Raw genomic sequence first — 125,192 nt, 5'->3', positions numbered from 1 at the left:
GGTTTTCCTAACCTGTCTGTTCCCTATGTGAGGCTCATCTGTAGCTGGCACAATCAGTCGGGCAGTTGCACACAGCCATGGAGAGCTGCTAGGTGTGCTCACCAAGCTGGACAATCATTCCAAATATATGTGGGCTTTTTAAAGGGGAGGAATTGGCTTCTGGTGTATGTGACCCCTGGGAATTGTATTTACAATTGCGACCAGACCGGTCAGTGTTGGGCATTGTGGGACAGCTGCTGGAGGACTGGTAGGCTTGACATAGGTCATACAATGTCTATACTCGCACTGCGTCAACCACAGTAGGGTCGACCATGACTCAACACCATCCAGGGGAGGTGGTGTCATAACCATACAGCTAAGGGTAGCCTAGAATTCCTCCTTACCTGTAAGGGGTTAAGAAGCTCAAATAACCTGGTTGGCACCTGACCAAAAGGATCAATGGGGAAAGAAGATACTTTTAAATCGGGGGTGGGGGTGGGGGTGGGGAGGAGGCTTTGTTTGTGCTTTTTGTTGGGTGTTCTCTCTCCCGGGATTGAAAGAGGCCAGGCCGAAATCTATCTCCTCCAACCAATCTTGAACCAGTCTCTAATATTACAAAAATAGTAAGTAAAGCCAGGCAAGGTGTCAAGGTTCCTTCCCCACTCTGAACTCTAGGGTACAGATGTGGGGACCTGCATGAAAACCCCCCTAAGCTTATACTTACCAGCTTAGGTTAAAACTTCCCTAAGGTACAAACTATTTTACCTTTTGTCCCTGGACTTTATTGCTGCCACCACCAAGCGTCTAACAAAATATAACTGGGAAAGAGCCCTCTTGGAAACGTCTTTCCCCCCAAAATCCCCCCAAGCCCTACACCCCCTTTCCTGGGGAAGGTGTGATAAAAATCCTCACCAATTTGCATAGGTGAACACAGACTCAAACCCTTGGATCTTAAGAACAATGAAAAAGCAATCAGGTTCTTAAAAGAAGAATTTTAACTGAAGTAAAAGAATCACCTCTGTGAAATCAGGATGGTAAATACCTTACAGGGTAATCAGATTCAAAACATAGAGAATCCCTCTAGGCAAAACCTTAAGTTACAAAAAGACACAAAACCAGGAATATACATTCCATTCAGCACAACTTATTTTATCAACCATTTAAACAAAAGAGAATCTAATGCATATCTAACTAGATTGCTTATTAGCCCTTTACAGGAGTTCTGACCTGCATTCCTGCTCTGGTCCCGGCAAAAAAAAAACAAAAACAAAAACAAAACACACAGCCAAAGAGAACCCTTTGTCCCCCCCCCCCCAACTTTGAAAGTATCTTGTCTCCTCATTGGTCATTTTGGTCAGGTGCCAGCGAGGTTATCTTTAGCTTCTTAATCCTTTACAGGTGAAAGGGTTTTTTCCTCTGGTCAGGAGGGATTTAAAGGTGGTTAGCCTTCCCTTTATATTTATGACACAAGGCATGTTAGATTATCTTTTGTTTTAGCCTGTGAATTTTCCCTTTGCTAGGGGGAGGTTTATTCCTGTTTTTTGTAACTTTGAACGAAGCCTAAAGGGAGTTCCTCTGTGTTTGTGAATCTTTTGTTACCCTGTAAAGTTATCTTCCATCCTGATTTTACAGAGGTGATTCTTTTAACTTTTCTTTAAAGAAAATTCTTCTTTTAAGAACCTGATTGATTTTCAGTGTCCTAAGACCCATGGGGGGTTGATCTGTGCTCACTTTGTAACCAATTGGTTAGGATATTATTCTCAAGCCTCCCCAGGAAAGGAGGTGTAAGGGCTTGGGAGGATATTCTGGGGAAGCTAGGGCTCCAAGTAGCCCTCCCTGAATGTTTGTTTAAATCACTTGGTGGTGGCAGCATACCATCCAAGGACAAAAGGGATTTGAGCCTTGGGGAATGTTTAAGCTAAGCTGGTAGAAATAAACTTAGGGGGTTGTTCATGCAGGTCCCCACATCTGTACCCCAGAGTTCAGAGTGGGGAGGGAACCCTGACAGGTGGCGTTACTTTGTCACTGTAACAGGGCACCTACATCAGCAGGAGACAAATCTGAGTGTAGACACATGCACAACTAGATTGATGCAAGGTGATTTACATTGACCTAACTTTGCAGGCCTTAATCTACACTACAAAGTTTGCCAGCATAGCTATGTCCTCTAGAAGCGTGAAAAAAAAATTCACACCCCCGGCTGACATAGCTATGTTAGCAAAAACCCTGCTGTAGACACAATTATGCTATGAGAAGAATGGTTCTGTGTCAGCTTAGCTAATGTTGTCTGGCAAGGTGATGTAGCTATGTCAACAGAACTTCTGTCAGCTTTCCCTGTGTCTCCATGAGGGGGCTCTGCCAGGATAGCTATGCTGGCATAGCTATACTAGCAAAGACGCTATAGTGTAAACAAGGCCTGCATTAACCACGTTTTTGGGAAGTTAATTTCCCTTGTTTCTGAAGGAAGAGGTATTAGTGAGGGGGCATGATTGGAGGGCACCTGTGGCAGGGGAATGATGATCTGTCACGTTAACTACCAGCTCTGCCCTCCTCCTGGCCCCCCCATGCCCGCGGTAGGGCTGGACAGGCCATGGGAAGAAAGGAGGATGGTAACTGACGGGCTTTTAGGAGCACATCTACCAGCTGGAGGCAGCAAGAGGAATAGCAGGGAGCTAGTGTAAAGGAAGGGGCTCTGCATAGCCCTCTGCAGTACAGGAGAACTGTTGATGTGTGCAATGGCCCATTCATCTCAGTGGTGTGTGCTCAGATGAATTAGGACATGCCAAAGAGACGAATAGTCTAACACAATAGCTGTGGGTGGTGTGAAATGACCCATTCCTCGCAATGGGAGTCCCCCTCTACCTCAGTTTCAGTTGTGGAATACCACTGTTCAAGGTAATCTCACTATGCATATCAGTTTTGGAATATTAAAATCTTTTTAGTGTGTGTGTGTGTGGGGGGGGCAGTATCTGAGGAATGCTTGAACCAAATTACTCCAAACTTGCATTGCCCCTGTTGTGGCATACAAATATCCTCGATAATCTCATTATGCATGTGGATTTTAGAGTATTTTGAAAATTAAAAGAAGGTCAAGTGCAGGGGGGAGGACATATATTTGCTTGATCAAATGACCTAAATTTGCACTATAAATTCTACCCAGCCCCAAAATAACGTTTTCATTATTGCTTTCCCAGAAGGGAAGTGGATGGTGGAAATTATCCACGATTGATCCCAAGAGAGTATTATCAGGATCAGACCCATAGTTTGGGCCCCAAGTATGTGTAAAAAAAAGTTATAAGTAGTGTAAAATTTGGATGTTACATAATTTTTTTAGTGGTACTGTGTCAGGATTCCCCCCGACTCTGAACTCTAGGGTACAGATGTGGGGACCCGCATGAAAGACCCCCTAAGCTTATATTCTACCACCTTAGGTTAAAACTTCCCCAAGGCACAAATTCCTTTCCTTGTCCTTGGATGGTATTGCTGCCACCACCAAGTGATTTACACAAAAATTCAGGGAAGGGTAACTTGGAATCCCTAACCCCCCAACATATCCCCGCAAGCCGCTTCATCCCCTTTTCTGGGGAGGCTTGAGACTAATATACCAATCGATTGCCTTAGCAATGTGAGCACAGACCAGACCCTTTGTCTTCAGGACACTAAAAATCAATCAAGTTCTTAAAAGAAAAACTTTATTTATAAAGAAAAAAGTAAAAGAATCACACCTGGAAAATCAGGAGGGAAGGTAACTTTAGAAGGTAATAAAAAGATTTAAAACACAGAGGATTCCCCTCTGGACTCAGCTTCACAGTTACAAAAACAGGAATAAAACTACCTCTGTAGCATAGAAAAATTCACAAGCCAAAACAAAAGGTAACCTAACGCATTTCCTTGCTCTACTTACAATTTCTGTGGTTTTAGATGGATTATTCCAGGCACTGTTCCCTCTAAGCTGTGTGCACGTGCACACAGATCCTAAACCCCATGCACACAACGAAACACCGCGTGCACAAAAATTTGCACAGAAGAAAGTTTTTGTGCAGACGGCATGTCAAAAATTTGCACAAAAGAAATTTTTTGTGTACATGGCTTGTCAAAAATTAGAGGGAACATTAATTCCGGGTATATTTTCAGGAGATATTGTGTCTACTTGGCTTCTCCCTCTGTCCAGAGAGGGAACAACAAAAGAGAACAACAACAAATCCTTCCCCCACCCTCCCCGAGATTTGAAAGTATCTTCTTTCATCATTGGTCCTTCTGGTCAGGTGCCAAGTAGGTTATTTGGACTGCTTAACCCCTTACAGGTAAAGCAATCCAGTATAGCTGCCAAGGAGGGATTTTATGCTACTAGATACATAAAGGTTGCTACCCTTCCCTCTATATTTATGACAGACTGTATCTCATTTAAACAACATAAAAAATCTTGACTACTAAACCAACCCTGTGGCTATTTTCAAGACAAGGGTTTTTTGAGGGCCCTTCCCCTGATCAACTTTCTCTTACTCATACCTATTCTGTTGTGCTCCCAGCACGCTATTCTATATGTACATGCAATTGTGGAAATCCAGCTCCAGTCTTTCAGCCCCACAAAGTCGGCAGTCACCCTGATTTTGAGGAATTAGGAATGTAAAGGATAATTTCATTTTTAAAGGTGATCTATAAAGGGACAATAACTAAGACTGTGCCATTGTTTGATTTTCTTTTGATGTGTAAAGAAGGCATGATGATTTGGGGGCCTAGGTGGGTTTTTGTTTGTTTGTATGTTTGTTTGGGTTTTTGGTGGGAGGAAAGATACATTTATGTTGCCTCCTTTTATATTAAAAATCCATGTCCCATCTAGCCTGGAGGACTCATGCTTTGGCTTTGTCTAGACTAGAATTGGTGGTCTTGTTATAATTTTAGCTAGTTGATTGTAAATGCTAATTATGTTGATAACTGAGGCTCTCCACAAATGTTGTTTCTGGACCACCAAGTTTTGTGGTTTGTCCGAGCTAAGCTCCCATGTCCTGATACTCTGCAAATGTTTGGATCTAGATTAGCATTTACAATCATTTAACAAGCAATTGGCAATCAATTACAACAGGAAAACAAACCCTAGTCCAGACAAAGCCTATGATAACATGAGAACTAGTGAAATGATAACATCACAAGAGTCAAGAGACAGAAAATTGAACAATGGAGAAGGTAAGGGATTTTAAATCACACTTTGAAAAAACTCTTTGTTTTGTCTGATTTTGTTAACACCTATTTAACTTCAGTGCCAAATGAGTATTTTGGATAAAGGATGCATGGGTGCAAGGAAGGAATGAGAGAGACAAATTTGCCCCCAAATTTTTACTATCCTGGGGGACCAGGACAGTCCTCCTTTCTCCCCCTAAGTGGCACCCCTGAGGACAGACACCTCCCCACTCAGGCAGAGCCGCTCAGCACTCACAGAAATGGAGAAAGGCAGTAACAGTGGCTCTGCATGTACCCCCCCCCACACCTTGCCTCTGTTTGGGAGCCCCCCAAACTGCACCCCTGGGTGAACTCTCCTGACACTGCAGTGGGTCCCAGCCAAGCTACCTCTGCCTGGAGGGAGATTCATCTAGTGCTGCCTGTAGTTGGAACAGGCTGGGAGCTGGAGACTGCCCAGGAGATTTGGGTAGGAGGTGGGGTGACCCAGGTCAGCAGCATTTCACTGCTGCTGATCAGGCCAGGCTTCTGCAGAGCAGAGGGAGTCCTGTGCTTGCTGCTTGCCTACCCCTACCGCTGGCTGGATCAGCTCCCTGAGGCTGCTGGAGGAGAGGCCCCACTCAGGGCTGAAGCAGGGCTGGGTCAACCCCTGCTGCAGCCAGCCCAGGGGCCACAAAACAGCTGATGGGGGGGCAGGGCTGCATTCAGGGGAGCCCGCCAAACAGCTGATAAGCACAGCCGCCTACCGGGCTGATCAGTGTGGGCAGGGCTGCCCGGGAACTGCCGATCCGTGGCTGGGGCCACAGCACCACTATTGCCGGTGGGTGCTGAGCACCCACTCATTTTCCCTAAACTGTTTCACTAAAAAAAGATTTTATTCAGTTATCAGTATACCCCTAAAACTCAGGACATCTCTCTAGGGCTGAGACCTGATCAACCCCCCACCACATATTAAACCAACCATGGGTGAAACTCAGGGAGTTCACCACTAAAACTGGGGGGGGGAGAAAAAAAAAGAATGTTTTGCTACTGATAAAGCACCCCAACCTCAAGAATGTCCCTAACAAGAGTTTTAACCACCCAGGTTGTAAAATAGAGACACCCAGATGCTGGGAAATTAGGGAGAATACAGAAAGACACTCAACAAATGGTAAAATAAGCTCTGACCAGTGAATTTATGCTAACCATTTGCATAAACAGAGAAGGTTATAACTAAGTTACAATTTGGGCATGGAAGATAAAATGTAAAAAAACCCAAAAAACAAACAAAAAAAAACTTGGGCAGGAAAGAGGGCACATAGGTTCCAGTGTGTAATTGGCTAAAATTTTTGTTATTTAGGAATGTGGGCTAATGTGATAGATTTAGTAAATTTGAAGGAGGGAGCTAGTTTTGCCTATATAATGTACATGAAAAACAATGCTCTTTGGGAACCATTTCCAGACTGCAGTTCAGCATCAAGGTGCTGGAACTCTGACCCCTGTGCATGACTGTGGTCATGCAGAGTCATCTTTGGGAATCCCCGGATGAGTGGATTCTGACTGGTCATCAGGTAAATTTGTCTGTACATTGGGAGTGCTGAGTAATAAGAGATTTGCTTGGTATATGTATTCTGTGTGTGTGTTGCTAATAAATAGATGTTTAGAGCACAGCTGTGTAAGGACCTTTCACTGGTAAAAATACTCTTGGGGGAATTCTGCACCACTCTATGTTCACATATTTCATGTGCTGTGCATATTTTTGTTGTCGTTGCAGAAAATAGCTTCTGCTGAAAAGTTGCTGCAGTTCTGCCTTTTTTCCACCAGAGGGTGCTGTGGCACTCGAACACAGCAGCCACTCCTGGCCCGCCCCAGCTATGATAAGGAAGAGACAGCCTGCCTTCTTCACAGCGCCTGTTGGGCCAGGTCAGGAGACAGGGGATATGGGGAGAAAGACAGTGTGGGGTTGCTGTGGGGTCAGGCAGGGTTTCATGAGGGCTAGTGGGGGAGGACAGACTGGAGAACAGGCTGAATGGGAGTGGATGTGCAGGGCCACATGGGCAGAGGGGGTGCAAAGCTACAGGGGAAAGGGGGATGGCTGAGTGAGGGCACAAAGACACTTGGGGACAGGGGGTGCAGGGACACATGGAGCTGAGGGAAGGGGTCTGGCTGAGAGGGTGCAGGGTCACTTGGGGACAGAGGGGAGGGGTGTGCGGCCACATGGGGGCAAGGGGTGGCTGAGTTGGGGCAGACACATGGGGATAGGAGGAGGGGGTGCAGGGCCACATGCAGATGGGAGGAGTGGGTGTCTGGGAGGAGGGACACATGTGGGCAGGGGGGTGTAAGGACACATGGGGGTGCAGGGACACATGGGGACAGGAGCCGATGTGTCTGACTGAATGGGACAGGCTAGGGATCAGCCAGGGTCTGCATGGGGGATGCTCCTAACAATCTCTCCCTGCCCCGCAAAAGAACCAGTTCCATACTTTTCCCACCCATACCCAACAACCCTTCAAGCTCATACCCAGGCTCCTTCCTAGCAATTATTTCCCTCTCCCTCAGCTCCTCTGTTACCACTGACTCCCCAAGCCTTTACACTACTTCTGAGGGGTGCAGGAAATATGAACTGTAGTTTAAATGAATTATTACTCATAGTTCTGTATTTAATAAGGAATCTATTTGTCAAAAAACATTTCCTGAATCTTTTTTGTTGTCCGTATTGTTACAAATGTACTTGCAGACAGGTATTTTGAAATAAAATTACCAAAATAATTGAAACTGGTGTGATTATATTATGTTATTTTGACAAATAAAATATGCAGAATTTTGCAGAATTTTAAAATATTGTATGCAGAATTTTTAATTTTTTGGTGCAGAATAGAGTAGAAAAGGTCACACAGACCCGTAGAGCACCAATCCCTGGGGGTAGGGGCGAGTAGTTAAATTGACCAGGTTTTTCCCTGAGCCCAGTGGCAAAGGGTAGGTGTCTTATATCCTGAGCCTTCAGTAAGAAAAGGATGGGGGTGCCTAAATTGACCTTGTCATGCCTTGTGCCCTTGGTAGGGTATAGACAAAGTGCCCTAAATGGATGGGGTAACATTGGTGGAGAATGCGGGCAACTTAGATCATTTGTACTGAACTGACTGAACCTTATACAGCAGTTGGACAAAATATTTGTGCCCTTCTGCCAACAAGAACTGCAGCCTACTTGACAGAATTAACACTCCAGGAAAGAGGAAAAGTGAAAAACTTAAGTTGAAAAAGAAACTAGTGCTATATTTTAAATATCCTCTCTAACTGTTTAGAAAGCTATAACATGTCTTTATGTTTTATTTTATTGTTATAAAACCCCTCTTTATGTGTGGGTTTTGTATAATATTGCTTTTCTCTAGGAACTTATTTCTTCACAATTTACATTCCTGTAAGCTATATTTACCTAATCTTGTTAGATAAGTCATTTAGCCTAAAATTGTTGTGTTGCCGAGATTATAATTATTCAGTTATGGAAATTAAGTAAAGGTAGCATCTTTTTCAAATGTAAAAACACATTTACATTATTTTAAAAATTTGTGATAGCATAGCTTTTAATCACTTTATTTAAATGTAAGCCTGTGCTATCCCTGCAAAAGTTAACACCTTTTAAAAATACTTGCTTCTTCAAATAGGCCTCACTACATACAAAATATTCTTAAAAGAGGACCTGTTATGATACATCTAATTCAAAAATGACCAATGCTCTTTTTTCATGTTAAACTGTTAAAAAAAACCCTTTATCTGATATGATTGAACACAGCATGTTTAGCAAAAGAACATGAAAGTGTTAAATTGTGGGGGAAAAAGTCGGGGGTGGTGTGTGTGTCTGTCTTCAGATAGTCAAAGGCTAGCTCTAACCTTCATACAGTCACAAAGCCATGGCTTTTGTCTTTTAAAAATTTTATAAAAGTATGCTAATATAGCTTTATTCCTAAATATATATAATATTTTGTTGCAATAGTTAAAAGCTTCAAATATTAAGGGAGGGGGGATATTTATCTTACTGCTTCATGCAGTTCCTCATTCCACAGGGCTTTTGTCTTTATATACTTTTATTGTAAATGATGGGGATATGACATTCACACTTTACAAAGCTGAAATTAAAAGGACTCCTTCCTGGTACAAAACTAAATCTTTTTTTAAAAAACTTTCCTTGGTTTAAATAAAAAAAAATAGCCTCTTTTACATAAGCTGTTTTTCATGTTTTGTATTAATTTCCTTTTAAACTAGCCTATGTGTGTTTAATATAATTTATTTACAGTTTTCCTTTAGGCAAAACCTTAAAAAGCAAGCTGGTGTATTTTTTCAGAGAGTTTTCCTAGTATACTCCGGCAATCTTTAATTCACTACAAAACTCATTTAAGTCATAGTGTTAATTTTTTTGCTAACATGAAAAAACAAGAAAAATTCCTGAGTGTAGGGGGGAAGACTTTCTCTTCATTTACAACATATATTTTATTGCTTGTGCTGCTATTCAGGGCTTGTGTTTTTAACCCTGGGGTGTCAGTTTTTATCTTTATCTTAGATGAGATGCCTTTGTTGTAAAACACAAGACTTTCCTTTTACATTTAATAAAAGTAGCCTCTTTTTTGTATAAGCTGCTTTCTTAGTGTCATCCAGTATAAAAGCATGCTAATATAGCTTTATTCCTCTCATGCAGTTATTCAGTCTTTTAAAAACTTTTATTGTAAATGATGGGGATATGACATTCACCCTTTACAAAGCTTAAATTAAAAGGACCCCTGGTACAAAATTAAATAAAGAAATTTACATGCTTGTTCCCTGTAATTAATGTTTTCAAAGTTTGTTTATCCTTGGTTTAGATTTAAAAAAAAATTAGGAAAGAAGAAGCTGTATATGGTGAGGGGGAAAACAAACTCCTTATTTCTGGTAAAGAGTGTTAACTCTTTTACATGATCTAGTTTGGGGGTGGGAGTTTGTGTGTGTTTTGAATATATCTAAAGCCTTCTTTCCTTTAGGCAAAACTTTAAAGACAGGTGCATTTGTTAAAACTTTAAAAGCATTTAAAAAATTAGAAAGTGAGGGAGAAACAGTCATAGCTCTTATCCACTCTTATCTGCTTTACATAAGCTCTTTTTGTTTTCTGTTAGCCTCTTTGTGTGTGTGTGTGTAATTTCTTTACAGAAGTTTTCCTTTAGGCAAAATGTTAAAAAGCAAGCCTTTGTTTGGGGGAAGTGTGGGTTGGCGGGCAGGGCTGAGAGAGAAAGTTTTAATATCATACTCTGGCAATCTTTATTTCACTACCAAACTCATCTTAGTCACAGTGTTGTTTTTCATGTTAGCAAAAGACTTTAAAAAAGGGTTTATCTTACATCTTCAAACAGTTGGATGTGGGGGGGTCTCTTGTTTTAAAATCTTGGTATGATATGATTGATTCAGGAAAATGCATTCTATGACATAGCTATAGAACAGCTTCTGATTGGTCAGACTGAAAGGCGTGGTTTGCACCCAAGGCTCGCTGCCCAGAATAGTTATCATTTCACTACAGGCAGCCGCTGGGGTAAGCTGCTTCGCTCCCTCACTCTCACTTTGACTGATCTCCAGCCACCACACATAAAGTCTCACTTAAAATCTTTGCACAAGTGAATGAAGTGAAAATATCATCCAGAACAACAAGCTGTGCACTTCCCCCTGCTCGCTGCGCCACTGTGACGGGTTGTCGCCCCCCATGGTGCAGTCTGGGAGATACTGGAACCATTGTGCTCTGTCACCATTCAGCTGGCCTCTCTCACACTGCTCTGCTGGTGACACAGCCAGCCTCTCCAGGCCCTGTTATCACCCAACATGACAGCAGGTGGCGCCACATACACAACTGAGCTACGTGAGTGCTTTACCTAAGCTACTCTAGAGTAAACAGGAGACAACAGCCAATTTCCCAGCTTCCCAGCCTTGCACCCCTACAGGAGCCTAAACCCAGAAATACATTGGCTTGCACTGCACAGGGATCTATACAGGGAAAGCTCATTAATATAGTTTGCTTCCCCCTTGATGTGGGAAAGATATGCAACAGCCTTTGTTTACTGAGCTGAGATTGTCCCAGACACTTCACTCAAAACATACTGGTTAAGATAAAACATAAATAAGTTTATGAACTACAGATAGATTTTAAGTGATTATAAGTGATGGTAAACAGACCAAAGCAGATTACCTTGAAAATAAACAAAAATGCAAGCTAATCTTAATATATTAGATAGCTAGGATTTGAATTAGCCATATCTCACCCTGATTGATGATACAAGCAGGCTTGCAGATTCGTAAGGCACAAACTGCAACTGCTATGCAGCCTGGGTTTCCCTCCCCCATTCCAAGTCCTTTGTCTTCCAAAGCTTCTTTCAGATGTTGAGTTGTGGGGGAGTGAAGACAGGTCATGATGTCACTCCCCACCTTATATAGTCTCTCCATATGGCGGGAGCCCTTTGTTCCAAGCTAAGTTCCCAGCCCAGTTTGTGGAAAAATACAGGTAACAAAATGGAGTTCAGTGTCATGTGGTTTGGTCACATGCCCTTACATGTCTTGCTGAATCATAGCAGCCATTATCCATAGGCTGCCAGAAGCGTTCCCCGGAAAGATATGTGTGAGGTTTTTTGCAGGGGTGGTGGGTGAAATTCTGTGGCCTGCGTTGTGCAGGTCAGACTAGATGATCATAATGGTCCCTTCTGACCTAAATATCTATGAATCTATGAAAGCTCACCAGGTGGGGGATAAGCTTCTTCTAAGGCCTATTGTTTCTCTTAATGGCCTATAACCTTGAATAGGCCCTTCACAACCAGCTGTCTAAACTGGAAGCATCTTGCCTAGTGGGTGTTACCCAGGTGTAACCACATTTGAAATACAAATGCATAGTCAGTCTTCATTACTTCAGATACAAAAATTATACACGTGCACGAATAGGATAATCATATTTAGCAAATCATAACTTTTCCATAGACACCTAACATGACACATTTTGTACAAGATGCATCATAACTATGGCACTGTTATATCATAATGATACCACTATGATGAATATGGCGTGCAGTGTCACAAGCGGTTTATGGTATATTGTCATTGTAAATTAATTCAGTTCAGACATATATCTGTAGAAATTCTCACATGCCCGTACACTTGCCAGGATCCCTGTTCAATCTGTCCATATCATTTTTCTGCTTCTGTGAGTGTGTGAGAGCAAAATGCAACTGGCTTTCACACTCAGAGCCATGTCATTGCAACAATACGTCACCTAGGCCAAAGCTGCTTAGATCTGCATGGACCAGTGTGGGTTTGGTCAGATTGGAGTACTTGAGAACTGGAGTTGTTAAGATAATTTCTTTTGCCTTTTGGAAGGCAATTTCTTGATTTGGCCCCCATAGCCAAGATGTATTGACCTTTAGCAGTTCATTCAGGGGTTTTATCACTGTAGAAACATCTTGTAGGTATCCACCAAGCTAATTTACACACCATTATACATCTCAGTTCTTTTACATTAGTACGTGCATTCAGTTCTCTAATTGCTTTTAGTTTGTTAGGGCTGTGACTGATTCCATCTTTGTTTTGTGTTGGTCCCAAAACCTCCATATGGGTAGGTATAAAACACATTTTTCCTTGTTTAGCTTCAGTCCAGACTGACTGATTAGGCTTTGGACTTCATTGAGGGTTTTGTTGTGTTCTTCCATTGAAGACCCACATATCACAATATCATCTATGAGAACAACAACTTCATTTGTGTTCGTTAACAATTCTGCCATCTTTCTTTGGAAAGCAAAAATCTCCCAAAAGGTGCGATAAATGTAGTCAGTTAGCACTTTGTCTAAAGGAATTTTCCGGAATCTGCTTGAGGCAGTATTGGTGAATACTGTAGTTCCTTTCACTTTGGGGATGAAGTCATTCAGTGTTGGGAGAATATATTTTTCTCTCACAACTGCTTCACTAAGTCTATTAAGATTCACACAGATTCATATTTTTCCATTTTTCTTTATAACTGATACAATTGGGGCACATCATGCTGTTATCTCAGAGATTTTCTCAATTATGCCAATCTGCTCCATTTTTTTTAACTTAATTTCCACTTTATGAAGTAATGGGATAGGAATCCTGTGAGACATATGTACTCTATATGGTTCAGCATTGTCTCCTAACATTATTTATACTGGATCTCCTTTCAGAGTCCAATATCAGCAAATATTCCATAGACTTCTTCCACCTTTCTCACTCGGCCCATCATGGCTGCCATGCTGTGGCTGAGAAGACTGTCCTTTGATTACATACACTCTGAATGCATAGCTTTTGTCTTTGTAAGTTGTTCCTGTGGCAAACTGCCCTATGCAGTTCAGAATACCTTCAGGGCTGTGTCAGGTGACTTCAGCTCTGGGAGAGGTTGAAGGTGAGTGTAAATCCCTTCTGAGATGACTCTGACATCAGCCACTGAGTCAATCTGAAAGTAAATAGTCTTGCCATGAATGTTCAGTTTCACTCTCCCAGCCAGCTCTGGATAGATCCCAGAAACAATGGCTATTCATTGTCTGCTTTGGTACAGTGAACAGCTACAAAATGTCCATATTTCATGCATTTATTACACCATGTACCTCTGACTGGACACGCATTTTGGATATGACTTTTTCCACAACTTGTGCATATATGCTGGAATTTGTCTCTGTTAGCCTGGGAGTTCTTTCTCCTTGCCTCAGGGATCTTATGATAATGACTTCTGACATTCAGGAGTCTGTTTACAGTTTGTAAGCTAGTTTCAGGTTTGTTGAGTTTTTCAAGTTTCTCTAGGTTTTGCTGTTTCACCAGTTAAGACTGTTTTGCTATTTGAATAGCTGTGGCTAGGGTTAAATCTCACTTCAATTGCAGATGCTCTGGAAGGTTTTTATCTGTTAACCCAATACCCAGCCTGGTATTTTCATGTTTTGCATTCCCCAAAATCACAGTTTTCAGCCAATGTATGTAGACTCTTATAAAACATTCAGCATTTCCCCCTGATTCTTGAATTCTCTGGAGCAAACATGATATGTCATAAACCAGATTTCTCTGAGGCATAAAGAGTGCATCAAAGATAGCCAGAACCCCTTTATAGTCATCTTTGTGACTGTCTTCAGTAAAATCAAAGGATTTAGAAATATGCTCTGCCTGCTTCCCCAAAGCACTAATTAAAAAAAGATACCTGTATTTTGCCAGTTTCTTTGTGGAGCTTGGTGGCAACATGAAATCTTGCATAATATTGTTTCCAGTCTGTCCATTTTAAAGGTTTGCCACAGCTGAATTTCTCTGGGGCATTGAAGAGTGGCATGTTGATGAGATTCTGCAGCTGCTGTTGATTTGTTCCTTCTGTTTGCACCCTTTGTTGCTGTTTTCCTTTTGTCTGTTAGTTTACTCCTGACACCATGTCATTTACTTCTGTATCAGATATGGACTGGCCTCAGAGCTCGCTTATACACACCAGATGTGTTCTTCATAAGCTCCTTTAAAGCTCTGCCAGGTATGGCTGAGGTTCGTTTAAATAAGGTATTTTACACATAGTGCCACTTAGTCCAGAACAGGACCTGGACCAATGATAGGCAGAAGAACTTGTGACCATCTTGCTTGGCAGGCTTTGCGCTCCTTATGTGTCCAACAGGGCAAATATTGATTTTGAAGACTTTAAGGAAAAGGTTGTGGCTGCAGTTGGGTCACAAACACCTGAGAACCAGGGCCAGACTCTCACCCACATGCTGAGCCTGGGTTACCCATACCTGGCCCTCAGGCCCATCCAAGGGTGGACTGAAGTTTTCCAGCCAGCATACAGAGAGACCCACAACATCATCACTCAAGACACAGAGGCAGGCTAGCAGCAAATGACCCATCTTTCCTGAGTGTGACCAAGCATCCTGGCCTCCACACACCTTTCTATTAAAATGGTGGGTTTAGTTGCCATCACCTTGGCTTGGAGGTTGCATGAAATTCAAACTCTATGGGTTGGAGCCTCTTATACAGTATTTCATAAAGATAGTCAGCCTCTGTGGCTTGTGTAAGAGAGGTCCCTACTTCCAAAATCTGGAGAGCAACTATCTGGGGTTAAGTTCACATTCACCAACTGTTACTCCATTGTCCCAGCTTCTGGCTCAGTTGCCCCATTTGGCAGTGCTGTACTTCAGTCATTATCTAGATAGTGACTCCAATCACCCACCTTCTTAGGGGGCAATGGCTAATTGCTCACCTGCAGGGGCTGTGTGTGGCCAAATGAAGAAGACAAGGCAGTTACTAACCTTTCTGTACTAACCTTTCTGTAACCTTTGAGATATGTTGCACATGTCCATTCCATGTTAGTTATGTGTGTGCCCCATGCACAGTGACTAGAAACTTTTCCCTCAGTGGTACCCATTGGGTAGGATCTAGTGCCCTCTGGTGAGATCTGCTCATGGTGGGTATAAGGGGACCAGCTGACCACTCACCCTCTAAGTTCCTTCTTGCTGGTTAATTCTGGCAGATGGGCAAGAAGGTGAATTATGGAATGGACATGTGCAACACATCTTGAAGAACAACACTTACAGAAAGGTTAATAATTGTTTTTTCTTCTTCAAGTGCTTGCACATGTCCATTCCATGTTAGGTGACTCCCAAGCAGTACCCTAGGAGGTGGTCTCAGAGTTCATGGACATGAGGATTCCAACACTGCTAGCTTGCTGGGTGATGGCATAGTGGGAAGAAAAAGTATGCACTGATGACCAGGTTGACGCTCTGCAAATGGCCTGGATTGGGACGTGGGTCAGGAACATTGCTGAGGAAGCTTGTGCTTTCATAGAATGGGCAGTCAGGATGGCAGGTGATGGGACGCCCTCCTGCTCATTGCATATGCCAATGCAGGAAGTGACCCAGGATGAAATTCTCTGAGCCGAAATGGGTAGGTCTTTCATCCTATCTACTAATGCCACAAAGAGCAGCATGGATTTACAGAATGGTTGGTCATTTCTATATAGAAAGCTAGCGCACGCCTAAAATCCAGCATATGGAGAAGCTGCTCTTCCCTATTCTTGTGTGGTTTCGGGAGGAAAGCTGGCAGGAAAAGAACCTGGTTACTATGAAACTGTGAAACCACCTTTGGAAGGAATGTGGGGTGGGGGCAAAGTTGTACCTTGTCCTTAAACAACATTGTATATGGTGGTTCTGAAGTAAGGGCCCTGATCTCTGAGACCCTCCTCGCCAAGGTAAATGCTACCAGAAAGATGACCTTCCAGGAAAGGCATGGCAGAAGGAATGATGCCAGTGGATCAAAAGGAGGGCCTGTAAGTCTTGTCAGGACCAGGTTTAAGTCCCATGTGGGAATGGGTTCCCGCATGTGTGGGTATAGCTTTTCTAAGCCCATGAGGAAGCAAATGGACATTTTGTGCGAAAAACCTGACTGACCATCCACCGGAGGGTGGAAAGTTGAGATGGCTGCCAGGTGTACTTTAGTAGATAAAATAGCTAGGCCTTGCTGTTTCAGATGAAGTAGATATGTCAGCACAGTCTGGAGAGGTGACCTAGTGGGTGACAGGCCTCGATGGGATGACCAAATGGAGAAACGCTTCCACTTGGTGAGGTAAGTAGCTCTAGTAGATGGTTTCCTGCTGCCTAGCAAAACCTGGCGGACTTGCTCTGAACAGGCCAGCTCCGCAGGATTTAACCATGGAGCTTCCACACAGTCAGGTAGAGGGTTTTGAGGTTTAGGTGGAGCATCCAACTGTGATCTTGTGAGATCAGCTCCAGGAGGAGGTGGGAAGAGGCATTAGGGTTTCTGCTGACAGGTCTAGTAATATGCCAAACCACTACTGGCATGGCCAGACAGGGGCTATAAGAATAACCCCTACTCTGTCCTGCTCGACCTTCAGTAAGATCTTGTGCATCAGAGGAACGGGGGGTGAAGGCATTGTCCGAGGGAGCAGGAAGACATCTGTGAGAGAGCCCTGGCTCTGGGTGTGCAGGGAGCAAAACTGATGACATTTCCTGTTCTGCCTGGTTGCGAACAGGTCTATGAGGGGAGTCCTCCACCACGGGAAAATGGTCCTTGCTATGTCGGAGCAAAGGAACCAGTCGTAGTGAGAGGAGAAAGACCTGCTGAGGTGATTTGCTTTCTGGGCTCCCTGAAGGTGAGAAGCTTTGAGGTGAATCCAGTGCTTCATATAGAAGCAAATAGCCTCTTGACACAGGGAGGAAGTGCCGCCCTCCCTGCCTGTTGAAAAGATTGTTATTTCTGAATCAACATTTTGGGGAACTTTTCATTCTGTGAAAAAACTTATTTCCAATTTTCATCCCCTTTGGCTCAGCTCTAATTTAAACATAGTTCAGTTTGTAACCAGGGTCAGTAGAGATGCATTAAGATTTACTGGGGCTCTGGACACAGAGAACATTACCCCCCTTCACACTCTCCCACAGTGAGTGCGGATTAATTATTCAGCTTTTATAAAGCAGCTTGAAGTTTAAAAACAAGAAATATAAGCTACATATTTATTGGAAAAACACTAGACTGTAAGCTGCTCAGAGTGTGAGCCTTGTTTCTTTAAACGTGAAAGAATAAAACACTACTATAAAATAGTCAGCACAGAAATAAATATGAATGAAAATAGGTGGTCAATGCACTAAACATGTGGCTATTTTAAAGTTGTTATATTGTATGGTTTTGAATTAATAACCCTGCTGATACTTGTGACGGTAGTTTTGGAGCATGTAGTTTCAGGTGAGTGTAGACAGCTGCAGGGGTCTGTACACATAAGACAGTATTATGCCAGAGAACTCTGCCTAAGTGCCAAATATTGTAATAGCTGAGACATGAGGTATTTTATTAAAACAATATCTATCGTAAGTGTTGGAGACTGGCAGTCAGGAATCTTGAGTTTTCTAACTAGCAGTGATACTTGATTCACTTTGTGCGTGACTGTAGGCAATTCACTTAACCTCTGGGTGTTTCACTGTACCCATGTGTAAAATGGGGGGAAGGAGAAGGGCTGGGGGGCAGCTCCGCACGGAAGTGGGGGAAGGAGAGTGTCTGGGGGGGGCAGCTCTGCATGGGAGGGAAGGGGAGGAGAGGGGCTGGGGGGCAGCTCTGCACAGTGCTAGCATGCTCAGTGCTCACCCTACCACAGCTCCTGCATCTGTCCAGCCTGGCCAGGGGGCAGGCCCCAGGGGTGGGAGAGGAGGAGCGGCGGGGGGGGGGGGGGGTTCCGGCCTGAGGTAGGGTTGCCAACTGTCTAATCACACAAACCCAAACACACTTGCCCCGCCCCTTCTCCACATCCCCACCCCCACTCACTCCATCTCCTCTCGCTCCATTGCTAGCTCCCCCCCCCACTCACTTTCACTGGGCTGGGGAAGGGAGTTAGGGTGTGAGAGGGGGTGCAGGCTCTGGGCTGCAGGGTGCAGTTTGGGAGGGGGCTCTGGGCTGAGCCTGGGGCACGGGGTTGGGTTGCAGGAGGGGACGGGGGATGCAGGCTCCAGGAAGGAGTTTGAGTGAAGGCGGGGGCTCAGGTCTGTGGCAGGGGATTGGGGTGCGGGAGCAGGTGACGGATGTGGGCGGGCGGCTCTTACCTTGAGTGCTCCCAGAAGCCACCTGCATGTCCAGCTTCTGGGTTCAGGGGCAGCCAGGCAGCTCTGCGTGCTGCCCCTGCCTGCAGGCACTGTCCCTGCAGCTCCCATTGGCCAATGGGAGCTTCGGAGTCAGTGCGCAGGGTAGGGGCAGCATGTGAAGCCCCTGTGTCTGCCCCGTGCCTAGGAGCCAGTGGGATGTGCCAGTCGCTTCTGGGAGACACGGTGAGCCAGGGCAGGTAGGGAGCCTGCCTTAGCCCCACAGTGCCACCAACTGGAGTTTTAGCAGCCTATTAAAATCTCCCAGATTGGTTTCAGTAGCCACCAGGAGATCGATTCTGATTCCAGGAGACTCCCGGCCAATTTGGGAGGGTTAGCAACCCTAGCCTGCGGGGAAACCTCACTATTGGTCAGAGCCCCTAGGCACAGGCCCCTTGGACCCATAGGTAATCCGCCACTGTAGTGCAGACAGGCCCGTTAGGGTGTGAATAATGGGCCCCCCACAGCAAGAAACAAAGACACATAAAATAAGGTGAAAAGCTGGAGAACTAGATGGAAGGATTTCTTTGTTCAGAGAGAAAACTTCTGGAACAGACATGCTGAGAAAGGGCTGAATAAAGTGACCTATGAAGGTATTTTGAAATAAGTGAATATGCATAGTATCAGAGGGGTAGCTGTGTTAGTCTGGATCTGTAAAAGTGGCAAAGAGTCCTGTGGCACCTTACAGACTAACAGATGTATTGGAGCATAAGTTTTCGTGGGTGAATACCCACTTTGTCAGATACATGTAGTGGAAATTTCCAGAGGCAGGTATAAATCTGCAAGCAAGAATCAGGCTAGGGATAACGAGGTTAGTTCAATCAATTTGCAAATGAACTGAAGCTCAGCAGTTGAAGTGTTCTCCTACAGGTTTTTGTATATTGCTATTCCTAATATCTGGTGAATGAACAATACAGACAACCCGCCAACGTGAAGCATATTCTCATCAGCAACTACACACCGCACCATAGTAACTCTAACTCAGGAACCAATCCATGCAACAATCGATGCCAACTCTGCCCACATATCTACACCAGATCACAGGACCTAACTAGATCAGCCACACCATCACTGGTTCATTCACCTGCACGTCCACCAATGTAATATACACCATCATGTGCCAGCAATGCCCCTCTGCCATGTACATTGGCCAAACCGGACAGTCTCTACGTAAAAGGATAAATGGACACAAATCAGATATTAGGAATGGCAATATACAAAAACCTGTAGGAGAACACTTCAAGTTCCCTGGACACACAATAGCAGATTTAAAGGTAGCCATCGTGCAGCGAAATACTTCAGGCCCAGACTTCAAAGAGAAACTGCTGAGCTTCAGTTCATTTGCAAATTTGATACTCTCAGCTCAGGATTAAACAAAGACTGCGAATGGCTAGACAAGGACAAAAGCAGTTTCTCCTCCCTTGGTGTTCACGCCTCAACTGCTAGAAGAGGGCCTCATCCTCCCTGATGGAACTAACCTCGTTATCCCTAGCCTGATTCTTGCTTGCATATTTATACCTGCCTCTGGAAATTTCCACTACATGCATCTGATGAAGTGGGTATTCACCCATGAGACCTTATGCTCCAATACGTCTGTTAGTCTATAAGGTGCCACAGGACTCTTTGCCGCTTTTAAATATGCACAGTTTGGCTAAATAATGAATAACTAGAAGGCACAATTCACTACATGCATTTAAAGGGAAATTCTTTAGGGGACTTGAACAGGTAACATTAGGAGTAAATGTGCTGAAACCAAGAAAAGGGGAGCATTTCAGGAAACATTTTCTAATTGTGAAGGGGCTCCCAGACTGTGGAGTAGTTTCCCAAAGGGAAGGGGGTCGGAAGTCCCATTAGCTGAGGCACTTACAACTAGTATTACATAAATCCCTGGAACATGCCCTTCAATTCTAGGACAAACCACTTGTCACAATGCTACATGCTGTGGCCGGCTGCACTTCATGGAGGCAGCAGGGATGGAACTTACAGGCTGGTGTTCCAAACCCCCAGGCCTCGACCACTTCATCCAAAGGAGACCCCGTTACATGTCAGCCGTATCAGACCCTGGCACACAGCTGAGTATTTCTGTTTCCATCCCGTAGTGGGCAGAGAGTATCTACAGTCCCACAGTTCATGTTTACAAGTAAGGAACAATCCCACACTAGTCGCTAACTGGAAAAGGTGAGGGCTACTGGACACAATGGTGCTTAGCAGATCTTTTCCCACAGACCCTTTCCCCCTGGCTGGCTGTGCAGGGCAGAGCCCTAGCTGGATGGGACACATGTTGGCCTGAGAAGTCCTGGGGCTGAGCAGGGATAAGGGGGTTGGGAACAGAGAGGCCAGGAGCCATTGGTCAGGGTGGTGAATTCATTTATTTGTAATGTTTGTTTCCCTCTTGTTGCGGCTGTTTTCTCTCTGTCGCTCCCTCCAACCACCTCAGCCTGCGCAGAGGCTAAGCGGGTGGGACGTAGGAGGCTCAGAACACGACTCCATCCCTCACACATTGCTCTGCTCGGCTCCCACTGTGAGGGGGAAAGGAGCGGGAACAGGAGGGGTTTAGAGAAGAGACTGGCTAGGCCTCCCCTGGGCTTGGGCACAGAGCCAGCAACACACATCCAGGGCTGGGCACAACTGCTCTGCCGCAGGGAGCAGAGCCCTGCCAGGGCCCCAGGCAGGAGATTCCGTGGCCCTGATCTCTCCCTCCCAGGGACAGGGCCTTGCCTCATCTGCCTCCACACGGAGCGTCTCATAGCGCTGGGGAGTTGCAGCCCAGGATCCAGCGCAGGCTGTGTCAGCCTAGGGTCTGCCTGGAACCATCTCTGCCGTGTCTGACACTGCAGAGCAGGGATGGACCTGGGGCCACAGGATGCATAGGCTCAGCTCGGACATTTGCTTTAGGAGCGAAGTGCAATGTTCCCTCTAATTTTTGACATGCTGTGTGAGCAAAAAAATTTCTTCTGTGCAAATTTTTGACAGGCCGTGTACACAAAAAACTTCTGTGCAAATTGTTGTGCTTCTGTGCAAATTTTTGTGCGCGCAGTGTTTTGCCATGTGCGCGAGGTTTAGGATCTGTGTGCACACGCGCACAGCTTAGAGGGAACAGCGGCGAGGTGCTGATCTGGGGAGCACGTCCTCTCCCTGCCCCTTTGTTCCTATGGGACCCGGCCCAGAATGGAGTGAATCCATTTACACCAGAGCCATCAGTGCCCACGGGAGGGAAGGGAGCTCCCTGCATTGGGACTGAGCACCTGCCTGTGGATCAGCACCAGGGGCATGAAGCCCAGAGTAGCCCCTGGATGCTGAGATCCTTCCCTGGGCCTCTCAGTCCTGCAGAACAAGGGCTGGGAGAAGGAGGCTTCTCCTGAGTCCTGCTACTGGGAGACCTTCCCCTCCTCTGTCTGCCTGGGTCTCCTGCGCTTTGGTTCTTTCATTCACTCTCTGATCCTCCCTGTCACAGATATTTTGGCTCCTCTGATCCTAGCCAGAAGCAGGAAGCTCAGACCCAACTGCTGGGGAGAGGGGTAAAGAATCTGAGCTTATAGGACAGGCTGAGTGGCCTCAGGTTCTTATTTTATCTGAGCCCGCACAGCCCATCTCTGAAAACTTCACAGAAACAAGCTGCCCAGTGAGATGGCAGGGGCTTGTTGGCTCTGATTGGGCTGGAGCCCTCGCCCTGCCCCAGGAAGAGCCTCTCACAAACCATTGCAATGGCCCAATTTCCATAGGGCTCATGAGGCAGAGGCTGCGGGGTGAATGGAGCATCTATCCCCCGGAATAAGCAAAGACACCATCAATGCAGGCAACAAACCCCTGTGCAGGGGAAAAAAGCCACCAGCTCCGAGTGCACGGGGGATGCACTGCCTGGAGCTGAGCTCTCGCAGCGGGGAGTAGATCTGGGGGTGCTGTGAGCAGGACGAGGGGAGGAAATGGCTCTTCATACGCTACCTTTGCTGCAGGGGGCACTGTACTCGGCGATGGCAAATTCATCTGGAAGGCACAAGGGAAGGGAGATGTGATCAGGGCTGTGTGAGACCCAACCAGGACTCCTCACACTTCCACCAGGACCTCTGCAGAGAGCTGGCACCGCACCAGAGATCTCAGGGAGGAGGGGAGGGAGCCCTCTCTCCAGGGGCACTGGGGGAACCTTGCTGGGCTCCATGGGAGGAAGGCAACGGTTACCCCAAGGCTACAGCGCAACAGGCATCTCCAGAGGGTCTGTGCCAGGTGGCCTATGTCCGTTTGCACCTCGCCTGACACACGACCAGAGCCTAACGGCACCCCGGCGGTTTTGTCACCCAATGTCCTAGCTGGGAGCGGAGGAGCGAATGTGCCTCCCCCAGGTCAGCTGGGATCTCAGGGCAGGATCTGAACGCAAGACCCTCCAAGATCCCTGGGTTGGCACCTTCCCTCTACAGTGCGGGAGGGGTCTGGGCTCGTGGTGCGAGTATGAGGCCAGTGGAATATGATCCCTCACCCATAATCCCTGTGTGCCCCACATTCTCATCTGGGAGAGGTGAGACGCTGCTGAGATGGGCCTGTTGTGTCCAGAGATGAGAGGGGGACGCTGTCTGCGTGGGGCAAACCAGTGTCAGGGATGGTGGCGGCAGGGCCGTTCGGGTTGGAAGCAGGAGGAGAAGGAAATGGGGTTTGCCCTTGAACCTGCCCGGGCAGTCGCTGAGCAGGCACCGCTGGCGTGAGGTTCTCAGCTCAGCCCCAGGCCTGTCCCCACCCTCAGGAGGCAGCCCAGGGGTGGGGAGGTGGATCATCAAGAGAACAAGGCCAAACACAACCCTGAGCCCAGCGGGTCCCCCTGTGGCTGTGACTGTGGCCTCTCCCCTCCCTATGACAGGCCCATGGTGGCTAACGTCCCCCCAGCCCTGCCCCCACACACACCTGTCTCGTAGTAATCATAGACTTTCACCAGCGCCGGCTTCAGGCTCTGCACGGGGAAGTCCTGCTCCACCGTGAAGGAGAAACTCTGAGTCACATTGCTCACCTGAGGTGTGGGGGGGAAACAGACGAGATTCAGGAGGACGCTCTGAGCCACTTCACCCCCTCCTTCCCTATCTCCCCACCCCTTATCCTGCAGGTCCAGCATCTGCCCTCCTTGGCTGCAGGGCCTGGCAGGGATTCAGGCCCTGAGGGAGAAGGGAGACGCCCTGCCCCCCCGATTCCCCTCCCCCCAGGTACAAGCTGCTCTCCCTGATACCCATAGGCTGGGGGGAGAACAGGTCCCCAACTCTGTATGTTGCGGGGAGCAGGAAGTGCTGCACAGCAATGCTGGAGAGCAGTAGCAGCTGTGCAGGAATACATAGGTTTGTTTTCCCCGGCCAGTGCCTGGGAGATTCCCGCTCAGTGCCTCTATGAAAGGTATGTCAGGGGATGACTCTCCCTGGCCCATCACGGCCCCATGTGAGCGCTCACCTGCTCCATATACAGCAGCACATGGTTGGTGCTCAGATCTGTGCGTTGGATGTGGTTATGTCCTTCCAGCTGCCAGTGGCAGAGAGAGAAGCAGGGTGTTACTGAGCCCCCTTCGAACCACCCCAGAATCCTAAGGAATGGGACGCTGAAGCAAACTCAGAATCGTTAGCATTTATCTTTGAGTTCTCCTGGGGGACAGGTGATTTCCCAGGGGATTGGAGGCAGGCAAACAGAGTATCTAGCTTTAAAAATGGGAACAAAGAGGACCCAGGAATTCATAGACTAGTCAGCCTAACATTCATACATGGAAATATAGCAGAAGAAATTATTAAACAGTCAACTTGTAAGGACCTAGAATGTAACAGGACTACAAGATAAAGCCAACCTGGATTTGTCAAGAACAAATTATGCCAAACCAACCTCACTTTCTTCTCTGAGAGGGTTACTGGCTTAGTGGATGGTGGTGGGGGGAGAGGGAGAGGAAAGCAGTAGTCATCATATATCTTGATTTTAATAAGGCTTCTGACACAGTCCCACATGCCATTTTCATAAGAAAATCAGGGAATTGTGGTCTGAATGAAATTATTATAAGGTGGATGCACAAGTGGTTGAAAGACTGTACTCAAAGGGCAGTCATCCATGGTTTGCTGTTAAACTGCTAGGGTGTATCTAGTGGGGTCCTGCAGTGGTCAGTCCTGGGTCTGGTACTATTCATCACTTGGATAATAGAGTGGAGAGCATGCTTATAAAATCTGTGGCTGTCACCAGCTGGGAGGGGCTGTACGCACTTTGGACAGGATGAGATTTTAAAATGACCTTGCCAAATTAGAGAATTGGTCCAAAACCAACAAGATGAAATTCAATAAAGACAAGTACAAAATACTACACTTGGGAAGGAAAAATTAAATGCACAACTACAAAATGAGGAATAACTGACTAGGGGGTAGTACTGCTGAAAAGGATCTGGGTGTTATAGAGGATCACAAATTTAATATAAGTCAGCAATGTGATGCAGTTGTGAAAAAGGCTAATATCATTCTGGGGTATATTAACAGGTGTGTCATATGTAAGACATGGTTTGTAATTATACCACTCTACTTGGCATTGGTGAGGCCTCAGCTGGAGTACTGTGTCCACTTCTGGGCACCACACTTTAGCAAAGATGTGGATAAAGTGGAGAGTCCAGCAAGCAGCAAGAAAAATGATAAAAAATGTGGCAGACCTGACCCATGTGGAAAGGTAAAAACTCTGGGCATGTTTAGTCTTGAGAGAAGAAGCCTGAGGGGAGAACCCGTTAACATATTTGAATACTCTTAAGGGCTGTTATAAAGAGCACGGTGATCAATTGTTCTCCATGTCTGCTGAAGGTAGGACAAGAAGTAATGGGCTTAATTTGCAGCAAGGGAGAGTTAGAAAATTTGTCCTAATATCTAACCTAACTGTAATGGTAATTAAGCACTGGTACAGGCTTCAAAGGAAGGCGGTGAATTTCCCATCACTGAACATTTTTAAGGACAGGTTAGACAGACGCCTATCAGGGATGAGCTAGGTTTACACGGTCCTGCTCCCTCACAGGTGGCTGAATCTGATGACCTCTTGTGGTCCCTCCCACTCCTACAGTAGAGTCCTGTGTGGGACTATTTTTTAATCCCACTCCCACCCGTTCCCGCTGTTATGGCAACGGGTCCTGCGGGATCTCAATCCCACTGCAGAGCTCTACACTAGTCGCACACAGGGCTCTATCCTATAGCTCTGTGATTCTTTGCTGGTGCCATAGACACTGACTCTGTGGGTGCTCTGGGGCTGGAGAACCCAGGGAAAAAAATAGTGGGTGGCCCACTGATCAGCTCCTCTCCCTCCCCCCCCCGGCACCTCCCACCTACTGGTGGTCAGCTGTTCAGTGGTGTGCAGGAGGCTCTGGCGGGGGGAGAGAGAAGCAGGGGCAGGCAGAGGCAGAACGAGGGCAGGGTGCACTCAGGGGAGGGGGTGGAACGAGGTGGGAAAAGGCAGGGCGGGGGCAGCCCTTGGGGGAAGATGGCAGGTGTGGGCAAGGTCTGGGGCACAGCAGGGGTCAAGCAGCCTTGGCGAAACCAGGAAGTCGGTGCCTCTGGCTGCTGCTGCTTTAAAGGAAGAGGGAAAATCTGTACTGTGGCTCCATGGGCAGTGCGTAATGCAGCTGGGAGAGTCTAAGCCTCCCCAAACCTCCACTAATGCACCCAGCCGTGGCCCTGGGGCTGGGCTGCAGCAGAGCTCAGAGCTCCTCCAGGTGGGCCAGGGGTTGGGGATGCTTGGCCAGGCCAGCTGGGGTTCCTCTGTCTGCAGTGGGGGGCTCAGGGCTCCTCTGGCCCCAGTGGGTGAGAGTATGGGGGCATAGGGGTGGGGCCTCAGGCAGAATGAGCAGGTTAGCGGTGGGGCCTCGAGTGGAAGGGGCGGGGCAGGGGCTAGCCTCCTCGAATGGGGGGGTTCGTGCACTGCCTATGTATGGCCCCGCCCTCCTGGTGGACTGAGATGTGAAGTGCCACAGTCTGAGACCTGTGCGGCTGGGCCACAATCAAGAGCAGCATCAGCTCAGTGTCTGACCCATCCTGTGAGGGGAGGGCTGGGGTTGTGGGCAGGGCTGGGGCTCTAGGCACTGCCTCCCCTGAGCTGCTCATAGGCTTCATTAGTCTGATGGCATCCCACCTCAGGGCCCCTCAAGGGACACCTCCCAACATCTGAATCTCCCTGAGGAGATGCAGGGCCCAGGAGTTGCGGGGTGTGTGTGTGTGTGTGTGTGTGTGTGTGTGTGCGCGTGTGAGCGCGCGCGGAGTGGGGGTGTTAGAGCTGGGGGAGAAGAGAGGGATGCAGAGAGGTGGGGGCCCCTCACTCTCTCTCCCAAGCACCCCGTGAGCCCAGCCTGACTTCCCCTTACAGGAACGCTGCCCCCTCCAGGGGAGACTATGAGGTGCCTCCAGCCGGGCCTGCTCCCCCTGTGCGTAACAGTTTACCAGGGAGTCACGGAGTGGGAGCTCAGGGGGATGGGATGGGATGGGATGGGGAAGGAGTGGGGTTTCAGGGGAGGGTCAGAAAGAAGAGATAGGGTCAGAGAGACGGGAGACAAGGGGGGGGGCTGATTCTGGAGAAGGGACTAGGGAGTGGCCAGGCTGCACTGGCAAAATGAGGGGTTGGGGTTTGAAGCTGACTGGGGGTCAGATACCCCTGAAGTGGGGTTTGAGTCAAGGGGCCCTGGATGCCCACTGGGTGAGGTTGGGGTTGTGGGGAGCTGGACTCCACTGGGTTGTGGGGCAGATACCCTGGGAGGGCTGTGACCCATACACAGAACTGGCCATTACCTTCCTCACTGATGACTTCACAGGGATGAATCCTGACAGCATCTTAATGTCAACGATGACCATGTTGGAGACAGGGCGTTTCCCTGTGTAGCTGGGAGACCAAGCAGGAAACAAAACAAGGTTTAATACATCTCAGCATAGAGATGATGCACCTCAACCCTGACCTGCAGCACCTCACACCCTGCCTGGCTCCTGCTAGTCTGGCCCTGCTCCCTGGCTCCCTGTCCTGCCACTACCTTTCATTCCTGCCCTGCAGCCCAGCCCCGCTGCTATCCCAGTCCCGGGCTCCCCACACAGCTCTTCCAGTGCCCCTCAGTCCTGCCCTTGGAGCAGTGGAAGTTTCTTGAAAGTCCCTGAAGCAAGACGGTATCCTTTCCGATAAGGGGTTTAGTTAAATTATTCCCATCGTTGGTGGCAAGAGGAGGAGGGAACAATTGAAATCAGGATTTAAATCACTTGGTTTTTTTAAATTATTGATTTAAAATAGAGTTGAGGTTTTGTAAAAGCAATGTAAGTATTGGTGCTGTTGCTACGTTAGATTGCAGTTTGTGATGAACTAAGTTATAAGGACTTGGGTTTTTAAATACCACTACGGCTAGGGGATCCTATTTGAATTTGACAGAACTTCTAGACAGAAAAACAAAATACTGGAAGTGAAGGTGCTGTGTCTACAAACTGTTTAGCAGGTACTGTAGGGGATATATAGAACAGGTACGGTTTGAATGATCAATAACTAGTGATTCTTTCCGGCCCTCAAAAATGAGAAAAGCTATCCACCTCTGTTTTACCCCCAAATAGGATGCACTTAGGAATAACAGGGTTCACATCAGGTGAGACCCTTTGTCTAAGGACCCACAGATCAGCCAAGGTAAGGAGTTGCTCTCTCCAAGAACAGAAACTAAAATGGCTAATGAGAGTATTGTTAATCACCTAGAAAAGAATCTCTCATTATTTGCATATGGACAAAACCTCTTTCTCCCTCCTAATTTAGCTAAAAAGAACTCCAAGTTATCAAGAAAGGGTCATTCCCTGCTTTCCTATACGAAGTGGCCCACGGCACATTGAGTGGGTCAAGAGATGGGTGGGGAAGCTGCAAGCTAAACCGTGGCAAATCAAGTGTAAAAGTAAAATCAGGCAGGCCAAAAAAGAATCTGAGGAGCCACTAGCAAAAGGAATAAAAACTAACAGCAATTTTTTTAAAGTACATCAGAAGCAGGAAGCCTGACAAACCTCAGTGGGGCCACTGGACAATCAACGTAAAGGAGCTGTCAAGGAAGAAAAGGACACTGTGGAGAAGCTAAATGACTTATTTGCATTGGTCTTCACTGCAGAGGATGTGAGGGAGATTCTAACACTTGAGCCATTCTTGTTGGGTGAGAAATCTGAGGAACTGTCCCAGTCTGAGATGTTAATGGAGGAGGTTTTGGAACAAGTAGATAGATTAAGCAGTAAATAGTCACCAGGACCAGATGATATTCACTCAAGAGTTCTGAAGGAACTCAAATAGGAAACTGCAGAACTACTAACTGTGGCATGTAACCTATTGCTTAAATCAGCCTCTGTACCAGATGACTGGTGGACAGCTAAAGTGATGCCAATTTTAAAAAAAGGCTCCATTGGCGATCCTGGCAATTACAGTCCGGTAAGATTAACTTCAGTACCAGGTAAATTGGTTGAAACTATAGTAAAGAACAGACTGATCAGAAATAGATGAACACGATTTGTTGGGGAAGCATCAACATGGCTTTTGGAAAGGGAAATCATGCCTCACCAATCCATTAGAATTCTTTCAGAAGGGTCAACAAGCATGTGGACAAGGCTGATTCAGTGGATATAGTGTCCTTGGACTTTCAGAAAGCATTTGACAAGGTCCTTCACCAAAGGCTCTTAAGCAAAGTAAGCTGTCATGGGATAAGAGTGAAGGCTCTCTCATGGATCAGAAACTGGTTAAAGAACAGGAAACAAAGGGCAGAAATAAATGGTCAGTTTTCAGACTGGAGAGAGCTAAAGAGCAGTGTCCCACAGGGATCTATATTGGGACCCGTGCTGTTCAATATATTCACAGATGATTTGGAAAAAGGGGTAAACAGTGAGGTGGCAAGCTTTGCAGATAATACAAAATTATTCAGGACAGTTAAGTCCAAAGCTGACTGTGAAGAGTTACAAAGGGATCTCACAAAACTGGGTGACTGGGCAAAAAAATGGCAGATGGAAATTGAATGTTGATAAGTGCAAAGTAATGCACATTGGAAGACATAATCCCAACTAACATACAAACTGATGGAGTCTAGATTAGCAGTTACCACTCAAGAAAAAGATCTTGGAGTCACTGTGGATAGTTCTCTGAAAAAAAATCTGCTTGGTGTGTAATGGGGGGATATGACTGAGGTCTATAAAATCATGAATGGTGTGGAGAAAAGTGAATAAGGAATAATTTAGCCCTTCACATAAAAGAACCAGGAGTTACCCAATGAATTTAATGGGCAGCAGACTTAAAACAAACAAAAGCAAGTACTTCTTCAAACAATGCAGTCAATCTGTGGAATTCTTTGCCAGGTGATGCTGTAAAGACCAAAAATATAACAGGGTTCAAAAAAGAATTAGATAAGTTCATGGAGGATAGGTCCAACAGTGGCTATTAGCCAAGATGGTCAGGGATGCAATCTCATGCTCTTGGGTGTTCCTAAACCTGACTCCCAGCAGTTGGGTCTGGATGAAAGGGGATGGATCACTCAGTAATTGCCCTGTTCTGTGCATTCCCTCTGAAGCATATGGTACCAGCCAGTGCTGGAAAACAGGATATTGGGCTAGATGGACCATTGGTCTGACACAGTAGGACTGTTCTTATATTCTTATGACCAAACTACCTTCTCTTCACCATCTACAGGGGTGGGAAAGTACATCTTTCTGTAGTCTGTACAGAGCTGTATTAATCTTTGGTTAAATAATCTCATTTGAGCTTATTATTTGATAATCTTGAATCGTTATTAAATGCAAACTTGCAACATTCTATATGTGGAAAATATCTCGTTTTAATACATAATGTGAAATGCTTATGTACAATAAAAGAATGTGTGGAGTATGTCCTCCAAATTTAGAAGATTATAAGGGATTTTGTTGGTTTTCATTGTAAATAATTGCTGTGGTCTAGCAGTAATAGGAATTGTCTGGCACAAGGAAGAAGAAATGTTAAAAGATGTAAATCAGGGTATAACCTGGGAAAGTGACAGAAATTGCTTAAAAGGGGGGATCCTAATTGATAGTAGGGACTAAAAATGAAATACTGTCCTTGAAATGAATAAACAGCCTCCAATAAGAAAATAATTGAACAAATTTGTTACACACAAAGCATGTACTGAACACCAATGGAAGCAGCAAGCAAACTGAAAGAATAGGAATAAGAGGATGTCCCTTACCCTCTTAGGAGCCCTGAAACTAGAATATATAAACTGTATTTTTAGTAAAAAATTCTCCTTTAGTGGCATAAAATCTCTGTCACTTCAGATCCAAACTGGTTCAATGTTAGCACTGGGAAGTTATTTCAAAACACTAGCTAAGTCATTGTGAGCTTTTTGATACACACTTTCAAAAATAGGAGCTTAAAGTTAGGTCTGCTCTACACTACAGACCTATACCTATGTCACTCTAGGGTGTGAAAAATCACAACCCAAGTAATGTAGTTATACGAATCTAACCCCCCATGGAGACAAAGCTATGCTGGTGAGAGAGCTTCTCCTGTCAATATAGCTAGTGCCTCTTGGGGAGGTGGATTAACTACACTGATGGGAGAGCTCTCTGCAGTCGGTGTAGAGCGTCTTTATTAAAGTGCTTCAGCAGTGTTTTAAATGTAGACTTGTCCATAGGCTCTGTCAAGGTTCCTTCCCCACTCTGAACTCTAGGGTACAGATGTGGGGACCTGCATGAAAACCTCCTAAGCTTACTTTCACCAGCTTAGGTTAAAACTTCCCCAAGGTACAAACTATTTTACCCTTTGCCCTTGGACTTCCACTGCCATCACCAAACGTTTATCTGGGTTTATTTTTATTAGGAAAGCATTGTTTGGAAATGTCTTTCCCCCCAAAATCCTCCCAACCCTTGCACCCCACTTCCTGGGGAAGGTTTGGTAAAAATCCTCACCAATTTGCATAGGTGACCACAGACTCAAACCCTTGGATCTTAAGAACAATGAAAAAAGCTTCAGGTCTTACAAGAAGAATTTTAATAGAAGAAACAGTAAAAGAGAAGTAACAATAAAAAGAATCACCTCTGTAAAATCAGGATGGTAAATACCTTACAGGGTAATTAGATTCAAAACTTAGAGAATCCCTCTAGGCAATACCTTAAGTTACAAAAAGACACACAGACAGGAATATCCATTCTATTCAGCACAGCTTAATTTCTCAGCCATTTAAAGAAATCATAATCTAACGCATATCTAGCTAGATTACTTACCAAGTTCTAAGACTCCATTTCTGTTCTGTCCCTGGGAAAAGCATCACGCAGACAGAGCGAGCCTTTGTTCCTCCCCCCCTCCAGCTTTTTAAAGTATCTTGTCTCCTCACTGGTCATTTTGGTCAGGTGCCAGCGAGGTTATCCTAGCTTCTTAACCCTTTACAGGTGAGAGGATTTTTCCTTTGGCCAGGAGAGATTTTAAAGGGGTTTACCTTTCCCTTTATATTTATGACAGGCTCTGAAGCCTATATTTTGGCATCTTAGGGTGGGTATTGTAAAAGCACTGAAATGATTTAGGAGCACAAGTCTGATTGAACTTGGCCTGCAAATCCTGGTGAAGGAGAATGCCTGGGTCAAAGCATACAGCTCCTGTGACTGGGGGCAGTTCGCTCTGTGGGAGGGTGGTGGTGGTTGCAGGTATAGGATGGGCTACTGGCCGGGCAGTCTTGTGTCTGAGTTTGTGTTGCTCTCACACTAAGGGTGTTACTGAGATGCTGACTTGTCCTTTTCAGCCTCAGAGAAACCAGCACAGCACAATCACTCTAACAATTTAGCAGGAGAAAGTAAAGAGCTAGCAATACAGAAATACAAAATCTGATTGACATTGAAAAGAGCAATTGCAATTAAGAAAATACCATGATTTAATGTAAAAAATCCATTTTTAATTTTTGGAAAAATCAAAAATATTGATTTGTATCAGCTTTTCTGGGGGCTCCCCATACCTCTGGAATGACTTGTCCCCAGCCCTAGGGCTGCTCTGGAAGGTTTGGCACTGCGAGGGGGAGTTACCTGATGTTTATGGTGATGTCAAAGGTCCTGTGAGCCTTGATGCTGTCACACGTCTCAGGGACCGTGTGCACCTCCAGCGCGAATGGTGCCTCGCCTGGCTTGGGGAGCACATTGTACCTCAGGCTGGTCTGGAAGAGAATACACAGTTCTCTGTGTCTGTCCATCTGTCCCTCTCCTCTCTGCTCTTCTCCTCCATCTCCTCCCCTCGGCTCAGTTTCATTCTTTCCTTTATCTCTTCTCTCTCTCTCTCCCCATTCCCCAACTCTCTCTGTTAACTCTCTCTCCTCCTCACCTCTTTCTTATATTCTCCTCCTCTTCCGCATCTCTTCCTCTCTATTCCTTCCCTCCCTCCCCTCCCCAATCCACCCCATCATGCCATCTCCAATGGGAATGATACGGGCTCCCCTCAGCAGCAGCCTCTCCCTCTCCCCCTGTCCCAGGGTCCCATACCTGCACGTAGACACATCCTTCTCCTGTCACCCCCATGCTGTAGTCCCCTGGCACCTCTGGCAGTGCCATACGCTGGAGCAGCAGACGGTTCGTGTGATCCACCTGGAACTGGGCCTGGAACTTCCCTGTGGATTGCAGGGTCACTGTGGACGCTCCTCCTCTCTTGGCATAGGTGGAGACTCCATATCGGGATAGCGCCTGGAGCGCCACCACTGTGTCCTGCCAGACAAGAGATAGGCCCAGGTGCCCAAGGGAAAGAATGAGCCATTTCTATGGGCCTGGAGCCCCCACTCCACCAGCTCTTCCTACACAGCAGTGCCCTGATTTTCCCATTTTCACTCATCACTCCCACAAGCCATTCACTCTATTCCCTTGGGCCCAGATTCTCAAAGGTATTTAAGCACCTTTCTCCTCCTGAAAGCAGCCAAGCATCTAAGTACCTTAGGGAACCTAGGCCTTGGTATCTCTGACACTTCACCACAGGCATCTGAGGAAAGATGCCAGCACCTTTCCCTGAAGGACCAACCTGAAGGGATAGCTCAGGATCAAGTGAAATGGGAGCTGCCTGTGGCTCAGAGAGGACCATAGTGAGGCAGCCAGGAGGCTCAGTAATGGAGTATGAGAAAGTCTTACAGCCCTTTGGGTATCAAGCCAACCAGGGAAATGGTGGAACATGGGGCCAATGATTGGTCCTGTCTAGAGAGGTCGTCTCCTGAGGTCCCAGCCTCCAAGTACCAGCATGGCCTGTACCCGCTCAAAGGGGGAGGTGGCATCTCCTGTTTGGTTGTCACTCAGGATGGCGCTTCCTCCCCTTTCCAGGTGTGTCTGGAAGTGACTGGCTGCTGCTGCTTCTCTGGGGAGGCCTCAGCTCCCGAGCTGAATTGGCCTGGTTGGATGGGGTCAGTGCTGGGAGAAGCTGGGGATGGCACTGCACTACCTTGCGAGTGCTCAGGGCGACTCTTCTGACCTCCATACACAGGAGCATCACTTGTCCAGTCTCCTGCCTCATAAGCCCCCCTGGGCCTGTGAGGACCTGATGTAGCCATGCTCTATGCTGTGACTATCCCATTATCTAAACTAAACTATACAGCCAGGGGAATGCTACCCCTTCCCTCTCCCCAGGTCAGCCTTCCCCTCCCCCTGGATTATTTGTCTGTCTCCTGCCCTTTCCTGTCTGCCTCCCACTCCTGCCCTGGATGTCTGAGGCTTGGGAGGGGAATAGATCACCTGGGTGGAGGAGAAGCCCCCATTGGGATTCTGCTGCTTGCTGATCCACTTTGCAATTTGAGTTGCTAATGACAGGTCTCCTTGGGATGGTGCCGGCCGCGTGGTGAGGTAAGCGAGGAGCACATAGGACGTCATCTCCACCTCGGCAGAAGGAGCACGGGGGTGATAGAAGGGGAGATCTGCCTCCGGCTCCTTCCCAGGCCTCTGCCAGTGAATGGAGCCATCTGCAGTGGGAGAAGGAAGAGGGAGGGCAGGAGAGAAGGAAATACAGATGCTTAGTACATGCCATTTCTAAGGGGGTTATTGACCTGCTGCTGCTGCGGGTGGGAGAACAGAGCCCCCCGTGCTAGTCTGGCATATTGTCATGAGACTCAAAAGGATTAAATAGTCCCTCACTTGTTGATCTGGTAGAATTATACAAATCTTGTGGTATGAACACTCAGTGACTAATCAGGCTGCCACCTCTGCCACCAATCACACTTGGAGTTGCAGCTAGCAAGAGATGTTAAGAGTAACAAGAAGGGTTTCTTCAGGTATGTGAGCAACAGGAAGAAAGACAAGGAAAGTGTGGGCCCCTTACTGAATGAGGGAGGCAACCTAGTGACAGAGGATGTGGAAAAAACTAATGTACTCAATGCTTTTTTTGCCTCTGTCTTCACGAATAAGGTCAGCTCCCAGACCGCTGCACTGGGCAGCACAGCACGGGGAGGAGGTGACTAGCCCTCTGTGAAGAAAGAAGTGGTTCGGGACTATGTAGAAAAGCTGAACAAGCACAAGTCCATGGGACCGGTTGCGCTGCATCCGAGAGTGCTAAAGGAGTTGGCGGATGTGATTACAGAGCCATTGGCCATTATGTTTGAAAACTCATGGCGATCAGGGGAGGTCCCAGATGACTGGAAAAAGGCTAATGTAGTGCCCTTCTTTAAAAAAGGGAAGAAGGAGGATCCTGGAAACTACAGACCAGTCAGCCTCACCTCAGTCCCTGGAAAAATCATGGAGCAAGTCCTCAAGGAATCAATTCTGAAGACTTAGAGGAAAGTGATCAGGAAGAGTCAGCATGGATTCACCAAGGGCAAGTCATGCCTGACTAATCTAATTGCCTTCTGTGATGAGATAACTGGCTCTGGATGAAGGGAAAGCAGTGGACGTGTTGTTTCTTGACTTTAGCAAAGCTTTTGACACGGTCTTCCACAGTATTCTTGCCAGTAAGTTAAAGAAGTATGGGCTGGATGAATGGACCATAAGGTGGATAGAAAGCTGGCTAGATTGTCGGGCTCAACAGGTAGTGATCAATGGTTCCATGTGTAGTTGGCAGCCGGTATCAACTGGAGTGCCCCAAGGGTCGGTCCTCGTGCCAGTTTTGTTCAATATCTTCATAAATGATCTGGAGGATGGTGTGGATTGCACCCTCAGCAAGTTTGCAGATGACACTAAACTGAGAGAAGAGGTAGATACACTGGAGGGTAGGGATACGATACAGAGGGACCTAGACAAATTAGAGGATTGGGACAAAAGAAATCTGATGAGGTTCAACAAGGAGAAGTGCAGAGTCCTGCACTTAGGACGGAAGAATCCCATGCACACTACAGACTAGGGACCGATGGCTAGGCAGCAGTTCTGCAGAAAAGGACCTAGGGGTTACAGTGGACAAGAAGCTGGACATGAGTCAACAGTGTGCCCTTGTTGCCAAGAAGGCCAATGGCATTTTGGGATGTATAAGTAGGGGCATTACCAGCAGATCGAGGGATGTGATCGTTCCCCTCTATTTGACATTGGTGAGGCCTCATCTGGAGTACTGTGTTGTTTTGGGCCCCACACTACAAGACGGATGTGGGAAAACTGGAAAGTGTCCAGCAGAGAGCAACAAAAATGATTAGGGGACTGGAACACATGACTTATGAGGAGAGGCTGAGGGAACTGGGATTGTTTAGTCTGCGGAAGAGAAGAATGAGGGGGGGATTTGATAGCTGCTTTCAACTACCTGAAAGGGGGGTTCCAAAGAGGATGGATCTAGACTGTTCTCACTGGTAGCAGATGACAGAACGAGGAGTAATGGTCTCACATTGCAGTGAGGGAGGTTTAGGTTGGATATTAGGAAAAACTTTTTCACTAGGAGGGTGGTGAAACACTGGAATGCGTTACCTAGGGAGGTGGTGGAATCTCCTTCCTTCAAAGTTTTTAAGGTCAGGCTTGACAAAGCCCTGGCTGGGATGATTTAGTTGGGGATTGGTCCTGCTTTGAGCAAGGGGTTGGACTAGATGACCTCCTGAGGTCCCTTCCAACTCTGATATTCTATGACTCTATGACTCTGTGCCTACATCCCCTTTATCTTATAAAGGGACATCCCAGGAATGGACAATAGCAGCCTTTATTGGGCTCTTTGATCCAAAAAGTGTGAGGTCACTAAGTGGCCCCAGGCGCTCAAGGCTGAAGGGTTACAGCAGTGACGGTCACACCCCACTCCAGCAGGGTGAAGCGCCCATAAGTCCTTCTCTTACCAGCACAGTCCCAGTTCTTCCTGGGATTTCCTGGGACATCAGGACCCTTTTTTGGGCCCCCCCAGAATGATCTGTTTTTTCATTTGATCTGTCCAAACATCAGGCTTCTCCTCTTCGTTTGTCTCTTGCTGTAGGGAGCAGATGTCACTCTGTGCAGACCAGGGGCCATCGCTCCCATGGAACGAGTGTCCAGAGTGAGGAGCAGCGCTTGGAGTGAGGAGTGGAGCGGAGCCAGTGAAGACACCGGCAGAGCTGTGCTATTGCTCAGTGGGAATGGTACCATTTATTCAGGGGTTCAGGATATGCTCACTCACAGCACTGAGGTATCGGGGGACCCCCCAGATACACCTGTGTCACTGCAAAGTCAGGCACCGGCAGCCCTGGCCCCAACTCATGTTTTTTAAAAGTTTCCTTTGTCTTTACATGAATATTTCAGCGCCTTTTTTTTAAAAAAAGCCACCATCAAACCGTCCCCCAAGAACTAGCCCTAGGGAAAGGGGACTCAGCCCCAACTCTTTCTGCCCTGGTGATGCCCCCTGTCTGGGGAGCTGTAAGGCATCTGCTAGTATCCTAAAATGTGCCCCTTGATGCTTCTCCCCATTTATGCCCCTTGGACCAAACCATCCTCTGCCTCACCTACTGCCCCCTGAGCTGCTCTTGGCGCTGGCCCGCTCCTGGGCTGCTGTAGACAGCAGAGCCTGCGGGGGGTGGAGGAAGCTAGATGCCACTGAGATGCTTCCTCCCCCTGCAACAGACTCCCTCCTCAAAATGGGCAACAGTCCATTGGTGGTGGTGGGGGGAACAGGAATCCTCCTGAGGCAAAGGGGGAGAGGAGGGTAGAGACGGCCTGGACCCAAAGGAGTGGGGAGAGGGAGAGGGAAGGAGAAACCAGGGGAGAAAGAAAGAAAAACCTTGAGTGAGAGATCCTAGGGAGGAGGGCAGGAAAGGGAGGGAGAGACACTCAAGGAGGGTGGAAGGGAGAGAAGACGCCTCTAAGACCTGGCCAATACACAGATTCTGTGCCACGACAACTATTTTGGCTAGGGCTGTGACTTTTCTACTGGTACCTCTAGTCTGGGCACGGTTATACCAGCATAAAGGTGCTTTGTACTGGTAGAGCTGTAAGGGAACAGTTCTACTGGTATGAACACCTTCACACTGCTATAACTGTGTCCACACTGGGGGAATCGCACTACTTTAACTATACCAGTACAGCTACAGCAGAACGACTTTTATGTTTTAGACAAGGCCGGAATGTTCATTTACCCTGGGGAAATGCTCTGTGCTAGAAAAGAAAAAGCATTAATCAACACGCTGGTCAACAGTACTCAGCACCTAGCATAGTCAGGGATGGTTGGGCTTATAAATGCATTTACTGTTTGTAAGCTTAGTCTATGGGGCGCCCTCAGGTGAGCCACAGGCAGCTAATGTGATTGGGTTGGCCATGACCAGCTGCTGTTTTTCACCCCACCTGACCCTGTCTAGACTAGATGCTGAGTTGTCTTTAGCAGTCTGTCAGCTAATGCACTTTCTAACACAGTGAGTTTCCTCACCTGCATGAGGCCTATGAGTGTGGGGCTGAGGCTCTGTGTTTGTGGGGGCTGGGGCGGGGGACAGAGAACCCAGGTGTCTGTTGTGAGGGGAAGGGAACTTGGAGTGTGCGTGTGCTGGGACTCTGCATAACAAGTCCCATGCACTAGGATTGTGGGCAGCTTGTGTGTGTGTATGAATAGCTTTCGGCTGGGGGAGAAGGAGCCTATGTGTGTGAGTGGATCCTGAGGCAACCTGGCATGTGCTTATGCATTACCTTGTGCCTGGGGCAGGTTGGAGTGCGTGTGTGGGCAGAGAGATTTGGGGGGTGCAAGGCAGCAGGACAGTATGCCTGTGATTTTGTGGGCTGGGAAGTAGGGAGTATGTGAGAGCTTTTGGTGTGGGAGGCAGGAGAGAGATTTGGAGACTTGGGGGAAGGAGGAAGAGAGCACAAGGAAAAGAAAGGAGAGACCAGTTATTTCTCAGTATAGAAAAGAGGAAAATGGACTGAAACAAACAGAGGAAAAGCTAACAACTCCGGAGTAGAGGAAGGGGGCAAATGGAGGGAAGGCAGGGACAAGGGAAAGGGCAAATACAAGGGAGACAAATGCAAAGGGAATGTTGATATTTTACCTAATAGGTAGGTTGGATACTGAAGGGTGAATCAATGACCCAGTTTAAAAGAACAAGGGGTCCTTAAAAGGGCAGGGATACAACGTGCTGTGAGGTCAGAAATGTGCCAGGGCCCTGGCTGCCTCTCTCTCAGTCTTGTTTCTTCATGTCAAATAATGTTCTCCTGACTGGTCCTGGTCCCTCCTAACTTTCCCCTGCTATGATTTCCCCTCTGAGCACCTGTCTATGATTCTCAATATATGGTCACCTTACAAGCGGGGGATGTAGGGCCCGTGGGATGGGATTCAGAAGAAGGGGCTGTCAGGAATTCTCACCTTCTTTCAGAGCTTCCTTATCAAGCGAGTCCAGCAGTGCCCTGCGCTTCTCCTCCCTCCCCACCAGGGCAAAGGCGTAGGCCAGTAGCGCCCTGGTGTACACGTGGTTTCCTCCCTGCTCTGCGGCCGTCTCCAAACAGAACAGAGCATTACGGACCACAGAGTGCTGTGTTGGGAGAGAGACATGAGCTGAGAGGGGGAGGGGAGAGGTCACCATGGCAGTGAATTCAGTCTATGAGCTCAGCAGACAGGAAACAATATGCATTTTTTCCATTTTATGAAGTATTTTTTCCAGACTTTCTGACACATGGGTAACTCAAAACAATAACTGATCTTTCAGAGCCAGATTCCCCAGGACACTGTCTCGCTTTCACCACTCCAGCAATGCGTAGTGGCTGGTTTACAGCTGCTTTGCATCAGTAGGCTGGCACTAAGTACCCAGAGTGAACCAGTGAGTTTGGCCCTTCACGTTTGGTGAATGGTAATGGTGTACTGGGGAACCTGGCCCTTTAAATTTGTCCTGTGGTCGGTCCTTACTTAGAAACATTTGAAAAGCAAAGTTTGGAATCAGACATTCCCCGTAATGACATTCCAAGGGATACCATTGTGCGCAGGTCCATACGCAGCAGGACAGTTCATCTGTTTTCGTCAATGGCTGAGAATGGAAAGTCCAGCAGACAGCCCCATCTTCAGTGGCTTGAAACTTTTTCAAAATGTTTTGATCTGAACCTTCCTACCCCTTGGTGTCTGCTAAGCTAGAGGTCTTTCTGGGAAGTTGGAGAGAATCAGCTTAGCTGGTTTTGAGACAGGAAAGCCTGAAAACAAAATGCCTTGGGGTTTATACTCCTTCTACCGGAGAAGGGCTTAATCAGGACATCAACTTTCCTTAATTAACTACAGGGGATCAGGTTAGTCTAATGACAGTGGAAGGGAACTGGCTGCCACTTCATCAGGACAACGTTAACAAGTAGGCCATGTAGGGCCACATCCACTTGTCTTGTCCGACCGCAGCCAGTAGCAGCACACATCTAAAGCCTGGTCTGGACTCAAGTTACAGAACTCAGGTTTTCTGGGCACAGCCTGGCACACGTCCACACTCAACTTGCCTACTGACAAAAACCCTACACTTTTGGGGGCATACTGACTCCCTTTTCTGGAGTGGCATAAGCCCCATTCCAGTGGAGTTATATCTACACAGTGGTCAGGTCCATGTTCACTGGAAGTACCAGTGTAAGCGGTCTTTCCACTGCAGTCCCACAGTGCAACTTTCTCTTTAGCAGAGACGGTCTGGCAGCTCTTTTGAACCAAAGGGTCCCAATGTTGGGAAGCCCGCCTGGCTTTTACACAGTCAGCACATTCTCCACAGCCACAGCTATTCCTGCTACTTGCTACCTTTTCCCACATGCTGATTTGAACATTTCCCACAAGCACAGTGAAAGCTACGCAGCAAAATTTCCCCACAAGGCAGTGCCACTGAAAGTGGCACAGAGGACACTGGGATGCCTACCCACAATGCACCACACTTTTGCCAATCTGGCCTGATAGTAGGTGAACACAATGCATTGGCACAAGTGGCCCAGTGTGAACTCACTGCACCAAAATAGTCTTTTCGGTTGCACGCTGATCATAAAACTTTTAGCAGTGCGACTTTTGGGTGTGGAGCAGACCTAACAGAAGGAGAACAGAAATCAACCCTTGATGGGGACCCATTTGGCTGGTGCCAACTGCCAAGGGGTTAAGTGTTATTTACCCAAGTGTTCAATATCTGTAAAACTCGGAGCTGTAGGCTTGTAAGAGAGGATCAAGCAAACACCAGCTCAAAAGTTTTAAAATAAAGATCATATAAAAGGATTAGAGATGAGACAGAGCCAGCGCCCTGGACTGGAAGAGAAGCTGCAGGGAAATCCAATCCCAGATTTGGACCTCAATTTAAAGTCTTTTCTGACTGGATTTCCCCCTTTTTTAAAGGCTTCTCTCTCAAGATGGGAGCTGGGGACCCCCAAGTTGGCAGGCTATGTCTGGCTTGAGGGGTTACAGGTACGTACAGTGATGGGCAGAGGAATCTCCAGCAGTGCGATGGTGATGTAGGCAGAGAGCGTGACCTCATCGTCCACCCCGCCCTGCAGGGAACCACAGAGAGAGACATTAACCCTGAAACCCCGCCCACTGGCCCCTCTTCCCAGGGGTGTTCTACATCCCTGTTCTTCCCACACTATGGTAGCTTCCATGTATCTGCTCCTCTTCTCCCTTCCCCTGCCCATGGTCGCTCCATGTATAGTATGGTACCCCCTGCTCTTGCCTCCCTTAGTAGATCCCATCTGCCCCAACCCCATGTGCGGCAGTGGCTGAGCTGTTCCCATGAGGAGTTGCACGCTCTCTCTGTGTCACTGGAGTCCTGTATGGGTCCCATGATGCCCATGGGAAGCTGGCTGGGCAGATACGTCACCTTTATGGCATTGTTCAGGAGCGTCCCGGAGCTGCGGAAGCAGCCGTTGTCCTTCTGCTTGCCAGCGAGCCAGGTCAGGGCGTCCTGGATGTGCTTCTCCTCAATGAAGATGTGAGAGCGGGCCTGCGCGAAGGACTTGAGGACGAAGGCCGTCAGCCTGCGGCAGAGTGGGCAACAGTGAGAGCTCCTTCCCATGCCCTCTGCTCGCTGGAGGGGTGGGGTCTTGGGGCATCGCCAGCCTGAGGGGAAGCAGCAGGGGCCGGAGAGCTGGTGGCCATGGGTCAGGGAACCATTAGCTCACTCAGCCACCTACTGACGTGCAGCAGAGCCTGGCGGCAAGACCCAGCAGTCGTCTGACAGGGCACAGCTAAACTGCCCGTTTTAGGACAGGAAGTGAGCCAGCTTCCTGTGTTGGTTTCAAATGGCTGGGGCACAGTTTAGGGGTGGGTTTAGGGGGTGGTTGTCCAGAACCCTTGGGAGAACAGACCTCAGAATCTTCAGTGACCAGGAATGGCCAGGACGCTGGCTCTGCACTTTCTTATGATAAAAACAGCAGCACAGCGCCCCCTAGCATCAGACTGGGGTCAGCACTCAGAGGGAGAATGCCCCTTACTGAGCCACCCACCCCGCTCCCTGCAGCACAGCGCCCCCTAGCACCACACTGGGGCAATAGAGTCAGTAGTGGCAGAGGGAAGAGCAACCCCTACAGAGCTGCCCACTGCCACTGCCTGCAGAACCTGTTTGTTCACCCGGCAAGGCATTCACTAAGCATTGAGGGGCTGTGATGGCTCCACCCTCAGTTACCAGCCTCTTCATTATCCTGAGGGCAGTGGTGGCCAAACTTTTCTGGTTGAGGATCAAACACGTAATTTCAGAAAGGTCAAGTATCCACAATCAGGACTTCGGGGAGGATTCTCTGCCCTGTTCTGACCCTTGCACACTGCTCAGGTAATACAAAGGGAGCTGAAACTACTAGCAAGTCACCCAGCAGGGCAATCTTTGGCCGGCACTTTTATGCCATCCTCCCTATAGCCTCTGGTACAGAAAGTGAGTCGCTGGAGTGTGCAGTGTTCTGGATACACCTAGCTGATATATGGTCCTCAGGGGACTGTGGCCAGCTGGAGCAAGTTAGAACAGCCCCCAGGCTGCTCTAACCTGAGCTGAGCAGGGAATGAGGAGGCTGTAAATGGTTATTAATCCAAAATCAAAGGCCTCTACCACATAAACTAAAGGAGATCTCCCTTCCCTACCACCTCTCATAGTTGTCTTATCCCACATCATCAGCTCTAGAGCTCCTCCCCTCTCCTCTGCACCTTCATGATCAGCACCTGTTAACAATGGGCAAGCACCAGGTTATATCGAGAAGGGAAAGAATTCAGCAGCACTGAAATCTTACCAGGTGTTTCCTGATTGCCCATGTTGTGGCCCAAATGTGCTGTAAGAGCCGTCCAGGTGTTTGTACTTCAGCTGTGTCTGGTAACCTGAAAGGGAGAATGAAGTTGTCTTTTACTGCAATAAAGACCAGCTGTAGATGTCAGCCAGGAAAAGAGAATTTTCAGCCCTGTCTACACACAAACATTCTGCTTGAATTATACCAGTAGTGTTAAAATGCAGCGAATCCCCCTGTGTGGATGTAGTTATGATAGCATAAAAATGCTAATACCATTACAGCTTGTTCCCAGATGAGAAGGGGGTAGAACTGCATCCACACTACGGGTTGTACTAATTTAATTATTTTGGCAAAATATCACCTCCTAACTGAAATAGTTACACTGGTACAAAGCTGGGTTTAGATCAAGCCTTAGACGCAGAAGCAGGTCCGATGTAGAGTACACAAGCCAGGCAGGCCTCCCATTCCTAAAAATACCCTCAGTCTCTCAGCAGAGAAGCCTTGGTCTTCTATTAGGTATTAAATGAAGGTAAAGGCAACAGGGTTATGATGTGCATCTACTAGCCACCTTATACCAGGTTCAAGGATCCCTTTGCAGCACCTAAAATAAATGGGAAGACTGTCTCTGAAAGATTGCTGAATCTCATTAAAAACAGGGTGGAGCAGAAATGGAGAATGAGGAATAATCAAAGGTGTGACCCAAAGTGGGGCTGTTCTGAAAAGTGACTATGTGGAAAGGGCCCCTTTTCACTCAGCAGCTCTGCCCTGCATGTGTTCAGAGTCATGGCTACTGGCTTTACTGGCAAAGGTCATGTCCACATTAGGAATAAAGGAGCATTACCAACATTGCTAGCTATCATGTGTTTAAATCCTAACACAGACAAGATATGTGTAGTTTCACACGTTAGCTGGTCGAGTTAACCTTAGCGAGGAGCCTAGAGTTTACCTTGATCAACTAACATGTATTAAAACTACAAGTCGGCTAAATGTGTTACAAACAGACAAATCTCCACTAGTGAAAACAAGGCTTAAACCCAGATGTCATAAACATACAGCAAAGGGCAGTATAAAATCCCTCCTTTACCCGTAAAGGGTTAAGAAGCTCAGCTAACCTGGTTGGCACCTGATCAAAAGGACCAATAAGGGGAGAAGGTTCAAATCTGTGGGGGAAGGTTTTTGTTTTGGGCTTTTGTTGTTCTCTCCAGAGATAAAGAGAGAAACCAAGCAAGTAATCCAGCTCCTACAGAATGATACATCCAAAATTACAGAAATTGTAAGTAATAGCAAGGAAATGCATTAGAGTATCTTTTGTTTTAGCTTGTGAATTTTCCCTATGCTAAGAGGAAGGTTTCTTCCTGTTTTTTTGTAACTTAAAAGTTTTGCCTAGAGGGGAATCCTCTGTGTTTTAAATCTTATTACCCTGTAAAATTATTTTCCATCCTGATTTTACAGAGGCATTTCTTTTACTTTTTCTCCTTATAATAAAAGTTCTGTTTTTAAGAATCTGTCCTAAAAACCCAAGGGTCTGGTCTGTGCTCGCCTTGTTTATGCTCAAGCCTTCCCAGGAAAGGGAGTGAAGGGACTTGGGGGGACATTTTGGGGAAACAGGAACTCCAAGTGGTCCTTTTCCTAAATCTTTTTCTAACTCACTTGGTGGTGGCAGTGATACCGATGCAAGGACGGGAAGAATTTGTGCCTTGGGGAAGTTTTTAACCTAAGCTGGTAGAGATAAGCTTAGGGGGTCTTTCATGAGGGTCCCCACATCTGTACCCTAGAGTTCAGAGTGGGGAGGGAACCCTGACACCAGGTTTTGCTCCATTTACTGCTGCCAGAGCTGCAGAACCAACCCAGCTCTTCTTCTCTGCCTTGCACGTCATCAGCAGAAATGCACCCAGTGCACCCTGTGCAGTTCACCCAGTGCAGTGCAGCACCCAGGCTGTGTCATTCAGTCATTCATCCACTTGGACCCATCTTCTCCCATCGAGCACTTCCAGAGAGTAGAGTTCTCTACATTCCTAGATGTCACCCTAGATCTAAGCATGCTACTGTGCTCTGGCACCCCCTGTTGGGAAGTGATCTATTGTAACACCAACCATTAAAGGAGTAACTCCTCAGCGTAGCTCCTGGGAAAGGGAACCGCTTTCCTCTGGTGCGGAGGGGGTGGGAGGTGTCAGAGGCCCTGGTTCAAAGGTGTGTGTGTGATGAGGGGTCAGCTGTGACAGTGCTGCCAATACACTGGTGGCTAGGAAAGGCTTATAGGCCACCTGGGAAGCCGAGTCTGGTTTGCTGGGGTAAGAGTGAATTACCACTGGGCTACACACTGGGGAGCAATGGGATGACAGGGCTGAGAAGGTTCAAGTGGGCTCCGCCCGAGAGACAGGTGGTCCCCTCAGTCCATCCATCCTTCCCAGTGGAAGCATTATCTGAGCAAGGCGGACACAAAAAGCTCCCAGCACGACCTTGGAAGGGAGTAAGTGAAGAAATAAAAGCCCCGTCCCTCCTCACCGCTGACTAAGTATCCGACGGCCTTGGATTTGGTCTCCTCGCTCAGCTGCCCTGTCTTATTCAGATAGTCCAGGACGTAGATGTTGGGGGCAAACAGGACCATGTTCTGCTCCCCGCAGCCGAAGGGCATCTGGAGAAGCTGCTGCAGGTTCTGCATGGCTGTGCCCAGGATATCGCCTGGGGATGGAGACACAGGGAGTCAGTGTGGCCCAGCCGCCTGCCTGCGGAGGCAGAGTGCACCGCAGAGCAAGGATGCTAATGTGAGACATCCGTAACAGGCTTGTGAGATCACAGGCAATAGGAGGAAAGAGAGACACACACACAACCCAGAGAAAGGAGGAGACAGAGAAATATGCTCTGAGAGAGAAGGGACACATGAAAGGCAAAGTGAAGGGCGTGCTGCTGGAAGGACAGATGGGAGCACTAGGCTGGATGAATAGCTAGAGACGTGGGCCCAGAGGCAGAGGTGGGGGGAAGGAGAGAGAAAAAGGGGTGAAGTGCTAGCAAGAGACTACAGCAGTGGGCAGCTGGGGGATAAGTGGAGGGGCTGTGATGGGTACACAAAGGGGTGAGGAGTGGAACGGGTAGAGAGACCAGAACCGTCAGGAAGGGGGAGAGAACGGCAGCAGCACCCCCAGCTGGGCTCATCGGACTGCCTCACTTACCCAGCACTGAGAAATAGGCTCTGGCCGAGCCCTGCACCACGTTCTCTGGGAGCTTCAGGGGCATTAGCTGCGGCGCTGTTTTTCCTAGGGAAAAGTGACACAGATGGGCTTGTAGTAAAATCCCCCCCTGTGTAGCAGTGAGCAGACCCCAGCACAGGAGCTAGGATACTGCCCCTGCTGCTGTCTTTCCCCTGGCACTGCACAGGGGCTCCCTGCCTTTAGCAGCTCCATTCCTCCATAGCTTTATAGTGAACCCATCTCCAACTCCCCTCTCAGGAGTGGATCCCCTCTCCTGCCACCCCAGCCCTCCACATGGAGCGAGGTGTCACCACCTGGCGAGACACGGGAACTGTAGTCTCCAGCTCTTTCTCTGGCACCTTCCAGTTTGTAATTTCACTCCATGGAATCACAGAGTGAGAGAAGGGGAAAGCCCCATTAAATCTCATCTAGCCCATCTTCTCAGCACCCGGGTCAGGAACGTTCCCTAAGACCTACGCTTCCAGCCCTTCCCTTGGGCGCCATTCTAGACCTTCAGTGTTAGGAAATGTTTCCTCGTTATCCAGCTGGAGGTGTCCCACTTTCTTCAGTCCCATATTACTGCTTCTCGTTATCTCTTCCCCTCGGACACCCGAGGTTTCCACCCTTCCCTTTGCAGACGCAAGTCAGGAGGGGTGGGGCTCTTACCAGCTGCACAGAGCAGGAAGTTGTAGGTCGTTTCCTTCTCAAGCCCTTCAGGCTTTGGGTTGGGGAGGAAAAGGGAAGGGGAAGGAAAATGAGAAAGGTGAGAACCTGCAGAGACATTGAGCACCCGGTGGCAGAAACATCTGGGCAGGGGTGATGGGGAGAGATGGGGAGAGGGGAAAATGCTGGGGAGAAGAAAGAAAGAAAGAAAGAAAGAAAGAAAGAAAGAAAGAAAGAAAAGGAAGTGAATCAGAGAAAGAGGGAGACTTGCAAATTCTCATGTAATAATAATTCTCATAAAGCCAGCAGATGATAGTTGGAAATCAGCTACTAAGAAGTTATTGCCTCCTCACTCCCAAGGGGAGGATATTGCAGTGATCTACCATGGGTGATTAGTTGCTGTTAGCACACTGTAAAACATGGGCTTTGCTTGTGATACAGAGAGAACTTCCAGCTTTACACCAGGTGCTGGTGCTGATGATATGCTGTGATGCTAATGAAGTGAGGTAGGGGCTCAATCCTGCCAAGTGTTTAACTTTAAGCCTGTTTGAGATCAATGGGACAACTCATGTGCCTAAAGTAAAGCAAGCTTTGCCGAGTCAGGGCCAAAGCGCTCAGTGTCCTGAAATGACATATTGTAATGACTGCAGGGCCACCTAGAAATTCACCATTACACACTGTGGCCGATTAGTCCTGTAGGGCTACAGTAGGGATAGAACTCAGCTCCTCTTGCTCCAAAGGCCCAGACCCCCATGGCTTGAGCGAAGGAAGAAGCCCTGTTATTTATTGAGATGATCAGAACAGTTTTGACTAAAACTCACGAACTAAATGTTGTGAAAAAAGAGGGTTTAGTCAAATAAATTTTTGTTTTTGAAACACACCCCTCCCCCGCAATATTTTAGTCTTAGAATAGTCGGTTTTCCTCCTTTTTCCAACTTTTGCCAGGTAGCGAATAGTAGCCAAGTGTGAAAAGTGGGCTTTCCCCCTCGTCCTTCACCCACTTAGCATCCAGGTCCATCCCCGCAGCCCTGGCTCTGCTCCAGCCCTAGCGCTAGCCCAACCCAGACCTGGAGGACACTGCGCACCGGGTGCATAGCGCATCGCCCCGGCCGGCTGGAGGGAGAGGCACAGCAGTGGCAGAGCGGTGGAACGCCAGATGCATGTGCCCTGTACGCACGCAGCAGTAGGAGGAGGGCGGGCGGGGTGGCTTCGGGGTGGCAGTGGCAGAGGAGATCCCCAGAAAAGGTCAGCCTGCCGTGCCATCTCGAGGAACTGGGCCCGGCATAGGGCCGTGGGAAGGGATGGGTGCTGGGAGCTGTGTGCAGTGGAGAGCGGCATCTCCTTCCAGAGCTGTGGGCACATGTGAGACCCCTGGGGGCCCCTAGCCAGAGCATCCGTCGCCCCCCGCAAGGCCAGCCGGAGGAGATGGGACCCTGATTCCTCCTGCTCCCCCTCTCCCTCATCATTGCTCACACACACAAAGTCGGGGCCCACCCAAATGTCCCATGTTAGCTACACCACTGCTGTGCCAATGCTTAACTACCCTTATAGTTAGAAAGTTTTCCCTAATATCCCACCTAAATCTCCCTTTCAGCAATCTAAGCCAATTACTTCTTGTCCTTGGTGGATATGGAGAACAATTGATCACCGTTCTCTTTATAACACATATTATTCCTGGGGGAATTCTGCACCAAAACTTTAAAAATTCTGCATACAATATATTAAAATTCTACATATTTTATGTGTCAAAATTACGCAATTTAATCATACCCGTTTCAATTATTTTGGTAATTTATTTCAACTAAAATACAATGGATGGAGAATAGAAGTAGGGATCATTGGAGAAAATCCCCAAACCTCTTTGTCTAATAGTAATGTAGCTAGGCTTGACCCTTTATTTCTAGTTATTAGTCAACATATAACAATGTTATATGCAGCCATATGTTCATATTACATCACAGGCAACTGAAGAGCAAGTGAGGGCTGGGGAATCAAACTCATAGTTTATATTGGCTACTGACCATCTCCAGAAAGGTCAGAAGTAAACAGTTAATGGTGTACATTTTGATAGGAAAATGTTTCAGTCCAAAAATTTAGACCAGTTCTAATCACTCAAGCACCATAAGTATTTATAAGGCCATACTGTCATTTACAAATGGGCTCCTTTACACCACTCTGGCAATGTGAAGGAGCCTTAAAACTTTTACACCTGCTTTATGCTCCTGGGGGAATTCACTAAGAATGGGAACAAATAAGCAGGCAGGTTGTTACATTATGCTCTGCCTCAGGGGTCAGCCTGCCTCACACCTTCCTCCAAACACCCCAAAGCCCTGCCCCTCCATGCTGGGCCTGTCGCAATAGCAAGCCAGAGGGACCGAGTCTCTCTCATTCGTTCGCTTGCTTTCTCACCTGCCCGGGCAGTCCTCCCCGCCCCCCACCGTGCTGATTTACATCTCCTCAGGCTGCCAGGGACGGGGGAGTGACTGCACTTCCCTTTGCTTCCCCTCAGAAGTCATTTTTCTGTGGGGAACCAAAGAAAACTGCAGACAACATGGTGCAGAATTCCCCCAAGAGTAACATATTTGAAGATTTTTATCTTGTTCCCCCTCAGCCTTCTCTAGACTAAACAGGCCAAATTCTTTCAACCTTTCCATACAGATCAGGTTTTGTAAACCTCTTATAATTTTTGTTGCTGTCCTCACTCCAATTTGTTCATGTTTTTCCTAAAGTGTGGCACCCAGAACTGCCACAGGACTCATTCTTACCTTGAAGCTTACAGAGTTGTTTTTTCTGGGTTGATACAATAATGTGAATCGTACCTTTGCCTTACTGAAAAAGCGGGATGCATTTCTGTAACTCAGAGAGGAGCTGCAGTGTTAGATCACGTGTTACTGCTTACATCAAACAATTTAAAAATGATTAGTGCTTTCCTATAATGGAGAGAGGAGTGGCCACCTTCTATCATGTGATATTGCTCTGATCAGACTATGTAACAAATTATCACTACTTCCCTATTACACAGAATAGCTATGGAGGTTTATATTATGAGATATTGTTTAGGCTGGCTGGGTGTCATGTCAAAAAAAAAAATATGGGAAAAGCCAGGGGTTCCTCATCACAAAATATGTAAGAGACACAAATTTATAGAAAAATATGCAAACAAATCATTGGCTCACATTACCTTGAGCATTTTTTAATTTTTTGCAACCAAATGATTTAAAATAAATAATGATAATTCACTAATCATTCACAAATGTTTTAAAATGCAGTCACTTTCCCATATTCCACTACACTGGTCACAACAGCACAAGATTTGTTACAGTTCCTGGAACTGTCCTGTTTGGGAATGGGCCGGCAAGGTTTACAAGTAGATCTGGGAGAAATTTTTTGGAAAAGCTTGTTTTTCGCAGTAAAATGAGGATTCAGATTGACAAAAACCTTTTTCACATTTGTGCTAAATTCACCAAATTGTTTTAGTTAAAAAAATCAAAACATCTTGTCTGGACATTTTCTAAACCAAATACTTAGATTTTTCAATTCAATATTACTTTTTAAAAATTTTAGTTTAATTTTATGTTGAAAAAAAGTAAAACAAGTTCAAAAAACAACAATATGATTCATGTCAGGTCATTATCAAACTTTTTGTTGGACTTAAAACTACATTTTTTGTCAGTTTGGGTTCATCAAAAAACCCTGAAACATTTGGGTTGGCCCAAAACGATTCTTTTTTTGATTTTTCAGTTGGCCAGCAAACCAAAAAATCAGTTATTCGCACAGCTCAATTTACAAGGACCACGGTCCACATTCACAGCTGGTGTAAATCCGCAGAGCTGCCTTGAATTGAATGGAGCTATGCCAATCTACACTGCTGAGGGCTTGATCCCATGACTCGTTATAGACAAAACCGAAAAGTCATGGTTTCTGTCCCAAAAGACATGGCTGTGGCAAACGTATCACCTTTACTCATTATTTCAATCACACGGTGCAACAAGGTACCAGTATTTTCCTGTAAGGAGTGATGCAGTATTACAGTTTATATTGGCCAATGTAGAGACTTATCACTGCTTCCCTTTACAGCATTAGACAATGTCTGATCATATGAAGTCATTAAGGCTTCCCTGTAAAACCAAGACGACCTGCAGCATTATATCAGTTGTCACGACCCAGCAGTAAGTTATCATGGCTTCTCTATTCCACAGGGACTAAACAGCCCACCTACCTCCACTAACAAATGTTTGATCACCGTGTCCCTCCGCCCTTTGTCCAGGGACTCCACTACCTCGTTCCCGCAGGGCAGATCTGTCTTCAGGGCCTCAGCGCTCACTGAGAAATTCACAGTCCCTGGAACAAAGAAGGATAAGTGTTCTGCCAGGCACTGCAGCTACAGGGGTGTCAGAGTCATTCGCTTGGCGTTGTGCTTTGCAGCACCACGGGTTACATGGAAACCTCTCTAAAGAGGGCAGAGCTCAAGTCACATGTAGTTAGCACTATAGCACAGCTCTGCAGAAGCCTTAGTTCCAACCCCTCGGCTCCAACAGCTACGCTGAATGGGGCTGGGCAAGATGGAGAGGAGGGGAGTGCAGGGGCAGGCCTTCAGATTCTCACACTCAGACCCCTGCATGGTGTCAGAGCCATCATCTTTCTTTTCCAGAAATTTCAGACCCAACCAGTCTGTCAGTCCAGGTATTTATATGGCCCTCATCGCAGTCGTGTACTGCACCTCCCATACATGGATGAATGTATTATTCCAATTTTACAGATGGGGAAACTGAGGCACCAGGACATTGACTTTCCCAAGCGCTGGACACTGAGTCTAGGTCTCCTGAGTCCAGTCCAGTGCCTCAGCCATAAGGCCAGCCTTCCTCCTTTCACAGCAGATCAGTCCCTTCCAGAGAGGTTGGAAACGCCAGAAATCTTATCCAGAAATTTCGGTACCATTTGGTCCCTTTCACAGAGGTTTTGGACCCATCCATTAGTCCCTGATCTTGAGATTTTGAAGTTTCCAGGTCCCTTACCCAGAGATTTTGGGGTCACAGTCCAAGACACTGTTTTCCGCCCGTTCACACAGAGACAATAAGATTCTTCTTCCTTCTCCACAGGGGTAGCCCGGAAGTCATTAGATGAAACCAGTGAGATGCTGACCTATCCATTGTACAGAAAGGTGCCATCAGGCAGGGAGAGAGAAGGGTTCAAGGGGGTTGTGGGTAAATGGAGATGAGACAATGCAGGGGAGGAGAGGGGGCAGGGAGTTTGGGGGCCACAGGGATTTGGTGGGGCAGGGATTGAGGTGGGGAAAGCTGAGGGGTACCGTGGTTTGGGGAGGTGCAGGAGACTGAGGAGGGGCAGAGAGTTGGGTGCATGGCTCTGAAGAAACAGGAGATTGCAGGGCCTGAGGGACTCAGGACCAACTGTGGGAATAAAGACAAAATGGTGACCTCAAATTTACCACCTTGGCATGAGTCTGAGACCCCTCTGATGTCTTGTTAGGGGAGGAGGTGAAGTGCTGGCTGTGGGGGGCGGGGGGCTATCTGGGAGTAGCTGAGAGAGAACAGAATTGGGGACCATCAGTGAGCGTAGCAAAGGGCAGGAAAGGGATGGAGAAGAGGATGAGAGTGCCTTGGGGGCTCTTAACACCATAGAGCTTGTTCCCGCTTCACTTTATCTAGAATGAAACCCATTTAAATAAAAGCTGAGAGAAAAGTCACCACAATTTTGCAGGGACCCCCTTCCTGAGTCCCCTCCAGTCCCTTGTGCTGGAGCAGGAATACACTGCAGGCCAGTGGGGCTAGAGAGTCAGTGCCGTTTCCATGGATGCAACAGGCCAGTGAGTTTCCCAGCAGCTGTAGTGCAGCTGGGGGGCTTGTGTGGCATGAGGCCAAAGGCCAAGCACATAATGGATGGTGTCCATTCCAGGAAGCCGGGAGTCTCCGCTAGAGTAAGGGGTGATGCACAGTGTGTGGTCACCCCAGGTACCTTGCTTGCCATGGGGTCATGAGATAGGCACAGGAGGTCTAAGGCCAGGTGCCTTCAGCCACACAGGAAGTTGGTCTCAGGTATATCTGCAGCTCGCAAACCTTTGTCAGACAAACAGATCCCTTCTTTCCTAATGCCCACTCTGTACCCCAGTAGTAACACACACCTAGGAGCCAATCAGATTCCTCCTTTCCATCACCCATTTCTTACCACTGTAATAAGACAATTTGCTAGAGGCCAATCAGCTGCCTCCCCTGGATGGGAAACCATGTTGCAACTGGCCCATGTGGTCTCCTCCCTGCCCCCTGCTGAGGAAAGCTGCAAATGTCCCTTACTCTGATGCAGCGGGTCAGGTAGTTGAAGACAGTGGCCTTTAGCGTGAAGGCCTCGCCGCGCACCACAGAGTAGGGCAGGGTGAGCTCCACGAAGAAGGGCTGGAAGGCTCTGAGGGACACGGTCGGGGACAGGCCAAAGCCAGTATCTCTTGAAGTGCAGAATGCATTGGCTTTCCATTCTGTGATGGTGTCGGGGATGGTCACAGCCAAATCAGCACTTCCGTCAGACCTGGTGACCAAACGAGAACAAGGAGATGGGGGAAGCTTTCCTAGCTTTGGGGGAAAAAACCATGTCCCGCACAGCATCCTGAATTAACCCCCTCCCCCATTTGTAACTGCAGGGTCCTTTGGGAGCACTGGGGTGTGCATGCTGGTTGGTTATTGTAGGCTCACTGCAGAGCACTTCCTCCCATCCCATCCTACATCCAGCTCTGCAGAAGAATCATCCAGGTAACAAGACAAGGGGTGGGGTTCCACGGTGAACAGAAAATCCCTCAGACACACGGCTATAGAAAAGGATGAGATGCATAGCTAATAGTGACTTCTGCACCAGAGCTGGGACCAAAAAGAAATTACACCTCCTTCCGACACACACACACACTTAACAGGGGATTGTTAATTGAGATCCACACAATTGTCTTCCAGTTACTGAGAGGAGAAGGAGTGGCTGTGGTGTATTAGTAGAACTAGTTAACTTACTTCCTGCCTTTCCTCTACATGCCTATCCATCCCTCATGCTTGTGTCTCTCTAGTCTATCTACAACAGGTACTCCATCTTTCACAGAAGGATATAAGCACATCTCATGGTGTCTGAGCAATTTCTTCTGAGTGTCTGTGTAACCCAGTTGACTGCATTCACCACATCCCATAAACATCACTTACCTCACTGGAACTAATTCCCAAATCCACGTCTCAGGGAAATACTTCCGGATGGTCTCCACTGGGCCATGAGTGACATCTTCCACCATGTCATCAACTGAGAGATCTTCATCATATGAGAGCCTCGCTTTAGATGTTGGAGGAGATAAGGGAGAGAAACGTGATATGTTAGACCTCATTCCTTATCATGGCACTTTGTTTCCAGTTCGTGACAGATTGGATTCTAAACGCTAGATTTGAAACCCCCTCTTTTCAAATTCAGACCCAACTTAAACCTATCTCTGCTTGCAACCACTCACTCCTTTCCCCACCCCACTCTCCCAATATCATCAACTGTCTTTTCTGAATTTCTTTAGAAGCCATTGAAAAAACATCTCTAGAGCCCTATTATGAGCTCAGCACCATCTGTTTTCTAAAGACTTCTGCACTTCTTATAAGGGTGGTATGGATGGATGAACATGTTTATTCCACCTCCACCAATCATGGCGTAGATGGGAAGCCCAGACACAATAACTGTTTTGAAGCAGCCCTCCAAGCCCTGCCTATATCCACTTCAAATGGAATTAACCTGTGGAACTCACTGCCCCAAGCTGTTATAAATGCAAATAGTTCAGTGAGTTTCACAGAAAAAAATCTTGTGTCTGTATATGACTAAGAGTAGCAGCAACACTAGTGACACCAGCTCGGATTCAGATGATCCGGGATAGCAGTTCTCATGCTTCAGCTGATATCCAGCCATAGATCAGGAAGAAATTTGCCCCACAGCACAGTGAGGTGTAATACAGAGGTGTTCCACCTTCCTCTGAAGCAGCCACCACTGGCCATTGTCTGAAGAGGGACTCTGCGCTAGAAAGATGACAGTGCTGATCCAATATAGTCAGGAGGCGGGACACTGCCATATATAGACCAGTAGTCTGATGTTCTACAGTAGGAATGGGGACATTGGATTAGAGGGTCAGTGATCTGATCTGGTTACTCTTCATTTCCACTGGAGTAACTGAGAGCATAATTAACACTAATATTTAGACATCTAATCTCAAGAGCTCTTCACAAGGCTGTGTAAGTATCATTAGTCCCCTTTTACAGATAGGAATATTAAGGCACAAAGAAGTGACATGGTTCACCCAAACTCACATAACCAAGGCAATGGCAGAGATGGGAATGAAATTCAGATTTCCTGACTCCCAATTCTAAACCCTCTCCACAAGTTCACGCGGGGTATGCCTACATTGCAGTGTAAGCCCAGTGTTATGGGAACTTGAATTAGCAGATCCTGGGTTTGTTAATCGAAGGTTTGAGTGTCTACACTCACTTGTAACCCCCGTTTAGGATTTGTTGAACCCTGGATCCCAGCTTGGGGTTCCAGCAAATAAGCATTTACACTGCATTATGTGGACCCAGGTCCGACCACCTCTATCCCAGACTTCCTAGCGCTCTCCAAAAATGTGGCCACACTAGCCCTTTGTTCATGGAGCACTGTGGGAAAACTTGACTGTTCACCAAACTTCACTGTCCCATGGACAAAGAAAGTCGACCTATGGGATGCTTTTGGCAGACCCCCAGAGCAACAGTCCAGTGGGGCTATATCTCCACTGCAAAGCAATAGGGTTTGAACCCTGGGTCCTGGCTTGACTCAGGCTCCTCCTTGCATCCCTGTGGGGTCCTGGGACCCTATGTCCAAGCCAGGAGTTTGCACGATTTGTGCATAGATAGATGAGAGTTTAGGCTACAGCCTGAGTTAAAACCTTGGGCACACATTGCAGTGTGAACATACCCACTGCCTCCCCTTTGAACTTGGCCCCCTCTCTGCTTAATTTTTCTTCTGGTGCTTGCTATAAAATGGAAATGTGGAAGTGGAAATCGTCCTGTTCCATAAATTCAACAAGATTTAGCAGCCAGTTTGTGCCAGTGCAGCACATCTACATTTGGGGGGGGGGGTGCAAGGTGCCACTGCATCAGTGTAGTTACAACAGTGCACATTTCCTTAGCTGGTGAGCAAGCAGGTGGGAATGGACCAGATTCCTATTTCAGGCCTGACTTTCTTGGATTTTGGCCAGCATAGCTGAGAACAGAGTCTGGTCCTACTGGCCTAGTTTCCATGCAGAGGAGAGGGTGAAAGGGAGGGGAGCAGGAAAAGCACCTAACAGGGGGGTATCAGCAGGGCAAAACAAAGCAGGCTCTTTTCCCGCCATTACCATATTCCATAGATACACCGGTCATTCTCTTCATGCAGAGTTTGGGCTTATGGACCTTGGTGCTGGTGAAGACTTTTAAACCCATCTCCTGTAAAAAGATAACCCAGACAGGCATATGGTAAAGTAAACCATACGTCGGGAGATAAACGTGCCGTCTGGACTGGATCGGGATGTGACGGGCTTATCACAGTGCAGGGATGGGTCACTGCAAGAGCAGATACTAAGGCCTGAGGGGTCAATGCCTGTGTGGCTGGTGGGAAGCCAAGGGCAAGGTCTATGTCAGTGAAAGGCGCCGGACCAGCGGCTGGAGACGGACGTCCTGTGTGTCCTCAGAGCAGGTTCATCAGAGGCATCAGCCATGCAAGCTTCCGCCATGCACTCAGCCCCTGCTGGCTTGCCTCAGCCCTGCCCTGGAGGGAGATCAGCCTCTCTGGCCCAGTCCATCCCCTGCCTCTCTGCTGAGATGCCTAACAAGTCATTGTCAGATGTGCTGGGGATCGGATGATTTGGGAGTGAGTCCCACCGGCAACAAACCTGAGATCCCGCAAGACACCAAACCTTCACCAGCTGGGGCTGGGTAATTACCTGGGTGCTGGCTCAGAGCAGCTCTCTGCACATGTGTGTATGTGCGTATGTGTGTGGATAAAATGGGGACTGGCACTTCACAGAGACCTACATAGATGGGAGAGAGAGCGTGTGGGACAGGATCTCTTTGACAAAATGGCTGCAGAGGCTGAGTCGCTCATTTCTGCGCTCTATTTCTTTGCCCCAGCTATTAGGACGTCTCCTTGTCATGTTTAAATTAGTGATGGGAAACCTCTGGAGTTCAGTGGTTGAGAGAGGCATTCAGTCCTCAATGCTGGGGGATTCCCATCTGGGGTTTTCTGGGCCAGGTTTAATTATTACCTTGAATGAGCTAGCTAACAAGCACCCAACTAAGTGTGCTCAGACAGCACCTATGGGATATGACAGGAGTTTGCTCCGCCAAGAACACGGTGGGGAAATCATCTGAACTAACAGCGATTTCACACACTAAAGGGAGACGTGGGCCTCACCTTGAGAACGTTGTAGGCATCCCCTTCACCGTCAGGAGAAATGGGTCCGTAGATGAATCCATTTAAAATGACGTTCTCGAGTGTCACACAAGGGTTATCATCTTCTTCCTCCAAATGGTGCCCCCGGTAATTATAACCCCTGATCTCCTTCACCGGGAGCAAATCATACACCTGCGGGTATGACATGTCTCGATGTCAGTGACCACAGGCCCAATAATAATAAACCAGCATGTGCCACCCTAGTGATCACAGACAACTTTAAGCTAACACATCTGTGCATGCAATCCCAGTGACCAAGGGTGATCCTACAATAACAAAACCCTACAGTAACAGAGCAGAATGTCTGACTCCACGGCTCAGCACTGACTTTTCAATAATAACCCAGTGTGTGCTGACCAGTACTCACCAGCGGCCCTCCAATAATAAATCAGTATGTGTGGTTGTGTCCTCACAAGCGGCCCCAGAACTACAAATCACTGGGTGCAGCAACAGTTTTCATGAGCGCCCTACATAGATCAAGCAGTGGGCGCAGACCTTGTGCTGACTTGGGACCCTACAATAACAGGCAGACTGCTCTGCCCTAGCTCTCACAAGTGATTCTCTGCACTTTCCAGACAAGATCATCTCTTGTGCCCATTGATCACCAGGACAGGCTGGCACTTACAGAGCTGGGCGAGAGCTCGGCTTCAGGCTTCATGAGGAGGACACTCTTGTCCACAGCACGGACGGCGCACAGGGAGCCTGGGGAGGCTCCGAACCGGAGGTGAGTGTTGGAGGCGGGGAGGCCCTCGGCCGGTAAGAAATGCAAGTCGACCTGCAACCCCAGGAAAGGTGTTAGAGGAGCTACTTCAGCTCAGTCCTGGAACCACCTCACCCAGCTCTGCCAATGCCCCTCAACTCTGCCCTGCAGCCCCCTGCTATTCCAGTCCTGGGCTCCCCACACAGCTCTGCCAATGCCCCTCAGCCCTGACCAGTGCAATTCAAACATGACCAGCAGCGCCCCCTATACGTCAGTTCTGTTTCCACCCTCCATAATTCTGCCTATGGAAATTAGTCCTGATGTGCATTCATCTCTCATATTCAATTGCTGATCCATGGTCAGTGTCCGATAGGTCATGGAGCCATTGAACGGTTCCTGAGTCTTCCTTGAAATTTGCCATTCCAGGTTCCACAGGTGGGCCATTGTCCATGGGGTGAATGCGAGTTATAGAAACTGGATGCTCACCTTATTGGCAAAGCAGTTTTCAATCTTGAAATGTTCGGAATTGGCGATAACTTCCCCGCTGGGTAAAGTGGTGTATACGAGTACCCGGGCCAGGGGGGCAATATCAGGCCTCACGGGGAGCCTCAGCTCAAATACCTGGATAACTGGCAAACAGAGAGGGGGGTGGCTAAGCTATAGAGAAGCAGCTCCAGGGCCACACATTTCCTTAGGCTCCCTCATGATGGCTGCAATATCAGCCACCCTGAAAAATGCGCTACCCAAGGGTAAGAGTTTTGGCACATAGTTGAGGCTTTTGACTCTTATTGCAGACACCTGGTGTGGGATACTCAGGTGAGATGGGTTTGGTGGATCTCAGCATGTCCTCTAAGTCCATGTCAGCTAGAGTCTAGCACTGTCGTCCATCAGTGCAGGATGCCCCTGCCCATGCAATAATGAAGGGGAGGAAAGAAGTGCATATTGTACAGTGGCTCTGTGCGGAGGGTTGTGCGTACAGGGTTGCAGAGGGGGTGGGATTCCACACTCCTGCTCCTAAAGGTGGAGTTTGCCCAGCCAGCCTGAATCAGTCAAACTGGGAATCCCTTGAGACTGCCATTAATGAAATGAAATCGGTCAGGGGAACTGTGTGTGTGTCAAAGGGAGAGAGAGACCATGACTAGTGAGATAAGGAGGAGAGAGAGAAAGTGAAGAGGAGAGAAGGGTGCTGTTCTCGTCACCTCCTACAGACAGAGCAACTCAGCCTCCCAGGATAGACAGAGAAAGGCGTGGGGAGAGCTCACGAGAATGGGTGGACATTTTTCAGATGATTTTTTGTTGTTGAAAAATGTAGACTCAGATCAAAGAAAACATTTCACAAATTTGTGTGAAATTCACCAAATGGTTTTGTTCAGAAAAAAAACTGGCAACAAATCAGAAAGTTTTGTTTCGACATTTCCTCAATGAAAGGTTCCATTTTTCAATTCTAAACAACTCCTCATTTATAATTTCCCTTCAATTCTATTTAAAAAAGATGAAAGCAGCACAAAAGTGAAATGGTTCACCAGCTCCCAAACAATTGTTTTTTGAGATTTCTGGTTCGGCCAGCAAACCGCAAAGTCAGTTATTCACACAGATCTACTCACGTTCTCCATCCCGCATGGGATGCACCTCGGTGCTTGCCCTCACGATGCCTCCCTTGGCCATCACCTGCCAGGAAGAAGAAACCCACCTGTTACAGAGGTCCTGGTGGGAGGTGCGGGATGCTCACGGGGGAATGCTGGGGTTGGGGGGGGTGTCTATACCGATGCCTTCCTGTGGGGAAGGAGCAGAAAATCCCGAAGAGCCATACAGAGAGTCCCAGACCCAGACTGGAGTTTATTGGGACCTCGACCAAGTCAGAAATTCTTTCTCCCAGCAGAAACCATCCACTCGCCGGCCAATTCTGCATTTCCTTCACTGGCTTTTACATGTAAATATCAAGGTCAAGTGAACCTGGCCTTGGGGCAGTTTGGTGGCCTGGGACATATATGGGTGTCTGGCCTCCAGTGCTGTGTCATGTGTACGGAAGTAGAGGTCATGAGGGCTTACCAAATAGTAAAAGACGATTTCTTTCTGCTCCCCCACGGCCTCTGGCTTCAGGATGTAGTGCACCCGGACCACCACGTTGGAGCCACAGCTTAAAGTCTGAGACATGGGCTCAATTTTGAGAAAGCTCTTACTCGGGGAGTAAAAGCGTTTTGCTCTGTGAACGACGTTACCATACACAGGGGTGACCCAGTCTGTGTCGTAACAGTTCAGTTCAGATTTATGGTTTGCCTGATAAAGAAGAACATTTTTACATCAGATCAAAAAGTGAGTAACAAGTCTACTAGCATTTCAGAAGGAAAAAGTGGGTAATTTTAAAAACATGTTCTTGGCAGATTTTTCAGTGCACAGTGCATTGATCTACATTTTCCATGCTCGTGTGGAGAGAGACAGAGATGGAGAAACAGAGGGAGAGCGACCGAGTGTGTGAAGGACAGAGAGAACAAGGGACAGAGAGAAAGAGAGCAAGACAGAGAGGAGGAGACTGAAATTCCCAGCCAACAAACTCTTTGTTTTATCTCCCGATGGGCAGAGAGATCAATAAACCCACGGACATCTCCTCTGGAGCTCAGCCAGTGACACCTCCCATCCCCTAGCTCCCTGGATTCAGCCACTCACGGTGATGTGAATGGAGGTGTCTGTGAAGTTGACAGTGTCTATGGAAAACCGGACTCGGCCCTCTTCATTTGTTGTGTAGTTGGCTTTGTATTTGTTTCCCCCTATGGAAATCCGGATTGTTTCATTGGTGATTGGAGCATCGGTCCCGTCCACCAGCTTCACCTAAAGGAACAAATCCAATCTCGGTTGCTTATACCAGGTAGGGAAAGCAGTCCCCACAGTCCTAATGACCCTTTGTCCACGTTATTCCCCTGAGGCAGCTCCAGAGGGTGCTTCCTACAGAGCTGACCACGGGGCAGGTATGTGCGACCATGCTGGGTAAGTCTGAACCACCTGAGGAGGTGGTTTGTCCTCCCAGAGTGTGTGATTGGGAACATGGGAAGGACTGTGCCGGTCACACCAATGGGCCTTCTCCTCTGTATTCTGTCTCTGACAGCACCAGGGGGTCAGAGAAAGGTGCTGCAATTCCCACTAATGGCAAAGATACCACAGCATGTGTAGAGGCAGAGGGAGATGGCTCCTGTTCCCGTGGTTTGTGATCGTCTCACGTTTTCCCTTTTCCATTTGCACATTCTCATTCTCCACAGACAAACACACTCGTGTCAGGTAATTTCCTGGGCTCTCAGAGGTTCCCTACCTGCCCAGAGAAGGGGATCCCTGGTTTGTAATGAGAGTCCACCTGCTCAAAGCTGATTGTGCTCATGGTGCCTGTGATCTCACTGGAGCCTGTCCCAGTTATCTCCACCCCTGCAAGAAAACACGGCATAGAGGGGCTTGAACTAATGCACTGACCTGCAGCTCCTTCAGATGCTCCAATGCTGCCCCCCACGTTGTCCAGCTCTGCCAGTGCCCTTCAGTGCTAGCTTGCAACACCCACTGCTATCGCAGTGCGGCCCCACAGCTCCACCAGGTCAGCATGATGCATACCTGTACCCTCTTCTGTGATCTTGCCTTGCACCTCAATTTTCATCTCATAACCCTTTCGCTTGAGCTGGAATATTTTAGTCTTCACCACATTGGAGACACAGCCTTGAACGTCTGCCTGAGCCAGAGACCAAAGATGAAATTACCATGGAAATCCCTGTACAATTCAGGTCCGTGTGGAACAGGAACAGATACTCCAGCACCCAAGACATTTGCCTGCTGCTTGGTTTGTCTTAATCTCATCCTCTTACTGGCTTGATCTGGCCGGACTCCATTTCTTACTTTCTTCCTCAACAAACCAATTAAGGCATCTCTGGTCCCCAGTGACTTATCCAACAGGCAGCCCTCTCTGATGCATTTCACCATAAATTCTCCTAGTTACAAGCCTGGTTCCCTGATTGTTCAGATCACACCCCCTAGATCTGCAACTTCCCATCAGTGTGATAAATCTCCTTGTGTCTTTTATCCACCCTTGGAATCCTCTCTCTTTCTTCATGCATATTCTTGCTCTCTTCTTCCTTCTCTTGTTCTTTCTCTCTCTTTCTGATTCTCCTCCTGTCTCTGTCTAACCTACTTCTATTTTCTCTCTCTTACTTTCTTCTCCTTCATAGTCTCTCTCTCTATCTCTTTATGGCTCTACCCCTATTCTCTCTACCTCCTTGCCCCATCTCTCTCTTTCTTCTTCCTCTTGAGTTCTCTCTCTCTTCCAGATCCCACAGTTCCCTCTTGCTTTCTCCTCTGCTCTGCTCTCCTCCCCATCTCAATCCCGTTCACAGACACAAAAACCTCTCAGGGTCTTTTCTTTCCCAGCTAGAAGAAACATCCATCCAGGGGTGAATCCTGATCTGGCTGATGTCAATTGGAGTTTTGCCACAGATTTCAATGGGGCCAGAATTTCACCCGAGGGGTTTTTCTTCATAATTTATATCCCCCAGCCCTGGCATCACCTCCTAACCAATACCTCCCTCCTGTGAGACAGAGCCCAACCCAGAACACACAATCCCAGCTGAGGTCTAACAATCCCCTTTGACAGACACAGATCACCCTCCTCAAGACAGTCACCTCCTGCCTATGGGATGGGCCTTGGACTTACTTGTCTGGTGAATTCCTCACACACAGCCTCGGCTTCTCTTCCATAGCAGTGTGACCTGGACTGGGAGAATCTCCGGCACACACGGACATTCACCAGGCCGGGGACAGGGGTCCCATAGGTGTATCTGTAACCAGAGAGGCGTTAAAGAGACACAAGGTGCTTAGACAGGGAGACAGAGTCAGGCAGAAGAGGCCTTTTGGGGCCCTTTATACCATTACCCCTGAGGACTCTGTTGCTGGTTTCCTAATGTCTATTCTCTGGAGCGCTGTCTAGTCCTGTTTTCCAATGACTCAAGTGACGGGGTTCCAGCCATTTCCCGGGGGAGATTATTCCATTACCCAGCAGGCCTCCCCATTAGGAAATGTTGCCTGATGGTCAGGCTCTTTTGCCCCTTAATCAGTTGAGTTTCCCTTCTCCCAGCTCCCTCCCATTTGGCCACACCTTTCTGGTACGGAAGAGCCCAGACCTGCGGACAGTATTCCAGGTGCAGTCTCCTCAGAGCTGTGGGGCCCAGAGCTGAACACTGTCTTCCAGGTGGGGTCGCACTTTAAGGCTATATAGAGAGGGATTATCATCTCCTGTCAACGCTATACAAGTGTCTGAAGGAGGCATCACCAAGGGGGGCCGGGATAATTTACGGAGGCACTTGGGGGTCTGATTAGGAAGGATGGAATGATGTTAAGAAAGGGGAAATTTGGGTTGAATAATGGAGAAAACCTTTCTGAGAGGGAGCTGTATGGGGCTGAGGCATCGTTTCCCGGGGTAGGGGGAGGAGCCCCATTGCTTGGGATGTTTAAAACTTGGGCTGGATGCAGACTAGACAGTAGGGAACAATTCTGCCCAGGGCCCTTGGGGATGGAGAGAAAGTGACCCAAGGGGCCTTCTCCAGCTCTGGTTTCTGGGGGTAGCAGCAGGAAGGCAACGGTGGATGAGCACAAAAAACAGTGACTCAAACCCTGAAACTCACAGACCACAGACGGCCACTTTCAGCTCCTCATCCTGGATGGTGATTTTCTTGGGCAGCTTCACTGACACCTCGTACTTGGGCAGCACTGAGGGAGAGAGACGGGCCGGACGTTGAGCAGAGCAGAGGGATCACGTGTACATCACTGTCACTACCCCATTGAGTGACAGACACAGCCTCTCCCCCTCCCCCCCCCGCAACGCATGGTGCCAGATCCTCAGCCTGCTATAAATCACCACAGCTCCATGCCCCTCAGTGCAGCTGAGCCAGTTTACACCAGCTGAGGATCCGGCCAGGGACTGTGGAACTGAAGAGAAAGACACCGTAACCCCTGCTCCCCTTCGCTCCCCTTGCCCAACCCTGCCCGCCGGGCTGTCGTTGCTTCAGAGACTGTATTCCAAACTATGCGACGCAAGTGATACCTAGTGAGGGCCCGACTCCCCAGTGCACCATCATCACTCATCAGATTTAAAGGGCCACATTCACTGTGTGCTCTGGCTCTTGTGCTGCTCCGGTGAAGCAAAGCAGCCATAAGCCCGCTTACTTTGCATCCCTGCTGGAGTGGTACAAAGCAGACGGACTGCACCAGTGAATGTGACCCTGAAAGTTCAGCCATTTTAAACTTATCCCTGCATGAAAAGAGTCAGAAAAAGCAAATATTGTTTCCTGCTGGCTGAGTTCACAGACTGAATTCACCTCCTGGCTGGGCAATAGAATGTTAAGTTTCAGCCCCAAAGTGAATTTTCTCAGAAGTTCTGAACTAACTGAATGAGGGGGTAGTAATGGGAGAGAGACACTGGCGGGAGGGGGGGTAGGAGGGGAGGGAAGTGGAGACCAAACTCGATAAGAGCTGCTGTAGGTATAAGGCTCAGGCAAAAGCCAGCTTGGCTTGGAGTGGCACACGCAGAGGCACCCCAAGCAAGGAGGTGGCAGACTGTCCAGAGCCAGGTCACACAGGAACCAGTGAGATCGGCCCAGCTGGAGCACAGGCTGGTCACAGAGCCCGCACTGCCATGCTGACTGGTGTTCGGAGCTCTGCGGGTTTGCCTACAAGAGCACTGCTTTAAAGCCCTTCAGTTGCGACGCCCTGTGGTACCTATCTTGCAGTTCCCAGCACAGACCCCAGAAGCAGTGGATTCAGGAAAGTTTCAGAATGCCCTGTCGGACAGCAGCGAGAGGCCTCGTGGAGCCACTGTTACTAAGCCCTTCAGAATGAGCTGGCTCTTAGGCTTGCTGAGAGCAAGTTCTTAGAATGCATGTAAGTGGCTGGAGCATTTCTGTGGCACAATTCACAAGTGGTCGGGGTGGGGGCTGGAGTGGTACATTTCCCTAGACTAGACAGAGCTGTACTTTCTCTCTCCTTGGGTGATTAGTGGCAACCACTGTAATTAAGGTTGCATAATGGGTTCTCTGAGAATCTACCACTCCTGCTGGCCTCATTTTCCTTTCCTCATAAACTTTCCGAAAGTTTGCCCTTTGGGGCTGATGTTTTCCAGGCTTGGTCTCCAGACAAAGTGTCTTTATTTATTTATTTTGAACATTTGAAGATGTTCTGGGTGCCAGGGACTGCAAGGACAAAGGTGTGAAGACCAGAATGGGAGAAGGGGAGAAAGGAGAGGTGAGTTAAGCCAGTTTCATTGGCAGAGCACAGGGGAAGCAAACTGTGCCACTGTAATGTAGCATTCACATAGTTTGTTCTGCATCCGTACCATATACTGCACACAACTGGTAGGAAAGACCCTACACAAAAATAAAGCTGCATTGTACTGAGACTGGAATCACAGCCCAAATCCAGTAGGCCGAAGGGATGGGCCTTTGTATTCAGACCCAGATACGCCCAGGCTTACAGTGAACAGTGACCCTGACAATTCAAGTGCTGAGGAGAAAGCTATACACCACTGGATGTGGGCTCAGATCCTGACCCCTTAAAGTATCCAGTGTTTTCCTGGCCCATTACTCAGATCACTCTTCACACATCTACACCCCAGACAATCCTGAACTGGATTTTTGTGCCTAGAATGGATGAATCCCAGACAGTTGCTCCTGCTTCCAACACCCCTTGCCCCAGCACAAGTGGAACCCTTTCTTACCGTATTCCTCCACAGTAAAGGAGTGTTCTAGATTGGTCCCCGTCTCTTTTTGCACCACCACGTTGTAGGTGCCTTGAATGGGCTCGGAGGTGAGGGGGAAGGAGAGCTGGGTGAGGCCCCCATTTAACTCCACCTCTCGCCACTGGTACACACGGTTCCTCTGCGGGTCCTAGAGGTGAGAAGAGCACAAAGTCCTAAGACAGGATGACTCTTAACCTTTCATTTACAGGCAGGGTGTCTACACAGCATGAGGCTGCAGAGCAGGGCAGTTGCAGTCCAATGTTTGGCAGAGATACAGGATATATACGATTATCTCCCTCTCCTATAGCTGAGGTTAGGGCACCTGGTGGCCAGCTCTGTACTTTCCCAGTAGTCTGTAAGGATTCAGTCAAGTCCTGTGCAATCAGCGTGTGATTAAACAGCCAGCTACCAGCACAGTATCTGTTCCATTGTCTGCCCACCTGATCAACATGCCCACATGCATATGGAGTGGACAAGGAGGATGGGAGAGAGCAAGGCTAAGAGACCAATGCACAGACGGCAGGATGTGATGAGTTTTTCTGTGCCTGGGAGTTTTAATGTTACATTTGCAGTTCAAGAAATGGCAACTGCTCTGGCTGAGGACTGAAATATTCAGGTTACCTATGGGGCTGAGAAAACCCTCCCTATGCACACATGTGGAAGGCAATGGGCTCTGGAAATGCTAATCTGGTCTTAAATATGTAGTTGTTTGGGCTACCTCTCTGGTTCAAGCAACCAGTATATCTTTGACCAGTATAGCTTATCCCTGTATGGGAAGGGGAATGATCTATGCCAGTATAAGGCACTTCTATGTTGGTATAACCGGGCCCATGCTAGCGGCTGCACTGGTTTAACTATTTTGGTATAAAATCCCACCCCTGACTGACACAGTTAAACTGGAATGAAATCTGTGTGCAGACCAGGGCTCACTTTCACAAAAGACCCTTTTCAGGCTCTTTTAGGCATCCTAAAGAGGCAGAAAAGGCCACGGGCCCATTTTCCCCCTTTGCAGGTCAGGTTCCAATGTTGTGCTGCAGCTGAGGACTGAAATATCTAGTGTGATCCAATGCTGAGATGATCCAATGATCACCCAGGGTGGGTGGGGTGAATGCAGGACTCTATTTCCTGTTCCCACAGACTCACCTTTACTTCCTTGCTCTGAGCCCCCTAGTGGCCGCACTACCCATTCACAATGAACACCGCATTGCACACCCCCTCTGCTGTGGAGCACGGGAGTCTCCCCAGCCCCACAGCAGTCCCAGCTTTCAGCTAGCGGCCGTGAGAGTAAAAATCAATGTGCCACTTACCTTGATGAAGACCAGTGGAAACTGTGGGGAAAACAAGGAAAAGCAGAGTTAGAAATACAGGTCAGACATGCACTGAGCTCATCTACCCTGTTCAGGGGACTTCTGTGTCTCTGCATTTCCCTCTGCCCCTTGCTCTCTGTTACTCAATGAGAAACTACAGTGGGGCCTTCTAATGTTTTAGAGCCTGAACTGGTCAGTTTAACACAGCTGTGAAATTAAACACTTCATTTTGCATTTAGAGGATTCAGGGTAAACATTTCAAAATCACCTAAGTGAGTTAGAAGCCTTTTTCAAAAATGATTTAGGCACTCGAGGCCAAAATCCACAAAGGGATTTGGGTGTCTAACTCCCACTGATTTCAATGGGAGTCAGGCACCTACATACCTCTGAGGTCTGTGGCTTAGGAGCCAAAGAGCCACTTTCAGTGAGACTTTGTAAAGGTGGCAGATTTGTAAAGGTATTTAGGTGCCTAACAATGCAAGTGGAGTTTCCAAGTGCTGAGGTATCTAGTTCCCCACTGCAGCCAATCGGAGTTAGTCTCCTAACCTGCCTATGTGCTTTTGAAAATCCCACTAGGCACCTACCTACAGCTTTAGGCACCTAAATCCCTTTGGCAATCTGGCCCAAAGTGCCCAAGTCACTTCAGAAAATGGGACTTGGGTTTCTAAGTCACTGAGGCACTTCAGAAATGTGCCCCTGAGTGTGTAGCCATTTGGAAAGTCGCTGGTTTCCAGGGCTTTGAGGTGGCAACTCAAATCTCTGTGTCCTGCTCTACGGCATCAGGCGGGGCCTGCTGCTGGGATGTCTCCTGAGGGACCTCTGCTCCTGCAAACTCGCAGTGAGGTTGTGGAGGGGGGTCAACTAGATCACAGTGTACCATGTGCAGGAAGGTGTGACAAAGCCAGGTGTAGGGGTCTTGAGGCCCAGTCACATGCCTTCCCACAAGACAGAAGTGATCTCCTCAGGGCCTGACTCACTGCTGGCCCACCCCTGGTGCTGTCACTCACACCCAGTGCAAAGTAAGGCACACAGAACAAGCCTAATTTGACGTTTTATGCCCACTTTGCTCTGGTGTTAATGATGCCGCAAGTTGTACGGCACTGGGGAATCAGGCCCTTAGGATGTTCCTAAAGCCACCGCTGAAAGTCTCTGATTTCCAGTCCTATCAAATGGAGAAGCCCAGTGCTTAATTAGTACCAAGGCTTGCCAGAGCAGAGCCCCTGCACCTCTAAGCTTGGCGTTCGTAGCCCTGGCACCTCTGGGCTTACTGTGTCAGTTATGAAAGTAAAAAAAATGCTTGAGCCCCAGCACCTAATTGCTTGAGCTTCTTTCATTACAAATTCATTTCACATCTCTTTCATTACAAATTAAGCTCTGGAGAAGCCAGTTATTACTCGGCATGTGGAAACCAACAGCTTCTTTTTGATAGTTAATCTTAGCAATTCTGTTCACTTCTCTGGTAGTGTTTTATGTTTTCTTGTGATCAGATGAAGTGATCAGACTCTCCTTGTTACACTAGCCTGCTCCTTTACTTTCAGAATAATGATTTGCCTCTGCAGATTCATCTGCCCTGCTGTTCATTCCCTCTGCCCTGAAATCCTGTTTCCTATATTCAGAGAGCCCAAAAGGATGCCAAAAACAGAGGATTATGATTTTTAAGATGTAACAGAAGATGGAGGGAGGTTCTTAGCTCCACCAACTGTGGGCAATTTATCATGTAGTCCTCCTTCAGCTTTTTCTTTTCTAGACTAAACATTGACCAATTCTTTCAACCTTTCCTCATAGATCAGGTTTTTGAAAACTCTTGTAAATGTTGTTGCTCTCCTCTGAACTCTTTCCAGTTTATTCACCTCTGGCAAAAAGATCCTAACAGGACAATTTTCACTCCCTGCTCCAGGGGCAAGATGAATCTCTTTCCCAAGTATGAGGAGAAGAAAACACTGAGAAGATTTTTGAACTTCCCCCCTAAAACTCTGGAGATCAGATGGTTAACATTGCTGGACAAAAACTGAAGGTATTATTGGATAAGTTTAATATGATACCTGTAAATGGAAGAAGTGTAGGGACATTTCACATAAATTTAATTGACTGCTGGGAGTGATAATATTATTATCATCCCTGTGTCATTCGTCATTGTAGGGATTTCTCTGTAATTACAAATGATGTGCTCTTTCTAGTGAGATTTTTATTACCCACGGGTGAGGATGCCTTAATTACCCCTTTGGAACAATGTGGTTGTAAACACTAAAGCTCAGCCATTCCTGACAAATTATCAAGGAGATTGGAAGACTCTGATGTTAGATTTCTCGGAGACATCATTATTAAGTCCTTGAATTCCTCTCAAATTTGTGAATCCTATGAGTTGCTGGTAAAATCCTTGCAACCACTTGTCTCTAAACAAATTGATTTTGCTTTTAATTATTCTAAAAATGCTTTCAAAGGTAAGTACACTTGGCTTGATGCAGACCGTGTGAAAGAAAACACAGCTCTAGCCTGTCTAGCTAATAGGGTAAAATGCAATCCGTCTCCTAATTTACTTCATAATTTAATAGCTGCCAGAAGACAATATAAAGGTTTATTATATCAGAAAAAACAAGACTATCTTAGATCCTTGTGGAAGGAGTTTGAAGCAGCAGCTAAAACTAAAAATTCTTCCACATTTTAGAAGATGGCGGCCACGGGTTCTGGCAGATAATCTCTGAATGATAAACCCCATATTAATCATGAACCTTGGATAGCATATTTTGGCCAGATCTTTAATGATTCCCCTCAACCAGTTTTTAAATCTAATTCTACCATAGTTGATGCAATGAGAAATCCTCTCTTTGATTTACCACTCTGGCTTTCAGTACAGTACAGTGAAGTACACTCATTAATTTTAGCCCAACAACGGAAAAAAAGATCCAGCAGAAGATTTTCTCCCTGATGAAGTTTTTCAGGATAATCCTAATTGGTGGTCTCCAGATTTGGCTAAATTATTTACTGTCATTAATCATACCGGATGGATTCCGTCTGGCTGGAAGTTCACTATTATAGTTCCTATTTTTAAAAAAGGGGACAGAAAGAATTCTGCTTCATGTAGACCTGTTGGTCTGTTAGATGTGGCAGGGAAGATTTAATGCAGATTTTTACTCTCTAAACTTGAAATATGGGCTTTAAAGGCTAATTTACTACACGAAGAGCAGTCCAGCTTTAGGTCTGGTAGAGCCACAGTGGGATAATTATTTTATTTTATCCTACATGATTTATAAATATAGTGTGGTTAATGGTAGTAGTTTACATGCTGCTTTCATAGATCTAAAGATGGCATTTGATTTTATTAACCAAGAAAAACGTTGGGCAAAATTAAGAAGGATGGTAATCGATCTAACACTTTTGCATATTTTGGAGGCTCTACACCAGCGCAATATGGTGAGGTTAAGAACTAAAGCCAATGGAGAACGTACTGTTTTCCCTATTTCTAGGGGAGTATGCCAGGTTTGCTTTCCAGTGCCTCTCCTTTTTAATGTATATATTAATGAGGTGGTGATGTTGTAAAGAAAGATGATTTTTCTCCCCTGCAAAATAAGAGTAGATCCATTCCAGTATTGTTATATGCTGATGGCATGGTTGTATTATCGCAGCATCCAAGAGGCCGCCGGTGGTTATCTTGTTTTTTTCCATTATTGTAACTCTCAAGACCTAGCTCTCAATTATAAGCCCAAAGTCATGATTTTGGGGAAGAACAAAACAAGTCTTTGCTTTTACTTATTTAGGGATAAAGTTTCATCATTTAGGCCACTGGTTTCCTTATCATGAAGACTTAAAAACAAAAGGCCCTTAGCTCTGGCTAAGGGGTGCTCTGTTTAACCTGCCCATATGCTGGGAACAGAGCTGCCCCAGTGCTAAGAATCTTTATGCAAAAATAATGTTGTAGATGATCGATGAGGCTGAAGTTTGATTGAGGGGCCAAGTTTCGGCCTTAGAGATCATTCAAAATAATTTTTTGAGGAGACTTACGATTCTCCCGAATTTTAGCCCTCCTTTGTTTTTACGTGCTGAGGTGGATGGTTTTACTGTAAGTTGTAGAGCTTGCATTGCTTTTCTTAAATTTTGGTCTAAGATCTGTACTCTTTTAGATAACAGATTGCCCCACTTTTGCCTTCAGGAGATGGGGGAACAACCTATGCGCTCCATATTGCCATGATAGAAGACCTTCCAATTTATTATACATAGGCTGGATTTTTCTATGACTCACTTATTGTCGGTATCTTTTAATCAGTCTAATCAACTACTCAAACAAAGAATGACAAATATTACCTAACAAGAAGATCTGGCTGTGATTCATGGTTCAAAGTTTGTCTTTTGGTTTTCTACTTTGAAGATGGCTCATGTTTTTGAACAGTATTTGACTGCATTATGAAATCCTCATTTTATGTAAGGGATATACTCAATTAAGATGCCAAACCATGGAAATTGCTGTCCTTACAGGTAGATATGGAAAAGTTCCTTCACATCTTCAGTTTTGCCCATATAACTCTGGAGCAATGGAAGATCTACCGCATTATCTTTTGAACTGTAGATTTTTCCAGCTTGATTTTACCTCTTTTATATAAAAAGAATTTTTATCACCATCTCAAAAGGATAATGTTTTTAGTTTTTTCTCAATCCCTGGTAGTAATCAAATCACTGGCAATTTTTGCCCTTTCAGCATTGGGCCATGGAGGAGTGTTTTTATTAGGTTCTAATTAACCTTTTAAGGTTGTATATGTTTTAGATGATGTTGCTGTTGTAGACTTGTATGTTTTTCTTTTTGTATTTGCACAACTTATGTTTAAATTAAACATGATTTGATAAAATTGCCAAAAAGTTTTGACATTAGCCAGTTTTACATTATAATAAAGCATGATTCATATTATGTCCTATGTACATTCTGTCAATGAAGTTGAATGGGGTGTAAATCATGGTAGAATCTGACCCTTATGAAGAAGATGTGGGGAGTCAGAAGGCATCGCTTGCTTTACACAGTCACTTTTACGGCTCTAGATGGATGTCAATAGAAATAAGTTCCTCAGGAATCACAAAGGACTTTAAAGGGGTCATATCAGCGCTCACCATGTCAGCCATGGAAACTGATCAGCGATCAGACCTACCTTCTCATTCCGAGGATGGAAGTCTTCGTCCAGAGAGACGATCCGAAATAGAACTGCAGAGGGCATGATTGAGAGAGGAAGAGAATTTCACTGTCAAGCTTGCAGTCGCTCACCCAGGGACCATCAGTCAATGAGGCAGCTGCTGTGTGTGTGCCTGGCCCAGATGCAATGACCGGTGGACACATGGCAAGGTTAGATGCATGCACCACATTCCCCCAGCTTTGTGACTGGTGGGGAGGCAGTGGGAAGGCAGGTTTACTCCCAGCTGTACTAACTTGGTGATGACTTGTGGGGTCTCTGGGGAGGCAGGGAGGATTTCCTGCTCTGTATATAATTTCCCACCCGATTCCCTATACCTGTTTGTCCCGGTTTGTAGATGGGTTTGTCCGTCTGGACAAAGACCAGGCTCTCTGAGTTCTTGACCAGCACCGATTTCCGGCTCCTGAACTCCAGCGTCGGCCCCTTCACCAGCACCGTGAGAAACGCTGCTGATGAGCTGCTGGACTTTGGAACCTGGAGAACAGCAAAAGAGCTGCTGCCTTAGAGGCTCTCCCTTCTGCACTGAGCCTTTGGAGGCTGGAATTGTACACGGAACCCAACAAAAAGGTCACCACATACCTACCAGAATCAGAGATTGTGGGGTCTGGGGAAAGAAAGCCAGGCTCTGCCAGTCTCACCTCACCCTCATTTTGCAGGACTCTTCTCCTCCATCCCCACTAATGTCTCCTCTACGCTGCCAGAATATTTGCCATGATGGGCCTCCAGCACCTCCTCCAGAGGAGACGGTGCCTGCCACCCACTGCCATCCCCTCCCAACCAGGAGTCTCTGACTCCTCCACCCCAGTAGCTCATATCTTAAGAACTTCCCCCAGTGTCTTAGTTTCAGCTTTTCCTTCTGCCCATCACCCCTTGTGCTGCCTCTTGCCAAGTCTGGGGGTCATTTCTCTTCCCTCATTATGCTCCTTCCTCAAAGGGATTGATGGACTGTGATCGTGTGCCCCCAGCTGTGGATCCCAGTGATGGAGGAAAATGGGAAGCTACATCTGATTAATTACTTCTGTGCTGGGTCCATTTTCTTCTACTGTCCCCGCAGCCAGCCTTGAGAGCTGCAGGGAGAAATCCTGGACGGGCTCCTGGGAGAGGCACAAGATGAGCTCATGGACGTCAATGGTCTCGGGGAACTTCTCTAACCCCCTCCCTCCATGGCTTTCTTTCTGGTCTCACTCAGAGGCTTGTGGAGCCCCTTGAGAAACAGGAGGCCAGGCCGCAGCCGTAAGATCAGCACTGACTCAGAGAGAAAACCACCCAACAAAGCCAGCCACACTATAGCCTGTAGCAGAACCTCTCCGAGCATTGTGCCGGGCACTGAGCTCAGCACCGACTGAAGATCACTCCTAATGAGTCTCATAGACTCATAGACATTAATGTCAGAAGTGACCGTTATGATCATCTAGTCTGACCTCCTGCACAATGCAGGCCACAGAATCTCACCCACCCACTCCTGCAATAAACCTCTCACCTATGTCTGAGCTATTGAAGTCCTCAAATCATGGTTTAAAGACTTCAAGGTGCAGGGAATCCTCCAGCAACTGACCCGTGCCCCATGCTGCAGAAGAAGGCAAAACCCCCCCAGGGCCTCTTCCAACCTGCCCTGGAGAAAAATTCCTTCCCGACCCCAAGTATGGCGATCAGCTGAACCCTGAGCATGTGGGCAATATTCACCAGCCAGATACCCAGGAAAGAATTCTCTGTAGTAACTCAGATCCCACCCCATCTAACATCCCATCACAGGCCATTGGGTCTATTTACCATGAATAGTTAAAGATCAGTTAATTGCCAGAATCATGTTATCCCATCATACCATCTCCTCCATAAACTTATCGAGCTTAATCTTGAAGCCAGATAGGTCTTTTGCCCCCACTGCTTCCCTTGGAAGGTTGTTCCAGAACTTCACTCCTCTGAGGCACCCACAGCACTGCCGGCAGGAACTGTGGGCTTTTCCGTGAATGTCTCCTACCTGAGCCTGTCTCCGTTTGTGATTTCTGATGGTGTCAGGCCTTGCAGGGGTTGGTCCCAGGCTGTCACTCTCTTACAGACTCAGGTAATAAACCCTGTGGGGGTCAGAGACTCACCGTGAACGGGATGCACTTGAACACGTCCTTCTCCGACACCACGTCTGCGATCAGGCTCCTGTTCGCCCCGGCGTATTCCAGCGTGGCGCTCAGCGTCACAGACTCGTTCAGGTGGGTCAGCTGGATACAGACCTTTTCAGGAACGTTGGTGTGGATCAGAAAGGGCACTAGCACCATGTACTGCCTGGGAAGGGGAAGGGCACAGGTCAGAGAGGCGGGGATGGGGAATGGAGAAGGTACTGATGAAAGGGCATGGGCTAGTGTGACAGCCGAATTCCGACCATCCATCCACACTGTAATTTATACATACAGGATGGTGAATTTCGTTTTGTTTTTGTAACATACTAGCTGGTCTGCTCAGTCAGCCAGGAACCCAGGACACCACCTGGAGCGAAGGAACTAGTTCTGTGCTAGCAGCGATTGCTGTCCAAGGGCTGTTTGTTCAGGCTCCCAGCAGGGCGTGGAGATGGCTTGAAAAGTTCCAGGCTGTTAATTGATGTTTGTGTATCCCACAGCCCCTCGCTGTATTATCTGAACAGCGGGGAGGGAGCTCAGATGAAATGCTTGTTGTACCTCCATGGAGACTGGCAGGCAGTTACAGAGGAGTGTGGATCAGGGCTTTTAATCTAACCCCCTCTCTAGCTGTCTGTGGATCTAGGTGTCACCAGCTGCCCTCAGTAATGGAGAGATACAAATGTAGGGATGGCTGTGTGCGATGACATCTGAATGTAGGGAATAGCCATTGTGCTAAAGGGGCAGCGAGGCCTAGTGACAGGGCTTTGGCTGGAGAACTCATTGCTATTCCTGGGTCTGTCAGTGACCTGGTGTGTGCTACTGGGCTTCACTGCTCTGTGCCTCAGTTTTCTCATTTCTCCTGAAGATGCTGCTTCCACACCCCCCCGCCCTTCATGTGCATGGAGATCTTTGGATGAAAAGTGCTAGCTAAGTTCAAATGTTAATGAGGACTTTACCCAGCTTGGCTTGCCCCTCGCCAGCAACAGAGTGATTTGGGCTACAGAAGGATATTTGACTGTCCATGGGTTCAGCCTGCTGACTCAGAGCAGAGATGCTGGCAGAGCGTCACTGCTGGGAGGCTGGACATGCAGCAGTGTGAAGCCCCCTGGGACACCCAGCTTTCTGCCAGGAGGTTGTTCATCTTGCTGAGCCAAGATTTCAAAATGACAAAGTCAGGTAGGAGTAGCCTTAACCTGGCTCTGATTAAATTCCTCTTCGCCCTTTGTTAGGCCTGAGCCAAAGCCCATGGAAGTCAAAAGGACTCTTTCCATTCCCCTGACTGGGCTTTGGATCAAGCCCTGTGTGATTTTCTATCTTCAATCTCAGCCAATAAAGGCTGGGGGCTGATTCTCCCCCGCCTGACACCTGGTGCAGAGTGAGTGCAAAGGGGGCCTGAAATTGGCCCTTCTGCTCTGGTAGCATTTTACATCCTCTTTGCCCTGCTGTAAATGGCGATACAAAGAGCAAGGCCATAGAAAGCCAGGGCCTATGTTTAGCGCTGCCAAGTGTCCTGCCTCGTGTGTGACACTCACCCGTTCGGCAGCCTGTCACATGTCCCTTCAGCTCAGCTGGATTCTCACACATCAGAACAGAAAACTCTGCACACTACCAAAACCAGACACTGCTCCAGGGCTTAATAATTTGTGCCAGGGCTTGCCAGGGCTGAGCCCCGATGCGTCTAGGCTTGGCAGTTCATTGCCCTGGCACCTCTGGGCTTGCTGCATCAGTTACAAATGTAAAAAAATTGCTTGAGCCCCGGCACCTAATTGCTTGAGCCCTGGCATTTCTTTCATTACAAATTAAGCACTGCGCTGCGCACACTTCTGCCTCTGGGGTGAGGATGACAGAATGAACAACACGTGACAGTCACGTTGCATAACACTCTAATGGCAGGCTCGCTGGTACTGCAGTGATTAGCACAGTATGAGATCCTCAGTGAATAGCTGAGCCGTAAGAAGGCAGCAGGCAGTTTCCTGCAGTTGCCCCTTGGCTGCTACAGGCGGCTGTGGCATTTGCTGAGCAGGCAGCCAGGTGTCTCCTCTCTCCTTGCTGGCTCAGAGCAAGCAGCCTGGAGGTGATGACAGAATGTGAGAGACCTGATACTGGCCCCAGGCTCCCCCCAGGACAATTCCCCAGACACTGTGACCTGAACAGCCCAAAGCATCCCAGGAGTTCCAGCTCCAGCAGCCCTGCCGCTCAGTAACAATAACCCCAGCAGCTCCGCATCTGACACCCTTGGGCACCTGCTACCCTAGCCAAAGCTGCCAGGTTTTGTTGAGCTTCCTGGTGAACACTACCCTTTTCCTCCTCCTCTCCTCCCCATAGGGTGACCAGATGTCCCGATTTTATAGGGACAGTCTTGATTGTTGGGTATTTTTCTTATATGGGCTCCTATTACCCTCCACCCCCTGTCCCAATTTTTCACACTTGCTGTCTGGTCACCCCACCTCCCCACCAGCTTGGGGCAGAGTATGCCAACTGTAAACTAAGCATGTATGCAAAATACTCACTAATATGCCGATTACTTCATTAAACAGTTAGCATGAAATGCCTCATGAAGCAGAATCAAACTTGTGACTGTGCCTCACATTCTGTTCTTCCCTTGCCCTCTCAGCCTGCACGGACTTCAGTCTAGACTGAGAGAATGAGACTTGACGCAAGGCAGGTCTCGGTAAGACAGATGGAGAGAGAAGAGCGGGGCCCCTCCTGTGCAGGAGGATGCCACCAAACACAAAATGGCAGCGACTTCTGCAGCACAGAGGGGTCTTCTCTCCATTTAAAGGTGCAGGACGCAGACAACATATCTGACCAGACACAAGCTACATGCTCAGAATGGAACAGAGCTGGGTGTAAAAAGTCTTGATGAAACTGTTTTCTGTCAGAAAGTGTAGTTTAGTCAAAATGGAACCAGTTTGTGGGAACATGTCAAGTTTGCCCAAGGGCCTGACAGAAAAATGATAAAACAAATTGTTTTGACTCTCTCATTTCAATAACATCAAAATGTTTCATTTTTCCTTTAATATTCTGCTGTAGTATAATATTTATATACATTATAATTATTCAATATTATCATAACAAAATGTTGTGACATTATCAAAATGAAACATTTCTATGTTTCTGAATCAAAATTTTCTGGAATTTCCTTTCTCTCAAAATTTAAACTGCACGTTCCGATTTGGAATGAAAACAAACTTTAAAATGTCAGGCTTTCCAGTGGCATGGCAATTCCAGCTTCCAGCGAGCTGTAAATTGTCTCCCTGTTCTGTATTTGTATAAAGCCTAGCACAGTGGGGGCCCTGATCCATAACTGGGGTGCATAGGCACTGCTGCGACACAAACAAACAATTCTAAAATGGCATTCCTTGGGTTAAGAGATCTGACATCGGAGTTTTGGGACTAGATCCATCCCCGCTGAATCAAGGCAGCATAAATTGCACCTGCTGATGTACACTAGTGCGGAGGGATGCTACATCAGGAGAAGGGATTGAGCACTGGAGGGTAAACGCTCTAATCTATGCTGGGCTCCAGGGGAAGTCTCTGCCAGTCGACACTGCCAAAGGGATACCCTGAGTCCTCCCAGCTGGCTATACTGGCTATACCCCCTCTTCAGGCCCCTCAATGGAGGCGAGGTTGCAGCCAAGTTGCTAGTTTGCAGTGCCCCAGGTGGATATTCCGGCAGAATGTGCCACAGCCAGGGTCTGTGCTGACAGACAGGAATCTAGGTCACTGACTCTCTTTGGGAACAAGCACAGTCTGTGGCTGCCAAGGGAAGCAAACTGGCTTTAAAGAAGAAGAGAAAAGAGAAACACTTTTCTGAGCTCTCCCTCACAGGCAAGGAAACTGGGGCCCGTCCACAAAAGGTACCACAAGGCAGAGGACATATTGCCCATGCAGCCGCAGGGAGAGACAAACTCCTGAAGATGTCTAGGTAGGGATACAGGTAGAGAGAGCTGTGTGGGGAGCCCTGGAGTGGAATAGCGAGTGGGGCTGCAGGGCAGGTCTGAGTGGCATTGGCAGCGCTGTGAGGGGGATGAAGGAAAGAAAAGAGAAGACAGCACGAGCCCCCTCTGCGTGTGCAGCTTACGGTTCGGTGGTGGGTGACGTGTCTCCAGGGAGGAGGAAGAGGAGCAGCAGGAAGATGTTCGGGCCTCCGGGCAGCCTGTCCTTGCCCATGGTGCAGAGCGAGGATGGTGAGTGAGGCAGACACACAGCCTTGTCCGCTGGCTCCCTGCACCCTGGCTGTCCGCTGGGTCCGCCCCTTTATACCTCTCTCTGCAAACAGCCCCCCCGGGAGGGGCAAGATAAGGGCAGGGGGCCAGGACCATCTGGGAAATGGAGAGAGGTATGTGAGGAGGAGCCAGAGCCAACAGCTCTGACTCATGGCACAGAGACTGTCCCTGGCCAGACCCTGACAAACTGGGTGGGGGGGGGAAGGGTATTTATTGGAGGTGTTCATGTGAGACACTGTCCTGTGTCTGAACCATTCACCCCCATCCCCTCTTTGTATCACTCCAGCAGCACTCTGCGGTGGTTGGAGAAGCCCTTTAGCTCATTACTGGGCCAGTCCAGCATTCTGTGGGGACTGGAACAAACTCCCCAAATCCTGCCCAGTGTTCCCAGAGAAACCTTTCCTGTTCGTATGCTGTATTCCACTGGTATGATAGCCAGCTACTTCCAGTAATATTTGGTACACATCACAGGGGATGCTAGTGAGAGACCATTTTGTGTACCATGGCATGTGTCAGAGCTGGCCATGGGGATAAAAGTGCCCTTTGCTGGCTGAATGAGTGGAGCTGCCCCTGTAGGGGTGTGTTTGTGCCACTGCCCTTGTTAGGAGTGCATAGAGCACACTTGCTCGTGTCCACAGCACTAGCTCTAGGCATATCAGCGCCCTCAGTTGTTCGAGGGAGCGGGACTGCTTCCTTAGCTCCCCAGGAAGCTGGTGCTAGTTGTGAATGGTCTCTTTGCAGCACAGTAAGATTGGCACACTGGGGCGCTAAACAGAGGAAGAAAAGTCTTGTGAGAGAAAGTTGAGAGAAGTGGGTTCATTTCTCAGCCCTGCCACCGATTCACTGTGTGACTTTGGGCACGTCCACACCCCTCTCTGTGCCTCAGTTTACCCATCAGTAAAATGGAGGTAATGATCCTGACCCACCTTGCAGGGGTGTGTTGGGCTCAACTGACTAATGGTTGTCAAGTGGTTTAGGATCTTCTGATGGGAAGTGCTATAGAAAGGCAAAGGAAGAAGCCCTTTGGGGGGCATATGGGAAAATAGAAGTCAGACATTCTGAAGATTAATCCCTTACCCCATTAGGGAATTAAGATCATTCAGGGAGTGTGGGCAGCCCCTGCCCTACTTCCACAAAACGGAGATTTGAAATACTGGGGAAGCCTTAGTCAGGGAAGGATGGATCCTATTGAGATCCCCAGCAGACCTGGGAGAATGAGTAATTTTTCAGTTCCTGACAACCAAAAGTTTTCTAAACATTTACTGAAGTGAAAGGTTGAAAAAAATTGTTTTGGCTCAAATGAAACATTTCATTCACCCTGAAAGAAAACATTTCATTTTTATGTTGAGTCTTTTTAAATGTTTTTAAGTATTTTAAAAATAAATTAAAGGAAATTTTGAAAAGCCCTAACCCTCCCCCCGCACCAACCAAAACAAATCCAAAAAATCCAATAACACGTTAGTGGAAAATTTCAAAACAAAACATTTTCTTTTTTTTGTCATTTGGTTTAAGGTTTTCCCCCCAAAAAAATCCAAACTAATTTGCAAAATGTTTTGCTGTTGCCCAAGCTGCATTTTTGCTGCCAAAAAAAGAGACTTTTGTAAAAAAATGCCACTCAGCTGTAATCCCAGATCCACATGGGCCCAGCTCTCGTCACTTCCAGTACAAACAGTTGGAAAAGTTATGCAATTGGCTGTGGGTGATAACCCAGCCTTCACCTCTCTGTGGGTCCAGGAGTGGGAAGTGAAAACATGTGAAGAGTTAGTACTTTAAAACTCCTTGGACCACGGATTCAGAGGGTCCTGTCAATGAACAGGACAGTGAGTTAATATCCCCTGCACAGTCCCCTTCATACTGTCCCTCCCTTTATGCTCAAAGGAAATTTTTAATGCCCCAGCTGTCAGTTCATAATGTCTGAGAATTCGGGGATCAAGAAGGCTCTGGGAAATAACGGTCTTAAGAGAGATCTGGAGTGGAGGGGGGCACAGCAGGGAAGGATGAAAGGTATTGGCAGAGCTGTGGGGGGAGTCCAGGAATGCATCTGGCACTGGTGCAACCACTGCTGGAATACTGTGTCCTGTTCTGGTGTCTACAATGCAAGCAGGGTACTGATAAACTGGAGAGGGTTCAGGGAAGAGCCTTGAGAATGATTAAAGGATTAGAAAACATGACTTAGTGATAAGATAAATAGATTGAACTCCTTGAGTCTAACAAAGAGAAGGTTAAGGGGTGACTTGAACCCAATATAAGTTTGTACATGGGAAACAAATATTTGATAATGGGCTCTTAACAAGATCTAATGGCTAGAAGTTGAAGCTAAACCGGGGTTCTCAAAATTCATTGTACCACAACCCACTGCTGACAACAAAATTACTACATGACCCCAGCAGGGGGGACCGAAGCCTGAGCCCACCCGAGCCCTGCCTCTGGGCAGGAAGGCCAAAGTCGAAGCCCAAGGGCTTCAGCCGCAGGCTTCAGACCCATGTGGAGGGCCTGTACCCTGAGCCTCGGTGCCCAGGGCTAGGGTTGCCAGGTGTCTGGTTTTTGACTGGAACGCCCAGTCGAAAAGGGACCCTAGCAGCTCCGGTCAGCATTGCTAACCAGGCCATTAAAAGTCTGGTTGGTGGTGCAGCCGGGCTAAGGCAGGCTCCCTGCCTGCCATGGCTCTGCGCGGCTCCCGGAAGCAGCGGCACGCCCCCTCTCCAGTTCCTACACATAGGGGCAGCCAGGGGGCTCTACACACTGCTCCTGCCCCAAGCACCGGTTCCGCAGCTCCCATTGGCCATGAACTATGACTAATGGGAGCTGCAGGAGTGGTGCCTCTGGACTGGGAAGCGTGCAGAGCCACCTGGCTGCGCCTCCGCGTAGGAGCCGGAGAAGGGACATGATGCTACTTCCGGGAGCTGCCTGAGGTAAGCGCCACCGGAGCTTGTATCTCTGGCCCCCTTCTGTGCCCCAACCCCCTGCCCAAGCCCTGATCCCCCTCCGAACCCCTCGATCCCAGCCTGGGGTCCCCTCCTGCACCCCAAACCCCTCATCCCCAGGCCCACCCGAGCCCACACCCCCAGACGGAGCCCTCATCCCCCCTCAACCTCTCAGCCCCAGCCCTGAGCCCCTTCCTGCACCCCAAACCCCTCATCCCCAGGTCCACCCCACAGCCCACACCCCCAGATGGAGCCCTTACCCCCCACCCTGCAACCTCTCAGCCCCAGCCCTGAGCCCCCTCCTGCACCCCAAACCCCTCATCCATGGCCTTACACTGAAGCCCGCATCCCCTGCTGGAGCCCTCACCCTTCCCGCACCCCAACCCCCTGCCCCAGGCCCCTCCTGCACCCCAAATCTCTCATCCTTGGCCCCACAATAGAGCCAGCACCTCCAACCAGAGCCCGAACCCCCACACCCAACCCCCCTGCCCCAGCCCAGAGCCACCTCCAATAGTTCAAACCCCTCGGCTCTATCCCAGCCTGGAGCCTCAGAGAAGAGGCACTTCAGAGGTGGGGCCTCAGAGGAGGGATGGGGCAGGGCAAGGGTGTTCAGTTTTGTGTGAAGTAGAAAGTTGCCAACCCTACCCTGGGCTGAAGCTGAAGCCCAAGACCCGCTGCCAAGGGCTGAAGCCCTTGGGCTTTGGCCCAGGTAGTGGGGCTTGGCATTCAGCTTCAGCCCCAGGCTGTGGAGCTAAGGCTTCAGCCCCAGGCCCCAGCAAGCCTAACGCCAGCCCTGGTGACCCCATTAAAACAGTGTCACGACCCACTTTGGTGTCCCTACCCACAATTTGAGAAGCACTGAGCTAGACAAATTTAGACTGGAAATAAGGTCTACATTTTTAACAGTGAGGGTAATTAATGACCAAAACAATTTTCCCAGGGTCACAGTGGATTCTCCATCAGGAGCAATTTTTAAATCAAGATTGGATTTTTTAAAAGACATGCACTAGTTCAAAAAAATCATCTACAACCTGTGTTAGACATGAAGTCAGAGCAGGTGATCACAATTGTCCCTTCTGGCCTTAGAATGTATGAACAGCGGGCTGCCGGGCAGGACTGAGGGGCATCATCTGAGCTATGTGGGAAGCCCAGGGCTGGACTAGAAGGGGGACTGCAGGGCAGGATTGAGGTATGTCTCTGGATAAAGCTTGTGGGACCCCTTTTCCACACCATGGTGGGGCTTTTAGGGTCTCATTGACAAGCCTGAACTTTCATGTGTGGGGGAAAGAAGCTGTGTCCTGGCTGGCATTAAGCATAGACTATTTGTGGAAGTGGCTGAAAAACAGTCTCCCTTTCTTGGAAAAATTTGAAATTGTTTTGAACAGAACAAAACAAAACACTTTTGTCCTGAGCAAAGACAGAAGGTGAAAAATTTGAAATTTTTCTCAAGGAGGAAACATTCCCTTTGGGGAGAACCAAGCCAGAATTTAACTACTTGCTCCAGGGGCTGCCTGACTCCCTATTCATTTGGCTTCCTGGCCTGGCTGACTCTGGGCCAAGGGATGCCCTCAGAGCTGTCTGAGGAGCCCTGGAAGCAGAGGCTCCTGCCAGCTCCCCAGGTGAGGAGCCACAGGAGACTGGTGATGAGCTAGCTGAAAAAGCAGGCAGGTTTCTGTTGAATGTTTCATCTAGATCTACTCAGTACTAGGGAACATTTTGGTTTTGATTAATCATCATTTTCCCCTGGAAGAACTTTCCCCTGGCGATTTCCAACACCCTCTATTTGCTGAGCACGTTGACAGAGTGGGAGTTTAGGAGAAGACAGGAAAGCAGTGAGCAAATAACAGAGGATTTGGAAAGTGGGACAGAACAGAATTTGCTGGTTCATCACTTAATGACTTGGCTTCCTTACAACAAGGGCCACGCGGAGCACAGTGGATCTGAGCAACCAGCTGCATATTTACAACTGAGGCACTGACTTACTGCAGGGTCCTGGCCCATGTCACCTTTGTTCTAACAGGAGGGACATGGAGTAAACAACCAGGAGACCCAGCAAGGACATATAGGTTGCCTTTGCACCTGGGGCCCATAGGTGCTGGAACTGTGGGTGCTGGGGGTTCTGCTGCATCCCCTGGCTTGAAGTGGTTTCCATTATATCCAGGGTTTACAGTTTGGCTCAGTGGTTCTCAGCACCCCCGCTATACAAATTGTTACAGCACCCCTGCTGGGGCCAGACATTATGCCAGTGGGTTCTGCAGCCCTTTCATTCTGATGCCCATTGAGAGCAAGAGAGGTCCACCCACCCACCCAGAACTCCAGTCCCTCACCATGTGGCTCTCAGCACATTCCATCCTGCACAACACTGGGATGGACTCCATGGTGCAAACCTATGGCCTGAACCAATGAATAAATAAAAGTAGTTATAGTGACTATTAGAATTTGGGCCAGAATTTTGACCACTGGTGGGGGTTTGCAATGCTGAGAAGAGTCCACTTCAGTGAGGCAGCAGGGTTAATGGACAGGAAGCTCAGAAGTCCTGTCTTCTGCTAGTGGCCAGTGCCAGGTGCTTCAGAGGGAAATGACCAGAACAGGGCAATTACCAAGTGATTCATCCCCTGTAGTCCATGCTGAGCTTCTGGCAATCAGAGGCTAGGGACACTCAGAGCATGGGGTTGCATCCCTGACCATCTTGGCTGTTAGCCATTGATGGACCTGTACTCCAGCAATTTATCTCATTCTTTTTTTAACCCAGTTATACTTTTGGCCTTCACAGCATCCCCTGGCAATGAGTTCCACAGGCTGACTGTCCGTTGTGTGAGACAGTACTTTTGTTTGTTTTAAACCTTCTGCCTATTAATTTCATTGGGTGACCCCTAGTTCTTGTGTGATATGACAGAGTAAATCACACTTCCCTATTTACTTTCTCCCCACCAGTCATGATGTTATAGACTCTATCAGATACTCCCTTAGTCATCTCTTTTCCAATCTGAACAGTGCCAGTCTTTTAAATCTCTCCTCAGACGGAAGCTGTTCCATACCCTTAATCATTTTTGGCTTACCTTTTTACCATTTTACCCTTAATCACTTCTGAGCTTCCTGTCCATTAACCCTTCTCTGCACATTTTCCAATTCCAATATATCTTTTTTGAGATGGGGCAAACAGAACTGCATGCAGTATTTAAGGTATAGGACTACCACGGATTAGAAGTAGAATGGGTTTATGATATTTGCTGTTTTATTATCTATCCCTTTCCTAATGTTTTAACATTGTTACTTTTTTGACTGCTGGTGCACACTGAGTGGATGTTTTCAGAAACTATCCACAATGACTCCAAGATCTTTTTCTTGAGTGGTAAACTGCTAATTTAGACTCCATCAGTTTGTATGTTAGTTGGGATTATGTCTTCCAATGTGCATTACTTTGCATTTATCAACATTGAATTTCCATCTGCCATTTTTTTGTCCAGTCACCCAGTTTTGTGAGATCTCTTTGTAAATCTTTTCAGTCAGCTTTGGACTTAACTATCCTGAATAATTTTGTATCGTCTGCAAATTTTGCCACCTCACTGTTTGCCCCTATTTCCAAATCATTTATGAGTATGTTGAACAGCACTGTTGCCAATACATATTCCTGGGGGACACCATTCTCCATTCTGAAAACTGGCCATTTATTCCTATCCTTTGTTTCCTGTCCTTTAACCAGTAACTGATCCATGAGAGGACCTCTTATCCCATAATGGCTTACTTTGCTTAAGAGCTGGAGGGTTTAATCTGTGGAAGGAGTCTATATAGTGCTATTGTTCTCATCCTGCCTCTCTGTAACCTGAAAAATTCAGCTGCTTTTTCTCCTACAAACCCACATCTCAGTATCCTTGGTACTTCTAAAGAAGTTTTGGGCCGAGCTGTGTGACGAGTCCAGGACTGGAATATCAGGGGGGCTGCAGAGCAGGACTGAGGGGCATTGGCAGAGCTGTGTGAGGAGCCCATGGCCATGGGCACCAGGTTTGTATAATTTTTGGTGGTGCCCAGAACGGGTCCAAATCCTATCCACCACACCTGCCTTGTAAGACAATATATATCCTTACCCGGGGCTGGGGCCGGAGCAGGGCCATGTCTCCAGGACGGGGGACCTGGACAGAGGTAAGGGGGCCAAGGCTGGGGTCACAGCTGGGGGTGGGCACAGGGCCAGCAGTGGAGCCCCGGGAGGCAGCCGGGATCCCGGGCGCAGGGCCTGCAGCGGAAGCCCAGACATTGGTGGAGCCGGGCTCATGCTTCTGCATATTGGTGGAGCATGGGCACAATGGGCTCATATAACTCGCCGCCTATGTCCAGGGCTGGAATAGCAGGGGGGGCTGCAGGACAGGACTGAGGGGCCTTGCCAGAGCTGTACAGGAAGTCCAGCTTTGGAATAACATAGCTTGCATTTACAGAACTATGCAGCAGATTTTTGCACTTCATCTTGTCCACAGTAGTCCTGACTATCAGCCCATGACCCTTGCACAACTCCATTGCCCTTCTGTTACTGGCTGGGTCACTGGCTCTATAAAATTGGCATTAGCTCAAACTAGTTACACACTTCATTGCTTACTGAGGCTGAGCTGTACACCAACATGAGAGAAAGCAGTATATTGAACTATTGCTTATGATTTGTGTAGCTAGCTGCAGAGGCGCCAGAGAAATTCCTTTGCTTGCAGCACCGCAGCAGGCATGCTGTAGGCCTGATTTTTCTCACACCGGTCAAAAGTGTGAGACAGTTATCACATTATAGACAAACCAACTCCACCAAGTTGAATGTAGGGCCCGACTTTGCTTGGTCAACAAGTGATAATCATGCTTCAGTGAGCAAAGACAAGATAATCAGGACCCAGACCCATGGAATTTGATTATTACAGGGAATATTATATGCTATATTTCCAACTGTTGTTCTCAGTCAGTGTGGAAGCAGGGTAGAGGGTTGTCTATATAAGTCTGGAGGGAGAGTATGAAGGAACATGCGGGCTTGGGCTGAAATCAAGCCAAGTTACCTACTGCACAGTCACAACCTGAGTGACTGCATGCTGTAAGTGTAACATTTACCAACAAGTAGTAGTGGAGGGATTGCAGAAGGAAAGAGGGGAAATAAATGCTCTGGCTTCTTTTCTCAGTCTGGGTTTGTCCTGTGTGGAAAAAAAAAACCCAACAAGAAAAAAATAGACTAAAAATGAGAATGATGAAAATAGGGATTTTTTTTGTATAGCTCAATTTTTTCTCCCCAGAAAATGTTGGTTAGCTGTACAGAATGACAACAGGCCTGTCCTGAAAGGGGGTTTCTGTCAGTTCCTTGTGGGACCAATGAAACATCAGCCTATTTGGCCCCATGCAGAGCAATCCTACATCCCCACCCATTGGACCCTACCCATCCTCTCTCCTTCGCTGCTGTAACTCTATTGACTTCAGAGGATTTACTTTTGATTTATGTGTGTGTGTGTGTGTGTGAGAGAGAGAGAGATCAGAATCTCCTATTAAAGCCAATGTGCCAATTCTGGTTGTGCCAGGAGGACAAAACCACACTTAATCCCTCTGCCTTTCTTCTCCTGCTCTACAAACCACTGCAGTTGCATGAAACAGATGAAAGTTTAACTGCAGAATTAAGCACAGACATTTTCGCCAAGTTTCACTCCCCACAAGTTTTACTTTTCCAGAAAACTCCCTGAAGCGGCTGGTTACAACACCAGCACCACGTGAAGTTTCAAATCCTGTATATGCAAGAGTTCCAATTCCGGAGTCACCTCAGCTGATGGGTGGGATTTTCAGAAGCACCTCAGGAGCACTAACTTTCAATACCATGTGCGCTCCTAAGTCATTTAGCTGCTTTTGAAACACCCCCCCACTGTTCCCGATGGGACCATTTTCTACTCAGAAAGTGGCTCATTTTCACGGTGAAGGGATCTGTTTCCAAGCTCAACATCTACAAAATCTTGTATATTTTTCCAGTGAAATCCATCCCACTACACGACTTCCAAATTCCTTACAAAGTACATCAGAGCCCTCAGGTTCTGAACAGCTCTCCCTTTCATTTGGATTACGTGACCCAGTCTCTTGTCCACTTTTCCCCACAGCCTTGTCCTCTCCCATTCTTATTGTACTCTCTGGAGAGTACCACTCACAATTCGCTCTATCGGGTGCGGACTTGTAGCTGCTTTCAGAGTGAGATGTCTGACGACAGGCTGTGCTGTACTCAGCAAGAACATGCTCATCTACAAAAGAAGAAACCCAAACACATTCAATCAAAATATTCCATGTCCTCAATAAGTGTCCCCTGCCCCAGTTACAGAAACTTCTCAGCTCACCTTTGAGAACTTGAAGCATCTCTTGTTTCAGAATGACCTGTCTTCATGGCTGATCTATAAACTCATGGTCAGCATTTGATATGTTCAAAAAGTTCCTAAACATTTGATGAAACACTGTTGCAATCTCCCCGTTTCAGGCTGATCCATTCCCAAGGCTGAGCTACAATATACAGGCAGTGTCTGGCGAGTTCCAAGGTGTCTACTGGTCCCATCTGGGAGGGACAGGGGGCTAACATCCAATATAAAAGCTGGGAGTGCCCTCCCCCAGTCAATATGTATTAAGGCAAGAGTAGTAGCATGTAAACAAACACCATCTATCTTAGTGGAAATAGACAAGGATCTCAGCCAGGCCTCCTACCTATTTCATAGTGATCGTAGATCAGCACTGAAGCTGATTTGATGTTGAACACAGGAAATTCTTGCTCGAAAGAGAAAGTGATATTCTTCTGTGAGGCCTGGGAATGGAAGGACAGACAAGCTTGTCAGATTATTTTCTTTTAAAATATCAATTTCTTTCCACCAAAGACCCCTAAAGCGAGTCCCAAACACATGGCTGCTTACCTTGTATGATACCATCTGCCCAGAGTCCCTGTTCACTTGACTTGGTTGCTTTACAATTGCCTTGTTAAGACTTTTGGTCTTGGGGAAAACAGTTTTATAAAATATAACACAAAAAAGTCAAGAAAAACTATCACTTACAGACTTACTCAGACTTCCACTCTCCAAGTTGAAGAGGTCACGGTTGTTCTTGGTTTCCACCTGTATCAGCATACGATCACCCTGAAGCTTGAAACAAGGGAAAAGGAGAGAGATTCCATTTATTAACACAAAAGACATCCCAGAACCTGCAGAAATGGCCACATGATGTCAATAAACACCTACCACATTCTTAATTGGTGCAAGTATTGGCAGCTCTATTACCATGGAACCAGTGTTGTGTAACAGCCAAGGTGGAAACTGCATAATAATCACTAGATGGCAGATTGTCAGAGGTATTTAGGCACCTAAGAATGCAGATGGGCAGGTGCCCAAGTGAATTTTTCTAAAATGCTTAAGTACCTGATTCCTACTGATTTTAATGGGAGCTACGTTCTTTTGAATGTCCCACTAGGAACCTAAATGTCTTTAAAAATCTGCCCTCGGCTGGGGGAAGCGGGGGGTGCTGTAACACATACACACACACAAAAACTGGCCCTAGGTGTATGTGTGTATATATTTGGCCTAAGCTAGTCAGTAGCAATTTGTCAGGCATCCACACACAGCTTAGTATAATGTTTGTTTCATTAAGTGGGTTACTGGTTGTATGTAATGAAGGGGATGGCAATATGTCCTGAGCCGGGTGGGCTCCAGTGAATGCCCGCATGGCTCAGAACACTGGTTGGCTGGCCTGGTCCTCTCCTTTTATCCAGCCCAGGGTATAACAGCCTGTAACCCCCCTGCCCATGGGGTGGTTTATTGACCTCGCTCCCATCCTTTACCTTCCGCAGGGATAATCCGACAGGGAGAAAGCCTAAGAGCATCTTGCCATCAACAATGCTGGAGCCATTGCACTTCCCGGCATAACTGCAATGAGAGAGACAAGATCAGTCTGGACCATGAATGACGAGGAATCACAATGATACGTTCTGCTCCAGAGCACAAGACCTTTCTGATTTACCTGTTCCATTCTGACTTCTTAGAGTATGTCTGCACTTAACACACTACAGTGGCACAGCTGCAGCACTGCAGTGCTTCCGTGTAGACACTATTATGCTGACGGGAGGCGTTCTCCCATTGGTGTCGATAATCCACTTCCCCAACAGGCTAGATAGCCATCTACACCTGGGTTTAGGTCAGCTTAACTACACCTCTCAGGGGTGCGGATTTTTCATACTCCTGAGCAACATAGTTAAACGGACTTAGTTTTCTCGTGTAGACCAAGCCCTGATTACATGTAGGAGACAGACAGGGCAGCAAGAAGCATAGGTGCGTAAGAGGGACAGGACATGGAGAGGAGATCTATTAATACAGCATCTAGTTTCTGTGGTGCTGGTGCTCTATAAATACCTAGAGACAGAAAGGGTGTTGCAATGAAGCATGATAAGTTCCATGCAGGGTGGGGGAGCTAATGTTCTGAGTGTTTTTTATATTCCTAGTCACAGGGACACGATCCAGAACTGTTGGACTTGCATTTGGGGAGAGATCCCGGCATCAGGAACAGGCAACAGGTGTCTCAGCAGGAGAGAGTGCTTCAGGGGACTCGGGCACCACAGGGCTGTGGCTGGAGAGAACTCTAGCGTACGTACAATGGCTGCTGCGATGGCAACTGCCATTTAAATGATTCATTGCTTATTTGCACGTTGTGGTTTATACGCATCCAAACAACCACCATGTGGCTAAAGGGGTACAGGGAGCAAATGTGAATCATCCCCATTATAAAACAGCACTAACACTGTACTCAACTGTCTAGTGTATATGCGCACTGCAGGGCATTGTTGGATGGAATCAGAAATGCTTAGTTGTGTATCATAGGCCCAATACTGCTAACAGCTAGTGGAGAATCTCCTTCCGGCCCATTCATTAAGACCTGGGTTTTCGGGGTAGGAGAAGCCGTGTCCTATGCTCACAATCACAGGGGCCATGGTGAAGTACTTGGATGCCAAGGATTTGTTGCAATATTTATAATCAGCCTTGTTTTAAAACCCTCTTCCTCACCCCTTTTCCAGTCAGCTGATTTTTGTCATTCAGGGAGCTGGGGCAGTGAGGGGAGGTTACCTGGCTGAAACAACAAGGTCAAACTTTGTTGGCACATCAGCGGTGCAGGAAGCATTCACTGTCTGAACAGAGAGAGAGAGAGAAAGAGAACCCAGATGCCTTCTCAGGCACAAGGATGTTGTATCTCAGAATTATCTAGAGAAAAGGGAAAATAATCCTGACAATAAAACCCCAATCACTCCCATCCTCCATTTAATGCGGTGGCAGTTCTGAAACACCTTTACGACAGATCTGCCTCTATCCTCTATTTTCCACATCAGTAATTCAGCTCCAAAAATGCTTCACTTGTGACTCAAATACTACCACACAGTGACTCCAGGGTAAGGGTTGCATCTGCATCAGAGACACAATCCATTATTTTTAATGCCTCTCAGAAACCTCACAGCCTGGGAAAGAGAAAAATCAAAGACAGTGCAATAGGGTGCAATTGGCAGAGTTTTCAATTAGAAACACAGCTACTTCTGGGTGCAGAATTGGACCCAAGATCCCAGGAAGGAAAGTTCCCTCAGAAAAGTGAAGGAAACACTGGAACACAATACATGAAAGAATGAAAGAGAAAGGAGGAACAAAAGAGAGAGTGGAAGAATAAACCAAACCCAAGAGAATAAAAGAAATGAAACAAAGAATAAAGGACACAAAGAAAGAATGAACAAGCCACAAAAATAGGAAAGAGAAAGAAGAATGGTTCATTACTGGGTGGAGCTGCCCCACAGTGAGGGGCAGTGGGCTGGGGATCTCTGTGCTGCACGTAGACACAGCCATGGCCATTCACTTCCACGCTGTAATTTCCCAGAATATCAGACAGGAGCAGCAGGTGGTTCTTGCTGTCCACTTGAAAGCTCCTTCCGAAGGACTTGCTGGAGAAGATTTTGACAGGTCTGAATTTTGTCCAAATACTTCACTGCAGAACACAAAAGGCCAGGTGAAGGAAAGAACTTCAAATACAAATAGGAAAAGTACATGAAACAGCAACATGGAATATTATAGTGTGTGTAGCGATAGGCTGGAACCCAGACCTCCAATATGAACAATTCCAAGGGGGAATGAGGACAATATGAACCCATATTTGGATCTGAATTTTGAAACTGATCACTACCTTTCTAACGGGCTTAACCCAAATCTTAGATCTTCACAGTCCTGATTTGGATCCAAATCTGAATTTTGTGGTGTAGGTCCATCTTTGTTTATATGTTGATGGGCTGTTACTGAGGATTTCAAACTGATCAATACATTGCTAGCTTCCTGGATGTATTTGAGGTGCAGTTCCTATGCATACTAGAATTACAGTGATCATGCATCAACAGAACAAAACAAGCTGTACACCATAAGTTGTATGCTATCTTAGATCTGTATGTTAATAGTCCACTAATATGAACAGAATGTGTTAAAGTGGATGGTTGCTTCTCCTCTCCATTACCAGCAGATAATGAACGCATGTTCCTGTACATCCTCACAAATTATCACTCCCAGTGCCTAGACAATCTGTAGTGATTTTAATACAAGGAAAATTGACAGAAGTACATTTTCAGCTGATAACCACCGTGAAGGAATCCTTACCAAGCCGGGATATTCAGCATTGAGCAAAGCAATGGTGATGTAGGCTGTGAGTGAAAACTCGTCATATACTCCTCCCTGAATAGAACACAAAGTGAGCTAGTCAGTCCAGGGGAGGAAAACAGGGACCCATCTTCTCCCCTTCCTCTTACAGTATCTCACTAACACATTGTATGCCTGGATGGTGGACCACTGATACCTACTCTATAGGTTTGTTCAAAATCCACATCTTCATTGTCTCTGCCCCAACCTCAAGAGTGTGATGCCAGGATGCACCACTTAGAATAATAGTGTGGTAAAGGTTCTTGCAGCATGAATTTGTGATGGCAACCATATTTGCAAATAGCAAATTTACCTCCAGAATCACAGCGTTCATAGATCTGGTCCATCTGAAGACTGAGTGTGTTGATCATGGCAGGTTGACTTTAAAATGATGGCATTTTAAAAAACTTATCAGAGGTTTGTAAAGTTAGACTAAATCCTGGTGGATATGAATTAGTGGGCAGAGTGCAGGAGAGATGGTGAGAGATACAGTTTTCATTGATATCAACATATATATGTGCTATAAAATATTTCTAGCTGGACTGTGTAGATGTAGCTGATTGCCCTATTCTGCTCTTGGATGTGGTAGTCCAAATCCTGATGAAAGTCAATGGAGTTACTCCAGATTTACACAGGTGTTACAGCAGAACTCAACCTAGAGTATTTTGCACACACCAGTAAGCCCAGTGGTAGATCAAAATATGCTTGGTAAGGACAATATTTTTTAGTGGTTACACTAAATATGCAATGGCTGAATATGCAGAGACACATCACTTTCAAGTTGTTATTGAAGAGTTTCCCAGCATTTTGGAATCACCAGTCTGGCTTCTGTTTGCTTGCCAGCCAGACCAGAATTTGAGAATGGACCTTGTTGACAATATAGATGTAGCATTTGGCTTGTGCAAGTGATTTATATACGAAGGCGGAGAGCCTGCAAGGAAACCACAGAGACATGAGCACCTACTATGAGTCAGGAGCAGTAAAGCTCAGCTCAGATCCCTTTCCCTCCACGCAGGCTCAGATAAGAAATTGGAGTCTATGTAGACAATGCTCAACCCCGCACCCCCACAGATTCCCAGCTCTCACCATGTGTTCCTTCCTTCCTTATCTCTGCTCCCAAAGACACTGTAGGATCTATCTGGGTGTTCGTAAGACAGCTGCTTCTGGTACCCTGAAAGCACAAGGAGGAGACTGAACCATTCCCTGCTTTTAAAGTTAGGTGAAGGGTAAAATCCATTTTTGCCATCAGTTAAACCCCAATCTCCAAACAGCTTTCCATAGGATTTATAAACTAACAACTGGGGACTAAATTCTTTTGCCATTTACACCAAAGCAACCCTATGAAAATCAACCAACTTGCAGGACTGCAAGTGAAGAGATAATTTGGTCTTGGATAACGTGACAAAGCTATATAGGAACAGAAGAAGGAAGTGTTCTTCATGAATTATAATTTGATGAAAAAAATTGCCAAGATCTGTCACAAATGTAACTAGCCCTAAAATCTGTGTTACTGGAGCAACAGTATTGCATCTATGAGGTGCGAAGTTGTTTCAGCAAAGCCAGTCACATATTAGAAGGAGGAATCCTCTAATGCCCCTCACCGCTGGCTAAGTATCCGATGGCCTTGGATTTAGTCTCCTTGCTCAGCTGCCCTGTCTTGTTCAGATAGTCCAGGACGTAGATGTTGGGGGCAAACAGGACCATGTTCTGCTCCCTGCAGCCGAAGGGCATCTGGAAGAGCTGCTGCAGGTACTGCATGGCTGTGCCCAGGATGTTGTCTGGAGATAGAGACACAGGGAGTCAGTGCACCAAAGCACCTGGCCTGTACATACTATAAGGTTCAGAAAATCCATTTCTCCTCACTGGAGAGTAGGTGTCCCCATTGCTACACACAATGTTGAGCAAGGACAGTGAGTTTCTAAGGGAAAGGAGCCAAGCTCAGAGTTCAGAAGTCGGTGTCTGAGACACAAGAGTCTCAGTATGAAGTTAAGCATGGGAATTAGTAAACTTACCAATGACAGAGAACAAGGCTGTGGCTGATCCCTGCACCAGGTTTGCTGGCTCCTTCAGATACTCCAGCTCAGAAACTGCAGAGCCTGTGAGTAAATAAGGAATAAAAATACTCTAAGTTATACAAATATAAATCTGAGTGAAACAAACAAAAACATGTTTCAGTTTCTTTCTGGATCTGGGACTGAACCCCAATCTCTCACTTCCCATTCCCCACCTAACATTCTTCTAGTGTGCAAACAATTATTTATGCAGAATGTGCCACTGAGCATCTTAATTTGCATACATACACGTAAACAAACATGAAATAAAAAAAATACTAGTCAACACTCTGCACTTAACATAACAGTGAGTGGTTTTACAAAGAAAGTGCATTACTACTTGTTTGTAGACCTCAAGCCCGGTTTATCCTTGTTTTAACTGTAGTGTTATGCCAGGGATGGATCTAAGTCCATGTGTCTCTACTGTGTCCAACTGCTGGATCTACCATATGAAGATTTTAATAAAATGGCAAAAATCAGAATAAATTTCCCAACCACATACATAATACAATATGATGGATTAAATGTGATGCCAAGACTCCAAGACAAAGTGAGATTAAGTCCAGGGATGAAAGCATCTGCAGTGCAGATGGAGAAGAATCGCTGAGAGGTAAATGAAAAACTTGTCTTGCAAGAAGACAGGCATTTCCTGTCTCTTTCTCCACCTCTCCTCAGTTGGAGACTCATTCCTCTTCTGTTGAAGTCAGTGGGGATTGAAGGGGCTCAACACCAACTTTTGGCCCTATGAATCTGAAAGGGCACATTTAATTTTGGAGCAGTTGATTGGGCCAAGTGAGGTTTCAGGACACAAGATTGCTGTTCTAGGACCTGAAAATCTGCACAGAGAAAAGTTGTAGATTGTCTTTAAAATAGGAAGACATTTGATGCTGATCGCTGTCCTGTCTTTCTGATCTCAGCCCTGAGACTGCTACAGCAAAACTGTTGGTGGGAAGAAGGCCTCCTATATTCAGTTTCATGGCCCTCTTCCCTTTAACAAGAAAATTAATTTCTTCCCTACCCCTAACTGAACAGAAGTGGAACTTTTCCCCATGTCTGTTTTGCCAGTTTGTTGGAGAGACAGCGTGCAAGCGCGCAAGCAAGACTGCGTAGACAGGAACTCCAGCGTCCATCAGGCTTTTGACCAGGCTGCCAAAGAATTTACATTGTGTCACCTTACATATTAACTGACCATTTCTTCTGGTATTGCATTGAATAAGAAACACTCCTTAAACTTGCTTTGGGCTGTCACCTGTTAAGGACAACTATTAGGACATACTGAACATATAACTACAAAGCACAAATTCTGCTCCAAAAGACTGTACTCTCCATCTCCTCTTCATTGCATGGTTGTCTTCTGAAGTGGTTATTTCATTATTTCCATCTTTATGAGGAATACAGTCAGAACAGTATGCGGTTGCTCTTAAGGGGAGGCTTGCACAAAGAACTAAGCTCATCCCAATCATTAGGGAGTCCCACCATCACTGAGGGTCCTCCTTGGAGAATGCCATGACTCCAGGCCTTGAGAATGTCATGCTGAGCTCCAGCAGCCTCAATAGCCCTTTGGACCCCAGTGTATTAGGGAGGGAGAGACAGTTCCCAAGATAGGTAAACTAATGGATTTAGGGCTTTGAAGATTAGACCTAAAAGTGGATCTGGAAACTGTCAGAAAACCAGCATAAGGCAGAGAGTCACAGAGGTTCAAGGTTTGTAGAAGACCTGCACATGTCCTGTCTCTCTTTCTCTCCTTTCAGCAAAACCTGCCACCCAGTTGTTAGTGCCTACCTGGCTTTCCCAAGCTTTCAATATTATTTGATAGGGAAGGAGCTCTTTTTCCCCTAGATCTTTCAATTTATGGGTAGTCTCTGTACTGGAACCCAATTGGATGTATTGTTGCAGCTTTGTAATCTAGCTATTTGTGTTGATTAGTTCCTGTGGCAGTGCTAATTGCTGACAATAGTGGAGATGAACTAGAATCTAGTTCTAGTGGGAGGTTGCCAGATACCTAAAGAAGAGGTGGAGGGAGAGAGACTGCTCCCCCTGTTGGTGTCTGGTTCCTGGTAAAGGTCATTTTATATTGGTATGCCTGTTTTGACTTTTAGGGCCAGGCTCCCCCAACAGATGAACCAGCAAGACATTTTGATGACCAAAGTGAACTTTGGGAGTGCAGCTTCAAGCCACTTGAGAAATCCTATGTTCAAATGGTGACACAAAAGTCATAAAAATCCAGCTATAATGATAAGTATATGTGCCAGTCATACTATCAGCCAGCTGCCCCCAGGGCCGGCTCTAGGTTTTTTGCTGCCCTAAGCAAAACATTTGCTGTCCCAAGCTCCAAGAGCACAACTGCCCAAGCGGAAAAAAAAAAAAGGTGGCTGGAATGCCCCAAACGCATGCATGCTTTGCCGGTGCCTAGAGCCGGTCCTGGCTGCCCCTGAGGAACACATCTCTATAGGAGTCTTCACGGGTCTCTAGCAGGCAGTTTTAGTTGCACATCTTCAGCCATTACCCATGTGAGCAGGTCACTAGAATCTTTTCTATTTGTTTTGGAGTGCGTAGACAGTGTATTGAAGCCATCTGCAATATCAGTAACTAGAGACAGGCCTGATTAAACTTGAACTTGGGGGGACGCCCAGATCACAACTTTATTTATCTAATGGGCTGGACCGAGACTCTTGATCTCAATGCTATCTCTAATGCTACTTGTGAAATAGCAATAAACAGCGTACCATCTCTACGATCAGTGAAGGGAAAAGCTCAGACATGTCCAGCAGACCACTTTGAGCTCTGCAGTAGTCTTAGGGCTGCTCTACGTGGTGCAGTAATGTGATTCTAAAGTGCACTAACGTGTTGCACACCAGCTGCTCACTGTAGACTCTGTTGGATGCACACTAAGTTCCCTAGTGCATATTAACATACCACAGGTTGAAACATACAACATAAACGTGTATGTTCCTCACAATGATTTTCTCAGAAGATTTCATTTAGGCATCTGGAATTGTTTCTCCAGATACGCAAGAAGAGAGAAGCCAGGTAAACCATAGCTCTCATGCTATAGAATTGACTGACAGGTTGAATGTGCCTCCTTTTAGTATGCATTAGCATTAAGGAGGCTTAGCAATGTAGTGGCAAGTACCACCAGCATTGTAGTCACAGGCAAACTTCAAGGGGAAAACAAAATGACCCCTGTACATTTGTTTTCTCTCTTTTTGAAAGACAATCCATTGAAATACTTTTTCAGTGAAAATTTTGAATGTTTCCTGCCAGAGTTCGGCCCACGAAACACACAGCCAGGCCTGAAGGAAGCTGAGGGGAGCAGCAGTTTAAGAAGCTCCTGGATGCACTTAGACAGCAGAACTTAACTCCTGAAGTGGAGTCATGGTGACGGTCTACAGGCTCTCTTTCCACTACCCTCAGCTTTAACCGCTTTAAAATGGCAAGAGGGCAGTAGCTGGATAAAGCACCTTCCTGCCTCAGTATCTGAGGAACAGATGCCGCCCTAAATCTCACCATCAATGTTGCGTTCTGGTGGGATAGCTAGAGTGGGACGAATCTGTTTGGGTCCAGCTCTGCTCTGAATGTGGCATGGTGTGAGGGGATCACGACTGTCTGTGTGAGGAGAGAAGGCGAGCAGTGGTGAGACTTTCACAAGGAAAGGACATCTGAAGACACAATGCCAAAGACAAAAGGAAAAACACAAAATGCTGAATGCTTTAAACACCAGCCCTTGCAGTGGCACTGAGGTGGTTGCAAATGGAAACACAACATGAAGAAAACTAAAGGAATTTTTGCAAGAGGTGACTGTGGATCAGCAGGGCTTAATTATCTCAGACGATCAAGGCCCTATGCAGCCATCATCCACCTTGTTCTCTGCATCTAGCTAGGCCTTCATACTGCATAAAAAGGCAGTCATGAATCTATCAGCCCTGCCCTCCTCTGGCCAACTTCCCCCATGCACTAGAGTATGGGAGGAGGGGGCAGATCCTCAACAATAGGTCCCCAAATCCTAACCTCCTTCCCTCCCTCCTGTTTTTCTGCAGCAGAGATACTGCCGGGTCAGGGCCCTCCACACACATGGAGGAAGGGCTATGGTGGACCCCTATGAAATTGCAGCAGCTGCTTTACTTGGAGAAGGTTGAAATGGGAAACTCATGGGCAATATATTTCACACTTTCTAGTTTAGCCTCATTTGCACTTCATTTTTGCAAAGTGTAGCCACATGGTTGCACTTTTAGGCAAAGCCCTATGCAAGGGGTGATGTGTGAACTGATCCAGTTTAGGAGGAGCCCTGGGAAGCACCATGCCTCGGATACCCTTCTGTTGGCTTATAGCAGCAGCAAGTTACGGCATTCCCCATGCTGGCTCAGCTGAGCCCATTTCCCACCCTTACCCCCAGACCCTTGTGCACCTGGACCCAGGGCTGGGTAACCCACACAGGAGTGCATGGGAAGTTCCTAGCCCCCTCATGTTCCTGCATACAGTGCATTCCAGGTCACAGTCTAGCTCTGCATATTTAGTATCAATTAAATTTGGCTTTGTATTATAAATCCACTACAATAACTCAAATTTAGTGGAGACAAAGATTCTAAGTTTTCCAGCAATTCAGACATTTGGCTGTGGTATCATATGCAGTACTGGATTTATAGCCCTCGACATGGAGGTTCTTAGATGTTGAAGCAAGGAATCTTAGCTAAATGGGAAACTAATGGGCAATCCTATTTTGAAAAGGGATGCTGGACCAAAGCATGCTCCATACGTTACCTAAAAAAAAGATTTCCTTCTTAAACATCACCGCCTGCAATAGAGATCCAGCAGGACAAAGGATGCCCTCACAGACACCTGTGCAACCCCATTGTCCTCAGTGGGTTTACACAGGTGACACTGATCAGCACCTATTGAATAATTTGCTGATGCACAAGAGGTGCAAACACCCCTCTCTCTGAGCTGAGATGGCTCTGCAGAGTAAACAGGAGGAAAAACAAACTTGCCTCCCTAAGAAAGCAGCTCTGACTCTAAAAGCACACAGGGGGCAGGTCTGCTGAGGAAGGTGCTGTTTCCACAGTCACATTTCAGAAAAAGAACTGCAGTTTAATGGTCCGCAGTCACCCCAGATTTGAATTTTCCCACTGATGTGGGGTTGTTTAGCTGGTTGTTTAGAACTTCTGCAAGAGCAAGATGCAAAGTTGAGATCTGGATCCAAGCCTCCCCAAAGTTCTGAGCGAGTCACTTGTTTGAACCCTGCCTGACGGGTGTGTTTATCTAAGGTTCTCTTGTAAATGCTCAGCTTGCAGAGTCTTACAGGGTATAATATATTAATAAAAGGATCAGCCAGTTGGACTCATTGCCTTTCCTGTACTTGCTGTTTGGCACTGACGGCCTCGGAGCTGAAATGTAGTAGTGTTATGAATACCAAGATGTCTTCATGAAATGATTACAGTATGTGACCTAGTCAGGGAGTTATTGTAGATTGGCTTATACAACTTTCCCGTAGGACTGGATTTTAGGAGTAACTGCTGGTTTGGACAGAAAGGCACTGTTTAAAAATTCTTCCCCTGTCTTAGATTGAATAAAACAGCACCGGGCTTGAGCATCAAAGGCAGAGAGACCCAGCAGCACTGACCTTTCAAGAATGAGAATTCCCAAATGACAGACCTGCTTCAGCTAAGGAGAGAAACCCCTGGGAGTGGCTGGGCACTGATAGGGTAAGATGTCATGGAGCACCTAGCTGATCGCTGAATATGACATGGAGCAAGATAAACCTATATCGCTATCTAGGGACATTTTGTGGAATAGCTGGATATTTACAGCTTCTGGAGCTGTAGAGTATCTGGATATTTACAGGATAAAAATTGCATAGAGTGGCTGGGTACCTACAGGGACAAATGCTGTGGGATGGCTATGTCAGGGTTAAATGGCATGAAGTAGCAAAATATTTGTAGGAGCAAGTGCTGGGTAGTGACTGGGGATTTGACAGGAATGGGAGTGGCTGGACAGTTATATCCATGAGAGATACATGACTGTTATTTTTGCCTCTATTAAATGCACTCATTGTGTAACCTGAAGACAGCTCCAACAGTATGAGACATTTAAGCCTCAGATTGGACAGAGCTCAAGTATAGATCCGAGTGAATCACATATTTTGATCCAGTGGTGAAAATTAAAAAAAAAATCTGGGAAATGTTTCAAAACAAAACAGAATATTTTTTGGTTTTTTTTCTTCGATGAATCAAAAAACATGTTGAAACGAATGGTGACATTTTCTAAACGAAATGTCAATACAAATCAGTATTTTCAAAATGAAATGTCAAAATTGTTCAGTTCAAACATGTCAATACAAAAAAAAGGGGGGGGTGTCAGAATATTTATACAAATCTTTACTGAATTTGACCTGAATTCGTGAATATTTCAGAGCCACCCAAAATGCATTTTTTGGCAAAAACAACCTATTCCTCAAAGAAATGTCACCCATCTCTGCTGGAGTATATACATAATAAGGTGAATTCCTGCATCAGCTGGAGTATGCCACATGGAACCGCCAGAGAACTAGATGCCCTGAGAAACATTTCCAATCTCTGACTTAGAGGATTTATTAAGCTGTACTTACCTGTTAGTGATTCTACACTGCAACCAGGTATATAGTGAGTTCTTACCATACATGATATGTGCTGTGGAAATATGGATGGCATTTCCCCAGCTCCCCACCCCAGTAATGAACACAGGCCATAGAAATAGCGAAGCATCTGAGCTATGTCACAATGCTGGCCCAGCTGAAAAGGGGTAAGTCTAGAGAGAGGATTGTAGAACAGCCAGGCACTCCACAGCTTTCCTTGTGGCAACAGGCTCTGGCTCAGGCAGTCGAGATGGGATGAGGAGAGCTGAGGAATGGCAGAAGCACTCACACAATGGTGACTAGACTCCCAAATCCGGGTCTCGGGGAAGAGTTTCTGAACAGCCTTGATCACAGCTTTTCCTTCCACCCTAGAGGCAGCATCCCCACCAGTCATTGCCTCTGCTTCAGGAGAAGGGAGGAGAATCATTACACCTTCTTTATGCTATTTAAGGTGTAGAGCCCTCCCCCGAGCATGCTCAAATCAGACTCTTCAGAGAATGTGGATCTGGCATTCTGGGGCAGGAAAGCCACATTAGACAGTGAAACCAGAACTGGGCTGGGGGCTCATTTTAGGATGTCTTCTTAGAGGGGAGAGAGGAGTTCTGACGGGGGTTTGCCACTGTTCCCCATATAGAGCTTCTCTGTGTGTGTATGGAACTAGCCAAACCCAGGGGACAGTTAGAATAACCCCTGGGATGAGGATCTACTCCAGGACTGTTCCCTATTAAAGGTTGTTCAAGGCACAGTGAGGTGACTCTAAGGGAAGGAGGGGTTCCTAATGGAAACACCAGGAGTTGTATCCCAAACTTTCAATATTAGAATAAGGGTCAGGTTAGAGGCAGGGAAGCCATCAGGTTAACACTGGGGATTCTGTTCTGCATTTAGTGTTAACTGCCCGATAACATTTTCTGTATTGTGGCTTAAACTGAAAAATACATGGAAACTTAGCCATGATATCTGCATACACTGCCCCACCGAGTTGCTAGCTCAAACCACATAGAATCATAGAATCAGATTAGAAGATTAGGTTTATAGGTTTTCATAGAAGATTAGGGTTGGAAGAGACCTCAGGAGATCATCTGGTCCAACCCCTTGCTCAAAGCAGGACCAACACCAACTAAATCATCCCAGCCAGGGCTTTGTCAAGCCGGACCTTAAAAACCTCTAAGGATGGAGATTTCACCACCTCCCTAGGTAACCCATTCCAGTGCTTCACCACCTTCCTAGTGAAATAGTGTTTCCTAATATCCAACCTAGACCTCCCGCACTGCAACTTGAGATCATTAGTCCTTTTTCTCTCATCTGCCACCACTGAGAACAGCCTAACTCCATCCTCTTTGGAACCCCCCTTCAGGTAGTTGAAGGCTGCTATCAAATCCCCCCTCACTCTTCTCTTCTGCAGACTAAACAAGCCAAGTTCCCTCAGCTTCTCCTCATAAGTCATGTGTCCCAGTCCCCTGATCATTTTCGTTGCCCTCTGCTGGACTCTCTCCAATTTGTCCACATCCCTTCTGTAATGGGGGGCCCAAAACTGGATGCAATGCTCCAAATGTGGCCTTACCAGTGCCGAATAGAGGGGAATAATCATTTCCCCTCACATCCCCATCCCCACACAATATCAGAGCCAGATTTATTAATAATTATATCTCCTCTCATCCCCCTTCTCCCTTCCCCCCACCCCCTCCATTACCTCGGGAATCTGGTCCTCCAGCAACATCATAATCGAGAGGGGTGCTTGGATATTATGACTCTGGCACACATCTGGCTTCCGTAGCCAAGAGTTAGTAAGAACCATTAGCCCCATGTTCTTCCAAAAGAAAAATCAGGTATGTCACTTCCTCTCATTTGAGTCAGCAAGAGCAACATGTCCAGGTTTGTCTGCCTATTTCTTCCCATCCAGCCCCCTTTAATTACCCAGGTGTGTCTTATGAAAAAATCCCCCAGATGGTGCTGTCCCAGACAACAGTTGAGATGGCGCTCCAAGCCTCCCATGAGGCTTCAGGCCAGTTTGGCCCCCAAGAGACCAAGATGAACATACACAGGAGGTTCTGTTGGGTGGGGATGGCCCAAGCCATGCAGGGGTGGTGTGACAACTGCTTTCTCTGCCCAGCAGATGAAACCTACGGTTAGGGGACAGAGCCCTCCTCCATCCAACAGAGACCAGTGCACCCTTGGAGTTGGTAGCATTGGACACCATGAAGGTGAAGCCAAGCCTGAACGGTGCATCCTGACCATGGTGGTTCATTGCACTAAATTCCTGGTCACCATGCCCCTTGGGGAGATTACAGCCAGAATAACCACAGAAGTCTTCTGCACTACTTTGTCCAGTCCTATAGCTACCACACCAATATGCTCATGGACCAATACATGCCCTTCGAGTGACAGATGTTCAAAAACTATGCTTTCCATATAGCAGCCACAGGCTAAGAGTGACAGCCTACCACCCACAAAGCAATGGTCTCTGTGAGCAAGCCAACCAGATGCTGCCAGTGGGACTGAGAACCTTTTGAGATTGGCTGTCTTATCTGCCAGACCTGATCTACATGTATAACACCATGGTGCACAACTCCATGAAGTACATCCCCTACTTCTTGATGTTTGGCAGGCGTTGACTGGCTGCCAACAGACATGACCCTGGGCATCTGACCAGGGACCCTAGAGAACTAGGGTCCGAAGTCCCAGAATGCATCCATGAGCATCTCCAGTGCCTCTGGGAAGGCAGGCTGTTTCACTGATATGGACCACAACCAAGGTGGACAGAGAGAACTATGAAAGACATGCTGGTGCTGGGCCATTATTGCAGGGGAGTTGGGTCCTACTCAAGCAGCAGAGGTGTTCCAAACTGGATTCAGCCTGGGGCCCCAAACTGTACACTGTCTGTGGGATCCCACACCCCAAATGGCTGGTATACAAGATCCAAGTAGAGTCTGTGGATAGACTGGAGAAGGTCCACCGGAGCATGGTGAGGCCTTGCTGCTTTGAGCCCAAGCCACCAGACAGCTTGGGGGAGGGGAGGAAATCGTAGCCCATGTAGCTGGGGCCAGAGGGGGTACCTGGGCTCCCACGAATGGGGTGGATCCCATTGGGAGAATCCCCACTAGAAGCACCCAACCCTGGTCCAGACAGGGGAAGAGCAGAGTGAGGAGGGCAAGGGACCCAGGGAAGAAGCACCAAGGTCTGGGCAAGAGGCACCAAAGTCTGACCCTGGGGCAGGGATGGGAGAGGGAAAAGAGCAACAAGGCAGAAGCACCCCAAAGTTCTCAAAGGGCAAATAGGGGGATCCCCCTACCCAAGTGACACAGCAATGCTGAGGGTGGCCAAGTCATGGGGCATGCCCGCTACTTGGGAACAAGTGTGTTTACATTGTGGTGGGTATGGAACTGGTGAGAGAGCTCCTCCTCCTTCTCCTTCCCCCTTTTACTCCCTGCCTGCTATTCTGCACATACCTAATTGGCTAGGGGGGTAGGGTGTGCCACTCCAAAACAAGGACAGAATTAACTCTGGGAGGGTTTGAGCAAGTGAGCAGATGGAGGCGGGAATAGGGACTAGCCTGGGAAAAGTCAGAGAAGACAAAAAAAAGCAGGATCCCTGAGCTAAGCAGAGAGGGAGCTGTTTGGGGGAGAGCCAGCTGCTTGCAAAAGGGGACTGTCATAAATGCCCAGGCTGTAGCTGAAAGAACACCTGAGATCATGAATCAGGACTCACCATTCTGAACTCACACTGCATGCCAGCAGCAGAGTGCATAGACAGTTGGACTGACCCAAAGGTGGGAGGGGAGTGAACTGGTGTGGAGCAGAAAGTCTGTGTCTAGCCGGGCATGTGGTGCGGGCTGTATTGCTGTATGCTGTGCCAGGGGCAAGGAAGTCTGTATAACCCCTGCTCCAGATCTTGACGTGAGTCTGCTCCTGGCTTTGCCTAGGTTAGAGAAGTGTTGTTCTATTGATAAGTATGGTGCTTGTTCCGGGGATTAACTCTAACCCCATTAGCAAGAGAAGTGTTTGTGCAGAGGTGCACAGGTGAGACTTGGGATCCCTTTCCCAACCCTGGGAACCCCCCCACCTGAGATGTTTCCATGGTGGGCAGATTTAGGAGAGGTCTGCTGGCACTTACCCTGACAACTTCATAGGCATCTGGGCCTGAGTCAGAGTTTACAGGCACATAATACAAGCTGTTGTGAAAAAATCTTATCAGCCACCACACATGGCTCTTTGCTGTCGTCCTCCAGGTTGAGCCCATTGAAGTGGTAGCCATGAGACTCTTTCAAGGGAAACAGTTTGTACACCTGTGGGAGGGGAAACAAAGCGAATCCTGCAGGTGGAGAGGGATCTGTAGCGGGTTCATTCTGCTGGGATGGGGCAGGACTGGATATAGTTATCCCTAGGCCATCCCTGAGAGATGGGTGTCCCAGCCTCAGCTCTCTACAAAGTGTATCCAAAAATTTACTCTAAACCTTCTCTAATGAAGGTTAATCCCAGTACAGTGTCTTCTGGCCTCATTGTCTAAGAATAAGTTATCTGGTCCTCCACTGGATCATCTCTTTCCATAGTTCTAGTAGAGGCAACTCTCTAGTAGAGAAAACTCTCATCCAAACACCCCTGATCCCTATGGAAGTTCAGGCCTTGATCTGTGCTTTGTGGCTCAGTCCTATCTCTAATTTATAGACCATTCTCATGTCTCCCCTTGTGGGGTGTTTTCAACTAGATTTGGATCCAAGTCTTCTTCCTTGGGCCCGTCAGGGTCACATTGCTGAGGTGACCCTAACCCCTAGACAATTATCTTGTGATAAACTTTGCCCCGTTTCTGCCCTTCCCACATGGAGGAGGTACAACAGTTGAGATCGCTTGGTAAAGTGGCTAAAGACTGGGTGAAGGGGGCTTACGGTCTCAGCAGACAGCTCTCGCTCAGGCCTCAGGAGTGAGACGCTCTGAGCCATAGCCTGCAGGGCACAGTGGGAGTTGGCAGTGGCATTCAGGTGATTGCTGATGTTGGAGACTGCGAGCCCCAGCTTCCCGGAGAACTGTAGGTGGAGCTGGAATTGAGCAGAGATGTCAGAGGGGCTATGCCGAGAGTTCTGTGAGCGCATTGGTCCTGTGTCAAGGTGGACAGGGTCCTCATTCTACTCCCTGCAGAACCTGGGCCCCTCCATCAAACTGAATCTCCCAGAGTTTCTGCTCCAGGGCCAGACACGGCCACAAAGGTCCTGCAAAGGCTTCATGTTCATTTCTCCATCCCTTCACCATGCCTTCCACACATCCTCTGCTTCTCATATAGCCAACTTGTCTCCCTGCTCTCACTTCCTCAGTCTTCACGAGGACTGCCTCCCCATGGTATCTGCCTTCTGAGTCCCTGAAGACCAGCCTGAGTGCAGGGTGCAAGTAGACATAGTTGCACTCACTCCCCTTCTAAGGGGAGAGAGAGCAGAGCACTCGCTTTGTTCCTGAAGCACTTCTCAGTCTGGAATCTGATGCTATCCACCACCAGCTCCCCAGCAGAGTGCACCGTGTAGAATAGCATTCTGGCAACAGGAGCCAGCTCCTTGCTGACTGGGACCAAGAGCACGAACCTGCCATTAGGAACCAGGGGAGGAAAGGAAGTAGTGATTAGAGGAGCCAAGGGAACCTGAACTGGTCTAGATGTAGCCATCTTGGGTCTCAGTTATGTCCCCATTTATAGTCAAACCAATGGGTGGGTGATACTCCCATCTAACTGAGGGCAGAATTGGGCCCTTTTTGTCAGAAAATCCTGACTCCAGGTGATGAGATCTAAGGGAAAAGTGACTCTTAAGAATCCTGCCCAGCTAATTCTCACCAAGAACAGCACTTACCTCCACTGATGCTGACTTGCTGTTGGCCATTCCTAACAATCGCATCTTTCGCCATCACCTGGGCATAGAAATATTTTTCAAGATGGGAGCTAAGGGACAGTAGCCTAGGTCAGGGAGATAGGAAAGTTTCTATAATCCTAAAATCCTCACTGTGGCATCTCAGTTTGTAACTGAGGGGTGAATTTGGAGCCACTCAGGGTGTGTCTACACTTGGAGTTGGGAGTGTGATTCCCAGCTTGTGCAGACATACTGGGGCTAGCTCTCTTTGAGCTCGTGCACTGAAAATAGCGGTGTAGCCACAGCAGCATGGGCAGCTGTGAGCATCAACATGAGCTAGCTGTGCAGATTACAAACCCGCCTGAACCCAGTGGTGTATCCTCAGCTGGGAATCACAACCCTAGCTTGTAGTGTAGACAAAACCTTGGTGTGAGCAGGTGTTACACACAGCTTTGCAATAATGCCAATGTCATTCACTCTGCTCTTTCATTCCCGAGTGTCACAGTTCTGGACACCTTCTCAGAGCTCTGGTGATGGACTGCTGGGAAGGACTGAGGCACCCCTTACTATTCTGATTTAGGACTCTCCTGCCTGCCAGTTGTGCAGCTTCATGGACTGAAGGACAGTCCACTCAGTGGTGAGTCTCTGCTTCCCACCCTCTGGGAGATGAGTTTATCAACTGGCGATTATTCAGTTTGGAGTTTTGCTGGGCAGATCCCAGAAAGAGCCCTTTGGCAAATCTCTGATCTCTGCCCAGTTTACAGATTTGACCAGTAGTCAGCAAAGGCTTTTAGGGAAGCAGAGCAAACACCCAACACTTACCACATAGCAGAAATGTGCACTGGTGGCCTCCCCGTACCCTTCTTTGTTCAGGAGCTAGTGCACAGTGATCACCTTGTCCTGGCAGCTCAGCTCTTCCCACATGGGCTCAATCTTCACAAAGCTGTTACTCCAGGAGCAGAAGCACTGGACAGAGTAATAGGCCTCAGGATAGAAAGGTACCAGTCAGCCAGCACTGTAGCACTGGTTTTATATATTGCCTGACAGGAATGGGGGGAGGTGGGGAGAAAAAAGTTATGATACTTCACTGGAGAAGAAGCAGAAACATCAAATCACACAAACCGGTAGATACCAATAGTCACAAGCCATTTTTAAGATGTGTGCTTATACTGAATTTCCTACATTTACTGTGTCGATGCACTTGAACATTAATGCCAGAGCTGTGAGAATTGCAGTTTCCATAAGTCTTGCAGTGATTACTATAATGAACTGGTTACTGTATGCATGTGTGTGTCCAGTTTCTTCTGAAGGACTGCATCAGACTTGTTCAGCTGTGTAGCAAATGCCCTGTATAGCTAACAGATTCTGATTAGATTCAGTGGCTGGAGGCTGTGATTTGGGAACAAAAGGATGTGAGTTTCCATATCCAAAACAGACAGTCTGTGGATACTTCTGTACAAGTCATCACTGTATACATGGGGCTACCACTGAAGAGTTACTGTCTGAATCATTATGGGATCTGGGTCAAAAGTGGTGACCAAATTTGGGATTATTGAGGCAATTCAGGGTTTTGTTTCACCCCAATATAGAGTTAGGGCCAGCTGTGCTTTTCACATCCAGATCCAGAGTTCCCCAAAGTGAACCTGTGTTCAGATTTGAGGGTTTGGTTTGAGCCCCATCTCTAGCTTTGATGATGGCCAAGACCATCCCTCAACCTCCTCTGCAGAGGGACTTTCCAGGGCACAGGCTCCTCTTCTCTTTGGTTACTCACTCTCAGGTTGAAGTCCGGATTGAAGAGCTCAGACATGTTGATAGAAAGCTGAACAGTGCCATTCTCAGCTGTGGTGTAGTTGCCCACATTCTTTCCATTGTTGCAGAGTAACAGCCGTGTTAGTCTGTATTCGCAAAAAGAAAAGGAGTACTTGTGGCACCTTAGAGACTAACCAATTTATTTGAGCATGAGCTTTCGTGAGCTACAGCTCACTTCATCGGATGCATACCGTGGAAACTGCCATTGAGCTTCAGCTGGACAGTCTCATTGGCAATGGGAGAATTGTCCTCCTGTACTAGCTTGAGCTAAGCCAAAGGGGAAAAAACACCAGACATCTAAGACATTCAGGAAATACTGAAACTTGAGAATCTCTTCTCCCATCCCTTAAAAACATCTGGTGAGCCCTGAAGGTCAAAATTCTTTGGTATGTTACAGTGAAAAGCAAAAGCCTCTCCTACAAATATTAACATGCATCTAAGACTCCTCTCAGCATAAGTTACTTGTTTTCTGATCAGACAAAAGGGAAATTCCCCCTGGTGATGAACACAATGGAGAAGAAATCACAGAAAGCAGCATTAAATAAACCTGACCACGTTTGTAGTACTTTACATCTTCCAAGCAGCATATCAACACTAAGTAACCCTCACATCTCTCTGACCAGACTGAGAAGCTGTTATCCCCTTCTGAAAGATGAAGAAACTGAAGGATAGGGAAGGGAAGTGACTTTCCCCAACACAGCAAATCAGTGGCAGAATCAATAGTGGGATCCAGGAGTTTCTAGTGGTATGCTAAACCCATTATTTTAGATTAGCACCTCCCTAGATATTTTGCGTAGGGACTAAGCTCCAGACGGTATAAGTGATTTCACCATCCACCATGCACTCTTAAGGGCTGATGGCTCTGATGGGAAAACCATCTCAATGCTCAGTTTAGTGGCCTCAGAAGGTGGTATAAATGCTGTCAAGAAGGAGTCTGGTGTCTTGCTCTTAGTCTGTGGCTTCCATGAGGCAGCAGAGGATGGAAATAATGGGTGGGCAGCACTCCTAGTTCACCATATGATGTACATGAGGGGCATTCGTGGCTACAAAAAGACACCTCCTTGTCAATCAGGAGCAGTATGAAAGAAGTGTGGAATGGGAGCTCCCTGCAGTGACTGCTGGCAGAAGCACAGCTGTGATGGCACAAGGCCAGAGTGCTTGGGGACAGAGATTATTTAAGAGGCCTTGTGTATAATACCTTCATCAAACAGTGCCCAGCAGTAAGAAACCTGGTGCTTGGTGGAGGCATTTTGCAGTGGGGGCTAGGAAACCCAGCACTGGAGAGAAAGGGGCAAAATGTCATAGAAAGCCCCCTCCACCATTCTGCAACCCCAGATGCTTTTTGCCCAAGATGTTCACTCTGACTGTACCCATGTAGTAATTACCCCTTTATCTTATGATTACTACTATAAGGAATTGATTGCAGAAATGCCAGCAACCTATAGGCCCTGACCCATAAGAAAAGCTTAAGCACTTAGCACAAGTACAAGGCATTGCAGTCTGAGTAGGAGTACTGCTCAATGCGTTAGCATAAGTAAATAAAGTAACAGTGACCTTAAATCACAAGGTAGCACAAAACTTTATGTATTGTTTTGTAACAATCACAAGTGTAGCGGGAAGACAGTTTGTACCAGTTTGGAGTATTTTTGGAGGGGAACATTAGCAGATCCTCAACTGCAGGTAGGCATAGTAATTCAATGAATGTATTTGTTAGTGAGTTTAGTTTAATTAATATACAAGCCTATAGAATAAAGGTACCCCAATCTTATGAGGGTGAAGAAGTTAAGATAAAGTAAAGGTACAGCCATTGCAATTCTTCATCAGTAGCATGTCAGAGCCAGACTAGGACCTGTCTCAATTTCTAGAACTCTCCAAGGATAGAGTGAGTATATACCTGTTATGGTGCAGGCCGTCCTTACAGCATTGTATTACATCACTTCACTTGTTTGGATTGTTTTATTTATTGGAATAATCATTGTAATAAATAAAACTTTTACTATTACAGAAGGTCTTCCCTGAGTGTGAGTGCTGTTGTCACTCCCATGTCTTATTGGGCTCCCGAACCAGTGATTCTGATAATACTGGGCCTGATCTTAGGGACAAGTTTCAGTGTTAATTGGGGATTCTAAATTAATAATCTAATAAAAAAAATTATCAGGCAACATGACGTCCTACCTGTCCAAAATAAAGAATTCTCCTTTTGGAGTAGGTGTTCATGTTCTCAAACTGCACCACAGCCCAGAATAAAGCTGAGATAAACACCCCCAAACTAACTGCTGTTCCTGAACTTCTGGGAAGCGTCCTTTGCTCTTTCCTTCCTTTTCCTCCATCTCCCAACTCACCCCACCTTCCACCTTCCAGGCCCAGCACTGCTGCTCGTGGAGGTCATCTCAGAGCCCCATGACTTGTGCCCTCCGTGATGTCTGGGAGCATCAGGCAGTAAGATCTCATTCCGTGGACAAGTTAGTGACGGACAGGTAAGGGGTTGTCATTTGATTCATAAAAACCTACAGAATCAATTTCAATAGCGTCACCCACTGCTGCTGGAGCAACTCCCGCCCCCGCCCCCTGCAACTCCAGGTCCTACAGTGGTGGAAATTTTGATAAAACAGTGTTGTCAGAGTGGGTCAAGTTGGATATCATTCAAAAGCCTTCTCCCGTGAACACAGTGGTACCAAACATGACAAACCTAGAATTATTATGTAGCTATAGAATTGAGAGTTTTTTTTTAAACTAAAGATTTTTAAAATTACACTTTAACACAGGGATGTATTCCTTAAATAGATTGATCTCTGGTAATCTTAGGGAAGTTAACCTTGACATGCAGGACTGAAAACATTTAATCAAAGTCAGAGTCATCAGTTGTCATCTCTAAGGCACCACGGCTAGATATGCTGTCACAATGATCCTTGTCCACGCTGCACTTGCAGGTTTCTGTACAAGGCAGGCTGATTGCCAGACATTTGCAGGGTGGTGAGCATCTGGTCTTTGCACGTGAGCATTTGATTAGCTGAAGGATATACCAGGAGCACATGGTATATCACACACAACTGGTGTGATCAGTCCATCCTCCAAGACCCATCCGTGCCCAACATGGGAGGGCAAGTTTTGGATACTTTCAGTCATCCCAGAGACATTCCATTGCTTGATAATTCACCCTCTTGACAGTGGGTATAAATGCAGCACTTATTGGTGGCAATTTTTCTCTATTTGTCTGCTTCTTGGAAAATACCTACCCACATACCAACACTTACAGAACTATATTGGTCTTCAAATGATAAACCTGGCACATGAATGCCTCCAGTGCACTTATGACCTCATCAAGCCATTCCTAGAGTGAGGAGAGAGAGTCTTTGGAGGCTGAATCAAATGACTTCTAGTAAGATAATTTGGTCTTTCCAACCAACCTTCCAGCCGTCACATCCTAGAAGGGAGTGGAAACCTGTCAGTGCAGTGGCTTTTAGTGGTCTACATGATAGCAACACATCATCTGAGGGACATACAGTGAGTCTGTTCCCCAGCAACAGGCACAAAACCCCAAATCTTTTGGAAGTCTCGAATAGCATCTCACAGAGAGCACTAGAACATCCACAGTTCAGAAGCATCTCTTGGTGGTGTAGGCCTTACTGGAGCCTTAGGCATAACTAAGGGTGTGAACCAGAGCAGGCCTGGCCTGGTGCTAAATAGCAGTGCACCAAGTGTCAGCTAACCAAGTAAGCAAATTCCTGACTGGAAAGGACTGTACCAAAACCTACACAGATCTCTCAAGTAACTATGTAAACACATTCTGAAGGGATGGTACAAGAACATATTATCCCCTTGTAAGATAAGGATGGGGTGACAGGATAATGGATGAGGATGTTTTGTTCTAACTGTTAGGTACACGGGTAAAGGTGGTAACTAACTATGTCAGGATTGTAATACATAACTTGTTTGTATCAATGTATAAAAAGGTAAGTCATAAGCTGGACAAAGTCGCCCCTCCTAGGAGGCAGCAGACTCCTACTGCTGACTGAGTTGGTCCATTGTCACCGGCATACATGTGCTAGTGTACCTGTAACCATGGAGCCAGGGTCTGCTCTGTCGACAATAAACCTGGTAGAGCACCTTTGCCACTGAACTGAGCCTGTGGTCTTTATGAGTGACATTGAAGTCTGCTAAATTAGCAGATTGAACTCTCTGCTTATGCTGATAACACCGGAGCTCCAAGAACAGAAGCAGTGAATAGCTGTAGCAGTTTTGCAGCCTGGACAGTGGTACCACAGCAAACACAACATTCCACCCTTCTTCACAGAGCATTGATGGCATGCAGAATGACTTTAGTGTCAGTCTCTTGATGGGAAACTATGAAGAAATTCCACTGAACAGCACAAGGCAACAGCTTCATTATGCTATGAGACAATAAGCAATTATTTGCATGCTGGAGCATTTTTGCTGCAAGTTATGCAGTTCATAGAATATCAGGATTGGAAGGGACCTCAGGAAGTCATCTAGTCCAACCCCCTGCTCAAAGCAGGTCCAATCTCCAATTTTTGCCCCAGATCCCAAAATGGGCCCCTCAAGGATTGAACTCAGTCCTGGGTTTAGCAGGCCAATGCTCAAACCACTGAGCTATCCCTCCCCCAATTAATTTGTTTTTTTTGTGAAAGTGTGAGATAGTAGCTTCTTCACTGTTACACTGTAAGTGTTCGTGAATCACTGATTTTATATTGGAAAGGTGCAATACCATGGATTCGATGCTTTCTGTAATATTTTTAATTCCTGTGCATACATGTCAAACATGAAGTGGACTTTATCAGAGGTCCAGTATTTTATCTGTAGCCTCCTCATAAAATGTTCAGCCACATCTTAGCAGGTATTAATGGTTTCTGGTTTGTTGAGAGCTTGTACCTTAGCCATACCATCTGTGACTGCTACACTGAAAGGCCTCTGCTGGCCTGAGGTACTGATCACTTTGTCAGTAGGTGCTGGCTTAGGAAGACCTTGCAATGTGCAAATTTGTTTGATTTTCCCCTGGAACACGTGCATTATCCCATCATATTCAAACATGGTACCATTGATCATGATCACTGATCATGGTACCATTGAGAACTTGTACTTTCCCAAGTTCTCACATAGATCAACATCACACTGAGATCTGGATACAATCAGGAGACAAGCAAACAATCACCTGGTTAATTCTATAATAGACTAATGCAAAAATAAGGATTTTGTAATAGTTAATTACAAACCCAAAGTTATATGATGTAACTATGTGCACACTATTTGCGGATGGATTCCTGTAATTTCTGGCTGGATGCGGACAGCTTAACCAGTGCCTCATTGCAACTCTTTTGGCATCTGTCATAAATATAAAGGGAAGGGTAAACCCCTTTAAAATCCCTCCTGGCAAGAGGAAAAACCCTTTCACCTGTAAAGGGTTAAGAAGCTAAAGGTAACCTCGCTGGCACCTGACCAAAATGACCAATGAGGAGACAAGATACTTTCAAAGCTGGTGGCGGGGGAGAAACAAAGGTTCTCTCTGTCTGTGTGATGCTTTTGCCGGGGACAGAACAGGAATGGAGTCTTAGAACTTAGTAAGTAATCTAGTTAGATATGCGTTAGATTCTGTTTTGTTTAAATGCTGATAAAATAAGCTGTGCTAAATGGAATGTATATTCCTGTTTTTGTGTCTTTTTGTAACTTAAGGTTTTGCCAAGAGGGATTCTCTATGTTTTGAATCTGATTACCCTGTAAGGTATTTACCATCCTGATTTTACAGAGGTGATTCTTTTACTTTTTCTTCAGTTAAAATTCTTCTTTTAAGAACTTGATTGCTTTTTCCTTGTTCTTAAGGTCCAAGGGTTTGGGTCTGTGTTCACCTATGCAAATTGGTGAGGATTTTTATCAAGCCTTCCCCAGGAAAGGGGGTGTAGGGTTTGGGAGGATTTTTGGGGGAAAGATGTTTCCAAGCGGGCTCTTTCCCTATTATATATTTGTTAGACGCTTGGTAGTGGCAGCAATAAAGTCCAAGGGCAAAAGGTAAAATAGTTTGTACCTTGGGGAAGTTTTAACCTAAGCTGGTAAAAATAAGCTTAGGGGGTTTTTCATGCAGGTCCCCACATCTGTACCCTAGAGTTCAAAGTGGGGAAGGAACCTTGACAGCATCACAAACAAAGCTCATAATCAACACCACCAAACCACTTATTTTTGCTGATGATGGCAAATCAACTTAATGCACTCCTTCCATTTACAGGAATCTGTAACATTAAAACAAGTCAGGTATCACAGAGGACTTGGAGCTGGGAGCCAAGTGCGGAGGTTGGGGGGGAAAGACAGTGACTGCCCCTTTGCCACAGTGCGGAGGGTGGCACCATTGAAGTAATGATTCTCTAGATTTGTATGAATCAAACGACTGCTTACCTTTCTATCATTAACTTGCCCACAGAATTGCACAACCTCCCAGATGATTACATGCCATCTCTACTACTACTGTAGCCTCTTCTGGCTAATGCAACCATAGCCTAGGTCAGAGAATCAATCCCTTCACTTTTTGGCTGTGCTTAGGTAGTAGGAAAGCAGCACATTGACAAGTTCAGATCTGGGTCTGGGAGTAAAACCCACAGCTTTAGTCCATCCCCGATATTTTCACATTTGTTTGCCTGGAGCCCACATAATTGTTTTCTCACACAATTTAAAGTGTTCAATAGTTGTGAAACACTATTGTGACGTATTCCCTGGGGGGTGCCACCTGGAACTGGGGTACGACTGAGCCCCCTGATGCACCGGCCTGGGCTCCCTCTCACACTGTACTGCTGTGACAAACAGCAAAGCCCTCCAGCCTGCACTTTCACCAGCATTCATACAGGTAGGGACACACCCAGCTGCAGTTACACACAGGCTCTCTGGATCTGTAGCTGTCATGTTAACTACTGAGTCACAAAAAATGACTCCATAATATGATATTCCTGTGCTGTGTAGGGTTGAGGTATATTTTTGGCTGAGCTCTCTATGCTATGCTAGATCTACAGGGTATCAGAGATTTTGAAATTTTCTATTACTGGTTGGTCCAAAATGTGAGAAGTAACAGAGCAGAGGGGGGAGTGCTCTTGGCTAAATCTAGTTCTGGCCAACCTGGGAGAATCTGCCCATTCCTCCTTCACCCTATCAGGGTGGCAAAGGGGCTACATACATGCCCCAGCCTCTGTACCTCTGCGGTTGGGTGTCTGGGTCTTCATTTTAGCATGAGTGTTAAATTTTCAAAAGTGTCTCAGCGACTTAGGACCAACCTGACATTTTCCTTTTCCATTTTCTCTTGTATCTGCATTTTTAAAGGAAAGGAAAGACGTGGCATTGAAACAACTGGAAATGAGATCCTGAAAACGCTTCACAGTCACACAGGGGGTTCTTCAGTGGCCAGGGACATGATTAGTAATAATTACAGCTCAGTAATAACAATCATTACAGGAGTTGTTCTGGTTTTTGTTCATTTCTCGTTAGGGTAACAGGCACACGATGCCCTCTAGGTTCAAGCCCTTTTGTCTCAGGGGATTTGCCTTTCAGGATTGAGCTGGCTGATTCTTACCTGAACAGGTCACTCCAGCTTCCTCTCCATTCCCGCAGTCATTCTTACCCCATTCCTCGTTCCCACAGTGCCAGAGAGCAGACTTGGTACCATCACAGGCAATGTTTTTTAGCCAAATTGGTCGAGATTCTCATCCAATATGTGCATTTCCAGGAGCACTGACAGCAGCTCCACATCCCAACTGCTTACAGACAACCCCAGCATCTGCCATGTCCCAGCCGTGATCACACACTGTCCCCCACTGATCCTGGTGTTTAACCTCCACTCTCCTGGCACAGGGGCTGCCTCCATCCACCAGCCTCAGCAAGTTAACACTTTCAAAGAGAGACACAGAGAAGGGTCAGAGCGAGCAGGGAGCCCCCCCGCCCCCAGCGTTATCACAGCAGAGTCGGCGCCTGCCAGCAGGGGATCCGCACCCAAAGCCAGGAGAATGGGATATGCCCAGAGCTGCCTCATGGCGCCACCTTCTCACATCTCAGGCCCTTACGCTTGGGGCTGTCAGTGCTGCAGCTCTCCCTATTTTATCTCCATTCCGGCAATTTGGGGTGTTTACCTGTCTCATGAGAACACGAGGAAAGGCACCAACTCATGGATTTTCCCTTATTCCAAATGGTGCCATCTCCTGTCACTGTCACTGGGGAAGTGTTGCTATTTGCAAATGGCTAAATCATTCCCGTCGTGTTACGGTGACACGGTAGTTGATGTGAGTGGTTGATGTCAGTGTGAAGGTCTCCAGTATCTCTGTCTGTAACTCACCCCTGACCAGTAACAGAAGTTCTGTGTGTGAGCATGAACCATGCTGTATGAATTAGCTCAGTGGCTGTCAAGCTATTTCCCAGCCCATCCTTCGTCTGTCAGAGGAACTGAACCAGGAGGGAGAGCGAAGGCAGTGCTGGGCAATGGAGGGCAGTTCCCTGTCTCAGGGGTGAGGGGAGGGTAAGCGCAGTCTCCAGCTGAGCAGCCAGGGGAGTCGTGCAGTTCAGGTGCACAAAGGGTGACTTTTCAGCCTGCAATTCTCACCCCAACACTGGCAGAGGAGTAGAGGGGGATTCTAAAGACAGATGGAAAAATGAGACTGGATGGTTTTTTTAACCTTGCAATTTTTGTTCTGTGGCGCTTGGCATTATGGCCTTGTGCTCCCTACCGGAGCTTTCTCTCTGCACCTGCCCCACACATTTCTCTCTTCCACTGGTCGCTTCCCACCCTCATCCCTCAGGCTCTTTCCCTCCTCTTCTCCCCTTTCTACCTGGCCTCTCTGCCCTGCATGTACAGGCTGCTCCTTCCCCAGATGAGGAGCAGACTCTGCCCCCATTCCCTGCAGGCTGCTTTTCTCCCAGTTGCTCTGAGTTCCACCCCCTGCCCCCAGTTGTCTCTACGGCTGTTTGCATTTCTGGGGGTTGTGGAGAGGCAAAGCTGGCAGCTGGGAGGGAGGCAGTTCACAGGGACTGTGAGGTGGGGCCACTGCCTGCCACACAGTCCTCAGATATTGCCTGGGAGAACTGGCCCCCAGGACAGGGTTTGACGACCCGGGACTTTCCCTGAGACTGGGAGCAATTCCAGGCATCATTACTACGTCTAGGAGTTACGGCTACATGCAGAGTTCCACTGTGAGCCCTGGAACAGGCTGGTTGCAGCGGTGGATGGCTGAGCTGGGGACACCATGTGTAAGGAGCCTCCATGGAGCTGAGAGAACAGTGCAATTCACACCAGTACGTGGCCAGACCATCCTGGCAGACCTTCCCTACCAAACATCCTCTTAATACCAGCCAAACAGGTTCCAATCACTGTATTATTTAAATCATATCTGGGTCCCACATTCGATTTTAATCCTATTGTTAATCAGTTTTGGAATCTTTGGGCCAGATTCACTCCCTGCATTGTACGAGCACATGCTGCTGTAACACAGGGCCTACCCTCCGCTACTAGTGTTACGTCTGCCTGGAGTTGGGATACAGCTTGGCAAAGAGCCTTCAACTCTCACTGTGCTGGAGGAATGAGAGTAGCCCTGAAACTGGGCAGGGGCGGCCTTGAGGGAATGAAACCAGTGTGGCCGTGAGAGGCCCTGATGCAGCACCTCTGCCATGCAGCTTGTGCTGGTCGGGCTTCTGAAGACTCCACCTAGGATTCAAAGCTTCTCTGCTCCAGCAGAAACCTTGGGAGAGGGAGGGAGGCAGGGCTCCTGCAGGATAAATCTGCCTGCTGGCAGAACTTCCAGTACCCTCACGCGCACTAGGCATTGCACACTGCACCCTACCTCACCCCCCCTCACCCTCTCTGTGGCATGAATCAGCTCTGGTTTTATTTGGGAAAATCCTGCTCATCTCACACATGCAAAACTTCTACTAGCTTCAGTGAGTGAATGTGGGAGTGAGGAGCCAGGACTTGACCCTTGGAGCTATAGGATTCTGGACCAAACAGACTTTTCTGTTGGATCCCAAATTATTGATGTATTTATTGGGATTTAAAACACTAAAGTGACGCCTAGCCAAAGCTCTGGGCACCCGGACGGCATGGATAACACACAAATTCCAGCAGCATTAAGTGACCATTTCAAGAGGAACTCAGCTAGCCAGACACCTACAGAAACTCCTTCCACCCCTTTCTCATTATGTGATGCACAGCCTGTGTCCTTCCCAATCCCCACCCCTCAAACGAGTGTATTTTGCAGTGTGCCCAAAAGGTCATCACCAAATTTGCACTATTTTGGCCCAAAGGGTGAGCAAGTTCCAGAGTCCTGGAGCCCTCACAGAGAGCACCCTGCCAGCCACCCCTCTCCTTTATAAAAGGAGGAACCAGCTTGGGCACCCTGCTGACCACAGCTCTGGCCATACGGCACAGGGAGAGAGGTGATCCCTCAGAGAGGCTGGTCCCAGGCCATTTAGGACTTTATAAATCATCACCAACACCTTAACCTCCACCCATAGCTGGGCAGCTAGTGCAGACCCTCCAGCATGGCTGTAACATGCTCCCAGCCAGATGCGCTGCTCAGTGAGTCGCTGCTATTTGCACCAGCTTCGTTCTCTGAATGGTTTTAAGGTGCAGCCCCACACAGAGGTCATTGCATTAGTCCAATCTCAAGGTAAAAACAGCCTCTGTAACAGTGGCAAGGTCCAATCCGAAAAGGAAAAGTCACAACCTCCAAGCCAGACATGGATGGTAAAAAGTGGACTGTAAAAGTCACCACCCTAGATCCAGTTAACCCAGCTCTCCTGGTGAAACACTGAGGAGACTTACCTGCTATGACCTGAATTGTGAGGAGAAGAAGCCACAGCACCGGAGTGGAGAGATGTCCCTTCATTGCCAGCCTGACTTGCTGTCCCCTCACTCACTGCACTGGCTGCCCCTAAACACCTGCCAGGGCTCCTCTGTGACTGACAAGTGACAACAAAGCAGTGGAAGGGAAATATATAGATTCAGAGGCTGGCATCAGCTGTGCAAAGGAACCAATAGCAAACCCATCTGCCTTTTTAGTTATTATCAGTGGTTTTATCTGTGAATGTATGAAGCTAAAACATCCAATAAAACTCAAAAGCAACAAACATCACCATATATGAGTAATGAGCCCCCTCCTGATGTCAGGTTTACCACAGCCTCAGATCATCTGGTAACTCCCATCTCTGGTGCGGGAAGAAAAAATGCTGTACAAACTGTATGTATCTAAGCTGTTTCTCACCCTCATAGATTCTATATTGTATTAGACATCAGTTGGGAGACATTAGAGGCAGATGATTTTATAAACTAGGGAAGAAATCCCATGTGCCAAAAGTGATCATTACAAGACCAATTACCAGTGTAGGACATGCCCAATTGTAGACAAGGACATGTCACTTGAACCAGGTTGTGTCACTCAGATCAGCTGTTGTACAAGATAAATTACCCAGCACCACCTGTAATATTGACAGTTGTCCGACTAATAGACCTTGGGGTTTCCTGCCAAGACCATGATCATTAGTGGTAGAGGCAGATCTTAGGGCTTCCTGAGTAGGCCATGACCCTCTCTTGTGGTAGCAGGATGTTTGGCACACATTATGCCCATTGGTTCTGTCAGTAGGGGGAAGACTCCTTGGAAACAAGTTTACTTGATTCTTGGGACATAGACAATTAATGGAACAGGCACAAGGCAAGGGACATAGAAAGCTCAGAATAATGACTGGCTGGCATCACACCTACCTCAGGCTCTTCCTAAAGAGAACTGTTACAAATACTTGGATTAAGGGAAACATCTTTAACTCTTTACCTTTCCCTTTTCTCCCATGCTGCCCTTTCTTTATGGAGAAAACTCCCTGAAAAAAATCTGTGCAGCCAACACCTGATCCTCCTTCGAATCCCTTCTTGAGGTCCCTCCCTCTGTTGTGATTCTGGAAAAACACTTGACAGTGACTAGCTTGGCAGGTGAGGAGCTCTGGGTGTACCTCTTGCCCTTCCTTCCCTCTCCTTATTTTAACCAACCTCCGCTCCCCAATCCTGCCATTCCCCCTCACTCAGCCCTACTGCTACTTAAACAAACAGTAACGACAAAACAGGAAATTGTACCAATCATCACCATGTGAATTTGCTTTTATGTTATTTCTCCCATATCCAATCCTGCATCTGTTCTTGAGTCTTTTGGACTGTCAGGTCTCTGGAGCTGGGAATGTGTCTATATCTGTGACCTGAATGGGCCTTTGGGTGCCTCAATAATATAAATGTAATAACTATTTGATCATTATTAATTTATTATTAATAATAATAAACAATTAATCCATCTCCTGCTTTATTAGCAGGGGGTTTAAAGAAGAAAGAAGAAGGGCTGCAGCAGTTAAAAATAAACCAACCTGGCTTTGAGGGGAAGTGAAGGCTGCTATAAAAATTAAAATATCTATATCATATCTATATATCATATCTATATCATATCTATCTATATCAGGTACCTATTTATCCACTTGTTATTATATATTTATATTCAACACTATTATAAATGCTGGAGGGGAAGTTGGGTTTGTGGGTGGTGGCTAACTGCTCGCAACCCTCCATGTAATAACCTGGCAACCCCTTGAGGGGTCATGCCCCACCCCCCAGTTTGAGAACCCCTGAAGGTAATTATAGGTCTGTGAGGCTGACATTGGTTCCAGGGAAAATAATACAACTTCTGAAATGGGACTCAATTAATAGAGAATTAAATGAGTATAATTTAATGAATGCCAAACAACATGGGTTTATGGAAAATGGATCCTGTCAAATTAACTTGATGACCTCTTTGGTGAGATTACAAATTTTGTTGATAAATAATGTTCAACTTGGTTATGGATTAAAAAGTGGCTACCTGACAGGTGTAGCCTTTGATAAATTTAGGGTGCAAATTGAACAGGTCACTAATAAGAGGTTCCTTACTCAGGGAGCGACCTAAGATTGTTATCAAGTGAGACTGGTGAATCACACAAATAGGAACAGGAAGACTTTGTTTAAATTTATTTAAAATCCAAATAAATCTAAGCATAAGTATAATTATACGAAAACATATATATGTAAACAGAGCCAGAATGAGCTCTACCCTGACATCTGGTGCTGAGCTGTGGAAAAGGACTTTAGGGGCTGCTCTTTTTTGCACGGGAGGTGGTTACGGGCAGGAGTCCCAGGAGGGGGCAGTCAGGGGACAAGGAGCAGGGGGATTGGATGGGTCGGGTGTTCTGAGGGGGGAGGTCAGGGGGTAGGAAGTGGGAGGGGGCAGATAGGGGGCTGGGGCAGGGACCAGGCTGTTTGGGGAGGCACAGCCTTCCCTACCCAGCCCTCCACACAGTTTCACAACCCGATGTGGTCCTCGGGCCAAAAAGTTTGCCCACCCCTGGGCTAGGTAATCACAGTGGTCCTTTCTGGCCTTACAATCTCTGAGTCTCTGTGTTGTGGGTCAGCCATCAACCCACATGATCAATGGAAATTTGCTCCACTTTTGCCTCCTAGGACATCAATGTCTATAAGCAGTGAGGTTCTGGGAAGAAGCTGCCTGTCACATTTCCTACCTACTCTCCCTGAAAACAAGAGGTGGCAAGGAAAAGGGATTTATTGCAGAGTGACTGGCCCCTTTAAGGGGAAATGGGCCCAGCCCCAACCTTGACGCTTTCCATGTGGGGAGAATGACAGTGGGTCACATGACACAATCTGGCCTTAGTTAGCCTAGCAGTTTGGGCAGAAAGGGTCAGTGGCAGATGGCTACAGAAGTTGCAGAAAGCAAGAAGGCTCCTGTAGGAGACCCTGAGGCTGCAGGGGAGAAAACGTCTCCAGGTAGGTATGGCTGGGAGTGACCTGCCAAGGCAGAGAAGAGGCCAGGCTCCAGGAAAAGCTCTGGGAGTCAGTGCTCTGGTAAGGATTAAGACCAAGTTTGTTTAAGGACAGTGTGAAGCCCAGGAGGGCACAGGAGACTGTTTCTGTTTGTGTTGAACTTGCACTCCCAGTGGGGAAACACCAGGGAGTGCTCCCATGAGAGAGAAGAATGTGAGTTGAGCTCAGGAGGTGTGACGAAATGGGACTATTCTTAATGTTTCCTCTGAATATTGTGGAGGTGCCTCAATTTCCCTTATGCAGTTCTTAAGTATCTAGGTGGTAGGATAAGGATGTATGATCATTGCAGAGCCCTAGAGGGCAGGTGTGTGAAGGGGTCTGGACACAGAGAATGGCCAACACCCGGTTTCCTGGCACCTGATGGCCTGGCCCTTCCCCCCTGCAAGGTGAGAGCTAAAGGGTTGGAGAACAAAGGAATCAGGTGACCTACTGGCCTGGGAAAGGGACAAAGCCCAGAGGAGGAGGGGCTGGAGAGAGTTTCAGTTTGGGGCTGGCTGGGGACCTGGAGTGAAGTGCAGATGTGGTTGTCTGGCTCACTGCCCCCCAAAATGGACCCAGCTGAGGGGTCCTGTTCTCTGCACCTACAAGCTCTGGTTTAGACCATGTTCCTGTCCTCTAATAAACCTTCTGTTTTACTGGCTGGCTGAGAGTCACGTCTGACTGCAAAGTTGGGGTGCAGGACCCTCTGGCTTCCCCAGGACCCCGCCTGGGCGGACTTGCTGTGGGAAGTGCATGGAGGGGCAGAGAATGCTGAATGCTCCGAGGTCAGACTCAGGAAGGTGGAAGTTGTGTGAGCTGAGTGTCCTGAAAACAGTCTGCTCACAGAAAGGAGACTTCCCCAGAGTCCTGCCTGGCTTCATAGAGAGCAGTTCCAGAGCATCACCTGGGGACTCCATGACAGGAGGGATGGAAAACCTTTAATTCATGTGTGACGGTGCTGCCCGTGGGAGCCAGCTGAGATGACTCAAATAGGGTGAACTGCAAACAAAACAGGGCAGACAAACCCCAAACGCTGGTAGATATTCCAATACTTAGATTTGCCAAGCCAGCACAAAACAACTTCTGTATTATCTCACTGGTTACTCAGAAGTCCAAACAATGCAGTTCCCTTAAGTACCCAGCTTCAGGCCTCCATCCAGGCACACATGTCCAATGTATGATGATAAATTCTGAAAATCTTATTTCATCATATAAAAGAAAAGGTTCTCCTGACCCCAAAGGACCAAGCCCCAGACCCAGGTCAAATAATAACTTCGATCTTACCCCAAATACACGCTTACAGTCAATTCTTATTAACTAAACTAAAATCTATTAAAAAAGAAAAGAGAGAGAGAGTGATGGTTAAAAGATCAATATCCAGACAGACTTGAATTCAATTCTTGAGGTCTAGATACACAGCAGAGATGATCTTGTAGTCGCCAAAAGTCCCTTTAAAAATAGTCCATAGGTTATAGTCCAATGTCCATATTCAGGGTGTCTCCAGTCAGTGACTGGGGATCTCAATCCTTATGGCTTAAGGTTTCCCCTTCTTGAAACCCAAAGCAGATCTGAGATGAAGGATTGTGTCCCAAGATTTTTATACATTTCCAGCAGCCTTTTGGCCTGAGAAAACAATAGGCTTAACTTTCCTTCTTCAAAACATCATGGCAACTAGCACAGGATAATTTATCCATTAAACAGTTCAGATACAGGTTATCACATATATCACAAAGAGACATATAGACAATAATACTATTTCACTCAAGTGTCTTCCTAAATGTTAATATTCCTTTTTTGATCTTTGAATCAAAGCTATAGCCATAGACAAGACTTGTTTGCTTACATCACAAGACCTGAGCAAACAGCTACTCTTCTATCTCTAACAATACAGGCTGCATCTCAAAGCTCTATTCATTTACATCTCTTCCTAACCAGTCTCTAAAGTTCCACCATGGGTCAGGTCAATCTGGGAGTTAATTAACTCTTTCTGGCCCTGTCACCTTTCAATGAGATATTATATTACACTCATAACGTCACATCATGTTAACTTGAGACTATTGCCACAGGTCATGTTTATTTTGTATTTTGAGTACCCTGAAAGGGGCTGAACTCTGGGAGTGACCTGGCCGGAGGGCTGAGCAATGTGAATTCTTGGGAGAGATGGAAAAGCCTGGTGAGGAGACACTGAGGCAGAGGCACCTGCAGAGCCATCCCCAGCCATGACAGGTGCTCAGAAGCAGCGACCCCATTACAGGGACACAAGAAAGAAGCAAACCTAAATAGTAGAGCTGGGGGAGGGGTGGTTTTCCCATCCTGCAGATTTTCAAAAGATAAAATGGAGATCCCATCCCAAATTGGGACTGTAGACAGGTTCTGTCCCAGGGCAACCCTTTGTGGCCTGGGGTGGCCCATCAGTTTCCCATTAGCTTCCCAAAAATAATCCACTCACAGCAAGAAGTCTTCAAAGCAGTATTCCTCCTCTCTTGGGATCTAATATATTCAACCTAGTTCAGCTCCCCAAAGTGAGCCCCTCAGGTCACGGTTTCCACAATCTGCCTTCTGGGGCTCTGTGGTTCAAATCATCTCCAGCCTGTAATTTCACCCCTTTAGATCAGGGTTCGTGGCC

General features: G+C 47.2%; 1 protein-coding gene across 1 annotated transcript; it reads right to left on the bottom strand.

Annotated features, from left to right (window-relative positions):
- Positions 1–21,087: 21,087 nt before the first annotated feature.
- Positions 21,088–78,833, bottom strand: LOC311526016 (alpha-2-macroglobulin-like). Its single transcript, XM_084638623.1, has 36 exons — positions 78,673–78,833; positions 74,574–74,757; positions 72,798–72,954; positions 72,442–72,494; positions 67,310–67,330; positions 65,982–66,150; positions 63,895–63,979; positions 62,928–63,051; positions 61,838–61,952; positions 61,548–61,657; positions 60,911–61,072; positions 60,296–60,523; positions 59,851–59,914; positions 58,733–58,875; positions 58,172–58,321; positions 57,508–57,678; positions 56,453–56,540; positions 54,261–54,384; positions 53,379–53,607; positions 52,086–52,212; positions 51,290–51,411; positions 47,074–47,125; positions 46,390–46,473; positions 45,725–45,901; positions 43,226–43,310; positions 41,830–41,986; positions 41,429–41,503; positions 39,384–39,549; positions 34,409–34,632; positions 33,182–33,400; positions 32,732–32,859; positions 27,491–27,581; positions 24,159–24,227; positions 23,628–23,730; positions 22,680–22,721; positions 21,088–21,256 (listed from the first exon to the last, which is right to left on the bottom strand). Exons 1-36 carry the CDS (start codon positions 78,759–78,761, stop codon positions 21,231–21,233), a joined length of 4,413 nt encoding a protein of 1,470 aa, XP_084494749.1. The 5' UTR covers positions 78,762–78,833; the 3' UTR covers positions 21,088–21,230.
- Between the last annotated feature and the right edge of the window lie 46,359 nt (positions 78,834–125,192).

Source organism: Lepidochelys olivacea (assembly GCF_965140295.1).
Source record: "Lepidochelys olivacea isolate rLepOli2 genome assembly, chromosome: 1".
NCBI lineage: Eukaryota > Metazoa > Chordata > Testudines > Cheloniidae > Lepidochelys > Lepidochelys olivacea.
This window is presented reverse-complemented; position numbering and strand designations above follow the sequence as displayed.

Coding starts and splice junctions, on each gene's coding strand:
- LOC311526016 (XM_084638623.1), bottom strand. CDS start 78,761: ATGGGCAAGGACAGGCTGCCCGGAGGCCCGAACATCTTCCTGCTGCTC. Junction 46,474..47,073: donor CTTCCTGCTCTGTGCAGCTG/GTAAGAGCCCCA, acceptor ACTTTTCCCTAG/GAAAAACAGCGCCGCAGCTA. Junction 41,504..41,829: donor TCCTGAACAATGCCATAAAG/GTGACGTATCTG, acceptor GGTTCCCTGCAG/GGCGGGGTGGACGATGAGGT.